We start from the raw sequence: 144,179 nt of genomic DNA, 5'->3' as shown, positions 1-144,179 counted from the left end.
TCCTGCTTGCTGCTATCACTAAAAGTGAAAGTAAAAAAATAAGTTGTGTTGTCCCCAGCACAGGAATACAGGGGGAATTCTCTAATGGGGACACTAGTTCTGGTGACCCTGGTGATAATCAGGGATTCCTTCGCTTTGGAAAGATTTCCTCTCGCTTCCTGTTTTGGCTATGGGACAGGAAGTAAAGGGAAATCTCCCCAGTGGGAAACAGATGGCAAAAAAAAAACCTGCCAGGTGTTATGACCCACTCCTACTCTATCCAAAAGAGAAAAAAATGTTTGCTCTTACCTCTACTTTAGGACTGATTATTCAATTTTTTGCATGGACCCAATCATGGCAGATTCTGTTTGAAGAAAAAAATAAAATAAACTGTGCTTGTGATATAAAACTATCAATATAACATTAATAGCTGCACCACGAACGTGAGATATTACCACAAAAATATATAAATACATTTGTCACGCTTAAAAAAAAAAAAAAAAATAGTTCAGTGAGTCAAGGTGTTACTGTTGTGACATTCTAATAATAGTTAATGGACAGTATATACGTGTACAGGTGCCTTGAATGCCACAATCGCCAACAGGTTCCTCAATCTTGATAATACACCACCAATCAATGGATGTGCTCTTACCAGAGAGCGTTGACCACTAGTGATGGCCGAACAGTTCGCCCGGCGGTCGTTTCGCGGCGAATTTCGGCTGTTCGCGGTCCGCCCGTTCGGCGGACTATTGGCGCCGTTCGCCCTGCGGACTTCCGTGTTTTTACTGTGTAAAGGAACTTTGACCTGATGACACATCCATCATGGGGTACAGGACAGCCAATTGAGACATTACAGCACATGGACACTTGGACATTCCCCCTAACTTATAAATACACCAGATTTTACATTCTTTCTTCTGTCACTACAGGGAGAGGTTGCTCTGTGGAGTAGGGAGAGATAAATCGCTAGCTATTTGGTACACAAAAGTTCTTTTCAGGACTGGTATAGGTGTTAGGTGTATATAGGTTTGCTGTGCTACTGATTGTTGCAGCAGCCTGAGTGTCTTTTGTCAGTTTAGAGAAAGGGACAGGGCGCTGTGTGCTGCTCATCATCATCATCATTAGCTGTTACTATCAGGTCCACAAAAGTGCTATCCCAGTAACCAGTTATTGTTCCAGTAGCCTCTGTTTTGCCATTTTATATAGGGACAGGCAGGAAGCAGTGTGTCAGGCAGTGAGGGTCAGTTTAAACAGTAGCTGTTACTATTAGTTCCACAAAGGTTCTTTTCAGGACTGGTATCAGTGGTATAGTAATAGGCTTGTACACGTATAATATTCTTTCTTCCAAATATAGAAAGAATATTATACTTGACTGCTGCCCTTCTGCTGCAGTCTGCTAATCAGTCACAACTCACTTGTTCCACAAAGCTCTTTATCAGGACTGGTAACTTGGTCTGTCTAGGGTGCTACAGTACATAGGGTTGAGTGAGGTACAGTCTGCCATTCTATAATGACTGGTATCGGTCCACAATACATAGGGTTGAGGTGCACTACTGCTGACCGCTGCCCTATACTGCAGCAGTCCTTCAGCAGTATAGGGACTGACATACAGTCTGCTAATCAGTCACACACAACCTACTTGGTCCACAAAGGTCCTTATAAGGACTGGTAACTTGGTGTAGGGTGCTACAGTACATAGGGTTGAGTGAGGTACAGTCTGCTATTCTATAAGGACTGGTATCGGTCCACAATACATAGGGTTGAGGTGCACTACTGCTGACCGCTGCCCTATACTGCAGCAGTCCTTCAGCAGTATAGGGACTGACGTACAGTCTGCTAATCAGTCACACACAACCTACTTGGTCCACAAAGGTCCTTATAAGGACTGGTAACTTGGTGTAGGGTGCTACAGTACATAGGGTTGAGTGAGGTACAGTCTGCTATTCTGTAAGGACTGGTATCGGTCCACAATACATAGGGTTGAGGTGCACTACTGCTGACCGCTGCCCTATACTGCAGCAGTCCTTCATCGGTATAGGGACTGAGAGTTTTGTCACAGGGTCATTTAAAAAATGACAGGCAGAGGAAGAGGCAGGCCCTTCCGCAGGGGTGGTAGGGGTAGGGCAGGAGCAACAGCCTTGAGCCAAAGTGGGAAGTTGCAGAAGGTGCGTTCAATTACTTTAAAGGACGCACCAGACTTGGTTGAGTGGCTCAGTCAGCCTTACTCTTCTGCACCCTCCTCATCCTCTCGATCTGCACCCTCTTCTTCACTCTCTGCTATGTGCACCCCCAAAGACACTACCACCAACAACACCACCACCACATACCTTCCGCTTGAGTCACAGGAATTATTTTCCGATCCATATCAAGAGGACATTTCTGATGCGCAGCCACTCTTGGTATTGGATCAGGAAGAGGAGGTAGCAACAACCGCTACTCAGCAGTCTGACGACAGTACCCAGATCAGCCCAAGGAGGAGGTTGGTCCCCGGTGTTGCTGCCTACTCCGAGATCTCTACTTATAGCGGTGGGGAAGGTGACGTTGATGATGACGTGTCTAGTGATGTCACGTGGGTGCCCACAAGAGAGGAAGAAGAGGGGAGTTCAGAGGGAGATATGGACCAGCAGATAGGGAGGAGAAGCAGGAATAACTTACATTGCAGAGGAGGGACAAAGCAGACTGCAAATGTATCAGGAGCGAGTCATCGACCATGTACGGTCACATCTCGCGCTCCCAGGACACCGGCACATGGCTCCGCAGTGTGGGCTTTTTTTAACGTGTCCGCTGCTGACAATAGCGTTGCCATCTGCAACCTTTGCAGTCAACGCATTAGTCGCGGTAAGCCCAACACTCACCTAGGGACGACCGCCTTAAGAAGGCACATGGGCAGCCATCACTGAGCTGAGTGGGAGCAACGGAACACACAAAGCCACACTGCAGGCTCTCACCGTCCAGCCTCGTCTTCTACTTCTCCTTCTCCTCTCTCCTCACAATTGTCCTCCATTCCACCTTCCATCACGCCAAGCTCACGTTTTTCTGCAAAAAGGCAGGCTTCCGTGGGCCTAATGTTCGAGCGTAAAAAAATGATGACGCCGGATAACCCTCTTGCCCAACGGTTGACGGCTGGCTTGTCAGAACTCATAGCCCACCAACTACTGCCATATAAACTGGTGGACTCGGAGGCCTTTCGCAAATTTGTGGCCATTGGAACACCACAATGGAAGGTCCCAGGAAGGAAGTATTTCTCAGAGAAGGGCATCCCAGAGCTATATGGCCATGTTCAGCGGCAAGTGAATGTATCTCTGGCACACAGTGTCGGTGCCAAGATACATCTGACCACAGACACGTGGTCTAGCAAACACGGGCAGGGAAGGTATATCACTTTTACTGCCCACTGGGTGAACCTTCTGACGGCCGTCAAGCATGTAACCCGTGGCACCCGTGTAGATTTGGTTTTACTGCCATGGATTGCATGCAGGCCTGACTCTTCTTCTCCTCCTCCTCCTACTCCATCCTCCTCCCTCTCCTCCTCAGCTGATTCCTCCTTTTCCGCTGCTAGCGTCTCTTCCGCTGCACCGCCCAAGCTCCCCAGAACCTATTCCACATGCCAGGTGAGACGTTGCCATGCCGTGCTGCGTCTGTTGTGCCTGGAAGCCAAGAGCCACACTGGCCCGGCACTCCTTTCAGCTTTGCGTTCACAGGCAGATCAGTGGCTGACACCGCTCAATTTGACAGTTGGTAAAGTGGTGTGTGACAACGGTGCCAATCTGCTTAGCGCATTGAAACAGGGCAAAATCACGCACGTGCCATGCATGGCACACGTCTTAAACTTGGTCGTGCAGCGATTCCTTGTCAAATACCCTGGGGTCCAGGACATCTTGCGGCAGGCAAGGAAAATCTCGGCCCATTTCAGAAGATCTTACACGGCCATGGCTCGCCTTGCTGACATTCAGCGGCGACACAATCTGCCGGTCAGACGTCTTTTTTGCGATTGCCCGACGCGATGGAACTCAACATTCTATATGCTTGATAGGCTGCTCCAGCAGAAACGTGCAGTTAACGTCTACCTGTATGAACTCTGCGGCAGAAACGGTTCTGGGGAGCTGGGGTTTTTTCCACCGCGCCAGTGGCTGCTCATGCGCGACGCATGCAGACTTCTGCGGCCATTTGAGGAGATCACCAAACTGGTCAGTCGCAGCCATGGTGCCATCAGTGACATGGTACCTTATGCCTTCTTTATGGAGCGTGCATTGCGTCGTGTCATTGATCAAGCTGTGGAGGAGGAGCGGGAAGATGAGGAAGTCGCAATGCTGGATGAATTCCCAGGGGGGGCTACTCTATCTGAGACAAGTGAACAACAGGAGTCTGAAGAGGAGTCAGAGGAGGATTGTGCCGGGGCGGATGAGGAGGAGCAAGAAGAGCATGCTTTAAACCTTTCTGGGATCCCTGTTGTGCGTGGATGGGGAGAGGAGAATGAAGAGGACGACATTATCCTGGATGATGAGCAGGAGCCAGGCCACCACACCGCTTCCACTTTAGTGCAAATGGGGGCCTTCATGCTCCAGTGTTTTAATAGGGACCCCTGTATAAAAAGCATAAGGATCAAGGACCAGTACTGGGTGGCAACGTACTTAGACCCCCGGTACAAACACAAAATGGCAGAAATGTTACCGCCGTCACAGAGGGCTGTCAGAATGCAGCACTTCCAGGCCTTGCTTCGATAAATGCTGCATTCTGCTTTTGCGTGCGCTGGCAGAGGAGCAATTCCCACTCCCAGAGAAGGAGTTGCGGGTACCAATCCAACACCGCCTGCAAGAAGAGGCCGGTTTGAAGATGTGTTGGTGACTTTGGATATGAGGTCATTCTTTCAGCCGACCCATCGACGGGTGTCATCCGGATCCAGCATCAGGGAACGCCTAGACCGTCAGGTGTCCGACTACATCGGGTTAACGGCCGATGTGGACGCTCTGAGGAGTGATGAATCCCTGGACTACTGGGTGGGCAGGCTTGACCTCTGGCCAGAGCTTGCCCAATTTGCAATCGAACTGTTGGCTTGCCCCTCATCCAGTGTCCTGTCCGAAAGGACGTTCAGCGCAGCAGGGGGGATCGTGACCGATAAGCGTACTCGCCTAGCTCACGACAGTGTTAACTACCTCACATTTCTAAAAATGAATGAGGCATGGATCTCGGAGGAATTCAACACATGTGACCAGTAGACCATGTATATGTCTATAAACAATTTTTTTAATCAAGCACACCTTCTTTCTTCATTTGGCTCACTTCCTTGTCCAAAAAAAGCACACCGTACTATATGCCCCTACCCTCCTCTTTGAAGAGGTTGAGCGGTGTCATATTTCTACTGGGGCTGCTTATTATGAGGGGCTCACACCATCCCTGTGCTATGCTGAGATCCTCCTGGGGCTGCTTATTATGAAGGGCTCACACCATCCCTGTGCTATGCTGACATCCTCCTGGGGCTGCTTATTATGAGGGGCTCACACCATCCCTGTGCTGTGCTGACTTACTCCTGGGGCTGCTTATTATGAGGGGCTCACACCATCCCTGTGCTGTGCTGACTTACTCCTGGGGCTGGTTATTATGAGGGGCTCACACCATCCCTGTGCTGTGCTGACTTACTCCTGGGGCTGGTTATTATGAGGAGCTCACACCATCCCTGTGCTGTGCTGACATCCTCCTGGGGCTGCTTATTATGAGGGGCTCACACCATCCCTGTGCTATGCTCATTATGAGGGGCTCCCACCATCCCTGTGCTATGCTGACTTCCTCCTGGGGCTGATTACGGTGAAGGTGTCAGTGCTGTATATGACGGTGCTGATGTCAGTGCTCTCTGTCACGGTGCTGTTGTCAGATCACTCTATCACGGTGCAGGTATCATTGCTGTATGTCACGCTGCTGATGTCAGTGCTCTATATCACGGTGCTGCTGTCAGTGCTGTATATCACGGTGCTGGTGTGAGTGCTTTATGTCACGGTGCTGGTGTGAGTGCTTTATGTCACGGTGCTGGTGTGAGTGCTTTATGTCACGGTGCTGCTGTCAGTGCTGTATATCACGGTGCTGGTGTGAGTGCTTTATGTCACACTGCTGATGTCAGTGCTCTCTAACACGGTGCTGTTGTCAGATGACTATCCCGGTGCAGGTGTCATTTCTGTATGTCACGCTGCTGATGTCAGTGCTCTCTAACACGGTGCTGTTGTCAGATGACTCTATCCCGGTGCAGGTATCATTGCTGTATGTCACGCTGCTGGTGATCATCTCCTGCACCCTCTTCTTTGCCTACCCTGGTCCCTGACCTTCCGTCTCCTCCATTGCCTTCATGCGCTCCACAGTCCTGAATTGTCACAACAATTTCCCATATAAAAAAAGAATGCTTGTAGTTGTCGATCCCAGATTCACCTCATACATGTGTTATGTCATTGGCCATGTGGTGGGACTATGTTTACACAGCTAATAATTATTTTGTGGCTGCAAATTTGACCTATAGGTTTGCGAAGTTCGCCTCCCATTGAAGTCAATGGAGCCCGCCGCGAACGTTACGGTTCGCGAACTATCGGCCGCGTTCGCGAAACGTCCTGTCGGAAGTTCGTCCATCACTATTGACCACCTATTATGATGGGTGGGTTTTAAAAGAGGCTCTTGTATCTCATATATTCCATTAACGGTCAGTATCCAGTATACGGAAGATGAAGGCGATCACTCTACATAGCCAGTGGGTAAACCAACATTCCTCTTGTCACCAACCATAATACCTGATGACTTACCCCAACAAAGAGATAAGACGCCAAATAGTGTAAAACCTTCACAATAGGGCATTATTAAAAAGTAATGCACTTACATGCCAGCAAGTTAAAATCAGCACACCTCAGCCCAACCATTTTCCTTACCAAAAGGACTTATTCCAGGGCGCCCCAGAACAAATCCTTTTGGGGACGAAATGTCGGTTTTCCCACTGGCTATGGAGAGTGATCTCCTTACGAGATACTCTTTTGACCCCCCCCTCCCCCCCCCCCATAATAGGTGGTCAACACTCTCTGGTAAGAGCAGATCCATTGATTGGTGGTGGAGGAACCCGTTAGTGATTGTGGCATTCAAGAAACCTGTACAGTGTTCATTTTGGCGGCAAATTTGGATTTAGTTTTAGTCTTAGTCTTGGGACTAAAGCTAAAATGCCATTTTAGTCCTATTTTAGTCTTCTGCAATTGTTTTAGTTTTAGTCATATTTAGTCGACTAAATCTCCAGTACATTTTAGTCAACTTCTAATAGGTGTAATTAAATTGTAATGCGTTAGTTAACATTTCTCTACAATTTCCAAACTCATTATATACTGCATGAGTGAAAAATGTAATATGTTATTTATTATGGCATTGAGGTATGAACATGCACTACAGACCAATGTTAATTTTGAAGTCAAATTTCAATTCAGTTTTAATCTTAGTCTTTTGACTAAAATGCCATTTTAGTTTTAATCCCATTTTAATCTTTTGACTAAAATGCCATTTTAGTTTTGGTCGTATTTTAGTCATCTCAGTTGTTTTTATTTTAGTCGTATTTAGTCAACTAAAATAATATTAATTCAGTCGACTAAAAGGTTTTACACGTGTATACTGTCTATGGACTATTATTTTAGTGTCACGATAGTGACACCTGGACTCACTGAATTATATATATATATATATATATATATATATATATATATATATATATATATATATATATATATATATATTGTAATATTTGGGGGTTATTTTAGCTTAAAGGTAGAGCTTACCACAGTGAGCTGAGTCCACGCCAGATATGCCATTTTAAGGGCTTGTAGGCCCACTTTTATTAAAGAATGAAAAGTCCAATAACAAAATAGTTGCCCACACAGGGGTTTCAGCTTTCCACAGCAATGTACGTAGAACCAAAAATACCAAGCCACCTGGCTCTCTTTAGCAGCACTGCTGTTCAGACTTCTGCTGCAGCCCTCTTGGCTCTTTAACAGAGTTCCTGTACACCCAGTACCTCAGCACTCTTTACTAGCTTCTTTTTCAGCCCACAAGCTTGGACCCTCTGTCTGCTCTGACAGACCGACCTGTGCAGACATGCACACTTCTCCCTTACTCGCCTGGACTCCTCGGGAGGGTGGAGCCCAGAACCATGGTCTTGGCTCTGTTTTAAACCCAGGACCCACCTGTGCAATCATCCAGCCAGACTGCTGGCTGGTCCCAAAACCCGGTCCCAGGATTGGAGATTCCGTACTACCACATATCCCCCCCCTTTGTTTCGACCCAGAGGGCGGAACACCCAAGTTACTTTTGGCACCTCTGTGCCAGATACCATTTACAGAAGTACCCTCCTGTGCAACCTTGCTTCTCCTAACGGGGAACTCCACCCAATGCCTCCTTTGGTGTCTCCCTCTAAGCCTTACTGTCACTCTGCTATGAGCTTTTATGCGACCTTCCCAACTTTTCTTCCGAGTGCATTTCCACAAGCACTTCCTCTCCTGAAATCTTAATGGGTTCCCGTTGGTCTTCCTACCAACCCTTCTGCCTCCACGCTTCAGGTTCCCAGGTTTCCCCAAAACTCTCTCAGCAGTACTGTTCTGAGACTGTAGGGGGCCTATTTCTATAGTGTTTAGAACGGAAACCCACCTCTTATTTCTGGTACCTGACTCAGCAGTCACTAATTGATTATCAGGTTTACCTGTACCTTTGGACACCACATTATCATGTACCATTAACACATTATTTGGTTCATCATTGACAGACATATTCAAACCAACATTAGACCTCTCAATGTTGCACATGTCACCAATGCCTTTTTTTTCAACATTTGCTAGGGTAGAGTCCACAGAGGGCACACATACTGGAGGGACGCCATCACCCACAGGAACCTCACAGGACGCCACCTCCCCTGGGTTCACCCACTCTGCAGGCAGCTGTCCTACCACTTGACCCGTTCTGATGCTACCTGTATTTTTATCCACCGGAACAGGCAAGCTCTTGTCTGATCCACATACAATTTTTACCATGCTCCTTGTCCATTCCCCTGTCCCGGGGACCTTATTAGGTTTGTCACCTAAACCAACCATTGGACTGGGGATCCCAGTCTCTTTAACCACCTTTGTTTGAGCCCTAGTCAGGATCTCAGCTGCTTTCAGGTCCACACATGGCCCTTCCACCTCATGTGGTTTTTCTACTGGTGCAGTATACACGCCCTTCACCAACTGACCAGCACCACACTGGACCATAGCAGCAGAAATGCTTCCCATCTGGCTGTTAGGAGGTGTAACCACAGGCAATTTAGGCTTATTTTCAACTTCTCCAACGTCTGTCTCAAATATTTCTTCTGGATCTAATCTAGCAGCATACGTAGCGGCAACTTTTAACAAAAGTAGCAAATTTAGGAATAAACCATTCCTGTCCTGTTTTGCTTTGCTCTGTACAGCCTGCCATACAGTGCTCCACCTAGTGGTACTGCACAGTACCAGCCCATCAGACTGTGGAGGAGACACACTAGTATAGATTGGCTGTACATCCCAAAGTTCAAGCATCTCTTTTAATGCTTTGGTTAATAACCAGGCCCTTGACTCCAGACCCAAGTCCTTCCTGGGAATTTTCATGACACTGGGGATGCAGAGAGACTCACTTGCTGAGACTTGAAAAGTTGCAATGGTTAACGGAACCTCCTCCCGGCTGGAGGTAAACACAGCCTGGTGCTCCACCAGAGCGCTGCCAGGTGCTGGACTCATACCCAACTTCTCAGGCTCAGCATCAGTGAACTGCTCCAGAACATTACCAGTGACGTCACGTTGACACTCCATGTCAACCTCAGTTTTGTGGGTCACGGACAATGTCTCTGCTGTGCCCTTATTTGGTTCATCCTGCTCACCAGGGTTAACTCCTGCAGCAGCCACCGCACCCTCAGGTACAAGCTGTTCTGCAGCCCCTCCTGCTGGCCCAGCAGAAACCGTGTCCACCTTATTTTTGTGCATAAAAGCCTTATCTATCAGGGAGATAAGATTTTTGCTCCAACTATCCCAATCTGTTGTATGTGCGCTCCCTTCTGCGGTACTCCTCAGCACCGATCCATCTGCCCAAGGAGACACATAAGAACAGACTGGCTTAGTTGCAGACTCATAACACCAGTCGTAAATTATGTCAGACTGTGGTAGCACAGGTTGCAATACACCATATTCACCACCTTTCTCTGCTTGCATTTCATAAGCCTCACACACCTTTGCATTTTTCACAGGTTGTGTTAATCCACCATTTACCTGCACATTTTTAGTACTAGCAGCTTGCACTAACACATTACCATTACACGGTACAGTTCCATTCTCTCCCACCAGAGTGACATCGCAGTTGTCCAGGGCAACATCTGCCTCCAACACATGAAGTTCCCTGGAGATTCATGTGGACAACTGTGCTGTCTTACCACCAGTTGCTACAGGCAATGGCCCATTTTTGATAACCCCAGGTTCTTTCAGAGCAAAAGTTTTCCCAACAGCATTAAACTTTTCATTAACAGTAACACTTATAGCATTTTTCGCATTTGTAGTCTGTCCTAGCCCATGGTCAACTTGAGCCTGATAGTCATTAGACACAACACTTTTAGACATCAACACAGGTTCTATTTGGATTTTAACCCTTGCATTCCCACTGTATAGGGAAAAGTCATTCTCAAGTGCACATTCAGTGGCCCCACTAACTGGGGTCACTCTCACATCGTCATGGACAGTCTCGTAACCAGTCCTTTTATACATGAAATCAGCAGTTCCATTTCATTAAAGACAGTCTTACCCACCGCAGTAGTTGGGGTCACCATCTTCATTTGAGTACGTCGTCTTATGCACCAGTCCTCTGCTGCACTTTTACTGGCCAACTCCTCCTGGTGGCCATGGGATGAAACTACAGCAGGCATCTCCCACCGTTTAGCACCCCCTTCTTGTTGCTAGGGGTGACTGCAAACATATTTTCACCGGAATCTGGGCCTACAGACAAAACTTTCTCAGCAACATTATCTCCAGCCGTATTCCACAACCTAGGGCAAGAAAACATGCCATGCCCCAGCTGGCCACATTCCAGGCATGGTACTGGACGATTTTTTTCCAAAGCGATTCTCTCCTGGTGATTCCCAGCTGGCCGGAATGCACAGGCCTCTTTGTGGGGACGCTGAACCAAACCTCTACTGCAGCTCCTTTCAGGCATAAATTTCACTCCGGTTGCCATGGGAGACCGCACTCTCCCAGCAGAACTTTGCTGGCTCTCTCCAACATGATAAATTGGCTCCTCCTTAAGCCACTTTCCACGATCCTTATTAGACATAGCCCATGGTACAGAGACAGCCCGACTGGCTTCCTCTGCGTTGCTATGGGCAACCACTCTCATCCTCAGCCTTTGATCAGCCTCGCTCCTTGCATATAGCATGGGCTTCTCTCTGCTGGATCCCGTCTCATGCTGTGACACATTCACAATAGCTGTTTTAACTGCAGCAGCTTTGCTAGGGGCAACAACAGCCCTCTTCCAGTTATGGACATCCAGCGGCTTTCCCCTTGCACTGAGGGTTGGCTTCCTTTCCTCTGTAGCTTGGTTCAGTGCTGCTAAATGCCGCTTGCACCAATCCACTGCAGATTCAAATGCTGGTGGACTCTCCATAACAGCAGTCACCTGTGCACTCATTGCACCAGTGTTGCTAGGGACAACCCCAGCCCTTTTTCTCCTTGATACACTCTGATCAGGTATGTATGGGGCTCGTTCGGGCGGTAACAACCCCTCCAACCACAGAGCTCTGTCTCTCATTTCAGCAAACCTGGCTTCTTTTAAGAGCTTTGACCGCCCCATACTTAGAGACTCCAGAACAACTTTAAACAGTCCAGGAAAATGAAAGTGTCTCTTTTAAAGCAAGTTGCTTTTCTCTTCATGCAAGCTTTCCTCACCTGCACATTGCACACACTGATTGTGCTGTCTCATGCACACAAACACAGTTCATAGTAAGAAAAAAAAAAACTGACTTTTCATTCACGGGGAAACCACCTGCAACATGCAATGCCTTTTGCCTGGCTGCACTTCCACACACAGCCAATAGTTCCTGACTTGAACTTACTGTAGAGCAAGGACCCGGATTCCACCGTCTTCTGCCCGCTTTCGAACACCACTTGTAATATTTGGGGGTTATTTTAGCTTAAAGGTAGAGCTTACCAGTGAGCTGAGTCCACGCCAGATATGCCGTTTTAAGGGCTTGTAGGCCCACTTTTATTAAAGAATGAAAAGTCCAATAACAAAATAGTTGCCCACACAGGGGTTTCAGCTTTCCACAGCAATAATGTACGTAGAACCAAAAATACCAAGCCACCTGGCTCTCTTTAGCAGCACTGCTGCTCAGACTTCTGCTGCAGCCCTCTTGGCTCTTTAACAGAGTTCCTGTACACCCAGTACCTCAGCACTCTTTACTAGCTTCTTTTTCAGCCCACAAGCTTGGACCCTCTGTCTGCTCTGACAGACCGACCTGTGCAGACATGCACACTTCTTCTCCCTTACTCGCCTGGACTCCTCGGGAGGGTGGAGCCCAGAACCATGGTCTTGGCTCTGTTTTAAACCCAGGACCCACCTGTGCAATCATCCAGCCAGACTGCTGGCTGTTCCCAAAACCCGGTCCCAGGATTGGAGATTCCGTACTACCACAATATATATATTGTGACAGAGCGAGGCTCTGTCCCTATAAAATTGGAGGAAAAAGGGATCTCCAACCCTGTGTCCAGGTCTGGATGATAACGAGCAGGGTGTGTGCCCAGCTGCAGACAGGCCATATAATGAAAGGATGTTGGGAGTAGAGTGTGAGGGATGGTGGAGTGGAGTAGCTTGCTGCTGTGTGCATCCAAAGAGCCCAAAGCTGTGTGCATTGAAGCTGTGTGCGTCCAAGGAGCCTAAGACTGTGTGCGTCCAAGCAGTTTGGTGGACGGAGCAAGTACCTATAGCAGCACTACTGCTGAAGAGTAGCCAGGTAGGCTAGCATTTTCATTTGGATTTTATGTGTATTTAATGTAAGCTTGGACCCCTGCGTGGGATTTCTGGATGGACTAATATTTTGTTTTCTTATAATAAACATGGGCTACCAGGCCCTGAACCATAAACGCCTGCCTGATGTGAACTAAAAAATGCATCTACCAATTGAGCTAAACACCCCAATGTTACAAGATATATATATATATATATATATATATATATATATATATATATATATATATATATATATATATATATATATATATATATACATACATATATAATTTTTTTTTTTTTTTTAAGCTCAACACATTTATATATAGATTATGTTTGAAAACAGGTCATTATCTGAGAATAAGAATTTTCTAATTTTAGCCATTCTTCTCTTTTTTAGTCAGCCCATGCCCGTATACAGATTTTCTCAGCAACTGTACCAAACTTAAGGAAAAATGCCAGGATCCAGATATTTACAAGTATTGTACAGCAACATGCTCCTGTGAATGAGAAATTGTGTAGTTACAATTAGGGTATGTAGATGGAAAGAAAATATACACACAGATATAGATACAAATGCAACAGAAGCACATTTTAAACAGGGGCTTAGGGAATGACGGAATCAAAGAACACAAATGTAATGTATTGCGACAGCCTTTAGATGCGGTGGCCCCATTTGTTTATTTTCAAGATAAGAACATTTCAGCAAGAACAGAAGATACCTGATGATCATAGCAAAACTACAGTGCTCTTGTCACTTCCTATGAGCTGAAATTGAAGCATAAAACAATCCTTCTGTAAATACAGTGCAGGAATGAGCGTAGCCACCCAGAGACAGGAAGTCTGTTATTTGCAGAATTATTAGGTGAAAATAATGGAATAGATAAAATTAGTACAGCCTCCTCATCTATGGGTTGCAAAGCCTCAACCTATCAAAACGCAAGTTTACCTTTCATGAAGATTTTTAGAAAAATCCCCCTTTGCAATTCTACATGTGTAGGGCTTAATCCCGCAGGAGCCTATGGTTCAAGGTTCCTAGGGTAATTTCCCATAGTTGCACCCGCAGCCACACACACAGTCACAGTCACTTTTTTTAGCTCAATGAACAGTCTAGGGGTATGCTTTTCTAATGCTTTATTGCAGAACTTGAACTTGGGTAGGAGTAGGGTAACTGTGGGATACTCCAGTAACCTTATCAGCAACTTGAGGACACTAATGTCCTCCTAATATTGTGAGCAGAGTCTTTGGACAAGAAATTAGTGGACTGAGCTATACCAGGACACCTAGCACTATGAGGGAAAGCACCAGCACACAGTCTCTGGGACCTCTCACTCCAGTCTGTACTCATTAATGTCCTTGGATAGTTGGATGCCTCCTTACAATATTTTCTAGACACATTGTTCCAGTGATACCGTGCAAAATCCCCAGATGAAAGTCCTTCAGCCAGCTCCAGCTGCTTTCAGCAGAATGGCCTCCCCCCAGCTAGCCCAGCTATGAACAGCAGATATATGGCAAGCCTTCCTGGGACCTCTATGAACAGCAGACATATGGTAAGCCTGCTTTTTGCCCCCTCAGTAAAAGGACCCCTCTGCTCCAGGTCTCAAAGTATTTATGTTCCTTCCCAGAGACCATCTGAGTCCCTCTCCCAAGGGATTGAAAAGGATTGCATAACCATTCAGCTGCTGATTTGACTCTCCCAGCCCATTATATTCCAGAACCTTTCCAGACAGACAAGGGGAAGCAGTCAACTCTTCCAGTCAGTGAACATAACAGACCAAAACAATCACATGCAGCAAAACTGATTACAGTGAGCCAGTAACAATATTTACCTAACCTAGCACCTACCTAGGATAAAATGGCCAGATTTTTAAAATGAAATCCAGGGACGCATTTTTTTTTACTAGTAATGGGAGCAATCAGCGAACACCCACCTCACAGCCTGTCAAGTCTTACTCTCCGGACCCTGGCTACTACTGTGTGGGGAGCGGAGGAGGATCACTCCACCATGGAAAGCAAGGAGATAAACAGGCAGGTGGCTGGCCAGGACTTGAGCCAAGACAGAAGGACATGAAAGTGGAACTGAATGGGCATGTGCCCAAAACTGAAGACAGTCCCTCTGCTCCGACCAGTACATGATCATCAGAAAGGAGCACAGATAATGGGAACCCCCCCCCCCCCAAGCTAGTAGGAGCAGCAGAGCGGGGGGGGGTGTAATTCATATTTTTTTTATTATTCTGCATTGGCTGTCTTTGAAATTGCCCCAGCCCCTGTTCAAATCCAATCCGGGGACAAAACCAGGGACAGACTTGGTCCGGGGACAGTGTCCTCAATCCGGGGACTGTCCCCGGAAGCCGAGGATTTCTGGTGACCCTAATCTAGGAGGCTGCTACCCATGAATAGTACATAACTAGTAACATTGTTACCATAGCTCCCCTTGTTGGAAACTGTTAAGATCCTCCCTTTCAAGATGCAGCTGTTTTGGATCCTCTCCAGAAAAAGCAATGGCTCCTTATACTGATTTGTCCTGCCGCTTACAGGACGGGCTGAATTTCACTATATTGCACCCCAGTAGTGGCCACTCTGGGCTGCTTAAACTGAGTGTGTGAGCAGCGCTTTCTCTCCTGAATCCAGTTAACCTTAGTAGTGGCTGGATGTTCAAACTCCATGCATGTCTGCTTCATTAGCTGCATTGCACTGTGCTAACTTGGAGCTTGAACAACCCAGAGCAGCCACTACAAAGATTAGCTGGAGCCAGGAGAGGATGCATTGCCTACTCACATAGTTTAAACAAGGGTACAATATAGTCCTGCAGATTGCAGGATGGAAAGGTAAGGTTTTTTTCTGGAGCGGGCTCAAAATGGCTACATCTGAAATGAGTAGACTTTCAGTATTTCCAATAGGAGGAGCTATGTTGCTGTATGGGCTATTGATATAGATGTAGCATTGCATAGGGGATTTTCTAAAAATCTTCCTGAAAAGTGAACTTATACTTTCAATTTTTGTTTTTTGGGAGTTTAGATCTGCTTTAAACTACAAATTTTAGTCACAATATTCGCAAAATGAAAAGATACTAGACACCGAATTTGGGATCCTGTGAACAATTGCTGAAGCTAAAATAATGCAGCCTTGTTGGGGCCTACAGAGCATGCCCTGAGCTGTATTTACCACAATAACTCCCAGATAGTCCAACAGCTCTGCTCCCAACTGACCTTCATTTAAAAGCAAATACAGACATCTCAAGTCTCCCACAAGGTGCGGGAGCCTCCTGCATTTCTGAAACAGCTCACGGACACCCGCAAGTGCGGCCCACTATCTCGGCTGCGGGGCAGACTCTGGATGGTCCCCTGGTTCGCAGTCGGGATGATCGGTGCAGCAGGAGGGACAGCTGTGATCACCGATCTCCCTGTATAGCTGACAGCCACCTCTCCTTCTCTCCCTCTCGCAGCTGTCTGCTAAAAAACTATACAGGGAGATCGGTGATCACAGCTGTCCCTCCTGCTGCACCGATCATCCCCGACTGTTCCCTGTATCCTCCTCCTCCAGCCCCCCTCCGTGTTCTTCTACCCCCCGTTCTTCACCCCCCTTCTTTTCCGGCTCCCTGTCCTCCTCGTCCCCCACAGCCGGCTTCCCTTCCCTCCTCTCCCCCTGGCTGTGGGAGATCTGTCAGGATGGAGAGTGGAGGAAGGGACCGGTCATTTGTCCTGTAAAAGAGTAACCTCTGTGCTACTATGCTCAGTTTATGAATCGACAGGAGCCGCTGTCTTCTGTCCTTTCATCTTCAATGCTGAGAAAGAAACTGGGGAATCAATGTCCTCAATCCCTTTTCCTGTCTCAAAGAGGAGATGTCAGGGGTCTGTTTAGACCCCTGATATCTCACCAAATTTTTTAAAAATATTTTTTTAAACAAAAATGTAATTATAAAAAACTACTGACATTGTCCACTGCCCCAACCCCCTCCCCCCAAAAAGCATTGTATATTTAAAAAAAAATTGTAATTGTAAAAAAACAATAAGTAAAAATATCACCATCACCGCCACATACACTCCATCCCTTCCCCAGAAGCACTGTGATAAAAAATATAAAAAATTAAAAAATAAAATAATTGTAAAAAATATAGAAAATATAGATATAGAAAAAAAACTACTGACACACTGCTCTACTGACACTGTCCACTACACCCACCCCTATTCATTGTAAGAAACCAAAAAATAAAGTAAATTGTAAAAAATAAAAAAAATACAATTGGAAAAAAATAATAAAAACAAAGAACTACTGGCACCAACCACCGCCCTACTGACACTATCCTGCACATACTACTCACCGCTGTACACTCCACACATGCACATACTACCCACTTCCATACACTCTGCACTGTATACTCCCTATTCAACATTACTACATTCTGCACTATGTATGTCATCTCAGACTCTATTGCAAAAGAGGGGGGCGGGGGGGATTTGGGACTTTAAATGAGGCACATATGTGGTGTGCCTCCATCCCTATTTCATGTAGAAAAAAAGGGCAGGTGGGACTTTAAATGAGGTTGTACACATTGTGGTATGTTGAAAAAAATATACATTTATTAGTCATAAATATTATGTATGAGATGAGATGCGACGACCACAAGGTCAAGGCCCCACCAACTGTCACTCCCGGGAGCTGAGGCAGTGTCAAGCCGCACGCAGCAAGGCACACACAGAGAGTCCCTCTGAGACCAACACGGCATAGTCCGCTAACTCGTGGAAGGATAAAGTAAACCCGAGAGCTGCGATGCGCTCTGCGCGCCGCCCCCTTCCCCCCTCCCTCCCTGTCTGAGGGGGGGGGGTGTTTGGGGTGGTGGGTGGGGACCCACAGCGCATAGGCGCCACGCATCCTGCCCGCGTATGACGTCATTTTTGGCGCCCTCACAGGGAGCATGGGATTTCCATCATAGCCGTCATGGCTGGAAATTATGGGCGTCTGCTGTGGGCAGTCTTACAGCCCGTGGTGGAGCCCTTCCCGCTTCACATCGCGCCAGCGTGCCGCTGGTATGTGCCAGTGTGTTAGACTTATATATGCTTGTCTCCCCCTGACACGGCCTTTCTGCTCCTCGTTTGAAGATGCCACACATCTTCTGCAACACACGCATGTCTTACAAGACCATTCTACACATTGCTTTGTCACTTTCACCTTCTCACTTGCTTTTCACCATTCCATTTTGGCTGTTTGTCTGGTCTCAGGTTTTTTTTTTTTTCCCTGTCATTCTTTTTCACGTTTCTTTGTTCACTCATCACAGTTCATACACTCACCTTTTCACTTATATTCATTATTTTCATTCAGACTCACTAGGAGCATCATACACTGACAACACTTCTCATTCATTTTTAGGCAGCTTTCACTGGTTTACTTTGTACTTCCCACGAGTTAGCAGCCTATGCCGTGTTGGTCTCAGGGGGACTCTCTGTGTGTGCCTTGCTGCGCGTGGCTCGACACTGCCTCAGCTCCCGGGAGTGACAGTTGGTGGGGCCCTGACCTTGTGGTCGTCGCAGCTCATCCCATTGGACCTTATGTAAGTACTCAGGATGGGCCAATTTGCCCTTTCCTGATCTATTTTTTACAACTAAACTAATTTTATTTTATTATACTCCATAGATATTTTTGAGCATCCGCCCCTGAAAAGTGTTATTCACCCAAAACGCGTCGGGCCTATATTATATACGATGCCGTTACATGTCTGTAACAGACTTATCAATTCTGATTTTATTCATCTACTTAATATGGTTATAATGTCCTTTATATTCTCATATTGTTGCTAGTGCTGCTTATATTTTACATGTATCTTTATGAATTTATGTAATTGCCCTGGAGTTGTCTGATACTTATGTATATTTTTTTGTCCACTTCACACAAGTATTCAGATGTGTGGATGGATCAACAGATGAATGTATAAACCTACTGTGAAGGGGGTCCTTAACATTGTCATGCTTTTGTATACATAATATTTATGACTAATAAACTTATTTTTTCAACATACCTCCACAATGTGGACAACCTCATTTAAAGTCCCACCTACCCTTGTTTTTCTCTCAGACTATTAAACCACACCCCATTTAAGCCGTGCCCAATATGTAGTATGGCTTAAGCCACACCCACCTCCTTAAAATGAGTTTGATACCTCCCTGAAATGAGTTTTTGCAGGTTGGGATGTCTGCAAATACATTACTCCTCTTGAAAAGTCCCTCTTTATGCTCCTGGTGTAAAAATCTGAATAAATAAATGTGCTATTCAACTACCAGAATTGTCATTATCACACTATTCATCTATAGTTCCAATTATTGCGCTTTTTTTTCTTTAATCAGATACATTTTGAAGATTTTTTTGCACTGTTTATTTTAAATGCAAATAAAATAGAAACATGTGTAATTGTTGTTTTGGCAAGCTATGGGCATGTTATGACTAAGGCCTTGTAGGCTGAAACACGTCAACTGACTTAATCTGCATTTGTTCACTGTGGCTATTTAATAAAATGAAGAAATTTTAAGAGCAACAACCGGAGTGTGGATCATTTTTTTCTACATTACTCTACTCAAGCAGTGACTGTGGATTGAGTGACCTGGGAGCTCTGCCATCTATGTGGTGTATGGGTAGTAGCACTGACATTTCTGTTTATACTTAGGAAGGGATTACTACCTTTAGGTATATTATCCAAGCCGGCTCCACTCAATTGTGTATTTCAGAGGGGAAGCATATAAGTCAAGCAGGTCTCCATCACACCTACAGGGTCCATTGCACACTTTCCACAACATTAGGCCAGGAGCCACACATCACTCATGGACACTTGCAAGGCCTTGCTATCTTGTCATTCCAGCTGGGTCCCTGGGAGCAATAAGCCATGGCCAAGGGCCGGTAACTGTAGCCCAGTTGCCCAGGGGGGATGGTTCTTGAGCAACAAAGACCAATAAGACCTGGCCACCACAGCTCCTGCCCTGAGCGAGCTGTGTCCTATCTGTCCACCCTCTATTTTGTATAGAAGAATGTTCTGCAACCTAACATGGCCTGTTTACTTTACACTATGAGAGACAAAACCAGGCAGAAGAGTACTTGGTAATAGTTTTTCTGTAAGAATAAACAATAGAGGTAAAAAATGATGTTAAAAAAACAATACACAGTGCTTAATATGTGTCTTGACCTTTACAGTCCATTTCCTGTATTTAATAAGGGGGTAGCTGTGGTGTACTAACTATCCCAATCTCTCAAGAGAGATTGACACCATAGTATCAGAGGTCCATATATAGTGCTACCCCCAAAGGAGCTGCTGGTTAAGATGGGTCTTCTGTTGTTGGCATCAACCTTCTCAGACCTCAGCCCCTTTGACACACCAGGCTGAGTACACCAACACACAGTATCACAGATAAATTCCTGACAGTAACGCCAGTACCCAACTATAATGCTAAAAAACACACGCATCAGTTAGAGGGAAAAAAATGTATATTGTCATCAAATAAATTTGGTAAAGGTAGGTGGAAACAAAAATTGATATGAATAATAATGATAATATAACAATTATTGTAGTATACAGAAGGCTTAGCAATAAAGACAAGCCATAAGGTGACTGTTGCCACCCAGAACAGCATAAATAGTAACAACACCCCCTGAAGTGCAGTAGCGAGCAGTAAAATACATGTACTATAAACCACTTGCGCTATACCTTTGGAGTGCACTTATGGTGGTTAATGCTACACCTAAGACCCTCTAGTAAGCACTGTCAGTGGCTGAGATTTCAAGAATGCATATAGAGAGACATAGGTGGTTTGCGTGACAGGTTGGGTGACTGAGGCAATCCTTGAAATGTTTCTTCTTTGGGGCCCTTTGAGATGCATTGGTGCACTTAACAAGGGTCCTGAGGAACCTGCATACAGTTGAGAATTTCTACATGGGTGGCATAGTCTTTGTACAATGCAATGTAGACATGGGGCAAATACCAGATAAGGCTGGGTTCACACCGCAGCATGGTGTAGCTCACAGCAGGGGTCCGGTGTGTTCCCATTCACCATTTCAGGTCCCATTTCAACCTGAATCTTTGACTAAATTCAGGCTTGAAATGGAGCAGAAGACGCACAGGACTCCTATGCAATTCGCACCAGATCCGCTCCGGAGATGTATGAACCAGCTCCGTAGAGGGCCGGTCACAAACTTCTGACATGCAAATTGGATGTTGAGAAACTGCATCCAATTCGCAATAGTGTGAACCCAGCCTAAAAGTGCACCTGATGTAGAGGCAGTTCAGAATAGCAGTGGTATGGAACTGTTAATGGTACAGTATAAGTTTGTGATGAATGTGGTATAAGTACTTGGTGTCCTGCTCTCAGTAACTCAGTCCCTCCTAGCAGTGTAATGTATGGGTCTATAGCCTTCTCACATGTCCACGGGATACAGCTATGGCATTTGCGGTGTAAGAGGCCTCCTCAGTGTTTCCTCAAAGTCAGCACATAATAGCGATGGACTAGTACAGAGGACACACCATAAAGGGGCACACCTGCCTACAAGTATCTGAATATGACTTAGTATCAGCCTCCTGCAGCTCCTGTAAGAAGATCTGAGGCAGAAACATCCCAATGAGACAATAAGGTATGTTGCAGTTCAGGAAGCATGCTTGTAGGCAAGGGGTAAAGAGTTTAATGGGTGGTGGCCATGTCCTTCATGTTTCCCTCCTCGTTGGGCGCAAGGGTCACCTGAGAGGCCTACCCCTGGGGTGGGTTCTTCTGGGCTATGCTAGGCAGCTTACACAGGGTCACTTTACCACACATGGGGTACCTTTGCTTTGTGCCATTTTCATCAATTTCCTGGGACAAAGCTGAGGCTGACATGAGGGAATACTTAACATTAAGGTGGGCCTCTACTCTTAGAGATGAACATTCACCATGAACACTTGCACTGCAACAGTTCTCCAGTTAATTCTTGGGTCCCTGTGACAATGTACACCTTCTCTGTAGTTTGCATTTAGGAGACACATGCTGAGCCAATGTCCACAGCCACCTGTCCAACGTTTTCCACTACCATTCCCCAGTAGCAGAGTGGCCCTGGCTGTGCACTCTGCATGGGCTCCACACGTGCACTCAACTTAACTCTCGTACTTTTGTACACAATGGGAACTTCTTTGGCACAAATATAATGGGAGAGAGACTAATGGCAGGAGGAGTGCCGACAACATCTCCCTTGCTTCTAGAGGCCATCTCCCCCTATAACAGATACACGCTGCTGTAAAACCTCCACTACCCTAGGTAACCACTTGTGTCTTCACGCTGCTCCACTTCACACCGATGTCTTGATACCCCAATTTGTTTAATAGCCACTCTGTAGAATATGTGTGCCGGTTACTTGCATTACACCCCTTTCAGTAACTGCAGACCAAGCAGGAACAATGTTTCAATACTTTACCTAAGAAAAAGTGCAAAATGAACATCTCAAAGTCCAAAATACAGGATCAAGATTTTTCCTATGTCCATACTCCTAACTGCAGGATTATGCTGCCCCAACATACCTGGAAAGGTGTAGTCCAGCAATTATAAGTCCTTCAGAGGCATTCTCCATTCCTTTTGTCTTCAGGGCAAGGTTTAGATGGCTTTAACTAACAGCATTCTTCTTGCGGGGAGGCTCTTGGAATGCACCAACAGTTCTAGGGAATTCTCACTCAGAGCGATCCCTGCCCTAATCCTTGGTGGATCTTCTGGCAGGTGGAATAGAATAGGACGGGGACTGGGACCCAAACTGCCTAGCTCCCTCTCTCTGGGGATCCATACCCATACCAGACCACTATCCCATTTAAAGAATACAGGATTATTGGGCCCAGAGACAAACCCACAAAAAAGCAAGGAACCCGGAAAGGCATTAACCTCCCTGGCGGTATGATTATTTCAGATTTTAGGTGCTGAAAGCGGTACAATTACTTTGCATGAAAATTTGGCATTTTATATTGTAGTCCTGCAATTCTTAGGAATAACTCACTTAAATCTGTCCAAACCAGAGTTTAGCAGACATCCCGGGTATGATAAAGTTTGAAAAATTAAATCATAAATTATAATATAATAAATAACTATAAATAATTATACCAAATAATATAACAATAATAAAAATTATTCAATAATGTAATCAAATCAAAAACACAGAAATTTGCTCAGTTGCAGAATTGTCACTGTCATTACTTTTCAATATTTGATGATGGATCTCTGCATAAATTGCTATCGCTCAATTCTGCAAGTGATTCCAATTTATTATCGCTGTTTTCTAGCTGTTCTAAAATCATTTTTGATGTAAAGGGACAGTTTTGGTTGCTATGGACAATCTCCAGTTTCCAGGCATAAAGAACAGTTTTTATATTATAAAACTGCATGCAGGACACTGGGCAGACCACTAGGGACAAAGGGGATGTGAAATTATTACATACAGCAATGTAATCTGTAAGATTACACTATACTGTATGTATACTGTGTGTTTGACTTTTTGAATTTGGCGCCGATATCCTTCCCCGTGCGTCGCAACACTCGCAGGGAATGGAGATCGGCACCGTGATGAATCGAGCGGAGGACGAGCCGCTCGTACAGCGCGGGGACATCGCTGGATCCAAGGGAGAAGGTAGGTAACCTCCTCCTGCATACAGCGATGCGGTCCCGAGTCTGGCTCTGGGTTACCGCTTTTGGTATAAAACTTCCACCCCGAGCCAGACTCGGCAACACCGCCAGGGAGGTTAAGTCCTACCCTCCCAGCCAAACAATTTGGAAGAGCACACGAACACCGTTAAAGTCTATGGGATACGAACGTGGATAATCAAAAGTGCTAATTTTAAAGGCTTATATGCAAGTTATTGTCATAAAAATTGTTTGGGGACCCGGGTCCTGCCCCAGGGGACATGTATCAATGCAAATGTTTTTTTTAAACGGGTGTTTTTCGGGAGCAGTGATTTTTTTAATGCTTAAAGTGGAGGTCCACCCTAAAGTGGAGCTTCCGCTCATTGGAACCCTCCCCCCCTCCGGCGCCACAGTTGGCACCTTTCAGGGGGGAGGGGGGTGCAGATACCTGTACAGTACAGGTATCTGCACCCACTTCCGGCATAGATATCTGCAGAAGGTACGCCCCTTTCCGCAGAATCTACGCTCCTTTCCGAAGGTCCCCCATGTCTCCTGGGAAACGCACGGATCCCAGAGACAGCGGGGACCATCCTTATTGCGCAGAGCGACTCGCGCATGCGCAGTAGGGAATCGGGAAATGAAGCCACAAGGCTCCACTTCCTGATCCCATAGCCAAGATGGCGGTGGCAGCACCCGAGAGACGATCAAGAGATCGGCTTCGGGTGCCGACATCGCGGGCGCGCTGGGCGGGTAAGTGTCATTATTTTAAAAGTCAGCAGCTGCAGTATTTGTAGCTGCTGGCTTTTAAAAAAAAAAACGGCGGACTCCCGCTTTAAAGTGAAGCAATAAAAATTAAATATTCCTTTAAATATCGTGCCTGGGGGGTGTCTATAGTATGCCTGTAAAGTGGCACATTTTTCCTGTGTTTAGAACAGTACTGCAGCAAAATTTGATTTCTAAAGGAAAAATTGTCATTTAAAAAACTGATCGTGGTTGTAATGAATTGTCGGGTCTCGGCAATATCCACTTGTCAACCGCTGCACGCCAATATACGTTGGCCAGTGGCAGCGGTGGGCAAATGGGCGTACCTGTACGTCCCCTTTAAGAGGCGGGGATAGCAGGTGCAGTGTGACTGTGCCTGTGGCGATCGTGTCATGGAGCCTCAGAACGGGGAATGGCCTATGTAAACAAGGCATTTGTGTCAGGACAGATCACTGCTCTCTGTCATCGGGAGAAGTGATCACTGTCATGTAACTAGTAGTGCAACCCCCCCCCCCCCCCACAGTTAGCATCACTCCCTAGGACACACTTAACCCCTTCATTTCCCCCTAGTGGTTAAACCGGTGTCATTTACACAGTAATCGGTGCATTTTTATAGCACTGTTTGCTGTATAAATGACAATGGTCCCAAAATAGTGTCAAAACTGTCCGATGCCATAAAACTATCCCCTATTTTGTAGATGGTATAACTTTTGTGCAAACCAATCAATATAGGCTTATTGCGATTTTGTTTACCAAAAATATGTAGAAAAATACATATTGGCCTAAACAGAGGAAAAAAATAGTTTTATATATCTTTGGGGATATTTATTATAGCAAAAATTTGAAATAATTGCGTTTTTTCAAAATTCTCACTCTTTTTTGTTTATAGCGCAAAAAAAAAACCACAGAGGTGATTAAATACCACCAAAAGAAAGTTCTATTTGTGGTAAAAAGGACGTAAATTTTGTTTGGGCGCAACATCACACGACCGTGCAATTTTCAGTTAAAGCAACGTAGTGCCGAATCGCAAAAAGTGCTCTGGTCAGGAAGAGGGTAAAATCTTCTGCGGCTGAAGCAGATATGGATAAAACTCTTTGAAAAAAAGAGCATAGTCCCCCCCAGTCCATTACTAGGCCCGTTGGGTCTGGTATGAATAATAAGGGGAACCCCGAACCAAAATGTAAAAATGCGTGACGGTCCCCCTAAAATCAATACCAGGCCCTTCAGGTCTGAAATGGAAATTAAGGGGAACCCTGTGCCAAATAAAAAAAAAATGGCGTAGGGGTCCCCTCAAAATCAATACCAGACCCTTATCCAAGCACGCAACCTTGCAGGCTGCAGGAAAAAAAGGGGGGACGCCAGAGCGCCCCCCCTCCTGAACCGTACCAGGCCACATGCCCTCAACATGGGGAGGATGCTTTGGGGTCTGATCCCAAAGCACCTTGTCCCCATGTTGATGGGGACAAGGGCCTCATCCCCACAACCCTTGCCCAGTGGTTGGGGGGGTTTGTGGGCGGGGGGCTTATCGGAATCTGGAATCCCCCTTTAACAAGGGGACCTGCAGATCCTAGCCTCCCCCTGAAATGGTAATGGAGTACATTGTATCCCTACCATTGCACAAAAAAAGTGTCAAAAATAGTAAAAAAGACAAGAGACAGCTTGGGACAAGTCTTTTATTAAAAGATAAAAAAATAAAAATGTCCCGCAATGTAAATTCATGCCACCCAACAGAACGAATTAAAAAAAAAAAGCTGCAACTGTTCCGCTTCCATGGGGCTCCCTCTGACTGATGCTTCTTCTGGGTGACAGTTCTTATATAGCTGAGGGTGGGGGCCACTCGATGACGTAAACGGGAGACCCCGCCCCCCTCTGATGCCACGGGGAAGAGAGGCAGCAGAGCTCACAAATTAAATGTCTATGCTGGTGGGGCTTTGGGGGGACACAACTGAAATCTGGGGGGGGGGGGTGCAGCACCCCTCCTAGAGCCAGTCATGATGGAGGGGTGTCAAAATGCACCTTTGCCTGTGTGGGCAAAAATCCTTTGCACCGGACCGGGCTGTATGCCCGCGGCTTGCCCACCAATCCCTGGCTATGTGAGCGAGGGCATTTTAGCTCCAGACCTATGAAGGTCTGGGTGTCAGGGCTGGCTTAGCCCTTCCTTCTCTGGGCTGGCTGCTCAGCTGTCGGCTAATTGCCAGCTCTCATCTGTCTCCATAGTTACCCAGCTGTCCCTGACCCTGCTCGTCTGACCTGCCTACTTAAAGCTGTCCAGCTCACTTCATCTCTGCCTTCGCCTTGGTCACATCACAAGAAACCATCTCCTACAGTTCTGTTTAAAGACTGGTTTGCTGACATCCCTTCTGGCTCCTTATCCTGTGTCAGGTCACCTTGAGGCCAGGTGACAGATGCACACCGTAGGGATTAGGAGTGCACCGCAAGGTTGTGGACCCTATGGCTGACTGCTGCGGACAGAGGTCAAGGTGATAGGAAGGCAGGGCCGCCAGAACACCAAGATGGATCCCACCGGGGATAGAGCGTAAGATTCCCTGGGGCGCGGAGTCTAAGGCCGCGTACACACGGGCGGATTGTCTGGCCAACTAAGTTCGTCAGACAATCCGACAGACAGTCCGTTCAAAATTTGCATGAACGGACTTAACCACACACGATGAGCAGACAGTCCGCTGAAAGCGTGCGCGATGACGTGTACAGCACGTACGACGGGACTAGAAAAACGGCGTCCTATACACTGCAATGCAACCTTCGGCCGTGTAAATCCTTTCTGAGCATGCGCCATACTTAGTCCGTCCAACTTGCCTACACACGAGCGGACTGTCCGCTGAAACCAAGTTTGGATGGACAAAACCAAGTTTGAACGGACAAAATTTCGGAAATTCCGTAAGACTTTGTTCGTCAGACAGTCCGCTGAAAAAGTCCGCTGAAGCCCACACACGAGCGGATTGTCCGCTGAAACACTGTTCAGCGGACTAAGTTGGACAGACAATCCGCCCGTGTGTACGCGGCCTAAGAGCCAGCAGGTGTTCACCAGAGCCTCGAGTGGTGAGGATGGACTTGGCTGCAACTGGCTCCAGGTCGCGACCCCCAGGGTCCCCCAGCTCGCACCCACAGTAGGCAACAGGAGGATAGGGAAGGTGAGGGACAAAGCCAAGGTCGGGGCCACAAGCAGACAGGAATAGTCGGGGACACGCCAAAAGGTCAGGGTCACAGGCAAACAGGGATGGTCAAGGACACGCCAAAGTCGGTAACGGAATAACAGCAGAGCACATGGCAGGTAACAGGAAGCTAACACACAAAGGTTGATCAGCAGGGCTGGCCTGCAGTGCACAGGTTAATATAGAGCTCTCTGATAGGAACTAGGGTGGAGCCATGCCAGAGGATGGATTATAAAAGCAGTCAGGTGAGGGTCGGCTGGTCTCTAGAAATGAACACATGGAGACAGGTAAGCAGACGAACTCTATTGCATAACCATGACAATACCCCCCCTCTTACGAGGCCTCCCCCTTCCCCGCCCGGGACCAGGTTTAGAGGGGAACTTCAAATGAAACTTCCTCAACAGACGAGGTGCAAAGACCTCGGAAGCCGAAATCCATGACCTCTCCTCAGGACCAAAACCTTTCCAGTGCACGAGGTACTGGAGAATGCCTCTACAGAGTCGGGAATCCAAAATTTGGCTAACTTCGCACTCCTGATCTTCCTCAGAGACCGGTGCTACAGTAGAGAGGACGAGAGAACTTATTGAGGACTAAAGGCTTCAGAAGGGCAACATGGAAGGAGTTAGAGATTTTGAGGCTTTTGGGAACCTGGAGCTTGAAACAAACTGGATTCAGTTTAGAAATGATGGTATACGGACCAATGAATCTTGGAGCAAATTTGAGAGAAGGAACCCGGAGTTTGATTTTCCTGGTGGAGAGCCAGACTTTATCTCCTGGCTGAAGAGAAGGTGGCTTACGCCTGCGACGGTCAGCAAAACTCTTGAATTTGTTGGCAGCTTTCTGGAGGGAATCATGAACGTCAGCCCACATGGAATTTAATGATTCCTGAACAGTAGCCAAAGCTGGAATGTCAGAAGAACAAGTCATAGGAAGAGGAAGCTGAGGATGTCTTCCATAAACAGTGACAAAGGGTGTTTTCTGAGAACTGACGTTGACATGATTATTGTGGGAGAACTCAGCCCACGGTAATAGTGATGCCCAATCATCATGATGGGCAGAGACCAAGGTACGGAGAAGGACCTCCAACTCCTAATTAACTCTCTCAGTCTGGCCATTGGATTGGGGATGATAAGAAGAGGTAAAATCCAAGGTAATGTCGAGGGATTTGCAAAAGGCTCACCAAAAACGAGAAGTAAACTGCACACCCCTGTCCAAAATGGCATGAGAAGGAACACCATGAAGGCGGAAAATCTCTCGTACAAAAATGGGAACCAAGGCAGGGGCAGAAGGGAGACCAGGAAGAGGAACAAAATGAGCCATCTTGGAGAACCGATCGATTACTACCCAAATGGCCGTATTATTCTCCGACAGTGGAAGATCAGTGATAAAATCCATGGCGATATGAGACCAGGGCTCCTTAGGAATGGGCAAGGGCATGAGAAGACCAGCAGGGGCTTGAGTGGAAGATTTAGACTGAGCACAGACGTGACAACCCTTAACATAGTCTTTAACATCCGAGCGGGGATTAGGCCACCAGTAGTGACGACTGATGAGCAGGAAGGATCGGAGGAACCCAGCATGACCTGCCACCTTGGAATCATGTCCCCAACGAAGGATCTTAGTTCTTAGCTCCGTGGGAACAAAGGTCTTACCAGGAGGAATTTTAGATTCCAGGGTGGTAAAATGGGCAAAAATGCATGAGGTAGGAATGATCGGCTCAGGATCAGGGTTGCACTCTTCGTCCAAAGTGTCAAATGACCTAGAGAGCGCATCAGCTCGACCATTGCAAGAACCAGGTTTGTACGTAATCGTGAATTTAAAACGGGAAAAGAAGAGACTCCACCTGGCCTGTCTGGGGTTCAGACGTTTAGCATTCTGTAGGTACTGTAGATTCTTATGATCAGTAAAGATCGTTATGGAGTGAGGGGAACCTTCTAAGAGATGACGCCACTCCTCCAACGCCAGTTTAATTGCCAGAAGTTCCCGATCACCAATGGCATAATTTCTCTCTGCCTGAGAATTTTTTTTGGAGAAGAACGCACATGGTTGACGTTTCTTCTCAAAGTCCTGAAGAAGCACAGCTCCCACTCCCATCGAAGAAGCGTCTACTTCAATAAAAAATGGGTCCTCAGGATTTGGTCTCCTCAAGAGAGGTCCAGAGACAAAGGCCTGTTTCAGATCGTGAAACGCAGAGACAGCCTCAGGAGGCCAGTCTTTGGCATTCGCACCCTTCTTGGTCAAAGCGATAATGGGCGCGGCAATGGAAGAGTAATTCCTTATGAACTGCCTATAATAATTTGTGAAGCCAAGAAACGCTGCGGGAAGGGGACAGTTGGTAATGGCTGAGACCTTTCCGGGATCCATGCGAAGACCCGCACTAGAAACAAAACATTCCAGTCAGAAACAGGACCTCGGAACATTCAAAGGAACATTTCTCCATCTTAGCATAGAGATTGTTCTCTCTAAGGTGCTGAAGTACGGTGCGTACATGGTTTCTGTGAGCAGGCAGATTTTCTGAAAAGATGAGAATATCATCCAGATAGATGACAACAAACTGGTACAGTAGGTCCCTGAATATTTCATTGACGAAGTTCTGGAACACAGCTGGAGCATTACACAAACCAAAAGGCATAACCAGGTATTCGTAATGCCCGTCCCTAGTGTTAAACGCAGTCTTCTATTCGTCACCTTCTCGTATTCGAATGAGATTGTATGCACCTCTGAAATCCAACTTAGTGAAAATGGAAGCCCCCTTCAATCTGTCGAATAGCTCAGATATTAGAGGTAAGGGGTATCGGTTTTTAATAGTCACTGCGTTTAAACCTCTATAGTCGATGCAGGGTCTGAGGGTACCATCCTTTTTGGCAACGAAAAAGAACCCTGCTCCTGCAGGAGATGAGGTTTTCCGGATGAAACCTCTCTCCAGATTCTCGGCGACATACTCAGACATGGCCTGGGTCTCTGGAATGGACAGAAGGTAGGTATGACCCCTGGGCAGGGTTGCTCCAGGGACAAGGTCAATAGCACAGTCAAAAGATCTATGGGGAGTAAGCACCTCAGCAGACTTCTTACAGAACACATCCCGGAAATCGTTGTATGCCGCGGGAAGATCAGACGATACGGATGTGGTAGCAATGGGAAGTTTCCCCTTGGGGCTCACCTTGAGAAGACAGGACGAGAAACACGAAGGGCCCCAAGCCAGGATCTGCCCAGAGACCCAGTCCACATGTGGCGAGTGGAGCTGTAGCCAAGGAAGGCCCAATACAATGGGGGTAGAGGCCTTGGGAAGGATGAGGAAGGAGATCCACTCCTGGTGGAGTATCCCTACCGACATCCTAATAGGTAGCGTCTGGAAACGGATAGGACCCCCTGGGAGCACAGTGCCATCAATTGCCGAGACTACCAGTGGCGTAGCGAGGGGAGACAGGGTAAGCTTCATAGAAGAGGCAGTTCTCCAGTCCATAAAATTGCCAGCAGCTCCGGAGTCCAGATATGCTAGGACCGATTGGGGAGAAGTGCCTACATGGAGGAACACCGGAAGAATAAGACGAGAAGGTGATGTTTCTGGGTCCAATACTCCACCTTCCAAATGTATTACCCGAGCGTTTCCCGGACGAAGGGAGCAGCAATCCCGAAAATGACCCTTGCCACCACAATAAAGACACAAGCCCAGAGTTCTGCGTCTAGCACGTTCTTCGGGGGTTAGTCTGGTCTGGCTCAGCTGCATGGGTTCCTCAACAGACAGAGGATGCTCCACAGGGCGACGGGAAAAAAGTTCAGACTGACTAGGACCTAGGGGGTGCTGGCGTCTTTTTTCTAAGGACCTCTCCTGGAAACGAATGTCAATCTGATTGCATAAGGAAATTATATCGTCCAGACCGGCGGGAATAGCTCTTCCTGCTAATTCGTCCTTCACTCGGTCAGAGAGGCCATGTAAAAAGGTTGCAACCAGGGCCTCATTGTTCCAGCTCAATTCAGCTGTGAGGATACGGAACTGGAGTGCATATCGTCACACAGAACAAGATTCTTGACGAAGGCGTAAAAGGGCACTAGCCGCAGAAGAAACCCGAGCTGGCTCCTCGAAGATATTACGAAAGAGCTTCAAGAAGTTGGACAGGCTGGAAATCACCGGATCATTTTTCTCCCACAGGGGAGCAGCCCAGGCTAAAGCCTCACCAGAGAGGAGGGAAATGATATAGGCCACCTTTGCCCGATCAGACAGGCTGGAGCTCAAAATGAATGGAGCATTGGCTGAGGAAGCCCCTGCAGGCCTTGGAGTCCCCAGAGAAACGGGACGGAGCTGGCAGTAATAATGAATGCGTGGATGCGACTGGTGCGATAGGTGCAGTCTCAGACTGTACTTGAGGCTGCAGGTTCGGGGTTCCCAAGGAAGCCTGTAGCTGCTCAAAGCGGGAAGCCAGATCTTGAAGGAATCGCATTAGATTCCTGGGTCTCGAATCTCCGCACTATGCCCTGCAACGGATCGACTGCAGGGAGCGCAACGTCAGCCGGGTCCATGGCTGATCAACTGTCAGGTCACCTTGAGGCCATGACAGTACCCCCCCTCTTACGAGGCTTCCCCTTTCCCCGCCCGGGACCAGGTTTAGAGGGGAACTTCAAATGAAACTTCCTCAACAGACGAGGTGCAAAGACCTCGGAAGCCGAAATCCACAACCTTTTCAAACCTTTCCAGTGCACGAGGTTCTGGAGAATGCCTCTACAGAGTCGGGAATCCAAAATTTGGCTAACCTCGTACTCCTGATCATCCTCAGAGACCGGTGCTATGGTAGAGAGAGGACGAGAGAACTTATTGAGGACTAAAGGCTTCAGAAGGGCAACATGGAAGGAGTTAGAGATTTTGAGGCTTTTGGGAATCTGGAGCTTGAAACAAACTGGATTCAGTTTAGAAATTATGGTGTACGGACCAATGAATCTTGGGGCAAATTTGAGAGAAGGAACCCGGAGTTTGATGTTCCTGGTGGAGAGCCAGACAGAGAGAAATTATGCCATTGGTGATCGGGAACTTCTCGCAATTAAATTGGCATTGGAGGAGTGGCGTCATCTCTTGGAGGGTTTCCCTCACTCCATAACGATCTTTACTGATCATAAGAATCTACAGTACCTACAGAATGCCAAGCGTCTGAACCCCAGACAGGCCAGGTGGAGTCTCTTCTTTTCCCGTTTTAAATTCACGATTACGTACAAACCTGGTTCCTGCAACGGTCGAGCTGATGCGCTCTCTAGGTCATTTGACACTTTGGACGAAGAGTCCAACCCTGATCCTGAGCCGATCATTCCTACCTCATGCATTGTTGCCCATTCTACCACCCTGGAATCTAAAATTCCTCCTGGTAAGACCTTTGTTCCCACGGAGCTAAGAACTAAGATCCTTCATTGGGGACATGATTCCAAGGTGGCAGGTCATGCTGGGTTCCTCCGATCCTTCCTGCTCATCAGTCGTCACTACTGGTGGTCTAATCTCCGCTCGGATGTTAAAGACTATGTTAAGGCTTGTCACGTCTGTGCTCAGTCTAAATCTTCCACTCAAGCCCCTGCTGGTCTTCTCGTGCCCTTGCCCATTCCTAAGGAGCCCTGGTCTCATATCGCCATGGATTTTATCACTGATCTTCCACTGTCAGGTCACCTTGAGACCAGGTGACAGATGCACAGCGTAGGGATTAGGAGTGCACCGCAAGGTTGTGGACCCTACGGCTGACTGCTGCTGACAGAGGTCAAGGTGATAGGAAGGCAGGGCCGTCAGAACACCAAGATGGATCCCACCGGGGATAGAGCGTAAGATTCCCTGGGGCGCGGAGTCTAAGAGCCAGCAGGTGGTCACCAGAGCCTCGAGTGGGGAGGATGGACTTGGCTGCAACTGGCTCCAGGTCGCGACCCCCAGGGTCCCCCAGCTCGCACCCACAGTAGGCAACAGGAGGATAGGGAAGGTGAGGGACAAAGCCAAGGTCAGGGCCACAAGCAGACAGGAATAGTCGGGGTACACGCCAAAAGGTCAGGATCACAGGCAAACAGGGATGGTCAAGGACACGCCAAAGTCGGTAACGGAATAACAGCAGAGCACACGGCAGGTAACAGGAAGCTAACACACAAAGGTTGATCAGCAGGGCTGGCCTGCAGTGCACAGGTTAATATAGAGCTCTCTGATAGGAACTAGGGTGGAGCCATGCCAGAGGATGGATTATAAAAGCAGTCAGGTGAGGGTCGGCTGGTCTCTAGAAATGAACACATGGAGACAGGTAAGCAGACAAACTCTATTGCATAACCAGAGAGATAGAGAGATAGATAGACAGACAGACAGATATAGTGGGTGAGATAGATAGAGAGATAGATAGATAGACAGACAGACAGATATAGTGGGTGAGATAGATAGACAGACAGATAGACAGATAGACAGATAGACAGATAGACAGATAGACAGATAGACAGATAGACAGATAGACAGATAGACAGATAGACAGATAGATATACTGGGTTAGATAGATAGATAGATAGATAGATAGACAGACAGATAGAGAGATAGACAGATAGATATACTGGGTGAGATAGATCGATAGATAGATAGATACATAGATACATAAATACATAGATACATAGATACTAGGTGAGAGAGATAGATAGATAGACAGATCGATACTGGGTGAGATAGATAGATAGATAGATAGATATACTGGGTGAGAGAGATAGATAGATACATAGATACACTGGGTGAGAGAGATAGATATACTGGGTGAGAGAGATAGATAGACAGATAGACAGATATAGTGGGTGAGATAGATAGACAGATAGATAGATAGATAGATAGATAGATAGATAGATAGATAGACAGATAGACAGATAGACAGATAGACAGATAGACAGATAGATATACTGGGTGAGATAGATCAATCGATAGATAGATAGATACATACATACATACATACATACATAAATACATAAATACATAGATACTAGGTGAGAGAGATAGATATACTTGGTAAGAGAGATAGATAGACAGATCGATACTGGGTGATATAGATAGATAGATAGATAGATAGATAGATAGATAGATAGATAGATAGATAGATAGATAGATAGATTGATAGAGATACATATACTGGGTGAGATAGAGAGATAGATAGATACATAGATACACTGGGTGAGAGAGATAGATATACTGGGTGAGAGAGATAGATAGACAGATATAGTGGGTGAGATAGATAGATAGATAGATAGATAGATAGATAGATAGATAGATAGATAGATAGATACTGGGTGAGAGAGATAGAGAGATATATAGAGAGATAGAGAGATAGATAGAGAGATGTATAGAGAGATAGAGAGATAGATAGAGAGATGTATAGAGAGATAGAGAGATAGATAGAGAGATAGATACTGGGTGAGAGATAGAGAGATAGATAGATAGATACTGGGTGAGAGATAGATAGATAAATAGATACTGGGTGAGATAGATAGATAGATAGATAGATAGATAGATAGATAGATAGATAGATAGATAGATAGATAGATAGATAGATAGATACTGGGTGAGATAGATACTGGGTGAGATAGATACTGGGTGAGATAGATACTGGGTGAGATAGATACTGGGTGAGATAGAGAGATAGAGAGATAGAGAGATAGAGAGATAGATAGAGAGAGAGATAGAGAGATAGAGAGATAGAGAGATAGAGAGATAGAGAGATAGAGAGATAGAGAGATAGAGAGATAGATAGAGAGATAGATAGAGAGATAGATAGAGAGATAGATAGATAGATAGATAGATAGATAGATAGATAGATAGATACTGCGTGAGATAGATAGATACTGCGTGAGATAGATAGATACTGCGTGAGATAGATAGGTACTGCGTGAGATAGATAGGTACTGCGTGAGATAGATAGGTACTGCGTGAGATAGATAGGTACTGCGTGAGATAGATAGATACTGCGTGAGATAGATAGATACTGCGTGAGATAGATAGATACTGCGTGAGATAGATAGATACTGGGTGAGATAGATAGATACTGGGTGAGATAGATAGATACTGGGTGAGATAGATAGATAGATAGATAGATAGATAGATAGATAGATAGATAGATAGATAGGTAGATAGGTAGATAGGTAGATAGGTAGATAGGTAGATAGGTAGATAGATAGATAGATAGATACTGGGTGAGATAGATAGTAGACATGTGCATTTCGTTTCGTTCCAAATCGAAATTCGGACGCATTTTCATTATTCGGACATTCGGATGCATCCGAATTACCGAATTACAATGCTAACGAATTCAAACGAAATTTGAATCAAATTCGAAAAATGTAATGTTTCGACCCGAATTTGGGGCCAGGTATCTCGGGGCCAATTGCAGCTAGGAAGCCCAAATTTGGTATGCAAACACGGTAGAACTAGGACTACAAGCTCTTCAAATTTGGGGTTTCTAGCTCCAAGTGACCCCGATATATTGGGGCCCCAAAGTCGGGTCGCAAAATGTCAAGCGTTTTTTTGCAGCAGAGAATGACATTTTGTGACCCGACTTTGGGGCCACGTATAGCTAGAAACCCCAAATTAGGTATGCACACACAGTAGACCTAGCACTACAACATTTCCAAATTTGGGGTTTCTAGCACTAAGTGATACCGAGATACATGGCCCTAAAGTCGGGTCGCAAAATATTTTCGAATCTGGTTGAAATAGTTTTCAATGCAGTTGAAATAATTTCAAATCACGTTGAAATCATTCCGAATCCAGTAGAAATATTTTTGAATTTGGTTGAAATATTTTCGAAATGATTTCAACATGATTCGAAATTATTTCAACTGCATTGGAAACTATTTCAACCGGATTCGAAAATATTTTGCGACCCGAATTTAAGGCCATGTATCTCGGGGTCACTTGGTGCTAGAAACCCGTAAATTGGAGATGTCGTAGTGCTAGGTCTACTGTGTTTGCATACATAATTTGGGGTTTCTAGCTATAAGTGGCCCCGAGATACGTGGCCCCAAAGTCGGGTCACAAAATGTCATTCTCTGCTGCAGAAAAGTACTTGGCATATTGCCCATATCTGGGGTCACTTGGTGGCAGGTGACGTGGCAAGTGGACAATCCACAACTTGGCTATGTGGCACTCGTGGCCGGTCACATGGCACTCGTGTCAGGTCACGTGGCACTCGTGGCCGGCCAGATGGCAGGTCACATGGCACTCGTAGCCGGCCACGTGGCACTCGTGGCAGGTCACGTGGCACTCATGGCAGGTCACGTGGCACTTGTGGCCGGCCATGTGGCACTCATGGCAGGTCACGTGGCACTCGTGGCAGGTGACGTGGCAAGTGGACAATACACAACTTGTGGCAGGTGACGTGGCAAGTGGACAATACACAGCTTGTGGTAGGTGACGTGGCAAGTGGACAAATACAATACACAACTTGTGGCAAGTGGACAATGACACATCAAACCCCAAATTTGGAGATGTTGTAGTGCTAGTTCTATTGTGTTTGTATACCAAATTTGGTGTTTCTAGCTCCAAGTGACCCCGAGTTATGGGGCCCCAAAGTCGGGTCGCAAAATGTCAAGCATTTTTCTGCAGTAGAGAATGACATTTTGTGACCCGACTTTGGGGCCACGTATCTCGGGGTCACTTATAGCTAGAAGCACCAAATTTGGGGTTTCTAGCACTAAGTGATCCCGAGATACATGGCCCTAAAATCGGGTCGCAAAATATTTTCAAATCTGGTTGAAATAGTTTTCAATGCAGTTGAAATAATTTCAAATCATGTTGAAATCATTTCGAATCCGGTAGAAATATTTTCGAATTTGGTTGAAATATTTTCGAAATGATTTCAACATGATTCGAAATGATTTCAACTGCATTGGAAACTATTTCAACCGGATTCGAAAATATTTTGCGACCCGAATTTAGGGCCATGTATCTCGGGGTCACTTGGTGCTAGAAACCCCAAATTTGGAGATGTCGTAGTGCTAGGTCTACTGTGTTTGCATACCTAATTTGGGGTTTCTAGCTATAAGTGGCCCCGAGATACGTGGCCCCAAAGTCGGGTCACAAAATGTCATTCTCTGCTGCAGAAAAGTACTTGGCATATTGCCCATATCTGGGGTCACTTGGTGGCAGGTGACGTGGCAAGTGGACAATCCACAACTTGGCTATGTGGCACTCGTGGCCGGTCACATGGCACTTGTGTCAGGTCACGTGGCACTCGTAGCCGGCCAGATGGCAGGTCACGTGGCACTCGTGGCCGGCCACGTGTCACTCATGGCTGGCCAGGTGGCACTCATGGCAGGTCACGTGGCACTCGTGGCAGGTCACGTGGCACTTGTGGCAGATGTCGTGGCAAGTGGACAATACACAACTTGTGGCAGGTGACGTGGCAAGTGGACAATACACAACTTGTGGTAGGTGGCGTGGCAAGTGGACAAATACAATACACAACTTGTGGCAAGTGGACAATGACACATCAAACCCCAAATTTGGAGATGTTGTAGTGCTAGTTCTAATGTGTTTGTATACCAAATTTGGTGTTTCTAGCTATAAGTGACCCCGAGATACGTGGCCCCAAAGTCGGGTCACAAAATGTAATTCTCTGCTGCAGAAAAATGCTTGACATTTTGCGACCCGACTTTGGGGCCCCGTAACTCGGGGTCACTTGGAGCTAGAAACCCCAAATTTGGAGATGTTGTAGTGCAGAATAGAATATAGATACTATCTATTTCGTTTTTCATTTCTTTTGCAGATTACTATTTGTTACTATTAGACTATTTGCATCTATTTCATTTTTTGCAGATCTCCTGCAGACTATTGCTATCTATTTCGTTTTCTCACCAGATCTCCTGCAGACTATTAGCATCTATTTCTTTTTTTAGCAGATCTCCTGTAGACTATTAACAGCCATTTCACAAAAAAATATGTAATTGATTCTAACAGTCTGCAGGAGATCTGCAAAAAAAAAAAGTGAAATGGCTGTTAAAATATTTTTCGAATCCGGTTGAAATAGTTTCCAATGCAGTTGAAATAATTTCGAATCATGTTGAAATAATTTTGAAAATATTTATAGATAGAGTGTGTGTGTGTGTGTGTGTCACTGGGTGGGAGATAGACAGTTGATGATGATGACTTACATTTCTCATAAGGAGGCTCCCTCCTGAGCAGACTGCAATCTGAGCTGTCCTGGCACCTCCTCTGCCTCCTTGCTTGCATACCAGCCAGGCTGAGAAGGATGTCTTCTCTCGGTGTGACTGTGTAGTCACGCGGCAGTAGTTGAGTCCACTCCACATGCTTCCTGTGCTCGGGCGCACTGGGAGATAAAAGCGGAAGTGACATCATAACTGAGTGTCACTCAAAGCAGCCAGCAATAGCAATGCATATTATATGCATACTCATGCGGAAGCTATGGGCGCGATGGAGCGCGCCACAAGGCGGGTTTAAAGCCCGCAAATGAAGCGCCACGTCTGCAATCTCGTGATTGCATAGACGTGGCGCTTCTCATAGTGCACTGTGTACGGCGCCCGAACACAGTGAACTTATGGACCTTTTTTTTTTTTTAAGTTTTTTTTTAAAGGGCCAGTTTAAAAAAAAAATATTTTAATTTTTTTTTCTTGACTGTCCGTAGGGGGGCGGCGCCCGTGCGCCCCCTATGGACGGGCCGCCACTGAATTCCACCCATGCCTGCCTCACTTCCCATGCCTCCTGGTACCGAGTCAGTCAGTGAAAATGAAGCCATGCACCTGCGGATGAGAGAGCCTTTAGGAGGAGGGAGAGATTGTGCCTTTATTGTGGCCAGGCAGGTCCCTTTTTGAAGTCTTGTCCTATCCGTCCAGGGAACGCCCGAACCTTGAGGTCCTGTCATGGACAGACCTTAGGTGGCGTTGTTTCATCCCCAGTTATCCAGGAGGATAAGCTCCTGGTTTCGGTCACCCTTTCTTGGGCTGAGTCATCCATCGAGATACAGGTTCTAATTGACTCTGGGGCTGCAGGCCTGTTCATTGATGCTGCATTTGTTTCGCAACACTCGATTCCGCTGCAGCTGCATGACACTCCACTTGCCATTGAGGCTCTTGATGAGAGACCTTTACAGACTGCCCATGTGACTCATGAAACGGCTCTGTTGTCTATGGCCATAGGGGCTCTTCACCATGAGATAATCCAATTCCAAGTTATTTCCTCACCCAGGTTTCCACTGGTTATTGGTTGTCCTTGGTTACAGAGGCACAACCCTTCTTTTGATTGGCTCCATGCTGAGGTTCTCTCCTGGTCACCACAATGCAGTGAGACATGCTTCCTGAAGGTATCCAAGGTCCTGTGCACCTCTTCACTCTCCTCCCTGCTGGAGGAGTACCACGATTTTAGCGATGTCCTTGACAAAGGCCAAGCCGGTAGTTTGCCTCCACACCGGTCTTATGATTGCGCAATTGACCTTCAACCTGGTGCCATACCTCCTCGTGGCCTGGTTTACCCTTTGTCGGTCTTGGAGGATAAGGCCATGGAGGAGTATGTTGCAGATGCACTTTCTCAAGGTTTCATCCACAAATCCTCATCTCCTGCTGGTGCTGGTTTCTTCTTTGTGAAGAAGAAAAGCGGTAAACTGAGACCTTGTATAGATTATAGGGGTCTCAATCGTGTCACGATTAAGAATGCCTACCCGATTCCATTGATTACAGAGTTATTTAACCGCCTTAAGGGAGCAATGGTTGACTGAGAGGGGCATACAATCTTGTGTGCATTAAGGAGGGCGACGAGTGGAAAACTTTGTTTAATACCATTGCACTATGAGTATATCTGCATTTGTGTAACCAAACTTTTATATAACCCTTTCATGACTAAGCCTATTTTTGGAATTTGGTGTTTACAAGTTAAAATCCATATTTTTTGCTAGAAAATTACTTGGAACCCCCAAACATTATATATATTTTTTTAGCAGAGACTCTAGAGAATAAAACGGCGTTGCAATATTTTATGTCACACGGTATTTGCGCAGCGGTGTTTTTTAAATGCAACTTTGTGGGAAAAGGGACACTTTCATGAATTTTAAAAAAACAAAACAGTAAAATTAGCCCAATTTTTTTGCGTAATGTGAAAGATAATGTTACGCCGAGTAAATAGATACCAAACATGTCACACTTTATAATTGCGTGCACTTGTGGATTGATGACAAAGTACGGTACCTAAAAATCTCAATAGGCGATGCTTTAAAAAAAATGTACGGTTACCAGGTTAGCGTTACAGAGGAGGTCTAGTGCTAGAATTATTGCTCTTGCTCTGACGATCGCGGCGATACCTCACATGTGTGATTTGAACACCGTTTACATACGCGGGCGCGACTTCCATATGCATTTTCTTTGCTTCGTGAGCTCGCGGGGACGGTGGGCGCTTTAAAAAAATATATAAATTTTTTTATTTATTTTATTTATTTTAAAATGGCTAAATTGTTTTAAAAAAATAAAATAAAAATTGATCACTTTTATTGCTGTCACAAGGAATGTAAACATCCCTTGTGACAGTAATAGGTGGTGACAGGTACTCTTTATGGAGGGATCGGGGGTCTAAAAGACCCCCCACCCCTCCTTTACACTTCAATGTATTCAGATCGCCGAAAACGGCGATTCTGAATACCGTATATCTTTTTAAAACCGGCGCCATTGGCAGCCGAGTAAACGGGAAGTGACGTCATGACGTCGCTTCCGTGTTTACTATGAGGAGACTGGAACGAAGCCGATTACGGCTTCCTTCCAGTTCCTCCCCAGCGGCCGGTATCGATCGAGCGGGAGCACCGGTAACAGCGGCGGGTGGCGGCGGGAGGGGGGACGTCCCCTCCTGCTCCTCCGGCATAACAGCCGAGCGGCTTTTAGCCACATCGGTTGTTATGCCTGGATAGCCAATCGCCTGCTGAAGAAAACGGTACCGGGATGATGCCTGCAGGTGCGGGCATCATCCCGGTATACCCCCCGGAAGCCGAGTACGCATATCTGCGTACGCTCGGCGGGAAAGGGATAATAATGATATATGCAATACCTGTATTAGATATACTATTTGATGCCATGCCTAATTTTTTCTAATTATAATTTTATTTATATATTGTTATATTCTTAATATCTAAATTTTAATTGGCTTTATTATATTTTATTTAGAATATGGATTCTCCATTGTGTGAAAGGAAAACTTTGAATCAATTAATTCTATGTTATGACGTGCGATGATTGAAAAAGTAAACATTTAAAACCTGTCAGGATTTTGATAAATATTGTATATCTTATATATGCTTTTAAGAGACATATCCCTATATGTAAGTGATATTTTGCTTAGAGTCTGAAGTTTTCCCTTCCACCCCACTTCCTGCCATCTCATTAGAATGTGGAGCTGTGTTAAAGTGTTAACAGATGTTAGGTTGCTATAGTAACCACTCTTTAGCCCATACTCTTGTGAAGGAGGGGCTTTCTTTTGGCGCGAAATCAGAAACTTCTGTTGATATAATCAAAAGATTGAAGGGCAGACTTCCTCTTGAAGCTACATCTCAGCAAAGAAACATCTCAGAAACACATCTCAGCTACATTCAGCATACAAAGGGTTATTCCGCCATTTTAGACAATAGACCACATGGACAAACTTGATATCTTCCATAAGAAACATTTTTAAAGATACTAATGATTATCATTGTACTATTTTTGTAAGTATTCTTTTCTATTTTAATGTGTACAATAAATACACATATTTGATTTACGCTGACTCAGAACTAATTAAGGAAATTCGTCTCACAATCTCAATAGGTCTCACCAGATATATATAAGAGATATATACAAGACATTTGCGAATATTTTTACATATATCAAAAAAATATTTCTCTACTGGGCCTCTGTTGTTCTATATGACTCCATCCATACTGAGGCTGGTTTGGGTCAGGGATGGGGGGCGCCCTTTTCTTGTCTTGATTCCGATGCGCAGCAGTTCTTCCCTCCTTAGTCTCTTAAGATATTGGCCGGGGGGGGGGGGAGGGGCTCCTGCGCATCGGCGTCATGTTAGGACCTGTTTGTGGCGTCTTTGACGCCGCAATACAGAGACGTCTTTGGACCATCTCACGTCATTTTTACACATACACAACACTCATTAAAATATGTACATATCAATATAGTCCATTAAGGCCTTTGAGACTCTTAAGCCGCGTACACACGGGCGGACTGTCTGGCCAACTTAGTCCGCCGAAACACATTTCAGCGGACAGTCCGCTCGTGTGGGGGCTTCAGCGGACTTTTTCAGCGTGCAGTCTGGCGGACTAAGTATTTCGGAATTTCCGTAATACTGTCCGTCGGACTCACATTTCGGCGGACAATCCGCCCGTGTGTATGCCAGTCCGCCATACTTTTGAAATGAGCGGACTTTTCCCGCCCGGAGAAAAGTCCGCTCATTTCGAGTGGGTCTCCAGGTAGGCGGGGCCCGCGAAGCAGACGCCGCTGGCTCCGCCCCTGGGATGGACTTAAAGGGGAACCCCAACGCCGAAAAAAATCGGCGTGGGGGTCCCCCCCAAGTTCACAACAGACCCTTGTCCGAGCACGCTGCCCGGCCAGCCAGGAAAGGGGGGCGAGCGAGCGCCCCCCTCCTGAGCCGTACCAGGCCGCGTGCCCTCAACATGGGGGGGTGCCTTGGGGAAGGGGGGGCCGCGCGGCCCCCCCACCCCAAAGCACCTTGTCCCCATGTTGATGAGGACAAGGGCCTCTTCCCGACAACCCTGGCCGTTGGTTGTCAGGGTCTGCGCGCGGGGGGCTTATCGGAATCCGGGATCCCCCTTTAATAAGGGGGCCCCCGGATACCGGCCCCCCACCCTATGTGAATGAGTATGGGGTACAATGTACCCCTACCCATTCACCTGTAAAATAAAAGTACAAAAAAAAACACAACACACGAGATAAAATACTTTATTGCACAGCTCCGGGGGTCTTCCGTCTTCGGGGGTCTTCTCGCCGGACTCCTCCGCTATCTTCTTGTAGCTCTTTTGCTAGCAGAGGAGTCTGGCTTTCTTCCTCGCTGCCGGCCTCTTCTTCCGACTTCGGGGGTCTTGTCCCCCTCTTCGGTTCTTCTGCCGGGCCACCGCGCCTTCTTATAGCTCTTTTACAGGTGGTGGCCCGGTCTTCTGTCGCCGCCGCCGCCTTCCGTTCTTCTTCTTCTTCTTCTTCTTCTTGTGTTGTGTTTTTTTTTGTACTTTTATTTTACAGGTGAATGGGTAGGGGTACATTGTACTCCATACTCATTCACATAGGGTGGGGGGCCGGTATCCGGGGGCCCCCTTATTAAAGGGGGCTCCCGGATTCCGATAAGCCCCCCGCCCGCAGACCCCGACAACCAACGGCCAGGGTTGTCGGGAAGAGGCCCTTGTCCTCATCAACATGGGGACAAGGTGCTTTGGGGTGGGGGGGCCGCACGGCCCCCCCTTCCCCAAGGCACCCCCCCATGTTGAGGGCACGCGGCCTGGTACGGCTCAGGAGGGGGGGCGCTCGCTCGCCCCCCTTTCCTGGCCGGCCGGGTAGCGTGCTCGGACAAGGGTCTGTTGTGGACTTGGGGGGGACCCCCACGCCGATTTTTTTCGGCGTTGGGGTTCCCCTTTAAGTCCATACCAGGCGGCGGGGTCAGCGACGTCTCCTTCGCGGGCCCCGCCTACCTGGAGACGCGCTCAAAATGAGCGGACTTTCCTCCGCGTGTGTGGGCGAGTCCGTTCATTTCAAAAGTAGGGCGGATAGTATGGCGGACTTAGTACGCCGTATTAGTCCGCTCAAAAAGTGGTGTGTGTGGTCAAGTCCGTTCATTCGAAAGTATGACGGACTGTCCGTCGGATTGTCTGACGGACTAAGTTGGCCAGACAGTCCGCCCGTGTGTACGCGGCTTTAAAGTGGTTGTAAACCCTCCTAAACATGTTTTGCTTTGTAGATAATACTTTTCTCAGGCAGCTGATTGCTGCCTGAGAAAGTGCACTTACCTGTATCATTTTCGTATAAACCGCCGTTTTGATGTCCATGACGTCAGCCGCGCTTGCGCAGTATTGACATGCGAATGCGGCGTATATTGTATTGCCGCCTTTGATCTTCCTGCTTCTCTGCCTTTGTTAATACGAGGCATTCTCCTTATTGCGGCAGAGGAGAAGTCACGCGTTTTACAGATATCCCTGCTCTTCCTGACACTCCCCCTTGTGACTGAAGACGTCACGCAGGGGAATGAATCATAGCAGAGCAGAGCAGAGCGAGAGAGACGCTACGGCGCATGCGCGAGATTTCCTGAGGGAAATCTAACTAAGGGTGGAAATGACGTCAGCAAAGGACGTCAAAACCAGACGTTGCAATGGCGCGGGCGATACCCGGAAGGGAGAGATTTTTGAAAAGGAGAAAAAAGGTATTTAGAGCGCTCGTTTTGAGGAATTATATTGATCGTATGAAGGCTGATGTATAGTATAATAGAAACAATAGAAAATTTGAATTTTTTTGGTCGGGTCTACTTCCTCTTTAAGGCTGCCTTTGTTTCTGCTCCTGTGTTGGCACATCCTGATCCTATGTACTGGGTAGTCTTACAGGTGTAATAAAATGAAATGTGCATCGTATGACGTGTGGTATACGGGAGAGAAGATTATGGTCAATAATCATTTAAAAACAAAACCATTAGAAACTGTAGACATGACAGATCCTGAGATGTTAGTACTAGCTAACTAAACCCAGGTATACAAAGAAACCTGAACGAAAAGTACGACGAGACATGGAAACAAACGTAGATGAAATGGCTATTGGTGCATGCCGCAACTGCATGGTACCGACATGCTACTACATAACCGCTATGACAGAAACACACTATGACAAAAATCGATGTGACAGAACATGCTATGACAGTACCGCTACAACAGAAACATGCTATGATAGAGCATGGCATGACTGAACACTCTGTAACAGAGGATGCCATGACTAAACACGCTGTGACAGAGCATGCCATGACTAAACACGCTGTGACAGAGCATGCCATGACTAAACACGCTGTGACAGAGCATGCCATGACTAAACACGCTGTGACAGAGCATGCCATGACTAAACACGCTGTGACAGAGCATGTCATGACTGAATACACTATGACTGAACGAGCTATGACTGAAACACGCTATGACTGAAACATGCTATGACTGAAACACGCTATGACTGAATACATTATGACAGCCCCACTATGACTGAACACGCTATGATGGAACATGTTATGACTGAACACGCTATGACCTGAACACGCTATGACTAAACACTTTATGACAGCCCCGCTATGACTGCAACGCGCTGTGCCTGGAACACGCTAAGCCTGGAACGCGACACGTTGTGGCAGAAGGCTGTGGCAGAACACTATGCCAGAAAAGACATGACCAATGGCATGAATTGCAAAATGAACGTGACAGCAGAGCTGAGACAACAACCAGCTCACCCCCAACACCCACCCCCCCCCCACTGTTCCTCCCAGTCTGAGGACATCTGTAAATCAGATGCAATCAGATTCACTATTGCAGAAAAATTCCCTCTGGCCTACCGCCCACCCCCCCGTGATCCATGCCGCAAGGTAACTTGGACTACCACCATGCGTCTCTCCTCCCACAGACCTCCAGCGACGAACATCACTCCTCTGAAACCTTATAGTCTGTCACTAATCAAAGTGAAATTACAATTCCAGGGGGAAGCATGTACCACCATGTAAGTGTAATGTTTGTGCATATATTCAGGACATACCACTGTCCTTCCTGCGAGGAACACTGCAACCTATCCACCCCCCCCCCCCCCCCCATGACTGACACCTGCCCTCCCTCCTGTACTGTGTGGAGCCCCCCCGGGTGCAGTGTCGCAGAAGTTGGGGGGGGGGGTTGATCGGAGGGGGAAGAGTGATTGGAGAAGATCCCATCTCTGGGAGCTGTGTCCCCTGTGAGACAGAAGTGCAGTCCCAGTCAATCATGTGCATTTCTTTGTTCAGCAGGCTACACTGTCCCCTTCCCCAAGGTCCTGAAAGGATGGCCCGCTGCGAGCAGGCGGACCCCTCTGAGACTACCATCCCTCTCCCAACCCGTACATGACAACCACGTACGAGGCATCTGGCGCAGGCACCCCTTGCTGATGCCGACACTGATACCAGTGTGAGCACCAGGAGAAGTGGCAGCCCCTCTAATACCGGCGTGAGCACCAGGAGGGGAACTGCCGCTCTGCAATGAAACCCGGAAGTGACGCAAACCACCCTGTGAACCCAGAAATGACATGCGTCAGCTGTGACCCTCAATGCGACCCGACGCCTCCTACAAATGCAGGTTAGCACACACATATTTTTTATTGGGGCAGAGTGGCACATAATTGTGAAGTGGTAGGAAAATTATAAATGGTTTTTAATTATTTTTTTTCAAATAAATATCTGAAAAGTGTGGCGTGCATTTGTATTCAGCCCCTTTTACTCTGATACCCCTAACTAAAATCAAGTGGAACCAATTGCCTTCAGAAGTCACCTAGTTACTAAACAGAGTCCACCTACGTGTAATTTTATCTCAGTATAAATATGGCTGTTCTGTTAAGCACTCAGAGGTTTGTTAGAGAACCTTAGTGAACAAACAGCATCATGAAGTCCAAGGAACACAGGAGACAGGTCAGGGATAAAGTTGTGAAGAAGTTTAAGGCAGGGATAAGGTATACAAAAATATCCCAAGCTTTGAACATCCCACAGAGCACTGGTCAATCCATCATCTGAAAATGGAAACAGTATGGAACAACTGCAAACGTACCAAGTGTCATGGTTATGCATTAGAGTTGTTCTCCTTACCTGTCTGCATGTGTTCATTTCTAGAGACCAGCCGAGCTTCACCTGACTGCTTTTATTTCCTTCCTCTGGAATGGCTCCACCCTAGCCCCTATCAGACTACACTATATTAACCTTTGCACTGCTAGCCTATCCTGCTGATCAACCTTTGTGTATTAGCTTCCTGTTTCCTGTCGTGTGCTCTGCTTCTGATTTCCGTTACCGACCTTGGCGTGTTCTGACCATCCCTGCTTGCCTGTGATCCTGACCTATTGGCATGTACCCGACTATTCTGTTCTGCTTGTGGCCCCGACCTTGGCTTTGTCCCTCACCATCCCTATCCTCCTGTTACCTACTGTGGGTGTGAGCTGGGGGACCCTGGGGGTCGCGACCTGGAGCCAGTTGCAGCCAAGACCATCTTCACCACTCGAAGCTCTGGTGAACACCAGCTGGCTCTTAAACTCCGCGCCCCGGGGAATCTTACGCTCTTACCCCAGTGGGATCTGTCCCCCGTCTGCAGCCGTCAGCCGTAGGGTCCACAGCCTTGCGGTGCATCCCCAACCCTACGGTGTGCACCTGTCACCTGGGCTCTAGGTGACCTGACAGTTTGATCAGCCATGGACCCGGCTGACGTGCCGCTCCCTGCAGTCGATCCATTGCAGGGCATAGTGCGGAGACTCGAGACCCAGGAATCTAATCAGACTCAGGTGATGCGATTCCTCCAGGATCTGGCTTCTCGCTTCGAGCAGCTACAGGCTTCCTTGGGAACCCCGAACCCGCAGCCTCAAGTACAGTCTGCGACTGCACCTATCGCACCAGTCGCATCCACGCATTCATTAGTACTGCCTGCTCCGTCCCGTTTCTCTGGGGACTCCAAGGCCTGCAGGGGCTTCCTCAGCCAATGCACCATTCATTTTGAGCTCCAGCCTCAAAACTTTCTATCCGATCGGGCAAAGGTAGCCTATATCATTTCCCTCCTCTCCGGTGAAGCTTTAGCCTGGGCTGCCCCCCTGTGGGAGAAAAATGATCCAGTGGTTTCCAGCCTGTCCGACTTCTTGAAGCTCTTTCGTAACATCTTTAAGGAGCCAGCTCGGGTTTCTTCTGCAGCTAGTGCCCTTTTACGCCTTCGCCAAGAATCTGGTTCAGTGGGCCAATATGCACTTCAGTTCCGTATCCTTACAGCGGAATTGAGCTGGAACAATGAGGCCCTGGTCGCAACCTTTTTACATGGCCTCTCAGACCGAGTGAAGGACGAATTAGCAGGAAGAGCTATCCCCGCCGATCTAGACGAAGTCATTTCCTTATGTAATCAAATTGACATTCGCTTCCAGGAGAGGTCCTTAGAAAAAAGACGCCAGCACCCCCCAGGTTCTAGTCAGCCTGAGCTTTTTCCCCGTTGCCCTGTGGAGCATCCTCCGTCTGCTGAGGAGCCCATGCAGCTGGGCCGGACCAGACTAACCCCCGAAGAACGTGCTAGACGCAGAACTCTGGGCTTGTGTCTTTATTGTGGGGGAAAGGGTCATTTTCGTGACTCCTGCTCGCTCCGTCCGGGAAACGCTCGGGTCTAATACATTTGGAAGGTGGAGTATTGGACCCAGAAACATCACCTTCTCGTCTCCTTCTTCCGGTGTTCCTCCATGTCCCCCTCCCCCAATCAGTCCTAGCATATCTGGACTCCGGGGCTGCCGGCAATTTTATGGACTGGAGAACTGCCTCTTCTATGAAGCTTACCCTTTCTCCCCTCGCTACTCCACTAGTAGTCTCGGCAATTGATGGCACTGTGCTCCCAAGGGGTCCTATCCGTTTCCAGACGCTACCTATTAGGATGTCGGTAGGGATACTCCACCAGGAGTGGATCTCCTTCCTCATCCTACCCAAGGCCTCTACCCCCATTGTATTGGGTCTTCCTTGGCTGCAGCTCCACTCGCCACATGTGGACTGGGTATCTGGGCAGATCCTGGCCTGGGGTCCTTCATGTTTCTCGTCTTGTCTTTCCAAGGTGACCCCCAAGAGGAAACTTCCCATTGCTACCACATCTGTCTCGTCCGATCTTCCTGCGGCTTATAGCGATTTCCGGGATGTGTTCTGTAAGAAGTCTGCTGAGGTACTTCCTCCTCACAGATCTTTTGACTGTGCTATTGACCTTGTCCCTGGAGCAACCCTGCCCAGGGGTCGTACCTACCCTTTATCCATTCCAGAGACCCAAGCCATGTCTGAGTATGTCGCTGAGAATTTGGAGAGAGGTTTCATCCGGAAATCCTCATCGCCTGCAGGAGCAGGGTTCTTTTTCGTTGCCAAAAAGGATGGCACCCTCAGGCCCTGCATTGACTATAGAGGTTTAAACGCTGTGACTATTAAAAACCGTTACCCCTTACCTCTAATATCTGAGCTATTTGACAGGTTGAAGGGGGCTTCCATTTTCACTAAATTGGATCTCAGAGGTGCATACAATCTCATTCGAATACGAGAAGGTGACGAATGGAAGACCGCATTTAACACTAGGGACGGGCATTACGAGTACTTGGTTATGCCTTTTGGTTTGTGTAATGCTCCAGCTGTGTTCCAGAACTTTGTCAACGAAATATTCAGGGATCTACTGTACCAGTTTGTTGTCATCTATCTGGATGACATTCTCATCTTTTCCCAAAATCTGCCTGCTCACAGAAACCATGTACGCACCGTACTTCAGCGCCTTAGAGAGAACAATCTCTATGCCAAGATGGAGAAATGTTCCTTTGAATGTTCCGAGGTCCTGTTTCTGGGATGTTTTGTTTCTAGTGAGGGTCTTCGCATGGATCCCGGAAAGGTCTCTGCCATTACCAACTGGCCCCTTCCTGCTAGCCTCAAGGCCACACAGCGCTTCCTTGGCTTCACAAATTATTATAGGCAGTTCATAAGGAATTACTCTTCCATTGCTGCGCCTACTATCGCTTTGACCAAGAAGGGTGCTAATGCCAAAGACTGGTCTTCCGAGGCTGTCTCTGCGTTTCACGATCTGAAACAGGCCTTTGTCTCTGGACCCCTCTTGAGGAGACCAAATCCTGAAGACCCATTTTTTATTGAAGTAGACGCTTCTTCGATGGGGGTGGGAGCTGTGCTTCTTCAGGACTTTGAGAAGAAACGTCAACCATGTGCGTTCTTCTCCAAAAAATTTTTCTCAGGCAGAGAGAAATTATGCCATTGGTGATCGGGAACTTCTCGCAATTAAATTGGCGTTGGAGGAGTGGCGTCATCTCTTGGAAGGTTCCCCTCACTCCATAACGATCTTTACTGATCATAAGAATCTACAGTACCTACAGAATGCTAAACGTCTGAACCCCAGACAGGCCAGGTGGAGTCTCTTATTTTCTCGTTTTAAATTCACGATTACATACAAACCTGGTTCCTGCAACGGTCGAGCTGATGCGCTCTCTAGGTCATTTGACACCTTGGACGAGGAGTCCAACCCTGATCCTGAGCCAATCATTCCTACCTCTTGCATTGTTGCCCATTCTACCACCCTGGAATCAAAGATTAGTAAGACCTTTGTTCCCACGGAGCTAAGAACCAAGATCCTTCGTTGGGGACATGATTCCAAGATGGCAGGTCATGCTGGGTTCCTCCGATCCTTCTTGCTTATCAGTCCTCACTACTGGTGGCCTAATCTCCGCTCGGATGTTAAAGACTATGTTAAGGCTTGTCACGTCTGTGCTCAGTCTAAATCTTCCACTCAAGCCCCTGCTGGTCTTCTCATGCCCTTGCCCATTCCTAAGGAGCCCTGGTCTCATATCGCCATGGATTTTATCACTGATCTTCCACTATCGGAGAATAATACGGCCATTTGGGTAGTAATCGATCGGTTCTCCAAGATGGCTCATTTTGTTCCTCTTCCTGGTCTCCCTTCTGCCCCTGCCTTGGTTCCCATTTTTGTACGAGAGATTTTCCGCCTTCATGGTGTTCCTTCGCATGTCGTCTCGGACAGGGGTGTGCAATTTACTTCTCGTTTTTGGGGAGCCTTTTGCAAATCCCTCGACATTACCTTGGATTTTACCTCTTCTTATCATCCCCAATCCAATGGCCAGACTGAGAGAGTTAATCAGGAGTTAGAGGTCTTTCTCCGTACCTTGGTCTCTGCCCATCATGATGATTGGGCATCACTATTACCGTGGGCTGAGTTCTCCCACAATAATCATGTTAACGTCAGTTCTCAGAAAACACCCTTCCTCACTGTTTATGGAAGACATCCTCAGCTTCCCCTTCCTATGATTTGTTCTTCTGACATTCCAGCTTTGGCTACTGTTCAGGAATCATTCAATTCCATGTGGGCTGACGTTCATGATTCCCTCCAGAAAGCTGCCAACAAATTCAAGAGTTTTGCTGACCGTCGCAGGCGTAAGCCACCCTCTTTTCAGCCAGGAGACAAAGTCTGGCTCTCCACCAGGAACATCAAACTCCGGGTTCCTTCCCTCTAATTTGCCCCAAGATTCATTGGTCCATACACCATAATTTCTAAACTGAATCCGGTTTGTTTCAAGCTCCAGATTCCCAAAAGCCTCAAAATCTCTAACTCCTTCCATGTTGCCCTTCTAAAGCCGTTAGTCCTCAATAAGTTCTCTCGTCCTTCCCCTACCATAGCACCGGTCTCTGAGGATGATCAGGAGTACGAGGTTAGCCAAATTTTGGATTCCCGACTCTGTAGAGGCATTCTCCAGTACCTCGTGCACTGGAAAGGTTTTGGTCCTGAGGAGAGGTCGTGGATTTCGGCTTCCGAGGTCTTTGCACCTCGTCTGTTGAGGAAGTTTCATTTGAAGTTCCCCTCTAAGCCTGGTCCCAGGCGGGGGAGGGGGAGGCCTCGTAAGAGGGGGGGTACTGTCATGGTTATGCATTAGAGTTGTTCTCCTTACCTGTCTGCATGTGTTCATTTCTAGAGACCAGCCGAGCTTCACCTGACTGCTTTTATTTCCTTCCTCTGGAATGGCTCCACCCTAGCCCCTATCAGACTACACTATATTAACCTTTGCACTGCTAGCCTATCCTGCTGATCAACCTTTGTGTATTGGCTTCCTGTTTCCTGTCATGTGCTCTGCTTCTGATTTCCGTTACCGACCTTGGCGTGTTCTGACCATCCCTGCTTGCCTGTGACCCTGACCTATTGGCGTGTACCCGACTATTCTGTTCTGCTTGTGGCCCCGACCTTGGCATTGTCCCTCACCATCCCTATCCTCCTGTTACCTACTGTGGGTGTGAGCTGGGGGACCCTGGGGGTCGCGACCTGGAGCCAGTTGCAGCCAAGACCATCTTCACCACTCGAAGCTCTGGTGAACACCAGCTGGCTCTTAGACTCCGCGCCCCGGGGAATCTTACGCTCTTACCCCAGTGGGATCTGTCCCCCGTCTGCAGCCGTCAGCCGTAGGGTCCACAGCCTTGCGGTGCATCCCCAACCCTACGGTGTGCACCTGTCACCTGGGCTCTAGGTGACCTGACACCAAGACATGGCCGTCCATGTAAACTGACAAGCCTGGCAAGGAGAGCATTAATCAGAAAAGCAGAAAAGAGGCCCATGATAACTCTGGAGGAGCTGCAGAGATATCTGGCCTTTATGGAAGAGTGGCAAGAAGAAAGCCATTGTTGAAAGAAAGCCAAGTCCTGTTTGCGAGAAACCATGTGGGGGACACAACAAACATGTGAAAGAAGGTGCTCTGGTCAGATGAGACCAAAATTGATTTGTTTGGCCTAAAAGCAATACGCTATATGTGGTGGAAAACTAACACTGCTCATCACCCTGAACACACCATCCCCACCGTGAAACATGGTGGTGGCATCATCATGTTGTGGGGATGCTTTTCTTCAGCAGGGACAAGTTAGCTGATCAGAGTCGATGGGAAGATGAATGGCCAAATACAGACATCTTAGAAAAAAATCTGTTATGCTGTGTACACATGACCGGACTTTGACAGCAAAGGTCCGACGGAACGAATCCTGGCAATTAGATTGTGTGTGGGCTTCATCGGACCTTTGCTGTCTAAAAATCAGACGTACTTTAGATTTAGACCATGTTTCTAATCTTTCCGACAGATTTGAGTCCGGTTGAAAAATCCTCTCTTCTGTATGCCAGTCTGACGTATGAAAACCGACGCTAGGGCAGCTATTGGCTACTGGCTATGAACTTCCTTATTCTAGTCCAGTCGTACTTCATCATAGTCTAATCCCCCATACTTTGGTGTGATTGTGTGTCCAAGATCATTCGTTTTTGAAAGTCCATTGGAAGTCTGCTGAAAGTCTGTCGAGAAGACCGTTGGACTTAGTCTGCCGGAAAGTCCGGTCGCATCTACACGGCATTAGAGTCTGCAAAAGACTTGAGACTGGGGCGGATGTTCACTTTACAGCAGGACAACGACCCTAAACATACAGCCAGAGTTACAATGGTATGGTTTATTCATGTGTTAGAATGGCCCAGTAAATGTCCAGACCTAAATCCAATTGAAAATCTGTGGCAAGACTTGAAAATTGCTTAAAAATTACATACTGGGCTACTTTTTAATGTACAGCTCAACAAATAAGCGAAAGAAGAGATGGATTCTTATCTCCAGAGTTACTATCAACACCACCTGCACCCCTTTTCCCACATAGTTAGTGAGCTTAATTCAGCCACAAATGCCCACGGGCATGTTGGAAGAAATTGCATCTGTGGTTATCTGAGTTCAATGCTTGAGTGCTCTTCATGCCTTGTAAGTGTAATACTTTTTTAATCAAAAAATCCTTTAGCTACAGTACAGCGCTATGAGTCCTCTTCCTTGCTTTTGATATAAGATTCTGTTGGTGGAAGCTAGATCGCACATCGGAGACACTGAAGAAACAGTTTTATTTTTGAGCAGAGCATTTTTTGTCTTAGCACCTGGACAAACTTTCTTTGATTGATGACATTTTCTGAAAATATGACCTTATATTCAGATATTTTTTATTTGTATTTATGGAATTTTTTTGCACTTGGCATTTTCACTTTGTTTATGGACACTTGATTTACATGATTTTGTACACTCACCGACCACTTTAGTCGGTACACCTGTTCAATTGCTTGGTCACACAAATTGCTAATCAGCCAATCACATGGCAGCAAATTTGCCTTTAGGCATCTAGGTGTGGTGAAGATGACTTGCTGAAGTTGAAACTTTGCATCAGAATGGGGAAGAAAGTGCATTTAAATTACTTTGAATGTGGCATGGTTGTTGGAGCCAGATGGGCTGATCTGAGTATTTTAAAAACTGCTGATCTACTGGGATTTTCATGCACAACCATCTCTAGAGTTTAAAGAAAATGGTCAGTAAAAAAGAGAAAATATCCAGTGAGTGGATATACGGTTTTGGAGATATTTGGCCGAAGACAGGCACTGCTGTCTACGGCGCATGCGCCGTAGACAGCGGCACACAGGTGCACTGAGCGTGGCATCGTCAATGGCGAAGATGCCGCGCGTGGCGGCTCCCATGCGAATGCGTGGGAGTGACGTCATTGCGGCTTCACCGAATGACAGCGGCGGAGCTGCGAGACCCCACCGAGAAGATGGATGCGCCGGACTACAGGGGACAGCGGTGACTTCGCTGGCTCCTGTGTCAGGTAAGTGACACATAATGGACATCCCCCACCTTCTCTCATTTGGTGTCAGCAGGTCTCCTGACTTAATTTTTTAGTGTCTGCCCTGCCTCCCTACATTCACTATGTCTCTGGATAAGCGGGGGCGGGGCGGTCCACAGTCTCAGCCCTGCCTCTGCCTTCTCTGTCTCTGTAAGGTACCTGTGATAGTTAGTGCCCAAAGTGGAGCTTGTGTGCTGAGGATTCAGGCGAAAACTTAGTCAGGCAGATCAGGACGGCAACAGATCAGGCAAAGCGGTACACAATCGAAATCCAGAGATTGGTCAGGCAAGCAAAGGTCATACATGAGCTGGCTGTGAAGTATGAAATCAGCAGGCTAGAGAGTAGTCAGGAATTCTGGCAGATGTTCAAACAGCAGTCAAACCACCCAGGAAGCTAGTCCAAACAAATGGGCACTGAGAGATAGGAAGTGCTGCTATTTATGGGATGCTTTGATTTTAGATCAATTGATTGTCCACAGCTGGCAGCAGGTGGGGCTAGTGAGTCCAAGGTAATGCAGCAAACTAAGAGAACATAGTTATAACTCCAGAGCTCCTCTGTGGCACAACAAGTAAGACTGCAACTGTGGGACCAGGAACATCCAGGTACATGACAGTCTCCCCTCAGTGGGCAAACAGCAGCCAGAGTGGACTGTGGACACACAGTGATAGGACAGTAGGGTGGGCCCCTCAAATTGGCAGGCAGCGGGCATACCCCTCACATGGGCGGGCCGGTGGCAGGCCCGCCTGAATTGGTGGAACTACATACTGCTTGGCTGGGCTGGGGTTGCTGAGCAGGTGGAGCCCCCCAGGCAAGTGCCCATGCGAAAAGACAGCACTGACTTCTGGATGTGCAGCCATTCTTTCTTCTCTTGCTAGTTTCCCATGGAGGTGGGCCGGGGCTGGCGCTCTATGAGATACTCCACTTCAGTCTCTCATCATACACCTGGAGCAGCGGTTCTTTTTCTTGCAACTCGGGAATAGCAAGGTGTATCTAATAAAGTGGCCAGTGAGTACATAAATGAACTGATTAGCATTTTATCACTTTATTATTGCTTTTTTGCTAATTTTCTGAGATATTTTTGGATTCTGCATGTCATTTGAATATGAATTATTCATTAGTTGCAATGTATATACTTTAACAGCATTCCCTTGTAAGTTATATGGCCCATGAGTGCCAATATACACACAACCATGATACACTCTGGGATAAGATATTTTTGTAAATGAAAAACTAACATATCCACCCATTTGGTCCAGCCATTTTATTCTGCACATAGGCAAACATTTAGAAAGTTACAGTATGGATTTTACTATAGAGTTTTGTCATGTCACTTTTCACCCACACAGTGTATATTTTATATTCTAAGTCAGTCCAGACAGTCATTGTGCAATTCTCATATATAATATAAACCTATATATAATTTGTTTTAAAGCTAATTCATTATATATAAACACCAGTCAGTCTTATTTTTCAGAAAAACTGTTACTGTTTCCACTCAGCAACAAACCCGCTTCCTCCAGTCCCATCGTGGTTCTGGTGGGCCATGGGAAAATGAATGATGGAAAGGATGTGAATGCTCCAAGACAGAACATGTGTTTTTGTACACTTAATTTAATTAGGAAGCGTATTTATATAATTTAATTTACCATCTTAATTTGAATAATAGTATATGTACTGTTCGGTGATCTGAGTATGACATGCAATGTGCTCTACATACACAGTTTTAGTTAACGCAATGGTATTATGAGCAATGATTAAAACCAGTTAGGGCATTGCTAATGCTACCTATGAAAATGGAAATTGTGCTTACTTACATAGCTAGATGCAGCACCGCCAATTGCTATGTCCTCATAGCTCTGTGAGTAGCGAGCTGGTGACTGTCAGACTGGCTCTCTGCTCTGCCCCCACCCGCGTTCACTGAAGCGCTGGGCTGTGGAGGGGGTGGGAGCAGTCTGCTCAGGCTCTCAATGGCTCGCTGAGAGTTTGAGCAAGGTGCCAGCCCAGGCATGTGAGCGGTTCCCGACCAAATGGTCACGATCTTTCCCCAGCCTGGACCAATTCTGTGACGTCAGCCGTCAGCAGGCTTCAGCCCACTGCCTGCTGAAAACAGGTCATAGTAGCGCAGAATAAACTGCACTCTTGTGATCCATAGGATAAATACAGCCAAAGGAGCTTTGGCTGTACTTCTTCTTAAGGTTCCATGCACATAGAAGCTCATCTGCCTTTTTTTGGGAGTTTGGACTTTTTTTTAACAGCCCATAAATTCCCCTCCTTGTTATCCTATGTGTCCATGGACGTTTTTGGATGTTTATCAGCCGTGGAGTATATGGGCTGTTGTCTGAACGCTCTAAAATCACGTTCAGGATCTGTTTTTCTGACCACAAAAACGCTTAAAAACGCTAAACACTGATAAACGTCAATAAAAGCTCAAAAACGTGGCTCGCCAGTGTTTTATTTTTTATTTTTGATGCATTGAAAAAAAAGCAAAAAAAAAGATAAAAACGCTAATGCTGCGTACACACAATCGGAAGCAAAAGACCTATGAGAGCTTTTGGTTGGAAAATGCGACCGTGTGTATGCTCCAATGGAATTTTGTTTGGCGAATTCCATAAAGCAAAAGATTGAGAGCAGGTTCTCAATTTTATGGTCGGAAAAAGTTCAGATCGGAAATTCCGATCGTCTGTAGCAATTCCGACATGCAAAATTCCTACGCATGCTCGGAAACAACTTGACGCATGCTCGGAAGCATTGAACTTCATTTTCTTGGCTTGTCGTAGTGTTGTACATCACTGTGTTCTTGACGGTCAAAAGTTCAGCAAACTTTTGTATGACTGTGTGTATGCAAGCCAAGCTTGAGCAGAATTCCATTGGAAAAGCCATCCAAGATTTTTCTGATAGAAAATCCACTCGTGTGTACATGGCATTATAAACACTATTGCAAAAACGTTAAAAAAAAGTTGAGACTTCCTGCAAAGCTACTTGTGTTTTTATAACGTTATTTTAACGTCCAGTGTGCATGGAGCCTAAAAGTGGTTCTAAAGGCTGAAGGCTTTTTAACTTTATGCATTCTATGCATGAAGTTAAGTAAAACCTCTGTGTGCAGTGGACCTTCCCACCCTGGCCCCCCCAATCCTTACCTGAACCCCTCCAATCCAGCAATGGTCACAATAGCCTTAACTGGATGAGGACTCTCCCTCCTCATTGGCTGAGACAGCAGCCAATCACAGCCAGTGAGCCAATGAGGAGAGAGTGAGGGGAGTGGGCCGAGCTACGTCCCTATGTGTCTTATGGACACATAGAGCAGTGGCTCGTGAGCGAGAATGCAGCGGTGCCCCTAGGGCAAGTGGTTTTCTCTGGGGGAACTGCTCAAGGGGGAGGTGCCAGGAGCGCCAGCGACGGACCCGAAAAGAAGAGGATTGGGGTTGTTGTGTGCAAAACCACTGCACAAAACAAGTAAGTGTGACATGTTTGTTAATTAAAAAAAAAAAAACAGCAAAGCTTTAGTATTACTTTAAGGTGGATATGTTTTCTTTAATAATTGTTTTCATATTATTATTTACTAATCATCAAGTTCGCATTTAGCCTCTTCATAACTTAATTTCACTACCCTGCAAGTAAGTTGTAAGGTGTCAAAAACTTGCCAGCTCATATACTCATTAGAATCCTCCCCTTGGCTCTGACTCATATGTCCAATGCCACTGATTGATCGTGTAGTCTCTGCTGAAGGGCCTTGAAGACCATGAGACCATTTATGACATTCTACCAATTACAGGGCAAACAACACTTTCACTTATAAAGTATGTAAATATTAGTTGGGTATAACTTTTTTTTATAGTACAGGCCTGCTTTTAAATCATACAGTGCTTCTTACAGATTGCAATAATTCATTGGGGGATTCTAATAGGAGGACTAAAGAAGCTAAGGCATGCTTTTCTTGGGAAACACCAGGCAATAGCCAAGTAGGTTGAGTCCCCTGTCAAAGCTAAATTTTGTTGTTTAACCTCTAGACCAGTGGTCTCCAAACTATGGCCCTTTGCTTGCCTTTATCCGGCCCTTGGGGCACTATTCGCCCACTGTTACAACACTATTCTGCCAACTGACACTAAAAATGGGGCACTATTCCTCCCAATGATACCAACAACGGGGAACTATTCCTCCCCTTAATATCAGAAGTGGAGATGTTTACTCCCACTGATGCCAGGAACATTTCCACTGCTGGCCACAGTCCAGGCCTCCTACAGTTTGAAGGACAAAAAACGGGCCCTTTATTTAGAAAGTTTGGAGACCCCTGCTCTAGATAACCTTTATCCCTTTGAAGAATTTACAACTACACACCTTAGCATGCTATGCCAAGTTTCTGCCTTTTTGTTTATGTGGATTGCTATTGACCACTGACAACTTTGAACAGAACAAGACCAATTTAATAGTATATACAATGGCTTGCAAAAGTATTCAACCCCCTTGGCATTTTTCGTGTTTTATTTTTTTATAACCTAACCCTGACTTGTACTTCTCAACAACATTGTCCCTTACTTGCTTGGTGTTGCAGCCTCTGGGGCCTTCCAAAAAGGTGTGTATATGTAATGACAGGTTATGTGACACTTAGATTGCACAGAGGTGGACATCATTTCACTAATTATGTGACTTCTGAAGGTAATTGGTTGCACCAGAGCTTTTTCTGGGCTTCATAACAAAGGGAGTGAATACATATGCACATGCCAATTATCAGTTTTTTATTTCTGAAAAATAGTTTTATGTATATATTTTTCTAATTTTACTTCACCAACTTAGACTATTGTGTTCTGATCCATCACATATAATTCAGATTATAAAAAAAACATTGAACTAAAGGCTGTAATGTAACAAATGAGGTTAAAAGCCAAGGGGGTGAATACTTTTGCAAGGCACTGTAACCTGCTGCAGATTTATTGCATTTTCAATGCATTGGAGTTGATTTACTAAAAGTAAATATACTGTGCACTTTGCAAAGGGCAGTTGCCCTCTGCAAAGCCAGTTCCTCCAGAGTTTAGTAAATGAGGTCAAGCTTCCCTCTGCAAATCACTCAATCAAAGGAAAAAAAATAAAATTTTGTTTACACATAATTGGATGTAGAAAGTCAGCAGAGCTTCTGCTCATTTACTAAACTCTGGAGCAACTGCTCTTACAAAGTGCAACTGCCTTTAGTAAATCAACCCCACTCGGTTTGCAAAGTGTTAAAGAGTAGAATTATGGTCTTCTCTCTTGCACATGTACCTTTTTAAATGCTCAATAATAGTCTGCTAGCCTTGCTTGCTGCAGCTTGCCAGATGCTGCCCCTCTCTTTCATGCTGCTGTACAGGGTTACAGTCAGTGTAAAAAAAGCTAGTCAAATTTAGACGTGATAATATTCTACTAGCTTTGCTTGCTGCAGCTTGGCATGGCAAGGTCTACAAGGCAGTGCATGGCATGGTCTACAACATAGGTGTGCACAGCCTATTGCATTAGGTATGCACCCTAAAGCTCAAACAAATGTGCATGTGTGTGTCAACATATACACACTGAGAAAAATTATAAACACAACACTTTTGTGTTTGCCCCTATTTATCATGAGCTGAACTTTAAAATCTATGACTTTTTCTATGTACACAAAATGCCTTTTTCTCTCAAAGATTGTTCACAAATCTGTCTAAATCTGTGTTGGTGAGCGCTTCTCCTTTGCCAAGATAATCCATCCACCTCACAGACGTGGCATATCAAGATGCTGATTAGACAGCATGATTATTGCACAGGTGGGCCTTAGGCTGGCCACAATAAAAGGCCACTCTAAAATGTGCAGTTTTATCACACAGCACAATGCCACAGATGTTGCAACTTTTGAAGGAGTGGGCAATTGGCATGCTGACTGCAGGAATGTCCACCAGAGCGGTTGCCCTTGAATTGAATGTTAATTTTTCTACCAAAGGCTTTTCAGAGAATTTGGCAGTCCATCCAACCGGCCTCACTACCGCAGACTACACCAGCCCAGGACCTCCACATCCAGCATCTTCACCTCCAAGATCATCTGAGACTAGCCCCCCAGACAGCTGCTGCAACAATCAGTTTGCATAACCAAATAATTTCTCCATAAACTGTCAGAAACCATCTCAGGGAAGCTCATCTGCATGATAGTTGTCCTCATCGGGGTCTCGGCCTGACTGCAGTTTGTAGTCGTAACTGACTTGAATATGCAAATGCTCACATTTGATGGTGTCTGTCACTTTGGAGAGGTGTTCTCTTCACAATCCCAGTTTTCACTGTACAGGGCAGATGGCAGACAGCATGTATGGTGTCGTTTGGGTGAGCGGTTTGCTGATGTCAATGTTGTGGATTGAGTGGCCCATGGTGGCGGTGGGGTTATGGTATGGGCAGGCGTATCCTATGGACAATGAACACAGGTGCATTTTATTGATAGCATTTTGAATTCACAGAGATACCGTGATGAGATCCTGAGGAATTGTGTACAGATCCTTGCAACATGGGGCCATGCATTATCATGCTGCAACATGAGGTGATGATCGTGGATGAATGGCACATTCATCCACAACCATCACCTCATGTTGCAGCATGATTATGCACGGCCCCATGTTGCAAGGATCTGTACACAATTCCAGGGAGCTGAAAACATCCCAGTTCTTGCATGGCCAGTATACTCACCAGATAAAATAATAAAAACAGTGTAGCGCTTCAATAATAATAAGTGTAATCAACACAAATTATAAAAATAATAATAGCAAAACAAAAATCGCACAAAACTAAATGCCTGAAAGTAAAAGTCCAACATAAGGCACTCATTCCACTATGTTGATGGCATAGGAGTGGCCAAACCGTCACATGGAAGGAAAATGGTGTACTGGACGAATATGTTCATGCAGGTAGACTTGATTGTAAACATCAGTGAATAGTAGATAAATACTTCTTACCGGAACAGTTGGACTCACACAGTCATATGACGGCTGAGTCTGGAAGGCTTGGGGTCACAGTCAAGGACCAAGGAGTGTGAGGAGAGAGGTCAGTTGAGCTAGTGGAGGAGCTCCAGGCGGTTGTAGGCTCAAAGATGGATCCTTTCAGATGGAACATCAAAGGTCGAAGTAATCAAGCTCAAACGCAGCCCGTTGGACCAATACTCCAGCCTCCCCCGGGCTGCGTTTGAGCTTGATTACTTCGACCTTTGATGTCAACTGACCTCTCTCCTCACACTCCTTGGTCCTTGACTGTGACCCCAAGCCTTCCAGACTCAGCCGTCATATGACTGTGTGAGTCCAACTGTTCCGGTAAGAAGTATTTATCTACTATTCACTGATGTTTACAATCAAGTCTACCTGCATGAACATATTCGTCCAGTACACCATTTTCCTTCCATGTGACGGTTTGGCCACTCCTATGCCATCAACATAGTGGAATGAGTGCCTTATGTTGGACTTTTACTTTCAGGCATTTAGTTTTGTGCGATTTTTGTTTTGCTATTATTATTTTTATAATTTGTGTTGATTACACTTATTATTATTGAAGCGCTACACTGTTTTTATTATTTTATCTGTTGAACTTTGTTTGTTTTTAGTGTTGGCTGCTGTTTTGGCTGTTGTGGCCATCTTTTCACAAACTATAGCGCAGTGCTTTCCCCTTTTATAAGTATACTCACCAGACATGTCACCCATTGAGCATGTTTGGGATGCTCTGGTTCGACGTATACGACAGCGTTTTCCAGTTCCTGCCAATATCAACCATTGTAGAGGAATAGAACAACATTCCACAGGCCACAATCAACAACCTGATCAACTCTATGTGAAGGAGATATGCTGCAAATGGTTTTCGAACCCCCCCCCCCCCCCCCCCCCATACAGTAAAACTGCACATTTTAGAATGGCCTTTTATTGTAGCCAGCCTAAGGCACACCTGTGCAATAATCATGCTGTCTAATCAGCATCTTAATATGCCACACCTGTGAGGTGGATGGAAAGGAGAAGTGCTCACTAACACAGATTTAGACTTTTTGAAAGAAATCAGCCTTTTGCGTACATAGAAAAAGTTGTAGATCTTTAAGTTCTGTGTTGCATTTATAATTATGCTCATGGTATATAACCCTGGCAAATTGTTCTCCCTGCTGGCACAGTGAAAGAAAAGTATGCAAACACTTCTCTTGGGGCAGAGCCAGTGAGAGGGAGATCTTTCCCATCTTTGCCATCTTCCCACCAGCACACACAGCAATAATACTAATGCGCATGGAGTGATTAGGGTGCACCCAGGCACATCCAGCACACCCTATGCACACACCTATGGTCTACAATGACCCTCAGATCCTTTCCCATCTTTGATTTCCCCAGAGATTCTCCTCCTAGCATTTATCGTGCATTACTTTACATTTTTCGATATTAAACCTCATCTGCCATATAGCTGCCCACCCCTCCATTTTAATGAGGTGTTCTTCTAAAGCTGCTATATCCTGTTGTGAAGTAATTGCCCTGCAAAGCTTGGTATCATCAGGAAACACTGAGATTGAACTATTTATTCCAACCTCTATATTGTTTATGAATAAATTAAACAGAACTGATGTCAAGGCAGAGCTCTGGGGTTCACGGCTTACAACTTTAGGCTACTTTTAGAAAAAGATCCATTTATCACTTCTCTATGGACATGTTCCTGTATCCAGTTTTTTATCCACGTGCATACACTTTCTTCAATGCCAATTGATCTTAATTTGTAAATAAAGCGTTTATGGGGTACTGTATCAAATGCCTTAGCGAACTATAGATACACTACATCTATAGGCCTTCCTCTATTGAAATTACAGCTCACATACTCACATAACTATGTCTGACAAGAATGGCCCTTCATGACTCCATATTACCAGTATTACCATTTTCACTTGTTTGCTTTTGCCCTTGTGTTGGTGCATTGACCTGTAGTGCATTAAGGACGCCTATTGGTTTTCAGTGAGCCATCAGCACACATCCAGGGGCCGAAAACGTACTTGCCCCTTTTTTCGTGCAGGTGTGTTTGTTTTGCCTATATGCTGTATGTGCAATGAGCTGTCATTTACAATGAATGGTGATGCACCACAAAGCTTATAGACCACGTGTTGTATCGTGTCTTAATGTGTGTCAATGTGCAAAACTGCACGGTCACTAAAGTGTAAAGGCAGCCTTAATCCAGCTCCTGTATGAACATGAAACCCTTATCATCCATAATTTTTCTCATCATTAATAAACTGTGGAAAAGGCTTTGCCGCAAGAAAAGTATTAAATTGTTGAATTTATAAATAACAGGCACTTATTTTAAAATAGGTATCCTTAAATAGTCAAATATCATTACAAGTGTTCACCTGTATTTTGCTTAAAATGGAAAACCCCTTTAAGTTTTACTAAGTCCCTTTTTTTTTTAACCTGGGGTACTTCTGTCTCCACCATTCTCAAATAAAATTGGAAAGTTCTTTGATAATAAAACAAAGTCCTCGGAAGAAGTTTGGCTGCAAAATAAAATGAAAAACTAGTGCCAGGGATCTAGGTTGACCCCATTAACTGTCACTATTGATCACTGTCCGTTCTTCGTTTAGGAGGCCTTGTGTCTCCTCGCTCTGCTCCTTGCACCGTGCACACATGAGCTTTTTGTGGAATCCATTGTAAAGGCACGTTCCCAACAAGAGGATGACGAAGCCAAGAATCTGCAACGGATGGAACTGTTCCCAGCCCACGGCCAAGCTGACGACCCAGATGACCAGAGTCCTCAGACTATCTAGCACCATGCGAGTAGTGGCACTGATCTCCTTGGTCACGCTTATGCCAGCGAAGTTAAAGAAGGCGATGCTGGTGATATTACCTATCAGGGCCAGGATGATTAGTGGCTGGCGACCCATTTGGCAGAAGGCATCCAGAGAGTCCTCTAAAACTCCACGTTCGCTGTTACTGAAGCCGCCGGCAGGAATGTAGTAGAAAGGGATCAACAGGATGGTCATAATGATAAATCCAAACAGACCTGAAAATAATAATAATAATTCTATTAATAAAGACTTGTTTTCAGCAAGTGTTCATTTTAAAGCTGAACTCAAGACAGAGGGCTAATTTACGCTACTGAACTTCTATACATATGGGATCTGCTATACCTGCCAAAGGATTTGTAGTTTTGTCTATCCGTTCCTTAGATTTTCAGAGCCAGCATGATGACATGACTTTTGTCTGCTACAGTTAAGCAACAAAGATTGGTCAACCCCCCCCCCCCCCCCACCTCCAGTCTGTGGAGAGACAATGAAAGAGCAGCAATAGTCTGAGATGAGATAAACCTTCTGCTTTCTTCTCAACTTCCGTGTTCCAGGGCCATCTTAATAGCATCATGGACCCCTGAGCAAAGTAATGCACTAAGGCCCCTTACCAGCCTGTCCCAATTTACACCTACTCTCAAGAATGAAAATATAAATAGTTGATAGAATTAAACATATTTGTTGGTACTTTCAATCAAATCAATTTTAAACAATAAGAAAACATGCCATAAATCAAAGACCAATAGACACAAGGAGCACAGTACAGGACGAGCCAGGAGGGCACAACGCTTGGATCAGAAGGACACAGTACAGGTTTCGGGACGCTACCTGGGGCATGGCCATCCTGAAGCAACTTGGTAAAAAGCAGAACTGTCCTGTCAAATATATAACTGCATGCATTGGTGGTTTTTATATTTGCTTGGAGTCCAACTTTAAAGCCCAACTCCAAAAAACTTGATAATTATCCCTTGCAGTGGGGTGGTAATGTGCTTGATTAGTCTAATCAACAGTAGAAGCACCTTTACTTACCTGATCCTTGGCTACCTCATGCTCTGGCAGTGGACTGTCCCTCGGTATCATCATGACCAATACAGGGCTATAGTCCCTACAATGGCGTTGATGATGTTCGGACCTTAAACCGCAGGATCACAGGGAAGATGATTTTGTTGGAACCAGTCTAGCAGTGCAGAGGAGCGGGGGATCAGGTACTTTAACAAGTCTAGACCTAAACTTGGAGTCCAGCTTTAAAGCCCAACTCCAAAAAACTTTATAATTATCCCTTGCAGTGGGGCGGTAATGTGCTTGATTAGTCTAATCAACAGTAGAAGCGCCTTTACTTACCTGATCCTTGGCTACGTCATGCTCTGGCAGTGGACTATCCCTCGGTATCATCATCCCCAATACAGGGCTATAGTCCATACAATGGCCTCGATGATGTTCGGACCTTAAACCGCAGGATCACAGGGAAGATGATTTTGTTGGAACCAGTCTAGCAGTGCAGAGGAGCGGGGGAATAAGGTACTTTAACAAGTCTCCTAGACCTAAACTAGCAACTAATGTTTGCAGGTCAGGCACAGCCCCACTGCATGGAATCATTTTCAAGTTTTCTGGAGCTGGGCTTTGAATAGTTATTTCCATATCTACACAGAACCCCCCACCCCTTATTTATTATTGCATTTAATATACACTATATTACCAAAAGTATTGGGACACCTGCCTTTTCAAGCACATGAACTTTAATGGAATCCCAGTTAGTCCGTAGGGTTCAATATTGAGTTAGCCCACCCTTTACAGCTATAACAGCTTCAGCTCTTCTGGGAAGGCTGTCCACAAGGTTTAGTAATGTGTATATGGGAATGTTTGACCATTCATCTAGAAGCGCATGTGGGAGGTCAGGCACTGATGTTGTACGAGAAGGCCTGGCTCACAGTCTCTGCTGTAATTCACCCCAAAGGTGTTCTATTGAGGTCAGGACTGTCAAGTTCCTCCACCCCAAACTCGCTGATCCATGTCTTTATGGACCTTGTTTTGTACACTGGTGCAGTGTCATGTTGGAAAATGAAGGAGCTATCCCCAAACTGTTCCCACAAAGTTGGGAGCATGAAATTGTCCAAAATGTCTTGGTATGCTGACGCCGTAAGAGTTCCCTTCACTGGAACTAAGGGAAACAACTGATGAAAAATAACCCCACACCATAATCCCTGCTCCACCAAATTATTTGGACCAGTGCACAAAGCAAGGTCCATAAAGATATGGATGAGCAAGTTTCGGCTGGCCTGCACAAAGTTCTGACCTCAACCCGACAGATCACCTTTGGGATGAATTAGAGCGGAGACAATTTTACTATTTAAATTTATTTGGTTTTTGTATTCATATGTTTCCACTTGGCTCCAATGTTCTACGTGAGTAACCGTTCACACTGCCCACGCAGTACACCAGTTTAATGTGCAGTCAGCTGTCTGTTCTAGCTGCAGTGAGCCGACAGTAGGGGGATGTGGTGCCTTCCTGTGCACTGTGATAAAATGCAGCATGTCTGCCTTCCATTGCAGCTCACTGCACCACAGCTCTAGGCTGCATTGCAGTGCAACAGGGCACATAGAAAACTAGTTTTTTTTGTGTGTATGACCTGCGTTCTTCCAATGTGGAGAAACATGATTCACTGCACTAAATAGGGAAGCACAGTGTCTAGTGAGCACTTCTGCCTAACAGCACTGGAGTCATTGGTGCAAATCCCAACCACAGCACTATCTGCCTGGAGTTTGCATGTTCTCCCTGTGGTTGTGTGGATTTCCTATGGGTACTCCAGTTTCCTCCAAAGACATGATGGCAAGTTAATTGGTGCCTGTCCAGATTGGCCCTAGTATGTATGATGTACTGCATGTATGAATGTTAGGGACCTTACATTGTAAGCTCCTACAGAACAGGGACTGACGTGAATGTATAATAAATATGTAAAGCGCTATATAAATTGGCAGTGCTATATAAGTACCTGTAATAAATAAATAAATAATTAAGAAAAAATATATGTGAACAGGCACTAATGTGTGCTTAAAATAAAGAAACCCAGCCAGTTAAAACTTAGCATAGGATGGAAAATATAAAAGTTAAAGTGTTAATAAACCCAGGGCCCTGCATTCGCTATATCTGGTCTCCCACAGTACACACAACATGGAAATGCAATTATTTTAGTAAATATAAACTGCTAAATACCTTTACTCATCAGCAGTATATAAAGCTTGTAGGATGAGTTTTCATTCAACTCTGACTGTCCTATGGGTCTGCAGGATGTCCGACCCTCTGTCTAAGCCAGCCTTCCTAAACCTTTTCAACACAGAGGAACCCTTAATATAACTTTCTGCTCTCAGGGAACCCCTGCTAAAAATGACTATATCTACAACTCATTATACATTAGTGTAATGGTCAGTGGGAAGAATGCTCCTTACCTTTGTAGATACTGGGAAGAATTACCCCCTTACAAGTAGCTAAAAATATTAGTGGGGGCAGTGGGAATTTATCTAACAGGCAGAAATTGTTAATTTCTCAAGGAACCCCTAGCAACCACTGGAGGAACCCTAGAGTTCCAAGAAACCCTGGTCTAGGCAGTGCTGATTGGCCCTGTACTATCAGGAGATGAATTGGGGACTGTGGAAGAACAGGCGGGTCAGAGAAGACAGGCTCAAACATCCTTTTTAGACAATGGAGAGGATTAAACCCTTAGATTCCACAGTGAGTATAACAAGCATGCTTTACTGCATATACACACTTATTTTACTGTCATGGGTTTAGTAACACTTTAAAGTTACCTCCAAGACCACCTTATTTCACTTTAAATAATACATATACTCAGTGAAAGGAAAGTCTTGGTAAGCCATAAGTCACAGATTATACTGGGCTGTAGCCCCATACTGTCACATACAGTGAGTCACAAGCTTCTCCATACCTGTGCTTCCACGGCACCGTGTTTACTTGATGTTGCGTGTATTTGGTATGTTCCCCTGTTTCCCCCCCCTGTTGTCTAGTAGAACCCTTATCTTGACACTCCCTGGCTCTCTATGCCCGTGAGCCAGTATCAGTAATGCTCTTGCTTTCATACCAAATGCCTTTTTACTTTATCAGAAAAACACTCTTTGTAATGCCAAACTGCAAAAAAACTATATTGGACTCTTGTCAAGTCAGTAAGTTGCCATATTGTCTTCTCAGATTGGATCTCAGGAGGTATATCTTTTGCATAAAGCAATGTTAGTGAAAGAACAATACCTGATAGGTTAATTGGCTTCTGTCTAAAATGGCCCTAGTATGTGTATGTATTAATGTGAGTTAGGGGCCTTAGATTGTAAGCTCCTTGAGGGCAGGGACTGATGTGAATGTATAATAAATACTTAAAGCGCTATATAAACACTTGTAACAGTGGCAGCTTGTGCTAAAAACAAAATTTGGGGGGGGGGGGGCAGCAAACAAAGCACTCCAGGTCCGCATTCACCCCACAAACAGATCCCTCCAGTGCTCATGGCTCCCCTAACACAAGGCGCCACAGCTTCCACATTAACCTGGTCTTCTTTCCGGGTTCCAAATCTTCAGCCTCCTGTCCTGATTGGCCAGGACAAGAAGCCAGAAACCGATGGCGAATATTGATTCGCTAATATCACAAGTGGGAGGACAACCTTTTACAAGCCAATTAGAGCCTCAGGCTCTAATCACATGCTTGTAAAAAAAAAAGATAGACCTCATAGAAACCTATTAGTTCGGCTCCCCGCACAGTGCACAGCAACCAGTGTTAATTTTGTCAACAAAATTATTTTTTCGTCAGCGTCATTTTTACTGTGATGAACATGAAACAAAACATAGAGCGTATTTTCATTCACTGACGAAAACTATGAAGAAAGTCAAATCCATTTTCATTGATGAACGAAAACTAGACAAAAATGTGAGGCAGGGACGTTTACCCTCATGAACTCTCATTTGTTTTTTAAGGAACTTCGCCTGCTTCCATAATCTGCTCTCAGAAAGCAAGCTTGTTCGATTGTGTGCACCGTGATGACTTACAGAGACCAGAGAGAGCAGCACTGTGCATTACAGACCAGCTAGACCTCCCGAGTCCCGATGAGACTAGGGTTACCACCTGTCCAGGATTCACCCAGACAGTCTGGGTTTTCAATCATGTGTCCAGGTTTTGGGCAGACTGAAAACCGGACACATTATTCAAACTGGGCAGTGGCTCCTCAAGTAACCAAGATAGTTACACAAATCTGTTGCCATCCAGGAGCTGCAAGGGGCTGTCTTGGGGCAAGTTTGGCATCAATGGGTGGCAAGGTGATGATGTAAGAAAGAGCAATTTGGCCACAGTCACTGTTGACTACGACACACTATGCACACAAGATTACTACTCTTCTTGGGGCACCCAAAGGTGTCTAAAGCCGCGTACACATGGTCGGAGAATCCGTCGGAATGCGTCTTATCAGACCGTGTTGTCAGATAATCCGACTGTGTGTGGTATGCATCGGACTGATTCCGTCCGAATCTCCGTCCGACCCAATTTTCCAACATGTTGGAAATATTTCCCGACCAACTGGGCCGGTCGGACCTAATCCGATCATGTGTAGAGAATTTTGATCGGACCAAGTGCCACGCATGCTCAGATCAAATTCCTACATCAATGCTATTGGCTACTAGCCTGAATCTAGTCCCATCGTAACGAAATTATGTCATCACGTTCTGAAAGATCAGATTTTTCCACAACTTAGTCCGACCGTGTGTATGCAACAGTTTTGGACACAATCCGTCAGACTAAATCTGACGGACAAAATCCGACGGATTTGGTTGGCAGAATCTCCGACCGTGTGTACAGGGGCTTAGGCCGCTAAAGTGTTCAGGTTTGGCTTGTAGAAAAGGTGGCAACCCTAGACAAAACTGAATCTGTTCAACTCCCGAGTCTCAACTCTCGAGATGACCGCCAGGCACCCAGAGCAGAGCAGACTGTGAGTGTGTAGTACATTACAATTACAGACCACCCCTCAGACCACTGTCCGTGCAGACAGCACTGTGCAGCATTACAGGCTTCCTCTGATTACTGGCAGTGGCATCCAGGGTACTGTATATTACAGTCCATCCCTCAGACCACCATTCATCACTGTGCAGCATTACAGACCTCCACTGACCAGTGACCACTGGCAGTGCACTGCATGGTGGCACTGGCATCATCACCATCATGCAAAGAGTTTTTTTTGTTATTTTTATGTTATATTTTTGTCAAAAATGCAATATTCTTGATGAAACGGTTTTACTTAAATAAAGACGTTATATAATGACTAAATCTATGTCTGTAGTGCATGTTCAAACCTTAATACCATAAATAGTGATGGACGAACTTCTGACGGGACGTTTCGCGAACGCGGACCGCGAACGTGGCCGATAGTTCGCGAACCGGAACGTTCGCGGCGGGCCCCATTGACTTCAATGGGAGGCGAACTTCGCAAACCTACAGGTCAAATTTGCAGCCACAAAATAATTAATAGCTGTGCAAACATAGTCCCACCACATGTCCAATGACATAACACATGTATGAGGTGAATCTGGGATCGACAACTACAAGCATTCTTTTTTTATATGGGAAATTGTTGTGGCAATTCAGGACTGTGGAGCGCATGAAGGCAATGGAGGAGAGGGAAGGTCAGGGACCAGGGTAGGCAAAGAAGAGGGTGCAGGAGATGATCACCAGCAGCGTGACATACAGCAATGACACCTGCACAGTGATAGAGTCATCTGACAACAGCACCGTGATAGAGAGCACTGACATCAGCAGCGTGACATAAAGCACGAACACCAGCACCGTGAAATGCAGCACTGACAGCAGCACCGTGATAGAGAGCACTGACATCAGCAGCGTGACATACAGCAATGACACCTGCACCGTGATAGAGTCATCTGACAACAGCACCGTGATAGAGAGCACTGACATCAGCAGCGTGACATAAATCACTAACACCAGCACCGTGATATACAGCACTGACAGCAGCACCGTGATAGAGAGCACTGACATCAGCAGCGTGACATAAAGCACTAACACCAGTACCGTGAAATGCAGCACTGACAGCAGCACCGTGATAGAGAGCACTGACATCAGCAGCGTGACATAAAGCACTAACACCAGCACCGTGAAATACAGCACTGACAGCAGCACTGTGATAGAGAGCACTGACAGCAGCACCGTGATAGAGAGCACTGACATCAGCAGCGTGACATAAAGCACTAACACCAGCACCGTGAAATACAGCACTGACAGCAGCACCGTGATAGAGAGCACTGACATCAGCAGCGTGACATACAGCAATGACACCTGCACCGTGATAGAGTCATCTGACAACAGCACCGTGATATAGAGCACTGACATCAGCAGCGTGACATAAAGCACTAACACCAGCACCGTGATATACAGCACTGACAGCAGTACCGTGATAGAGAGTACTGACATCAGCACCGTGATATACAGCACTGATACCTGCACCGTAAGCAGCCCCAGGAGGAAGTCAGCATAGCACAGGGATGGTGGGAGCCCCTCATAATGAGCATAACAGGGATGGTGGGAGCCCCTCATAATGAGCATAGCACAGGAATGGTGGGAGCCCCTCATAATGAGCATAGCACAGGGATGGTGGGAGTCCCTCATAATAAGAAGCCCCAGGAGGATGTCAGCATAGCACAGGGATGGTGGAAGCCCCTCATAATAAGCAGCCTCAGGAGGATGTCAGCATAGCACAGGGATGGTGGGAGCCCCTCATAATAAGCAGCCCCAGGAGGAAGTCAGCACAGCACAAGGATGGTGGGAGCCCCTCATAATAAGCAGCCCCAGGAGGAAGTCAGCACAGCACAGGGATGGTGGGAGCCCCTCATAATGAGCATAGCACGGGGATGGTGGGAGCCCCTCATAATGAGCATAGCACAGAGATGGTGGGAGCCCCTCATAATAAGTAGCCCCAGGAGGAAGTCAGCAAAGCACAGGGATGGTGAGTGCCCCTCATAATGAGCATAGCACAGGGATGGTGGGAGCCCCTCATAATGAGCATAGCACAGGGATGGTGGGAGCCCCTCATAATAAGCAGCCCCAGGAGGATGTCAGTATAGCACAGGGATGGTGGGAGCCCCTCATAATAAGCAGCCCCAGGAGGATGTCAGCATAGCACAGGGATGGTGGGAGCCCCTCATAATAAGCAGCCCCAGGAGGAATTCAGCACAGCACAGGGATGGTGGGATCCCCTCATAATAAGCAGCCCCAGGAGGAAGTCAGCACAGCACAGGGATGGTGGGAGCCCCTCATAATATGCACAGCAGAGGTACAGCCCCAGGAGGATGTCAGCACAGGGATGGTGGGAGCCCCTCATAATAAGCAGCCCCAGTAGAAATATGACACCGCTCAACCTCCTCAAAGAGGAGGGTACGGGCTTATAGTACGGTGTGCTTTTTTTGGACAAGGAAGTGAGCCAAATGAAGAAAGAAGGTCTCTGTGCTCGATTAAAAAAATTGTTTATAGACATATACATGGTCTACTGGTCACATGTGTTGAATTCCTCTGAGATCCATGCCTCATTCATTTTTAGAAATGTGAAGTAGTTAACACTGTCGTGAGCTAGGCGAGTATGCTTATCTGTCACGATCCCCCCTGCTGCGCTGAACGTCCTTTCAGACAGGACACTGGATGAGGGGCAAGCCAACAGTTAGATTGCAAATTGGGCAAGCTCTGGCCAGAGGTCAAGCCTGACCACCCAGTAGTCCAGGGGTTCATCACTCCTCAGAGCGTCCACATCGGCCGTTAACCCAATGTAGGCTGGACGGTGAGAGCCTGGAGTGTGGCTTTGTGTGTTCCGTTGCTCCCACTGGGCTCGGTGATGGCTGCTCATGTGCCTTCTTAAGGTGGTCGTCCCTAGGTGAGTGTTGGGCTTACCGCGACTAATGCGTTGACTGCAAAGATTGCAGATGGCAATGCTATTGTCAGCAGCGGACACGTTAAAAAAAGCCCACACTGCGGAGCCATGTGCCGGTGTCCTGGGAGTGCCAGATGTGACCGTACATGGTCGATGACTCGCTCCTGATACATTTGCAGTCTGCTTTGTCCCTCCTGTGCAATGTAAGTTATTTCTGCTTCTCCTCCCTATCTGCTGGTCCATATCTCCCTCTGAACTCCCCTCCTCTTCCTCTCTTGTGGGCACCCACGTGACATCACTAGACACGTCATCATCGACGTCACCTTCCCCACCGCTATAAGTAGAGATCTCGGAGTAGGCAGCAACACCCGGGACCAACCTCCTCCTTGGGCTGATCTGGGTACTGTCGTCAGACTGCTGAGTAGCGGTTGTTGCTACCTCCTCATCCTGATCCAATACCAAGAGTGGCTGCGCATCAGAAATGTCTTGATATGGATCGGAAAATAATTCCTGTGACTCAAGCGGAAGGTATGTGGTGGTGTTGTTGGTGGTAGTGTCTTTGGGGGTGCACATAGCAGAGAGTGAAGAAGAGGGTGCAGATCAAGAGGATGAGGAGGGTGCAGAAGAGTAAGGCTGAGTGAGCCACTCAACCAAGTCTGGTGCATCCTTTAAAGTAATTGAACGCACCTTCTGCAACTTCCCACTTTGGCTCAAGCCTGTTGCTCCTGCCCTACCCCTACCACCCCTGCGGAAGGGCCTGCCTCTTCCTCTGCCTGTCATTTTTTAAATGACCCTGTGACAAAACTCTCAGTCCCTATACCGATGAAGGACTGCTGCAGTATAGGGCAGCGGTCAGCAGTAGTGCACCTCAACCCTATGTATTGTGGACCTATACCAGTCCTTATAGAATAGCAGAATGTACCTCACTCAACCCTATGTACTGTAGTACTCTATACCTTACCAGTCCTTATAAGGACCTTTGTGGAACAAGTAGGTTGTGTGTGACTGATTAGCAGACTGTATGTCAGTCCCTATACCGATGAAGGACTGCTGCAGTATAGGGCAGCGGTCAGCAGTAGTTCACCTCAACCCTATGTATTGTGGACCTATACCAGTCCTTATAGAATGGCAGACTGTACCTCACTCAACCCTATGTACTGTAGTACCCTATACCTTACCAGTCCTTATAAGGACCTTTGTGGAACAAGTAGGTTGTGACTGATTAGCAGACTGTACGTCAGTCCCTATACTGATGAAGGACTGCTGCAGTATAGGGCAGCGGTCAGCAGTAGTGCACCTCAACCCTATGTATTGTGGACCTATACCAGTCCTTATAGAATGGCAGACTGTACCTCACTCAACCCTATGTACTGTAGAACCCTAGACAGACCAAGTTACCAGTCCTTATAAGGACCTTTGTGGAATAAGTAGGTTGTGTGTGACTGATTAGCAGACTGTACGTCAGTCCCTATACCGATGAAGGACTGCTGCAGTATAGGGCAGCGGTCAGCAGTATTGCACCTCAACCCTATGTATTGTGGACCTATACCAGTCCTTATAGAATAGCAGACTGTACCTCACTCAACCCTATGGACTATAGCACCCTACACGAGGTTATTACCAGTCCTTATAAGGACCTTTGTGGAACAAGTAGGTTGTGAATGATTAGCAGACTGCAGCAGAAGGGCAGCAGTCAAGTATAATATTCTTTCTATGTTTGGAAGAAAGAATATTATACGTGTACAAGCCTATTACCATACCACTAATACCAGTCCTGAAAATAACCTTTGTGGACCTAATATAGTAACAGCTACTGATTAAACTGACCCTCACTGCCTCACACACTGCTTCCTGCCTGTCCCTATATAAACTGACAAAACAGAGGCTACTGGAACAATAACTGGAATAGCACTTTTGTGGACCTGATAGTAACAGCTAATGACTAAACTGACTGTCCCTACAGCAGACACACCGTCCTGTCCCTTTCTCTAAACTGACAAAAGACACTCAGGCTGCTGCAACAATCAGTAGCACAGCAAACCTATATACACCTAACACCTATACCAGTCCTGAAAAGAACTTTTGTGTACCAAATAGCTAGCGATTTGGGTCACTGCAATCTCTCCCTGCTCCACACAGCAACCTCTCCCTATAGTGACAGAAGAAAGAATGTAAAATGGCCGCCGGATCGGGTGTATTTATAAGTTAGGGGGAATGTCCAAGTGTCCATGTGCTGTAATGTCTCAATTGGCTGTCCTGTACCCCATGATGGATGTGTCATCATAGGTCAAAGTTCTTTTAAACAGTAAACACGGAAGTCCGCCGGGCGAACGGCGCCAATAGTCCGCCGAACGGGCGGACCGCGAACAGCCGAAATTCGCCGCGAAACGACCGCCGGGCGAACCGTTCGGCCATCACTAACCATAAATAATAACATTTGATTTTTCACTCCAGCAGTAGTATATAACGATTTAGAAAATTGTACAAAAAAGCTTAAATAATGCATTACAATTTAACTACACCCATTAGATTTTAGACGACTAAAATTTACTGGAGATTTTGGTCGTCAAAAATGTATTAGGCCGCGTACACACGCGGGGACTGTTCGCTCAACTTTGTCCGTCAAACAGTTTCAGCGGACAGTCCGCTCAAAATTAGCATGGACGGACTTGGCCACACACGACGAACGAACAGTCCGCTGAAACCGTGCGCGATGACGTGAACGGCACGTACGACGGGATGAAAAATACGACGTCCTATACACTGCAATGCAAACTTCGGCGTGTAAATCCTTTCTGAGCATGCGCGGAACTTAGTTTGACGAACAAGCCTACACACGAGGGGACTGTTCGCTGAAACAGAGTTTCAGCGGACAGTTTTTCGGAATTTCCGAAAAACTTTGTTCAGCAGACTGTCCGCTGAAACTGTCCGCTGAAAGCCCACACACGAGCGGACTGTCCGCCGAAACACTGTTCAGCGGACAAAGTTGAGCGAACAGTCCCCGCGTGTGTACGCGGCCTTAGAGATGTAGTCGACTAAATACGACTAAAACTAAAACATTAGCCGGTTTTTGGGACTAAATGGGACTAACACTTATGCTGGTCACTACACGAAAAATTGGCCAAACCCATTTGCAAAAGACAAACATTCAGCCATAAGCGCAAACAATAGTGCCATCGTGTAATGACCGATAAATCGTTCAGTGGACATAAATTAATGCATCTTTTGTTTGTTTTATTACATATACCTAGTGTGGATGGGAAACACATTTACCTTTCAATTTGTCGTTCATTCGACAGAAAATTTCCAAACTTCGTTTTTTCGGCTCAAAGACGTTTCAACGATTATCGATTTTGTGCCAAATAACTGACCGAAAAATGAACCAACTGTCTAAATGACCAAATTTTGGCCGATTCATATAGTGTATGGCCGGCATTAGTCTTAGGACCAACCGGAAATTCGGCCAGCAAAAGACCGACGACAGCTTTTGGTCGGAAAATGCGACCGTGTGTAGGCTCCATCGGACTTTTGCTGGCCGAATTCCCGCCAGCAAAAGATTGAGAGCAGGTTCTCAATTTTTCAGTCGGAAAAATTTTCGGCCGGAAATTCCGATCGCCTGTAGCAATTCCAACACGCAAAATTTCTATGCATGCTCTGAAACAATTTGACGCATGCTCGGAAGCATTGAACTTATTAATTTTCTCGGCTCGTCATAGTGTTGTACGTCACCGCGTTCTTGACGGTCGAAAGTTCAGCAAACCTTTGTGTGACCGTGTGTATGCAAGCCAAACTTAAACGGAATTCCGTTAGAAAAACCATCCAAGATTTTTCCGATGGAAACTCATGAATATGCGGCATTAGACTAAAACTAAATTGGAATTTGCTGCCAAAATGAACTTCAAGATGTTAAAAAATGTTTGTCATATTATCAGTTATTTCAAATGAAATCGTTCTATGATTAGATTATGCATACTAGGGGGCGGTGCCCCTTATGGAACGGCTGCCACTGACCTGTAATAAAAAAAAGTATAATGTAGGGAGGGAGTGGGATTAACGCTAACTTGATGCTGTGGCTTGAATGGGCACGCAATATAAAAAGACAATACAGATAAATACAGATCAATGTAGATAAAATGACACCAGCTGGTGGTGCACTACTCACCCTCAGTTCCCACAGCTCGGAGGGGATGTACATTATGTTTGTAGACAAATTTCTCTTCTAGAACCATCTGGATAGATACAATGATCTGAGCCATGATAATAAGCAGATCACCTTGATGGAGAGAACAGACAATAGAAAATATAAATAGTACAAAAAGTGTGCAGCTTTGCTGTAGATCAAAAACAAGAGCCAAGGGTGAGTAGAATAGTAGCCATGTGATAGAAACTTACATTAAAAACCCACAAAAAACTGAGATCCTGGAGTGGTCACTAATGGTGCCTAAATCCATCAGGGGAAGTGCATACAACAACAACCATGTAAGAAACACACCACAAAGGATATAGCACCTACTATAAGCTACCAAAAAGTATTTATTAATGAATATGGACATACAAATATAACACTACCTGTGAAAAGAGGTCGTAGAACCCCCCAGGGTTGTATCCTCTCATCCCCTCTCTCCCATCCTAGGACCTACCCAACCTTCAAGAACTCCTGCTTCCCCATCTCAAAAGATGGAAATGAAATAGATGTTACATACCTGGTAGGAGGCTGAAATACTGAGAGGACTCCCCTTGTGGCTAAGTGCAGTACACTCCTGAAGATGGGACAAAAAGTACAGTGCTCAAAGAAGCACAGGTTGCCAGTAGTGTACTGAAGAGTTGGACCGGAGATCACCTGATGAATAGTGGGACAGGCAGGATGCACAGTAACACAGAAATATGTCAGGAACTCCAGAAGTACCTGCAGGGACGCTGATAGGCCATTACAACTGGCCCTGTTGTACTGGGCCCGGCCAGTAGTGGGGCCCGGGAAAATCTGCACCAAACTGATACAGAATAAAAAAAAATATATATTCTTTAGCCAACACCCATCATCAACCTACCTCATGTTTTGGACGCATATCACTTCCGCACCCACTCCTTATGCTAGCTCAAGTCCCGGCCTGAACATTGCCTTCCCTAGCGGAGTGATTCCTCTCCCTCCGCTCATGGCGCTCTGCTCTGTTCTCGGACAGTGAGACTGGAGAAGAAGTGTTGAGGACGAATGGCAGAAGGAAGCAAATGACATCTAATATAGTTTGTGACTGACACTCCAGGCAGCAGCAGGATCAGAGAGGAAGTGCTTCGTGGGGCCCTGCACAGGTGTGTGCTTGCTTGAGGGGGCGGGGGGGGGGGGGGTTCAAGATCTACTATATCACTGTATTTGTCTGCAGCATCTATATATTATGGCATTGGTAGCATAGGTAGCACTGTCTCTGCAGACAGCACATGCATTATGGCCCTTAATGCATGTGCTGCCTGCAGCCAGTGCCACCCATGCCACCAATGCCGTAATGTGCTGCAGACAGTGCAACCCATGCCGCCAATGCATAATGTACTACAGACAGTGCCACCCATGCCACCAATGCCATAATGTACTACAGACAGTGCCACCCATGCCGCCAAGCATTATGTACTACAGACAGTGCCACCCATGCTGCCACTGTCTGCAGCACATTATGGCATTGGCGGCATGGGTGGCACTGTCTGCAGTACATTATGGCATTGGCCGCATGGGTGGCATTGTCTGAAGTACATTATGGCATTGGCGGCATGGGTGGCACTGTCTCCAGTGATAAATATATCTTGAAGACAAATCTGCACTTTGTTTCAAGGCGGGTCTAGGGAGGGGCCATGGGTGGGGCTGAAGGAGGGACCAGGGGTGGGGCTGAAGGGGGCCCTGTCAGGTAGGCTGTATGGAGCACCATAATTTCTATCAGCGGCCCTGAATACCTGGGAACAGTGCACACAGGAAACTTCAGTGGAAGCCAGGACAGGGGTCATACATGGTGGATCAGTCAGTAGCAGATGCAGGTAGCAGAAACAAGCTGAGATCATACACAGGAGGGCAGGTAAGTAGCAGGAAACTAGTAGCAAAGTCCGTAATGCAAGCCGGGGTCATACGCGGACGATCAGACACCAGTAAAGTTGATAGAGTAAGCCAGCGGTAAAAAGCAAGGAGCGGAGATCAGACAGGTAAAGGGCAAGCCCGGTCGATAACAGGAAATCCAAGGAAACATGCACAGAGGCTGACAACAATCCAGCAATCTGGTGAACAGAGCAGCAGTCTTTCATAAGCCAATGCGCATGCATATTCGCCAATTCACGCATTTGAGCACCTACATGCGCCAATTCCCCATTCTTGCGCCAGTGCGCATGCGAATGTGCTGGATGAGCCCATTTCTAGTATTGGCAACATTGCCAATTCTCCTACAGGCATTTCCTGACAATAGGGCAGTGGGGTGGGAAGATACAGCCCTGAGGGTGTCCTACGGCCTCTTTTCACTGGTGGTCCTATATTTGTAAATCCATATTAATGAATAAATACTTGTTGGTAGCCTATAGTAGGTGTTATATCTTTTGTGGTGTGATTCTTATGTGAGAGAAACTTACCTGCAGCAATAAAATGGGTCTCCAACAGCCCGTGCTGTGATTTATCACAGTACATGCCCATCACCGGGTCCCAGCCAGTGATTGACCACTGGCACCCAGCGATCAGCTCTGAGCTTCACCGACACATAGCTCTGTGAGTATAAACAACATTTTGTTCAGTGACAGGGGATCTAGTTGTTTTTTTCATTCCCTGCTAAGCGGGAAATGAAAATGACTAGGTCTCCAATAAGGGCAGCACACATAAACACTTGTTTAACTCCTTGACTTCCCTAGATGTTAACCCGTGCCCAGTGTCATTAGTACAGTGACAGTGCATATTATTAGCACTGACCACTGTTATAATGTCACTGGTGATGTCAGTGGCAGTTAGTTCGTTCCCCACAAAGTGTCCGATTGCTCGCCGCACTATCGCAGTCCCGTTATAAGACACTGATCACGGCCATTACTACTACAAAAAACTAAAAATTCCAGTATATATTCTATAGTTTGTAGACGCTATAAGGCTCCATGCACACTGGCTTAAAAATCGCTGCTACTACAGGAGTTTTCTGTTCTGCCTGTAGAAAAAGCTCAATGTTATCCTATGTGTCTATACACATTAGGGCAATTAAAGGCATATTTTGAGCTCAACGTTTAGAGGCAGAAAAAATAAATCCTTTCTGGTTCTCATTCCTGATTGGAGCTTACTGGCAGAAAAAAGCAAAACTATCCTAAACTCGTCTGAACTACAAAAAACGAGTCTATATGAGCATTTTTTTCTGCCAAAGGAACTGCCATTTTTTTTAAGCCCAGTGTTTATGGAGGCTAACTTTATTATTTTCAGGTACTATATAGCGCCGTCAATTTATGCAGCGGTTTACATAAAGGCCCCTTTCACACATGTGGATGGTATGTCCGTATTTCATCCATCCGTTTGCGGATGAAATACGGACATACATTCATCCCTATGGGTTAGCGGGTGTCTGCGGATGAACATCCGCAGACACCCGATATCGTCCGCCTCCGCTACTGTCCGATTCTGCAGACGGAGGAAAATCTTCTATCCGTCTGCAGAGCGGATCGGATGAACACGGACAGACAGTCCGTGTTCATCCGATCCCCATAGAGGAGAGCGGAGAGCTGACAGGGCGGTCCCTGCACAGTGTGCGGAGACAGCTCTGTCCGCTGCCGGCTCAGCAGGGACAACGGAGCGATCCCCGCTGAGCGAGCGGATCATCACGGGGCGGATCATTACTGATCCGCCCCGTGTGAAAGAGGCCTAACATTGTACATTCACATCAGTCCCTGCCCTCAAGGAACTTACACAGGTAGGAACACAGCAGAATAGGCTGATTAAATACCCCTCCGGGCTCCTCCCATAAATTCCGGCCACCGTACTGGCTGATAAGGAACACAGCTGAACGGGCTGATCAATTACTCCTCCGGGCTCCTCCCATAAATACAGGCCACCATACTGGCCTTTTTAACTTATGGTTCAGAGCCCTATGTCCGATACGTATAACGATGACAAACAGGGTTAACATAAACTTACCACTTGAAATAGACCTGAGGGTGTACCCTGGGCTAACGTACGGTATACCAAAATAAGGAAAGGCCAGTAACTGCCTGATGTTGGAGGTTTCATAGGAGTGGTGTATCCGGAATTTCTGAAGGCCCTCCAGGCCATCTGGTAGTTTGAGCATGTTGCGAGAAAGTGAGACGTTTACGAGTTTGGTCGCTGTTTGTAGATATTGTACTAAACCGGGGTTTAGGTGAGACCGACCAAGGACAACGGCTGACACTGGATCGGCTCCAGTAAAATACGACAGTGCATCTGCTACGAGATTGCTCTAGGCCAGGAACAATGTATAGTCAACTTTAAACTGAATTACAACGACAGCTGTACCAGCCTACCCAGGCAGGACATGACTGCTAGGGATTTAGACCTATCTTGCAATAATCTCTGCTGGTTGCCTGATGGTGGCCAAAAATTGCAGCGAAGCCTGTGATGGTCGCTACATCTGTCCCTAGCTGGGGTGATAGGGGCGAGATAGACGGTATAAACATGATATACCGATCTACGTAGTACGGAACCTCTGATATTGAAAGATCCGTGGCATCCAGATTAAGGGTCCGACAGGGGCCCTGAATCTGGGAGGGGAAGACGAGGATGCATGACATAAAGACCAACCCTGGGGAATGACCATATCGCAGAACTGAGCATACCCGAAACAGACTGAAGCTGCTTCTAGGCATACCCCTGTGTGTGGGTGAAGTGTTTGAAAAACTGACCTGATAGGGTCAGCTTGTCAAGGGGGAAACTGGCGTGCGAGGATGTTCTAAATGTCCCTAAAGATGGCAGTTGTGATGGGCAAGCGTCTAGCGTTGGCTACGGGCAGATGTTTCTGGATACCCGTTAGAGGGGATCTTACTGTATGGGCCATCAACAGACGGCTCACCGGGGTCCTGTAGGGATAGAAATGTCGGGTGCTGGCTAGATATAGCCTGACCGTATTACGAGAAGAAGCCAGCTGCGTGTGGCAACTCGACCTCTGGTGTAGGACGGAAGCTGAACTCAACTGCCCAATGGGAGGAATGAGCGTCAGGAATGGCGAGTGGCGTAGTCACTGGGGCTAAGTGGCCAAATGAGTACCACTGAAAATGATGTGTGGCTGAGTGCCAACAAAATGCTTGCAACGATCACAAGTTATGCTAAGTTGCACGCCTAGCCGTGATAGCAAGTGTTGCGCTTAAATGTGTGCACACAATGATAGCAAGGGAGTTAACGTCACTGGAGATGTGTTTGTGGTGGCTGGACTCGGTGGTGTCGCAGACATCCGGACACAGGGCTGTGAGCAGTATGACCTGAAAAGGCTAAATAAGTTATGCCAAGATGCGTGCTTGCTACGATTGCAAGAAGTTATGCTAGGATGCGTAGTTAGCTAGGTTGAAAAGACAAAGTCCACCCAGCCCACAACAAAATCAAGAATTTAGACAAACAACATTGCACAACCCGACACACCCAATGCTATCCCCACAGCTGATCCAGAGGAAGGCAAAAAAAACCCGCAGAGCATGCTCTAATTAGCTACAGCAGGGGAAAAAATTCCTTCCTGACCCCTCGAGCGGCAATCAGATTTCTCCCTGGATCAACCTACCTACAATATAGCACCCCGTTATACTACGTACGTTAGGAAGATATCCAGGCCTTACCCAGCAATGCACTGAGCCAGCCAGAACTGCCTGCCAGCAAGGATAGTACTACGTTTGTGCCTGGGGCTTGCTAGTGACAACTGCAAAGTTTATGCTAGGATGTGTGCTAGCAACTATTGCAAGAAGTCTATGCTTGGATGCGTGTTTGCAACGATTGCAGGGAGTTATGCCTAGATGTGCTTGTGGTGACTGCAGGATGATTGTGATTGGATGCGTGCTAGCAACAAGCTTGCACAGAGTTGTACTTGGATGCGTGCGAAATGAATCCAATATGAACCGGATGTATGTGTGAAATGAATCCTATGAATTGGTTATGTGATAATCCGACCCAAACGATCGTGGAGTAGATGACAATGAATCCGATATGAATTGTTGAGTTATACCCATAAGGCTGAAAAGACGGGTGCGGATTAATGCGTTGCTGGTTTGAGGGATTTGAGTTGGTAAGCGATGAATATGTGGAATGAAATAAATGAAATGTTTGCCGTGATGTAGACAAGAATTGGTATGTTTATGATTAATGATGAGTTGGAACTGCGGAGCACAGAACGAAATGAGGTCAAGACACCTGGGGCATGCCTCGATGAATCAGTGCATGGAGGGTGCTACTGGACTTGACTGACCTGTAAACACAAAGGCCAAACCAGTTGAGGATTCCATACCTGTCATAGACAACTGGCCAAATGGTGACTCCTAATGGGAGTGGTGAGCTTTGAAATAAAACTAAATGACATAAAATAAAATGAAATGAGACAAACAAACACAATGAAATGTTTTTTTTTTTTTTTTTTAGATATATTTTTTTTCCTTTTTCTATTATTATTATTTCTTCCTTTCCCCCCTTTTTTTTTTTTTAATGAAATGAAATGAAATGAGACGAACAAACATAAACAAAATGTTGCCTTTGATGAGAACCTGCCATGGGAGAAGCGCAGCTCGGTCGTGTCACAGGCGCCACTGACAGCGAGCCGGACTCTGGAGCATGTACTGAAATGAGGCAATTAGTGAAATGAGGCCAAATGAGCATGGCCCCCTGTCCAGAACCCGAATTTGTAAAACAACTGGGTTTGAACCGAGGTGCAGGAGGTGACAGTGAGATGAGTGAAATGAGTGAATCCGCAATGACAGAGGCCCGAATCGCCATGCCGTAACTTTGCGACTGAGCACGAAACGGACTCTGGAGCATGTACTGAAATGAGGCCAGTCCTGGGGCACGCCGAGACGAATTAGAACATAGGTGTGACTATTCGTGTCGGAGCGTGATAGGTGAAACGAAATGATACCCATGACAAAGACAGGGATCAACGGCTGCGCTCAAGAATCAACGGTGAACCCTGTCTCTGGAGCATGTACTGAAATGAGGCGAAGCAGCTGGGCACACCGGAACGAATCGGTGCACATAACTGCGACAGGATTCGAATCGGAGCGTAATAAGTGACATACCATGACAGAGACCGGAATCAACGAGTGGCCCACCGATTCGGTAAAGAATCCGTCTCTGGAGCATGTATAGAAATGAGGCCAAACAACTGGGCGTACCGAGGCGAATCGGTGCATCGATATAATGCGACTGGATTCGTAACGGGGCATGATAGGTGACCAGAAATGATATGCCATGACAAAGACAAGAATCGAAAACCGTGGCTGAACCTGTGAATGATTCTGTCACTGGAGCATGTATTGAAATGAGGCCGACAACTGGGGCACACCGGAGCGAATCGGTGCATCGGAGATGCAAATAGATTTGAATCGGAGCGCGACTCGTGACCGAAATGAAATGAAATGATTGAAATGATCGAAAATGATTGAAATGATCGAAATGATCGAAATGATCGAAACGATTGAACTGATCGAAACGATTGAACTGATCGAAACGATTGAAATTATTGAAACTCTCCGGTTAGTTAGAATTTAGGACGTCTGTTTGGGAATTTTCGAAATGATCCGAACGATTCGGACGTAGGGACCCGTGATTTGGTCGGTATGCGGAAGGTTTGAAAAATGAAATGCTCGATGTGGAGTCATGAACGAGTGACCACGACTTCTTTCGAGAAGAATGAAATAAAATGCAATGATTACAACAATTAAAATGAGCCGGTTAATTAGAATTTAGAACATCTGATTGGGAATTTCGAAATGAACCGGACGATTCGGACGTTTCAGTAGAGACCAGTGATTTGGTCGGTATAGCGGGTTTGTGAAATGAAATGCTCGATGTGGTGTCACAAACGGATGACCACGACTTATTTCGAGAAGCAAGGAGCACAAATGTTTAGAGGTAACGGATACGTGAACGATATCGGAAAAATACGAAGGTGATATTTCAGTGAGTGGTTCGTGAGTTCAACAGATCACAGTTAGTGACATGAAATAACATGAAATGAGAAATGGGAGCCGAAGCCCTACCCGTAACCGCCGAACCAGATGCGTTGCACGATACCGGCAAGTTTCGAGTTGTTGCGCCTCAGACAATACACGAACGCTCACGACGGCAAAACCGACTGTAACACGAGGATGAAGACAGGACTTCAATGAAGACGGAACTCACGAACACTGCACTCCTTCTATCGAACGGTCTCGAATAGTCGGCCCTAGATCTGTGGTATTGCACACAGGAACCGACAAGGAACACAGCAGAATGGGCTGATTAAATACCCCTCCGGGCTCCTCCCATAAATTCCGGCCACCGTACTGGCTGATAAGGAACACAGCTGAACGGGCTGATCAATTACTCCTCCGGGCTCCTCCCATAAATACAGGCCACCATACTGGCCTTTCAACATATATAAAAACCCCAAAGGTGATCAAATACCAGAAATATAAAGCTCTATTTGTGTGAAAAAATAAAAATTTTGTTTGAATACGGTGTTGCACAACTGCGCAATTCTCAGTTAAATTAGCACAGCGCCGCATAGCAAAAAAATGGCCTGGTCACGAAGAGGAGTAAATCTTCCAGAGGGCAACTGGTTAAAAAAAGGATGCTTTGCACATTGGCCTCAAAGTGATATACAACTAAATGGACTATTTGTTGAATGAGACTTGTCTCTTTTTTCAGACTAACTATGAAACGAATATTTGTTTACCTGTAATGACATCATTGAGGTCCCTCCCACTGTCGTGGCCACTTAGTAAGTCCGCCAAGCCTACAACGACCAGTCCAGCGATGGTGACCAGGATCCCAACCCATTGGCTGCACTCCAACTTTCTCCCCAGGAACGCCACGGACAGAAGACCCGTGAAGATGATGACAGCTCCTCGCAGCATCTGGAAGCTGGATGCACTGGTCATGTTTAAGGCTGATGAAAGGATAAGAAAGGAATAGTTAATAGAATTTAGAAACATAAAATCAAAATCTTGTAAATCTTGTAAAAAAAAAAAAAAAGAGTCATATAATCTTTAACAACTTCTGGACTGCTGCATGCATAAATACCTGTGCGTGATTTATAATTCTGGGTCTGGGGCACGCACGCGTGCTGCCGGTGACCCACTCCCGCTGTGATTGGACACAGCGGGAGACAATCAGCGGGTCCGGCAGACCTGATGTGCACCGGCAACCTCACGATCATTCTCGAGAGAGAGGCAGAATGGCGATTCTCACGTGATTCTCTGAATGAATGAATTAATGAAATACTTGTATAGCGCACAATGCGAACTGAATTGCCTCTAGGCGCTGTGGCGAGCTTTGATCATCTGCTAAAAGAGGAAGGTCTTGAGTTTTTTTCCTAAAAGCCAGGTGATTTTCTTTCAGGCGGATGTTGATTGGTAGAGCATTCCAAAGCCAAGGCCCTTGGACAGCGAATCTCTGATCCCCCTTGGATCTGTGAGAGGCGAAGATGGAGATCTTGTATTTCTGCTAAGCAGGAACACAGATGTCTGTCTTCCCCCAATCAAAACACCTTCTCAAAGTTAGAAAGCACTCTCTAGGAACACATTTAACCCTTTGATCGCCCCTAATGTTAACCCCTTTGCCGCAATGTTGCAGTACCACTATTACTAGTAAAAAAAAAAACGAATTCCATAATAATATCCCATAGTTTTTAGATGCTATACCTTTTGCACAAACCATTCAATATACGCTTATTGGGATTTTTTTTACCATGAATATGTAGCAGAACACATATTGTTGTACATTGTACATGAAGAAACTAGATTTTTTATTTTATTTTTTATTGGACGTGTTTTATAACATAAAGAAAAAAATATATATATTTTTTTCCAAAATCGTCGCTCTTTTTCATTCAAGAAAGTTTTATTAGCAAATAAAAGCACATATTACAAGAGTATGCAAAAAGACACTGCAAAAAACAATTATGCTTAACAAGATTGAATTTGTGTCAATAACATTTCTAGTTGGCTATAATAGGGGTATCATCAAAACATCAGATCCTTCCATTGCGAGCCCTACCGGACTTAGAAGGGTGATTCATTATCCAACCCCAGATTCCCTCAGGAACCCATCAAGCTCAATGTACATCTAGAAAACATATCAAAAGAACTAGTAATTTAGTAAAGAAGTCAAGTATAGAAATATATAAGGTTAGAAATAGAGAGTAAAGACAAACGGGGAGAAAGGGAGGAGAAATTCGCCTTGTTCCGGATGCTCTAGCTCATGGTCAAGAGCTGTGTTTGTATGGTATAAATTAGTGATTGACTAGTTGTCCGGACCCCACCACTCTTCAGGCCATCAGGCCGCTGCCCATGATGTCCCCAAAGGATTTGGAGTATTTAAAGGCAAACCACGGAGACCATGTTCTGTGATAACCCTCTACACGCTCATTCGATTGGGCTGCCGTGTCTTCCATCTCACAGATAGAAGCAATTTTAAGCAGCCATTCTCTTATGGTAGGTGTAGTTTTGGATTTCCAGTATAGTGGAATTAGAGAGTTGGCTGCATTTATCATGTGTCTGGTGAGCGACTTTTTATATCTTTTGAATGAGGTGTTGGCAATGTGGAGCAAACAACTTGCCGCGTCCAACCTCAGACTGGTCTCCGTGATCTGCCCAATCAGCTCCTTCACCCCCGACCAATAACGCTGTAATTGGTCGCATTGCCACCAAATGTGGAATAGAGTGCCCTCCTCCCGTTCACACCTCCAGCATCTATCCGAAGAGTGAGGATACCATTTGTGAATTCTTTCTGGGGTAGCATACCAATGGGTCAACAGTTTGTAGGACGTTTCTTGCATTTTCGTGCTTAGGGAGCATTTGTGTGATAGAATACATGCCCTATCCCACTGATCGTCAGAGATCGGGGAACCCAAAGCCCGAACCCACTTCTCCCTGAGCCCGTGATCCTCTCGCGGACCTAGTGATCTCAACCATGCATATGTAAGCAAAGTACAAGCAAACTGATTCTAGATCCGTCACTGCTCGCGTCAAGTGTGGTCTACGTGTTACATCATTACAGTAGCTCCTCAGTTGAAAATATGTCCAGAGTGGTAGTCTTGGTAAATCATTGTCTACTTTAAAGTCAGTGAAGTCTTTCATCAAGCTACCGTTAAAACAGTCTAGTGCTAAGAGCGGTCTTTTCGGTCTCTGTATTTTAAGTAGTGGGTTCTGTAAGACCGGCACAAAGTCCGGGTTATCTCGAATAGGGGTTAAAGGGCTCAGAGAGGTGGAGAACTCAGATTGTTTGGTCAGTGTATGAAAAATGTGAAGAGTAGTGCCTATAGTGGGGTGCGAAAGCATGGATCTGGGGTATCTAAGCCTTGGGATCCAGGGAGAGAACTGGAGGTTAATCACACTTGCTTCCTCCTCCAACAAGACCCAATCTTTAATCTGGGAGTGACAGTGCCAATCTATGATACGTGCAACATGCGCAGCATAATAGTAAAGTTTGTAGTCGGGTATACCCAAGCCACCCCTTTCTTTGGGTTTGGTTAAGAGAGACTTTTTCAACCTAGGGGGCCTACGGGCCCAAATAAAACTTGTCTGAAGGGAGTGTAGCGCTTTAAAAAAGCTCATGGGTATCTTGATGGGCAAGGTTCGGAGCAAGTAAAGTACCTTTGGCAGTACAGTCATCTTACAGATGGCCGCCCTGCCAAACCATGAGAAATAGCCCGATCCCCATCTCAGAAGGTCCTGTGTAATGCTTTTAAGTAGGGGGGGGAAATTCCGCGCGTACGTCAGTGCAAGTCTGGGGGTCAGCCAAACTCCTAAGTATTTAATAGCTGAGGCTGTCCATGTGAAGGGGGTACCGACTCTGGCCACCGACAATCGGGCCTCGGGAAGAGACACATTCATGGCCATCGATTTAGAATAGTTTATTTTGAAATTGGAGATATATCCAAATTTTGTGAATTCCTTCAAAAGCGAAGGTATAGAAGTGTGTGGTTCTGTTAAATAGAACAGCAAATCATCGGCGTAAGCTGCAATTTTAAAAGTTCTCTCTTTAAGTTGGAATCCCCTAATCGATGGGTTCATGATGGTGTGTCTTATGAATGGCTCTAGAGCAATAATGAAAAGCAGGGGTGACAAAGGGCACCCCTGCCTTGTGCCATTCTTGATAAGCACTGTCTCTGAGAGGGAACCATTCACTTTAAGCCTAGCTGAAGGGTTCCAATATAGTGCCAAAATCCAGGCCATCATGCCGCGGCCCAAGCCAGCACGCCTGCACGCCTCGAACATATAATCCCAAGCTACTCGATCGAAGGCCTTCTCCGCGTCAGTTGACAGGAGAAAGCCCTCGATCTTTCGCTGGTGTGCCACATGAATCAGGTTCAGGGACTTCGTCACATTGTCTTTTGCCTCCCTGCCTGGCATGAATCCGGCCTGTTCGGGTCCAATCAATTCATGGAGTAGGGGTTTCAGCCTGTTGGCTAAGATCTTTGCTACCAGTCCGGAAGTTCAACAAAAGGGAGATCAAGTTGAGCACAAAAAGCCGGAAGGTCTTCAGGCGTACGGAGGAGAGCCGAGCGCCCCCTGGCGGATGCGGATAGGCCAAAGGGGAACCTCCAACGGTATTGGATGTTCCTGGTGCGCAGGGCCTCCAATAATGGTCGCAATGCCTTCCTGTTCTGGAGGGTAATCTGCGAAAGGTCCTGAAACAGCTTCACCTCAGTTCCATTAAACAGTATACGGCCTCTCATACGTGCCTCCCTGGTGGACCCTGAGGGCAGGTACGTCTTTCTCAAAGGTACTTATGCATCCACGCCAATCACGTTGGCCAATATCTATTGCCCCAACGAACACCAGGTCACCTTTTTCCGCAAAACTTGTGCCCTTCTGTCCTCCTTCCAGAACGGAATGCTCCTTCTGGCGGGTGATTTTAATGTACCCCTAAACCCTCTCCTAGATACGTCCACCGGAACCTCATCGTTGCCCTATAAGGCCCTACGCCAGATCAAAGCCCAACTGCAAGCCCTGTCCCTCCACGATGCGTGGCGCACCCTCTATCCCTCGACTAAAGACTACACTTACTTCTCGGCCCCCCACCAAAAATATTCCAGAATTGACTTTTTCTTCCTGTCCCAAGCCAACCTCCCCCTCCTGCACCATTCCTCCATTGAACCCATGTTCCTATCTGACCACCACCCTATTACGCTCACACTATCCTTCCCCGAATCTTGCCCTAGGACAAAAATCTGGCGGTTTAACCCGTCCACTGTTAAAGACTCCCTCGCCCTGGAACGCATCCGCACACGTCTGCGGCTCTACTTTCAGGAGAACTCAGGCTCGGTAGTCTCCCCGATCCCCCTCTGGGAGGCGCACAAACGCGTGATCAGGGGAGAGCTGTTGGCCTTGTCCTCGCAGGCCAAAAAACTTCACCAGGAACGTGTATCTTCCCTTATGCAACGGTTGAACTTGCTCGAACTCGCCCACAAACAATCTCAGGCTCAATCCACCCTCCAGGACCTGATCCAAACTCGCACTCTAATCGCGGAGGAGTTGGGCAGACGCGCTAAGAGGCGATACATCCTTGGCCAACGAATCTTTTATGAACATGGCAACAAATGTGGCCGTCTCTTGGCGCGCTCTGTTCAGTCCGCCAAACTGTCCCCCACTGTACATAACCTACGGTCCTCTAAGGGCCCCCTATTGACTAAGAATGCTGACATCGCAAAGGAATTTGAAACCTTCTATACCAAACTTTACAACCTTCGACCGCCCCGACAGTCCCAGACTGCGCGTGACACACACAATGCCCTTATTACGGAATTTCTTTCCCTCCATGGCCCTAAATCTATCCCCCCCCCCAGTGTGTACAGTCTCTAGAGGCGCGGTTTTCGCCCCTCGAGCTGGATGTTGCCCTTAAACAAATGAAAGTTGGTAAAAGCCCGGGTCCTGATGGGTTTTCCCTTCAATACTATAAGACTTTCCAAGATGTCCTTTCCCCTAAACTACTCCACACGTTTGACGCCTTAGCTGATCCGTCTGCGCAACCAGGTGAGATGTTGAGAGCTCACATTTCGGTAATACCGAAGGAAGGCAAGGACCCCCTTCTACCGTCTAGCTATAGACCAATCTCGCTACTAAACGTAGACATAAAAATCTATGCGAAGATTCTTGCCAACAGACTGCTGCCCTTGATTCCTGACCTCATCCCTAACGACCAGGTGGGTTTTGTCCCGGGTAGGGAAGCCAGAGACGGCACCACCCGTGCTTTAAATCTACACCGCTGGCTCACCTCGTCCAAGACCCAGGGCTTTCTGCTCTCCCTTGATGCCGAGAAGGCGTTCGATAGAGTGGCCTGGGACTACATGCGAGCAGTCCTGATATCCATGGGACTGGGGGACCGCATGCTCGCTTCCATCATGGCACTGTATTCCGCCCCCACTGCGGCGGTGAGACTAAATGGCCACCTATCGAACGCCTTTCCCATCACCAATGGCACCCGCCAAGGCTGCCCCCTCTCCCCCCTAATTTATATCCTTACTTTGGAACCCCTCTTAAACAAACTCAGGACAAACCCTGATATCAGGGGGGTAGCGGTGGGGGACAGGGAATATAAGGTCTCCGCGTTCGCTGATGACGTTTTGCTCTCCCTGACGTCCCCCCGTACCTCCCTGCCCTCTCTACTCCAAGACCTTGAGGCCTTTGGGAGAATCTCGAACCTCAAAATTAACTATACCAAGTCTCAGGCGCTGAATGTCACCCTGCCCCCTTCCGAAGTCACCCATTGTCAGGACGCCTTTCCCTTTAAGTGGGAACGGACCGCGATCTCCTACCTAGGTATTAAACTCCCGCATCACCTCCCGGACCTTTACTCCCTCAACTTTCATGCTACTTTGATCCAAACCCAAAACTATCTTAAAGATTGGCAACATCTAAACGTGTCATGGTTTGGCCGGGCGGCCTTGCTTAAAATGATTGTACTACCTCGCTTCCTTTACCTATTCCAAACCATCCCTATAGCCCTGCCCCATTCTTTTTTCTTTTCTTATCGGCAGATGTGCTCTACCTTCTTATGGAAAGGTTCGCCCCCGAGGATCAAATATGCCTGTCTCACGTTACCCAAATCAAAAGGTGGTATTGCCCTCCCGGACCTTTATAAATATTATGTAGCCTGCCATCTCACTAGAATCGCAGACTGGAACATTCACTCCCGCGATAAACTTTGGGTTCTTTTGGAAAATGCCTTTTCTCCTATACCTATCCACCTTCTTCCCTGGTTGCTCCAGTCACAATGGCCCCCGGTGCTTGCCAGGCACCCATTTATCCACACCTCCCTGTTACTTTTCAAGAAACTCCCAGTTGGCTTAGATTTTGCTCCGACCCCGGGCCCCTTGACCACGCTACGAGGCAATCTGGATTTCCCCCCTGGCAATTCACCCACATTTCTTCGGCGAGAATGGCCTTTCGAGGACGTTCTGGCCTCCCACTTCTACCCAGGGGGTAAAGTTGCCTCCCATGCCACTCTCGAGAGCCTCTCCAAGTCCTCCTCCTTTTCATTCTGGACCTATCGGCAAATTCGTCACTTTCTTTCCATCCGAGATGCGCCTAATTGCTGGACAAGACGACTCACCCCCTTCGAGGACTTGTGCAATCGCAAGACACCTCAGAAGCACCTCATCTCCCTCCTGTATGCTCTCATTTCGGACCCGGGTGTCCTGGCCCTCTCCCCATCACAATCCTCCTGGCATAGGGAACTAGCTACTTCCCTGTCACCCGGAGATTGGACGAAAATTCACGAATATGCACACGGTGGCTCGATGAATGTTGCTGTCCAGGAGAATGGATATAAAATCCTCACACGATGGTACAGGACCCCCTCTCGCCTCCACAAGTTTTCCCCTGCCGTCCCAAATACCTGTTGGAGATGCAATGCTGATGTTGGGACGATGATTCACGTCTGGGGGACTTGCCCAAGCCTCCAACTATTTTGGAGGGAAGTCCACAGACTTATCCTGGCAGTCACCACCTATAACCTGGACTTTACACCGGAGCAGTTTCTTCTCCATCACACGTCCCTGTCTAAAAAAACTTACTTTAAATCCCTAGCTATGCACATGGTCAACGCCGCAAGATTGTGCTTCCCCAGACATTGGCGGACCACACACACCCCAACTTTGGGTGAGTGGTTTGCCACTATCTCCAGGATTGGTGACATGGAAGAGCTGATCCATATTGCGCAGGAAAGGACGGAGAAATTCTCGATCACCTGGGCCTGTTGGTCACACTTTACCACTACCGCAGATTTCAAGCGACACGTTCCCTCCTCTAGTGCCTAAACAACCCATTCCCGGGCTTCTGGAACCTTTCCCTGCTCCCCCCCCCCGATTGATTCTGGCCGAGGGGCTGCACCCCCCCCCCCCCCTCTTTTTCCTCTTCCCTCTCCTTTTCCTCTCCCTCTTTGTTTCCCTTCTTGTCATGTCTTTTCCTTTCTTTCCTCCCCCTTTTCTTCTCTTTTTCCCTTTCTCCTTCTCTCTCCCCCCCTCTTCTCTTCTCTCCCCCTCCCGTCACCCCCCCCCCCTGCCTTTTCTTCTCTCTCTCCCTCTCCCTCATACCCGGCTGTGCCGTTTCCGCCATAATTGATCCTTCCCCTCCGCACATTTACCATTGGGAGGCCTGGACGTGTGCTGGTCGCCGTCCGGCTTCCCTCTTCTATCGCCTGTGCTCATGAGTTATGACACTTGCACTTACCATAAAAGAACGTTGGAACGGACTCCTTCCCCCCTACCTATTACTGGGTTTACCCAGAAGATATTTCCTGCCTTTTCGTAAGTTTTGCCTTGACTTGTATTGTAAGCTAAGCCTGTTTTGCTTATGCATGTTTGTACCTGCCTGTGTTATAACCTTAATAAAATCTTTATGGAAAAAAAATAAAATAAGACAGTGCCGTATCGCAAAAAATGACCTGGTCATGAAGGGGGGTAAAACCTTCCGAGGCTGAAAAGGTTAGTTTTTTTCAATCTTGTTAAGGCTGGGTTCACACCATCACAGCATCGGTCTCACAGCAGGGGTCTGGTGCGTCCCCGTTCACCATTTCAGGTCTGATTTTTGGGCTGAATGCGGACCTGAAAAGAAGCTCAGCGTTTTTGTGTAAAACGCACCAGACCCGCTGCAGAGATATGTGAACTGGCTCCATAGAGAGCCAGTCAAAATCTCCTGCTATTGCGAATTGGATGCGGGAACCCACACCTAGTTCGCAATAGTGTGAATCCAGCCTTAATCTGTCGTTTTTAAAAAAAATAATGCCAGTTGTTGCTACCAAGTAGGCCCTTGTACAAGCACTTCCTGTTATGAGATGACAACTGTCTTCCAATTGTTCTCCTTCGAAGTCACCCTGTCACATGCACCCCAGGTAGGGACTACAAGCAGCAGTGATGACACGAACCCTAATGGAACCTAGGATATCACATTAATTGTAGTAATTATTCTAATTGCATTACGAGGATACATTTGTCATTTTAGGCCTTTAACCACTTCCTGCCCGGCCGTCATTTTGCTATAGGTGGTTCCATTATCCTGATTGGGTGTTATATGAAGTCCTTCAGGATAACAACCGCCGCGAGCCCATGGGGGCACACATTGTGGCGATCAGTGGTGCAGTATTATCTCTCCGATGGAGGCTCTTTATCACGTGATCAGCCGTGTCCAATCATGGCTGATCATGATGTAAACAGGAAGAGCCGGTGATCGGCTTTTCTTCACTCACGTCTGACAGACGTGAGTAGAGGAGAGCTGATCAGCAGCTCTCTGCTGATTGTTTATCAGCGCAGCCCCTCCTTGGATGATCACACTGGACCACCAGGGAGGCACATAACATGTGGATGGCCAGGTACATCCCCCATGGCCATCCACATGTGAAAATAAAGTGCCATCAGTGTCATCAGTGCCACCCATCAGTGTCCATCAGTGCCAATCCGTGCCCATCAGTGCCCATACGTGTCACCTATCAGTGCCACCCATAAGTACCTATCAGTGCCACCCATGAGTGCCCATCAGTGCCACCTATGAGTGCCCATCAGTGCCGCATACCAGTGCCGCCTATCAGTGGCCATCATCAGTGCCCATCAGTGCCACCTCATCAGTTCCACCTCATCGGTGCCCATCAGTGCTGCCTTATCAGTGCCCGTCAGTGCAGCCATATTAGTGCCCATCATTGAAGATGAAAACTTACTTATTTACAAAACAATTTAACAGAAGAAAAATTTCAAAATTTTTGGTCTTTTTTTATTTGTTGCGCAAAAAATAAAAATTGCAGAGGTGATCACATACCACCAAAAGAAAGCTCTATTTGTGGGAACAAAATGATAAAAAATGTGTTTGGGTACAGTGTAGCATGACTGCGCAATTGTCATTCAAATTGCGACAGCGCTGAAAGCTGAAGATTGGCTTGAGCAGGAGGGTGTCTAAGTGCCTGGTATTGAAGTGGTTAAAATATATGTACAGTTACCTTCTTTTTGGCTCTATGTACTCACCCACATACATGATGCTGGTCCCGGTCATGTCACAGATGGCTGGAGGAAGGAAGATGAGAGGATTGAAGGGTTCAGAAGATGCCATGGTGGGCTGGGGAGACCGTTTGTCCTTGAAGACCAGGATGTAGAAGACAGCTAGACAGGAGAGCTCTCCTAAGAACATTCCCACCGCCTAAGATACAAAGAAAGAGGCACTTTAACCCATGACTGCTATCTACTACATGGGAACTCCCTCCCATCTACAAGCAGGTTGTTGTTCGGTAAGGCTTCATTTACATAGGTATATGCATTCTACGCATACTGTATGCTTATATGGGAATTCTGCATGTAGCACAGGTTCCTTGCTGGCCGAGCTAACCAAGGGTTCTACTAAAATCCACAACTAAAGTACTTGCGTTTAGGTGCATACAATTCTACTATTGACTTTACATATGTAAACATACAGTATCTCACAAAGAGTGAGTACACCACTCACATTTTTGTAAATATTTTATTATATCTTTTCATGTGACAACACTAAAGAAATTACACTTTTCTGCAATGTAAAGTAGTGAGTGTACAGCTTGTATAACAGTGAAAATTTGCTGTCCTCTCAAAATAACTCAACACACAGCCATTAATGTGTAAACCGCTGGCAACAAAAGTGAGTACACCCCTAAGTGAAAATGTTCAAATTAGGCCCAATTAGCCATTTTCCCTCCCCAGTGTCATGTGACTCATTAATGTTACAAGGTCTCAGGTGTGAATGGGGAGCAGGTGTGTTAAATTTGGTCTTTTTCTCTCTCGCTCTCTCATACTGGTCACTGGAAGTTCAACATGGCACCCCATGGCAAAGAACTCTCTGAGGATCTGAAAAAAAGAATTGTTGCTCTACATAAAGATGGCCTAGGCTATAAGAAGATTGCCAAGACCCTGAAACTGAGCTGCAGCACTGTGGCCAAAACCATACAGCGGTTTAACAGGACAGGTTCCACTCAGAACAGGCCTTGCCATCGTCAACCAAAGAAGTTGAGTGTACGTGCTCAGTGTCATATCCAGAGGTTGTCTTTGGGAAATAGACATATGAGTGCTGCCAGCATTGCTGCAGAGGTTGAATGGGTGGGGGGGTCAGCCTGTCAGTGCTCAGACCATACACCGAACACTGCATCAAATTGGTCTGCATGGCTGTCATCCCAGAAGGAAGCCTCTTCTAAAGATGATGCACAAGAAAGCCTGCAAACAGTTTTCTGAAGACAAGCAGACTAAGGACATGGATTACTGGAACCATGTCCTGTGGTCTGATGAGACCAAGATCAACTTATTTGGTTCAGATGGTGTCAAGGGTGTGTGGCGGCAACCAGGTGAGGAGTACAAAGACAAGTGTGTCTTGCCTACAGTCAAGCATGGTGGTGGGAGTGTCAGGTCTGGGGTTGCATGAGTGCTGCCGACACTGGTGAGCTACAGTTAATTGAGGGAACCATGAATGCCAACATGTACTGTGACATACTGAAGCAGAGCATTGTCCTCTCTGGGGACTGGGCCACAGGGCAGTATTCCAACATAACAACCCCAAACACACCTCCAAGAAGACCACTGCCTTGTTAAAGAAGCTGAGGGTAAAGGTGGTGGACTGGCCAATCATGTCTCCAGACTTACCCTATTGAGCATCTGTGGGGCATCCTCAAATGGAAGGTGAAGGAGCGCAAGGTCTCTAACATCCACCAGCTCCGCGATGTCATCATAGAGGAGTGGAGGAGGACTCAAGTGGTAACCTGTGAAGCTCTGGTGAACTCCATGCCCAAGAGGGTTAAGGCAGTGCTGGAAAATAATGGTGGCCACAGAAAATATTGACACTTTGGGCCCAATTTGGACATTTTCACTTATTGGTGTACTCACTTTTGTTGCCAGCAGTTTAGACATTATTGCCCGCGTGCTGAGTTATTTTGAGGAGACAGCAAATTTACATTGTTATACAAGCTGTACACTCACTACTTTACATTTTACCAAAGTGTTATTTCTTCAATGTTGTCACATGAAAAGATAGAATAAAATATTTACAAAAATGTGAGGGGTGTACTCACTTATGTGAGATACTGTATATCATAAGCGTTCACATATATAATACATAGATATGTATGGCCCCAGACACAGCTGTCTCCTACTTTTCTGTATGCTGCTAAATGTTTTTGTTTGTTGACGCAGTTGTATATATCGCCCTGTTGATTACTATAGTGCTGCGTTCAGATATGTATAAAGCTACGCGCGGTATGCATCTAAATGATGTGTTTTAGATGCATGTGTAAAGGATTCCTAAAGGGCAGTATATTTTTTAAAGTGAAAGACAAATGGAAGAAAAAGAGGACAGAAGGAAGAAAGCATGGAAAGGAAGGAAGAAAAAGAAGATGGAAGAAAAGGAGGAAGAAGGAAGGAGGGTTGGGAAGGAAGGAAGGAAAGAAAAATAACAGAAGGAAAGGTAGGAGGAAAGGACAGAAGGAAAGTTAGTAAGAAAGGACAGAATAAAGGATCGAAGGAAGGCAGGAAAAAGGGGGCAGAAGGAAAGAACGTAAGGAAAGAAATAAAAGAAAGCTAGAAAGGAAGAATATGGCAGCATGAAATAAAAAAGAACAAAAGGGAAGGAGGAAGAAAAGGCAAAAGAAAGCAAGGAAGGAAAGAACAAAAGAAATAAAAGAAAGAAAGCTAAGAAGGAATAAGATGGCAGCATGAAATAAAGAAGAACAAAAGGAAAGGTGGAAAAAAGAACAGGAGAAAGAACAGAAGAAAAAGGTGAAGGAATGGAGGAAGGAAGGAACGGGAGAAAAAGAAAGAAAGAAAGAGAGAAGGAAGTAGATGACAGTATGAAATAAACAAGAACAATAGGAAAGGAGAAAGAAAAAAAAGGAAAAAAAAAGTGAAGGAAGGGACGAAAGAATGAAGAAACGGGAGAAAGAAAAAACAAAAGAAGGTGAGAGAGAGAGAAAAAGAAAGAAAGAAAGAAAGATAGAAAGAAAGAAAGAAAAGGGAGCTAGGAAGAAGATGGCAGCATGAAATACAGAAGAACAAAAGGGAAGGAGGAAAAAAAAGGCAGAAGAAAGGGAGGAAGGAAAGAACAAGAGAACGAAAAGAAAGAAAGCTAGCAAGGAAGAAAATGGCAGCATGAAATAAAGAAGAACAAAAGGAAAGGTGGAAAAAAGAACAGAAGGAAGAAAATAGTGAAGGAATGGAGGAAGGAAGGAAGGAACAGGAGAAAAATAAATAAAAAGTGAGAAGGAAGCTAGGAAGGAAGAAGATGACAGCATGAAATAAACAAGAACAAAAGGAAAGGAGGAAGAAAAAAACAGGAACAAAAGTGAAGGAAGGGAGTAAAGAATTAAGAAACAGGAGAAAGAAAGAAAGAGAACGAGAGAGAGAGAGAGAAAGAAAGAAAGAAAGAAAGAAAGAAAGAAAGAAAGAAAGAAAGAAAAAAGGGAGCTAGGAAGAAGGTGGCAGCATGAAAATCAGAAGAACAAAAGGGAAAGCGGAAAAAAAAGGCAGAAGAAAGGGAAGAAGGAAAGAACAAGAGAAAGAAAAGAAAGAAAGCTAGCAAGGAAGAAGATGGCAGCATGAAATAAAGAAGAACAAAAGGAAAGGCGGAAGAAAGAACAGAAGAAAAAAAGTGAAAGAATGGAGGAAGGAAGGAAGGAACAGGAGAAAAGGAAAGAAAGAAAGAAAGAGAGAAGGGTGCTAGGAAGGAAGTAGATAACAGTATTAAATAAAGAAGAACAAAAGAAAAGGAAGAAGGAAAAACACAAGAAAAAATTGAAGGAAGGGAGGAAAGAAGGAAGAAACAGGAAAAAGAAAGAAAGGTGGAGTCATTTGTCCCATGGTGTTCTCAGCCATTACTGACAAGGATCCAGAGAAGTCACTCACCTGAAGGAAGGGATGCTGAAACTGATGAGTTGCTTCGTCGTTACATCCTTTAGCACTGAAGTTGTCTGCCCACCTACAAAGCAGAAATGTATCCAGTAAGAGGAATATTAGCCCTTGTACACACGGTCGGAGATTCTGATGGAATGTGTCCGATCGGACCGTTTTGTCGGATATTCTGACTGTGTGTGGTCTACATCGGACTGTTTCCATCAAAGCACTGAGCGTGCCGCTGTCAATGGCGATATCCCGCGAGTGGCGGCTCCCGTGCGCATGCGCGGGAGTGACGTCATCATGGCTTCGCTATATGACAGCGCCGGAGCAGTGAGACCCACCGAGAAGATGGACGCTCCAGACTACAGGGGACAGCGGTGACTTTGCTGGCTCCTGTGTCAGGTAAGTGACACATAATGGGCTACTATGCGATGCATAGTAGTCCATTATGCTTTACCTCTGCAGGGAATCAAAGATGATGTAAACCCATCATGGTTTACTTCCTCTTTAAACTTACGGTCCTGAAGACACAATAGGAAATAAAAAGGATATCCCACCAAAGTGAGGTTAACTTTTTCCCTAGGAACAGGTTTCCCTTCTTCTCTTGGTCTGATGGTGACAACCAGAATTTCATATTTCCTCTCACTTTCTGTATTGGTGATAATGGCCTCCAGGACAAATAAAAGAGTGAATGTCTCGAGCGGGGACACAGACAGCAATAAAGACCTAACAGGGGTTCTAATTCTTCCCTACTTTATCCAAAGCTAAACAAAAACGTTTTGCCTTTATATACACTTCAACCCTATGGAGCCACCTCCCGGCACACATTTAAAGTGATTGTAAACAATCACCTTGTAAAACAACACATTCCATTTAAAATAGAGATGAAAGGCAAAACATTTCTGTATAGATATAAAATATTATATTAATACCTTGTTTTCCCTTTTTTTTTTATAAGTGATCAGATTCACTCTGTCCTCAGCTGCATAGGAGCTGAGGGGAGGAGAAGCAACATTACACTGATCTTCCTAGTGAAAGGCAGTGCAGGGTGGGGGTCAGGACAAGTCTGTTCATTGGAGAATACACTGAGTTCCCAGCATAGCTAGAGAACTGACCACAGTGTGTTCTTCTGCCTAATGTGGTCAGTTTTTAATAGGAGAGCAGAGGGGCTTGCAGGAACACCAGGGATTTCATATCAAGGAAGCATTACAAATAGAGAATAGGAGACTTTATCATACAAGTACATGGTACAACAGGTACATATCAGGGATAGAAAGTGTTGGGGTAACAAACACTTTAAGTGGAATTGATCTCCTGATAATGTAATTAATGAACAATACAGGCAACAAGTGCTTTGAGCAACCATAATAAGCTCCGGTCCTTATATCTGCATATTATATTGCATGTTCTTCCTTTGCTTGCATGGGCTTCCCACTTGCATGGCGGTTTCCTCTCACACCCCAGTAACATGTTGGTAGGTTAATTTCCTCTTGTCTAAATTAGCCCTAGCATGTGTATATATGAATATGAGTTAGGGACCTTAGATTGTAAGCTATTTGCGGGCAGGGACTGATGTGAACGCGCAATATATATGTAAAGAGCTGCGCAAATTGTTGGAGCTATATAAATACCTGTAAAAATATAATATTGCTGTTAGCATGCAAAGGGTTCTAGAATCAATAAAACATTTTTTTTTTAAACACTGGGGTTGATCTACTAAAGGCAAGGAAAGTACGGCCTCATATACATATATGGTAAACGGACATTCAGAGGCAGTTGGGTGCTTTTTCCAGCTGCCCCTGAACTCATCCAATGTTATCTTATGTGTACATGTACACAAGTTCGTTTAATGTCGTTTTTAGGCAGTTGCGTTTAGAGGCTTTTATTTGAAGGCAAATAAATTTGTTCAGACGCCGAAGTTTCCAATGTTTCAGATGCCAAACGCATCTAAATGCGGTACTGGTGTTTAACCGCGTTTTCATTTAGAAGCGTTTTTAAAGGCGCCCTATTTTTTTTTTACATTACAAAACTTAAAAATGATAGCAAATGATGAAAAATCACTATTTAAAAAAAAAATTGTATTTGCTTGCAATGCTTCATAGACTATTTATATACCCCTAATGAGCCCATGATCCAATCCAATACACCACTAGCATTGCTGTTAGCCAAAGTAGAATTGGAATTTGACCTATTTGTTAGATTTGAACTTTCCAGCCTCATCAACAGCAACGTCAGGAGCATTTACTCACATACTCATTATGGGATCCATAGTAAAAGCACCGAAACTGAAGTAGATACAAGTACACTGCTGCTCTCACAGCTGCTGCTACTCACTCTGGTCTCACAGAATGGCTGAAATAGTTAACCAGTTCCCGACCAGCGCACGCCGATGTACGTTGGCAGAATGGCATGGACAGGCAAATGGGCGTACAGGCACGTCCCTTTAAATTTGCAGCTGTGCCACCACTTGCGCGCTGCTGTTGGTGGTGCGCGCGCCGGCCGGGACCTCTGAGAGTCCCACGGATTCGATCACTGCGGGGAGTCTCACAGGGAGGAAGAACGGAGAGATGCTAATGTAAACAAGCATCTCCCAATTCTGTCTAGTGAAAGTGTCACTGATCTCTGCTCCCTGTGATCATAGATCAGTGACATGTCACACGTAGCCACGCCCCCCCAGAGTTAGAAACATGCCCCAGGACACATTTAACCCTTACCCTGCCCACTAGTGGTTATCCTGTTTACTGCCAGTGTCATTTACACAGGAATCAGTGCATTTGTATAGCACTGATTGCTGTATAAATGACAATCATCCCAAAAATGTGTGAAAAATATCAGACGTGATCACCGCCATTACTAGTAAAAAAAAAAAAAATTATTAATAAACATGCCATAAAACTATCCCCTATTTTGTAAACGCTATAAATTTTGCGCAAACCGATCAATAAACGCATATTGCAATGTTTTTTTACCAAAAATATCTAGAAGAATACATATCAGCCTAAAATGGGGAAATATATATATATATATATATATATATATATATATATATATATATATATATAATATGCGTTTTTTCAAAACTGCCACTCTTTTTCTGGTTATAGCGCAAAAAATAAAAACCGCAGAGGTGATAAAATACCACCAAAAGAAAGCTCTATTTGTGGGGAAAAAAAGGACGTCAATTTTGTTTGGGAGTTACGTCGCACGACTGCGCAATTGTCAGTTAACATGACGTAGTGCAGAATAGCAAAAAGTGATCCATTTACTGCATTAGAAATCTGTTATTATGTACTTTTGGTCACTATGGAACGTCCAATTACAAATTTTTAATACATTTGAAATCATATGTACCCAATATATATTTTTTAGAAGGGATTTGCCTCATATAAAGTCCCATGACCAGTATAGCCTCTCTTTGCTGTTTGTTTTTAATTTTCCTTGTACCAGTTTGGGTGCTATTTGCAAAGTGAAACTTCACCGCATTCACTAAGCACTGGGCCAAATTTACTTGCAAAGTGCAACTTCCCTTACAAAGTGAACAGCTTATTTGCTTTTAGCAAATCAACTCCGTTGTGTACCATGGGCCTAAAGTAGCATTAAAAAAAATAAAAATAAAGTATTGTAGCATGCCTTCTACATTTTGGCCACTAGATGGAGACAAATTACACTTTTTTTTCACAGCCTGCAAATCTGTATTCTTCTGTGATTGAGATATGAGATGACATTTTCAGCAATACCTGATTGTTGCCAGAGATCAGGGGTCAGTCTCATCTCTGTAGTTTTCTACATGTCAGTCACAGTCAGAGTGAACCAGAAAATATGTGCTGATGGATATTATTCCCCCTGTTGTTCTCAGATCATACCCCCCCCCCCCCCCCCCCTCATTCTATGGACATAATTCTGTAAACCTCTCTATACCAATTTACAGACAGCCTGCTCTTGGGGTTGGGGGTCAGTCGCTGTATGAGCAATCAGCCTCTCCAATCTTTGGACAGCTAAGTCACCTCAGCTCTTATGGTTACTTACCCCTTATTGGGACAGTTTTTGTATTTCAGTTATGGGCCTGTCGACTTAGCTATGACTTTGTCATTAAAGCTGTCAGCTAAGTACTACACAGATGAAATATATATATATATATATATATATATATATATATATATATATATATATATATATATATTTACACATATATCCATGGCTCCCAAGTGTCCCTGATTTCAAGGGACTGTCCCTAATTTGTATCAAAGTCCATCTGTCGCTCTTTCCTCCCCTTTTGTCCCTCATTTTGGTCTGATCTTTATAGTTACATATAAAATGTACTATTTATCTATCAAAAAGTGTCTCCCAGCACTAAACCCTTTATTAAATTTCTAAATTGCTGCATTTGTAAATTCCAAAAGCCAATATAAAGGAATAGTAGTGGTAAAAAAAGCACCATAGCTCCAACTGTCCCTGATTTTGAGGGACTGTCCCTGATTTCAAGGGACTGTTCCTGATTCGGAGCAATGTCCCTCTGTCCCTCTTTCCTTCTCATTTGTCCCTTAATTTGGTCTGATCTCTATAGTTGTACTGTATATAAAATTCACTTTTTATCTTTCAAAAAGTGTTTCCCAGTGCTAAACCTTTCATCCAAATTCTAACTCACTGCATTTGGAAATTGTAAAAGCCAATATAAAGGAATAGTAGTGGTAAAAAAAAAAAAGCCCTTGTGGATTTTTTTGGGTTAATTCTCCTTTAAGGGGGTGTGGCAGCGGGCATGTCCTATGCCTACATATGTATATATGTGTCCTATGCCTACATATGTTTGCTGGTAGGTGTCCCTCATTCCCATCTTAAAATGTTGGGAGGTATGGGTTTAGCTAATCATTTTTTTATGTACGATTCTCCTTTAAGGGGGTGTGGCAGGGGGTGTGCCCTATGCCTACTACTTTTGCTATTAGGCTTCCCTCATTCCCATTTTAGAAAGTTGGGAGGTATGGCTATATAGGGTTTGTTTTATCTGACAGAGGATTTGTATTACCGTTCATCTAGTTCCCAGGTTTACACAGCATGGCAGCACAGCCCAGCCCTGTCTGGCAGAGCAGGAGATCTGAATTTTTCTGCAGTTAATGTTATAGAGGGCTGTGTACTAAAACTGGAGGGTACAAAATCTGGTGAAGCTCTGCATAGAAACCAATCAGCTTCCAGTTTTTTTTTTTTTTTGTCAAAGTTTAAGTTAGAAGCTGATTGGCTACCATGCAAAGCTGCACCAGATTCGGAGTGCTCCAGTTTTAGTAACTCCCCCCATAGTCCATATTTATGGACCATGTTTCATGTTACACTCATTAAAAATTCTTAAAAATTTTAGTCTCCAAGCCGTATTGGAGAAAGGAATGAAAGGCCACTAGGTCCCACCCTTCTATCTTAGGGTGGTGATAGATGACTTAATCAAAAAAAAACAAAAAAACTATGAATTCTGTCATCCACACAATCGAGGTGGATGGGTGACTCCTCCGGCTGTTATTGTGTTCTGATAGAGGGGTCTCTTTGTCTTTCCATGCAGAAAAAAAAAAAAAATGTTTGTAAAAATATTACATATAAATAAAATACTAAAAAAATTAAATTAAAATAAAGAAAAAGCACCTAGATTAAGATTTTATGTAGGCCAGTGCCAGGGTTAGTGTTTAGGTCAGAGGTCAGGATCAGTATATTTAGATTTTTTTTTTTTTTTTAATTGTGTTTTAGGTAGGACAGAAAAAAAAATGAACGCAAAATGCGCATTATTACTTCTCAGCTGTACTATGGGTACAAACAACAAATAACATACACATATGTGGTATCATTGCAATTGTCATGGGAAGGAGAATTAATTTTGGGTTGTTCTTTTATTTTTTTTCTCAAAGCTTAACCACTTCAATACTGGGCACTTTCATCCTCGTCTTGCCCAAGCCAATGTTCAGCTTTCAGTGCTGTTGATCTTTGAATGGCAATGCAACACTGTACTCATATGAAATGTTTAGCATTTTTTGAGACAGATTTTTTGATCGCACAAGGGGCGTGATTCTGGAAGGACATTCGTAGACGCCCTACTAGAACGAGAGAGCTGCGCTGTAGCCATCTTTCAGCCATAGCTCGGGGCTGTAGTGGTTAATTGAACAAGTTGAAGTTAGAAGCTGATTGGGACCAGATGCACAGCTGCACCGGATTTTACATAGTTACATAGTTAGTCAGGTTGAAAAAAGACACAAGTCCATCCAGTTCAACCAAAAAAAAACATTTTGTACTCTCCAGTTTTAGAAAATCAACCCAATTGCCTTTGTTTGAACCTGCCTTCCCTCTGGCAGAAATTATACATCTTCTAAATGCTCTGGACCAAGAAAATCAGCATGGCAGCCAGGCAATAGGCATTTTCAGAAGGCAGTCAGCAATGTTAAAGCTTTGCAGTAACTGTGTTTGTGGTATGGAGGTGGCAATGGCTGCATTCGGTACTTTTGATTGGATAGTAGGAATTAGGAAGGGTGCACAGGTATAGTAATAAAGTGTCGGGGATTTTTATTGTTTTTGCAGCAACCAAAATAATAAGGAACCCACATAATGGAACAGATTCCAACCCACAACCACAAGGCAGAGGATGCTAAATAACACAATACTCTCACAGTTTATCCTAATGGTTCAAACAAACTCTTATTTTAAGGGTAACTCCAGTATCTTGGAAAAAATATGGTATATAATTAAAAATATTATATCATATACAATTGCTACATAAGCCATATTATAATATAAGGTTATTAAAATGACCTTTCCTTTTCACTCTGCAGCTGCTGTAATGTTCTGTAAAATTCAATGCAATGTGACAACCTGGAGGTGTTCTGTACACCATTTGTTTATAGAACACCCCCAGAATTGTCATTTCCTGCTTGTGTGATTGGCTCACTGATTTTTCCAGAAGTCTGCACTAAGGTACATGTCAGATTTTGGGCATCCCCGGCAACAGGAATTTCAGTTTTAGTGATCTACTCTCTAAGGGCTGGTTTACGACAGATGCACAACAATAGTAAGAGAAGGGAGCACCTACCTAGCGCATTAGCAAAATAAATGTTATTCCACATTAAAACGACAATGGTTATACTCACATACACAGTGTATATAGGCATTTCACAGCAGAAGCAAATGAGAACAGTCGTTTACAGTTCCAATATGGTAAACTGGTAATGCAGGAAGACCAGGCGTTTGTCCTGACACATTCTCTCCCCCCTCCCCTCCATTTTTCTTTTTTGTGTCAATGTAGCCTTGATCGAGAGAGAAGATTTTTTTGTGGATATGGTGATATATGGGGCTCGTCCATTAGTGGTTATTTGTGCCCACATGGATGAGTGTACCGTATTACATATCTGAGAGATAGACAATGTCATAGGGCAGAAGATAGATAGCCCATATCCTCAGTAAGAAATCATTTACTAGCACATCTTCTCTTTTTCTGTTCATCTCCTTTTTATTTGTGGCCAATAGATGGGAGGAGAGACGGATATCCCCTATCTCTTGATACCAGGTGGTGTTGGTGAGTAGACCTTTAATTTACATATCCTACAGCATGGAGCCTTTATATTGATTATAGGAGGAATTTATAGCCCTCATATTGTTTATACGTATATACAGTGGCGTAACTAGAACCTTCAGGGCCCCGATGCAAGAAACCATGAAGGGCCCCCCTGAACCCCAGCCAGGGCCCTTCCCTCCAGGTCCGGCGGTGGAACTCCAGGGCGTGGTCACAGGTATGACCTTTGTGAGCCCTGTAGTTCCACCACTGGTATCAGTAGTTTTTTTTTATTATTTTTATTTTTTATTTTTAGGTGCCCCATTGGGGGACTGTCCCTAGGCAGGATGGGGTCCCCGTCCCCAGAAGAGATGAGTTCCTTTTCTCCAGGGCAGATGAAGTTACTGCCCCCAGGTGAGAAGGGGTCCCTGTCCCCAGGGGAGATGGGGGTCCCTGTCCCCACGTGAGAAGGGGTCCCTGTCCCCAGGGGGAGATAGAGGGGGTATGTAATGGTGTATGGGGGATGGGGTCCTCTCACTCACCATGACCAAGCTGTAGGCCGCGCACTCATCCATGTTGGCCTGGGCTCCATCCAGTGTGTTGGACGGGCGATCAGCATATCTACCAGAAAGACCTTTCATCATCTGTGTATGACGGGGGAGGAGGGGGGCTGGCAGACAAGCCTGCAGTGTCCTCCGGGCTTCTGCATCTGTGTGCTTAAAGTTTGTTTACCCAGGAGAAGTATGCAGTGCAGTGTGGGCCAGACTCAGGGGGGGCGGGACTCTGGCTGGGGAGAACAGACATCGGACTGAGCGGCAATGCATGGAGCAGGAGAGGGGTACTCTTAGGAGCCGGCCGAGGACACAGGTCATGCAGGGAATGCACAACTAAAGAGCAGCCAGTGCGATAGTCGAGCATGGAGCTCTGCTAGTCACCCTCCACCTCCAGCCACCCGTGTGCATGGTGCACTGGTACCCCTAGCTGCCTATGCTGCTGTCGGCCATATGTAGAGGGGGCTGCATGGGCCCCCTGCATCACAGGGCCCGGTTGCGGTTGCAACTGCTGCACCCCCCATAGTTACGCCCCTGCGTATATATTCAAGAGAAGTTTTCACCATTTAAACTTGGTAGGTGCTATTGCTAATATTACCACATAGAGATAGATATAGATATAGATAAATATATATATATATATATATATATATATATATATATACACATCTTATTGTATCTGAGTATTACCATTTCTGATATGCCCAGTAAATTAATTAAATTAATTGCAGATATATACTACCAGCAATCTCTTTTGCTACTTTATTTATATACCATCCTATTTTCCATTTATCCTTGACAGTTCACTGTCTATTTGTATATCCTGACTTGGTTCCCACACTCACCCGGGAGGGTGCCCTTAGGGGCTTAACCACTTTAAGACCAGGCCTCTTTTTTAGATGTGCTGTTTACAAGTTAAAACAGTTTTTCTTGCTAGAAAATTACTTAGAACCCCCAAACATTATAAATGTTTTTTCAAACCCCCTAGAGAATAAAATGGGGGTTATTACATAACTTTCTGTCACACCGTATTTGCGCAGCGGTCTTACAAGCGCACTTTTTTTGAAAAAATATACTTTTTTGAATTAAAAAATAAGACACCAGTAAAGTTATCCCAATTTTTTTATATTGTGAAAGATAATATTGAGTAAATTGATACCCAACATGTCATGCTTCAATATTGTGCGTCAAACTCTTATTCTTAAAAATCTCTATAGGCGACATTTAAAAAAATCTACCTGTTGCATGTAGTTCCTCTTCAGAGATCTAATACTATGTATTTTATATTTTCTCCTTATAGGACTTTTTTAAAATGATGTTTATGTCATAATAAATTCATACTTTTTCAATACTTGTGTATGTGAGTCTTTGCCATACCACGAGAGTCCATAGCTGCCTCCAAATGTCTGTCCTATTTTCTAATTTATAGAACGATGGTACATTAAGTTTATGTTTTCAATTTGGTAGCCGTATTAAACATAGAGATAGAACATTGACTTTTATATATAATGGCATTGACCTCATCCTATAGGTATACCTGATATGGTCATTTACATACTTTTTATGATTTACAATAAAGGTTAGGTTTTAGTTAAGTGGCCTTTAGGTGCGTAGGGAAGCGCACCCTCGTCTAGTGCTAGTCTAAGGTCCATAAAGACATGGATGAGCGAGTTTGGGGTGCAGGAACTTGATTGACCTCAACCCGATAAATTAAAGCGTAGAACGTGAGTCAGGCCTTTTCGTCCAAATTCAGTGCTTGACCTCACAAATGAGCTTCTGGAGGAATGGTCAAACATTCCCATAGACACACTCCTAAACCTTGTGGACAGCCTTCCCAGAAGAGTTGAAGCTGTTATAGCTGCAAAGGGTGGGCCAACTCAATAATGAACCCTACGGACTAAGACTGGGATGCCATTAAAGTTCATGTGTGTGTAAAGAAAAGCATCTCAATACTTATTTATTATTTATTTCAGGTTCTCATATAGTGCCGTCAACGTACGCAGTGCTTTACATATACATTGTACAATCACATCAGTCCCTACCCTCAAGGAGCTTACACTCTAAGGTAATACTTGAGACAATATAGTCTATGTTTGGTGATGTATGTTTTCTATTGTAACTGAATTGAGAAGCTAAACGAAAAATGCTTTCCTTTTTTTTTTTCATACAGCCCAACACACAATTTTGTGTGCAGCCCAACACACAAGAGTGTGTAATTTAAAAAATGAATGGAGTGGTGACAGGGCCTCTTTAATCCTGTCTTTGAACTTGTTGTTGTTCTCTGCAGTCGGATTGGAGTGACTTTTATTACTGGAAAGAATGCAGGAGATAGTTGACAGAGGAGTCACCTGGATAGAACATGCCAGGACAAGGTGTGATCACAGGATCTCTCTGCCTATAATAGATGGGTAAATAAACCAGCCAATCAGGCGGTACAGATAAACACACTGTCATGTGACCTCGCTCCGCACTGATTGCTAATACACAGAGTTATAGTAAATAACATGGTGACACAGAGGGTGACAACTGATACGTTATCTCTCTACCGTCCTCTAGATCTACAGAATACAAACACCACTATTCTCTAAAGATTTCTTATTCACATTAAGTCTAAGTTCACACCTATGCATTTTTTAGTGCGTTTTGTGGTTTGCAGAAACGCACTACAGTCCATTAACATGGTTTCCTATGGTACGCATTCCCATCTATGCGTTTTTCAGCCGATGTGTTTCTGGAAAGGGTCAGGGACTTATTTTTTGTTGCCGCAGCAGATTGCGTTTTGTGTGTAATGGACTTCAATAGACTCGCAACAAAATCGCATGTTCAAAAACGCAAAATGCACTGCAAAACGCGCGTGAAACCGCATAGATGTAATCCCAGGGTTAGGCCCTGTTCACATCTGAGCAATTTGGAATTGTGGCAGAATTGGCACAATTCTGCCGGCTTTTCCAAATCACACTAAAATCACGATAAAATGAATTTGGGTGCCATTCATCCCTAATGGTACCCCGAATGTGGTGCGATTTTGCAGACACAAAACAAGCAAATATTTTGGCAAAATGCACATGAAAAAAAACAAAAACACACCTAGCTCAGGGCCAAAATGTCAATCCTGAGCTTCTCCGGGGCCGGAACTGCACATTGGCCAGCCTATTCAAGTGAATCTGCTGCCCTATGCATGACACGCAGAATTGCGTGTAAATCGCAAAAATAAAAAATCATACATCAAATGTGAATGGAACCTAAAAAAGAACTAAAGGCAAAGCTTTTCTTTTTTGGATAGAGTAAGGGAGAGTTATGAACCCTGTTAGGTTTTTTGCCATTGGTGTCCAATTGCAGAGGTTTCCTTTCACTTCCTGTCTGATAGCCAGAACTGGAAGTGAGGGGAAATTTTCTCAATGTGAGGAAATTTCTGGCTGTCACCAGAACAAGTGAAGTGTCCCCATTGGAAGGTTTTCCTTCTGTTCCTGTTCTGGTGACAACCCGGATTGTGATTTTCTTTCACTTTCATTCTCAGTGATAATAGTAATTAGGATAAACATAGAGGGTAAATCTCCCTAGAGTGCATTCACACAGGGGCAACACGACTTGCAGCTCGATGTTGGGAGGCAACTTGGACACGACATGAGTATGAATAACAGCGCAACTTGGGGTGGCTTCAACACAACTTGGGGTGATTTACAACATGACTTCAAGTCACCCCCAGGCCAGGCGACTTTGGCTGTGGCCAATCACAGCATAATCAGCTCTCGAGGGGGAACTCCACTCCAAATTTTAAATAAAAAACTGGCATGGGTTCCCCTCCAAGAGCATACCAGGCCCTTAGGTCTGGTATGGATTTTAAGGAGAACCCCTATGCTTAAAAAACGGCATGGAGGTCCCCCCAAAATTCATACTGGACCCTTATCCGTGCATACAGCCCAGCCGGTCAGGAAAGGGGGTGGGGACAAGCGAGCGCCCCCCCTCCTGAACCGTACCAGTACTCAACATGGGGGTGGGTGCTTTGGGGAAGGGGGCACCCTGCGCCCCCCCCACTCCAAAGCACCATGTTGATGAGGACAAGGGCCTCTTCCCGACAACCCTGGCCATTGTCGGGGTCTGTGGGCGGGGGGCTTATCGGAATCTGGGAGCCCCCTTTAATAAGGGGACATCCAGATCCTGGCCCCCACCCTATGTGAATGAGTATGGGGTACATCGTACCCCTACCCATTCACCTGGGGGAAAAAAAGTGTCAATAAAAAAACACACTAGACAGGTTTTTAAAGTAATTTATTAGGCAGCTCCGAGGGTATTCTTCTGACTTTGAGGGTCTCTTCTGACTCCTCCGCTCTCTTCGGCCTCTTCTCCCAGTGTCCGCTTCTTCTCCTGCTCTCTGGCCTCTTCTCCGGGTCTCTGGTTCTTCTCCCAGTGTCCGGTTCTTCTTCCGGGCTCCTCCACTATCTTCTGCTCTTTTGCCGCTCTTTTGCTAGCGATGGCCCGGTCTTCTTCATCGTCTTGATCCCTCTTTTCTTCTTCCGATGTTGACATGACGCTCTCTCCCGCTGTAATGTCATGTGCGACTTGTGCAACGACTTATATAGGCATGAAGCGTGGTCACCGGGTGATGTCACCCGTGACTCCACCCCTTATGACGTCACAGTCCCAGCATGCCCCGGGACTGTGACGGTGCCATCTAGCAGTGGCTTAGGGCCACTACAACTGTTTACTTATGTAATTTGGTATCTCCCTATGTTCTTCCCTGCTTTCCAGTCTTCTCCTGTTTCATACTTGTTTTCTCAGTCAGTGTTAGTTATCCGCAGAGACAAGGCCTAGGCTGGCTATAAGTTTGTTTTTTGTTTTTTTTTCATTCAACCAGCGGGTTGAATGAACAAAAATGAAGTTATTGTCCCATCCACGCATTCAATGTGGATGGGGGAATTCTTCTCCCTGTGGCATTGTATTCTGCCAGTGGGGAGCTTTCCGTGCTGTCAAAATACAATTTTGCTGATAGCTGGCGGCACTGAATAGATGGATTAGATTGATAGCAGCGCAGCCATTGGCTCCCACTGCTGTCAATCAAATCCAATGACGCAAGCTCAGGGGGGGCGAGTCCCGCATTCTGCCTCTATGGACGCCGAATGCCGGGAGCGTGCCCAATAACAAACATGTCGTACTTACCTGTGGCACTTTGTCTGTCGGAATTGTCTACACACGATCGGAATTTAAACGTTCTGATTTTGTTGTCGGAAAATTTCAGATCCTGCTCTCAAACTTGTGTGTCAGAAATTCCGACGGAAAAAGTCAGATGGAGCCCACACACGATCGGATTTTCCGAAAACAAGATTTTCCGTCGGAACGTCCGACCGTGTGTACAGGGCATTAGGGTTTACATAACTCCATGACATGCACACATTGAATTCTGCAATATACTCTTCCCTGTGCACAAGGATTCTGATGTTGAAATTCTGTTTCACTTTAAAGATGGAAGGGGATGTTTCCTATGCTGTAAGTGTTTTCCAGGCTGTGAATGTGAATGAAGCTTTCTTATGCAACTTTGTGTTACGACTGAGCAGAGAAACTCTATGAGCCCTAACGATGACTCAAACCGACTTCTGGCAGTAGTCAGAAGAAACACAAAGCGTTGTGTTACACACAGCATGAGAAATATCCGTCTCATCTTTCCACGCCGCAGCTTATTTTTCTTCTTTTATCAATTTTACTAATAAGAATAACTACCATACATGTACGATGTTACTGCACATGGGGGAGAAACATAATCCCTCCATAACAGTTATGTCGCGTACATACAAGCGGAATGTCCGACAGAAAAAGTCGGACGGAAGCTTTTCTTCATATATTTCGACCGTGTGTATGCCCCATCTGACTTTTTTTTTTTTTTCGAAAATTCTGACGGAGCTAGAAATAGAACGCAACCAATTCCTATTGGGAAATCCGCTCGTCTGTATGCTGTTCTGACGGGCCAAAAACAATGCATGCTCTGAAGCAAGTACGAGACAGAAGCTATTGGCTACTCGCTATTGAAGTTCCTTTTTCTAGTGCCGTCGTACGTGTTGTACGTCACCGCGTTTTTGACCGTCAGAATTTGTTGTGATCGTGTGTACGCAAGACAGCTTCAGTGGAATTCCGTTGGAACTCCATCGGAAAAACCTTCAAAGTTTATTCCGCCGGGAAAACCGGTCATATGTACAGGGCATTAGACATGTGCACAGCAAAAAAAATTATTTTGTTTCTTTAGGTTTCCATTGATTCGTAAAAATTCGTAATTCCGTGAGACGCGAGTTTTCATATTCGGATTTTCGGAACAGTTATATTTTCATTGATACAAAATGATTTGTTGGTTTAGCAATTAATAATTTCGTAAGACACGAGTTTTCATATTCGGTCTCGATCGTTTTTTCATAACAGATATATTTTTGTTGATACAAAATGATTCGTAATTCCGTTAGTCTAGCGATTCATAATTTCGTAAGACACGAGTTTTCATATTCTGACTCGTTCATTTTTTCGTAACAGATATATTTTCGTTGATACAAAATGATTCGTAATTCCGTTCTAATTTTCTTTGATTCTAAATTCGTAATTTTGTTAGCTAATAATTTTCGTTTATTCGGTACACTACTCGTAATTTAGTAATTGTTACTTTTGAGAGATTGCCTTTTTCGTTGATTCGTACTTTCATAGAAAATAACGAATAATAATCCTTTGCTTGCTTTTCTAATAAGTCCTGTACTACTCCAGTCCACTCCCTCAGTCACGAGACCTGACTCAGTCTCCTCCTCAACCTAATCTAAAAAAGATTCAGGAATGCAGTGTGACTCAGACACAAAAGGGATAAGCTGATTGGCTAAAGATATTAAGTAAGTAAGATACATCACTCACTAATACACTGCCCATTCCAAAGAACGATTGGAGAACACGAAATTACGAACATACATATTAACCACTTAAGGACCGAGCCTCTTTCTGAGATTTGTTGTTTACAAGTTAAAAACAGGGTTTTTTTTTCTAGAAAATTACTTAGAACTCCCAAACATTATAAAAAAAAATTTCTAAGACCCTAGAGAATAAAATGGCAGCTGTTGCAATACTTTCTGTCACACCATATTTGCGCAGTGGTCTTACAGGCGTGGTCCTACTTTTCTGAATTAAAAAATAAGACAACATTAATATTTGCCCAATTTTTTTATATTGTGAAAGATAATGCTACGCAGAGTAAATTGGAAACCAACATGTCACACTTCAAAATTGCGCCCGCTCGTGAACAAACCTTTACCCTTAAAAACCTACAGGTTGCATGTTTTAAAGAGGGAGTCCCGCACATTTTTTTTTTTTTTTTAAGTCAGCAGCTACAAATACTGCAGCTGCTGACTTTTAAAATAAGGACACTCACCTGTTCCAGGGTCGATGTCGGCACCTGAGGCCGAACCGTCCCTCGGTCCTCGGATGCTGCCGTCACCATTTTCGGTATAGGAATCAGAAAATTAAGCCTTGCGGCTTCACTTCCTGGTTCCCTACTGTGCATGCGCGAGTCGCCGCAACACAATGAGAATGGTCCACGCTGTCTCTGGAACCCGTGTGTGTCCTAGCAGACAACGCAGCGGGACAGGAAGAGGCAGAGACTCCCATGGGAATCTATGCCCGGAAGTGGGTGCAAATACCTGTCTTAGATAGGTATCTGCACCCCCCTCCCCCTGAAAGGTGCCAAATGTGACACCGGAGGGGGGGAGGGTTCCGAAAAGCAGAGGTTCAATTTTTGTGTGAATCTCTGCTTTAAGTTACAGAAGAGGTCTAGGGCTAGAATTATTGCTCTAACTCTACCGATCGCGGTGATACCCCACATGTGTGGTTTGAATACTGTTTTCATATGCGGGCACTACTCACGTATGCTTTCACTTCTGCACGTGAGCTTGTCGGGACGGGGCGCGTTTAATACATTTTTTTTTTCTTATTTATTTTACCTTTTATTTTTGATTTTTACACTTTTAAAAAAAAAAATCACTTTTATTCCTATTACAAGGTATGTAAACATCCGTTGTAATAGAAAAAAAGCATGACAGGACCTCTTAAATATACAGATGGAATTTTTTTTTTTTTAATATATTAAACACCCTGAATTGGTTGCCATGTTTCCACAGGATCGAGTAGTAATGAGTGTAGGTGTCTGAAGTATGTCCAGTTGGTCTATCAGGTATTAAAAAATTGCAATATAAAATATCAAGACACCTAAACACATAATGGGGTTGATTTACTAAAACTGGAGAGTGAAAAATCTGGTGCAGCTCTGCATAGAAACAAATCAGCCAGGTTTTATTGTCAAAACGTAACTGAACAATCTGAAGTTAGAAGCTGATTGGTTACCACGCAGAGCTGCACCAGATTTTGTACTCTCCAGTTTTAGGAAATCAACACCATTATGTTTATTACATTATTAACCACCTCCCGTCTGCACTATAGCCGAAAGACGGCTACAGCGCAAACCTAATTTGCCGGGAGGGAGTCCATAGACGTCCTCATGTGTTCGAGCGGCCTGCACGCGCCCTGCAGGATGCACACGGCTCGCTCTGTGGTCAGCGAGATCCCGACCCCTTACCACGTGATCAGCTGTCATTGGCTGTGATGTAAACAGAGCCAGTAATCGGCTATTTTTAAAAAGCTGATCACCGGCGGCTGTGAGAGGGACATCAGTCCCAATCGTGGAGAGCCTCTGCAGAGGCTTTTGTGCCCACCTGTGCCACCTACCAGTGCCCACCAGCGCCACCTACAAGTGCCCACCAGTGCCACAAACCAGTGCCCACAGTACCACCCATCAGTGCCCACAGTGCCACCTATAAATGTCACCAATCAGTGCCTCATCACCAGTGCTGCCTATCAATACCACCTACCAGTGCCACCTACCAGTGCCCATCAGTGACATCTGTCAGTGCCACCCATCAGTGTCACTCATCAGTGACGCCCATCAGTGCCACCCATCAGGGCCGTCTTATCAGTGCCTATCAGTGTCGCTTTATCTGTGCCTATCAGTGCAGCCCATCAGTGCCTATCAGTGCAGCCTCATCAACGAATATCAATGAAGGAGAAAAATTACCCGTTTGCAACATTTTATAACAAACTATGAAATATATTTTTTTTTTTCAAAAATTTCTGTCTTTTTTGTTTGTTTAGCAAAAAATAAAACCCCAAGTTTTTGATTAAATACCACCAAAAGAAAGCTCAATTCGTGTGAAAAAAGGATAAAAATGTCCTTTGAATACAGTGTAGCATGACTGCGCAATTATCATTCAAAATGTGACAGCTCTAAAAGCTAAAAATTGGTCTGGGCAGGAGTGGGTTTTTTTTTTTTTTTTTTTTAAATAATTTTTATTAGGGAAAATAGAAAACAATACAGAGAATCGTAACAAGGCACAATCAGAGCATAAGAGGCATACATGCATGTGGATCCCTGGGGTGAATAAGAGCCGAGGACGTAGGATTGGGCAAAGACAGTAAAAATATGAAAAACCGAGGATAATAATGACCAGACTGGATGGATCAGCGACTGTTTTGAACCTCAGGTAGAATAGACGACAAATCCGGCTCTCTAAGGGCCAAATTTCAAATCAGTATAATAACATAGTAATAATAATAAAAGAAGAAAGAAGAGGAGAAAAAGAAGGGGAGGCAAGCAAAAACAAAAACAAACTTGGGGGGACCTGGGGAGGGAGGGGGGGGGGTACATTGGTATTGTCCACAAAAGGATCCTGGTGAGGAGGAGAGTAAATGAATGAGAGTCGGCCTACGCAGAATAGTCACGATGCGGTATCAGGAGTGGAGCGAATCATCATAGATGAAAGAGAGTTGGTCTAATGAGCGTTGGTCGTGGTGAGACATGGTGGCGTTCATGTAGGAGTGGGGTTTAAGTGCCCAGTAAGCAAGTGGTTAATGTGATAGTATGTCCTGATATGGTGTATTTGATCACATAAATGGTATTGCATCGCACCAACAGGGGTAATGTACATCATGATATCATTCATTGTAAATGATGTGCCAACACACCTCCAATATGTATGAAATGCAGTGCAGCACAATGCATGGTGTTCTGCGATAAAATGCAGCTTGCCCCATTTTCGCATGAGTTGCTGTGTGCTTTCAGGTCATTCATTTTGACTGGGATATTTGACTCCCCACAATGCATGTCATTGAGCAGTGGTGTGAATGAGCCCTCAATGTATAACAGATGAGTGATGACTAGCTGGCAGTGTGCAGGGGGTCACATTGTACAACTTGCAGGATCTTCTGCTGAGTAAGGCTGACACTTCCTATAAGGTAGCTGTAACGGCAATGTGGTCTGACTCATCACATGACCATCTGCTCCAAATCTGCTGTCACATACAGTTCTAAAAATGAGGAGAACAGCTAAATTACAGAGGAAATCAGAGAAGTAAGTCAAAGGGGATCCCCTACTCACGCACTGCTTGTAATGGGTAACATCTTAGCTAAGGTCCTGAAATCATTCATCATGGACATAGTACAGACATTCTAAGATCCTGAGGTCAGTTGGAAACACATGATCAAGATTTCCCATTGGGCCATAAAGGATTGCTGTACTAAGAAATGTGGAAGCTGCCATTGCTGACTTGAAAATGCTATCTGCCTGGCTGCCTCTGGCTTCAGTGCTTTTAGATATGCAGATCCGGAAAGTCATTGTGAAGTCAGAATGCCTGATTTGCTTACTTATAGTAGAATAGCTCACTAATGCCAGCTTCCCTAATTTATTAGTACAGATTTCATTTGAAGATCCCATTAAATGGCAATCTCCCAATTTAATGTTCATGTGAGTAACCACAGGAGAAATAGCAATCGGGCAAGTTAGAAGACCTTGCTTGATTGTCATTGTTGTCCCCCTAAGCCCACGTTGGAGATGTTAGAAGCATCCTCCGCCCACCATATGCTTACTAACATCTTTATCCCACACTTGATACACCCACCTTCTGGGCAGTCATGCCCACATCATGCCCACTTTCTGGGAGGTCCCCACCCAGATCAAACCCGCTTTTGGAATGTTCCCATTACTAATACTGCGGGAATCACCTGCTCATAGCCGCCTCAGCTTTTTTGATTTGCAGCTCAGTAAACTCATATAATGGTGATGCTGTAATCTCAGGGATCATGGAGACACAAGACAGAGAGGCAGTACTGTGCCAGCAAATCTGGCATTTTGGCTAAGATCAAGTGTAGTTCCATGTTCTTAACAGTGTTCAGTAATGGTACTTCACCGTCATTCTGACTTTCCGTCTGCCTATATAGTATATATATAGTATGCTAGTATGATGGGGGTCCTAAAGAATCTTCCCAATGGGAAAGAAGCCAAGTTAAGCTTAAAGTTACCCACTGGGTAAAGTAGGGGTCAGGAGTATTTCCCTAGTGTGGAGGATTCTGAAGGCCCAGTGTCTACTGATTAGAACTATGCTACCTCTTCTGGCCGAGCGCCTGAGATAGCAGAGGACCCATGGTATCAAGCACCCCCTAGCCCGGGGGTGTCAGAATAGCACCCTGGGTTGGGGACCCCACCGTGTAAAACTGCACTATGCCACAACACTAAAAGGTTATTTTTTGGGCCGCGCCTCATAGGCTAGAGACTGGGGACATTTTTGTTACCAGACTGCAAGGCCTAGCCACTGCACCCACACGGACACTCTTTTTTGTTTTCTCTTATTTATTTTCTCTTCATGAGTGTGTCACCTGCACTTGTATTTTTCTTTTTCACTTGAATTGTAGACTGTGGGTCTTTGGGCCTACACTGATGTCTAGGGGGAAGAATATGCAGCCCTTAGGTTTCAGCCTCCTTGGGGAAGCCCCTCACCTAGTACTCGTTGGTCAGTTTTGACTGACCATGATGAGTGTGGTCACCGGGTCTTTTGGCTACTAAAGTTACAAAAATTATCGTCTAACAGAATAAAAATGCCTAAGTGATGTAATGTATTGTATTGTTGGAGGAAAACTGTACTGATTAAATGAAAATTGTAAGATCTGGTATCATATGTCAAAAATTGTTTGTATAATTTCGGACAAGACTGTAGTGATCGGCTGTCGAAAAGCTGTATACTAACGATCAGATTATCGTAAAATTGCTTCTATAGTGGTATTTTTCATCCAATTTCTTGATCGTGTGAAGTAGGCTTAAGATGATTATGAAGGTAGATTTTCTTTTTTTATCTTAATGCATTCTATGCATTAAAAAACCTTCTGTGTGCAGCAGCTCCCCTTAGCCCACCCCCCCCCCCCCAACACAGGCATACCCCACTTTTAAGTACACAGTAATGGGGTTTATTTACTAAAGCTGGAAAGTGCAAAATCAGGCTCACTTCTGCATAGAAACCAAAGAGCTTCTAACCCCAGCTTGTTCAATTAAGCTTTGGTAATAAAACCTGGAAGCCCATTGGTTTCTATGCAGAAGGGAGACTCATTTTTCACTTTCCAGCTTTAGTAAATAAACCCCATTGTGTACTTAAAAGTGGGGTATGCCTGTACTTACCTGAGCCCATCTCTATCCAGCGATATTGCAGGAGAGACTGCCCGGAATTCTCCTCCTCATTGGCTGAGAAAGCAGCAGAGCGCCATTGGCTCCCGCTGCTGTCAATCAAAGTCAGTGAGCCAATGAGGAGAGAGAGAGAGGGTGGGGCCTAGCCAGGGCTCTGTGTCTGAATGGACACATGGAGCTGCAGCTTAGCTTGTCAGTGGGGAGGGGCCAGGAGATCAGGGCTAACTAAAAAAAATGAGACTTTAGTATCACTTTAAGTGTGCCTTGCCCCAATCAGGAGTCTTGCACCCCAGGAAAGGGTCCTTCCTCTTCAGTAGGGGACCATATGACACACCCTAGTGCATTTTTTTGTGTGTGTTTCCATACAGTTTTTTGGTACCCTGTTGGTGTTTTGCTTTTGTGGCCTGGGGGCTTAAAAAAAAAAAAGGATCACGGGAGAGTTGGCATTTATGCCTTGTCTACTTCCTTAGGGATGTAAGGTGCTTGGGGTTGGTTTTATCACACCTGACTCCCAAAAACTGTCTATAAACAGTTACAGAGTGGCCCTATGGTATTCAGAAATACGTTGTGCTTTTGAAAGTATTTGTAATGGTAGCTGTTACTATTTCAAAAGTTATCCGTGATCAATTCCAGTTAAAGAAAAGTATGAAGGATTAGTCTGCTGTCCACCATTTGGTCACATTCACATATCTACTGGATAGTTAAATGGACCAGAAACAGAAAGTGATTTTTTTAAATAGGTAAAATGCAAGAAAACTTTTCACCACCCCCACTAAGCAAGTGTAGCACACCCTAACCCCTCATAAGCTTTATACTTACCTAGAACCCAAAGCAAAAGGCCCATTATATTGTTTAGATGGCCGATGACATTAACCCAATTAACCCCTGTATGTTTGGGACGTTTGCCCCAATTGTCTTCTATCCATCTACTAGAAGTGTAAGGGGCTGAACTACATATGCATACTACAGGCAGCTGGCAAAGAAGTCAGAGGAGCTACTGTGGCCACCCTTGGCACAAGAACGTTCACGTTGCAGAAAGGATACAAAAAAAATAACAGAATGAAGCCTGGTCAGTCCAATCTATGGGAAGAGATAGCCTGCAGGGAAAGATGTAATCTACAATGATACATGGATGCTTCCCATCCTGAGGGAAGCCTCTCTGTTTGGGTGGTAAGAGAAATGACATGTGTGGATGCCTCAATAGGCCAGCACACAGATGTCTCTCAGTGGATCCTCTCTCTCTATAGACTTGTTTTGGGTTATTTCGCCAAGCTATTGTGCCACCACCCAAGGAGTGGCTGAATATACAGAAACTTGTTTATTTGAACTGTTTAGTAAAGAAACATAAAATAGATTTACCCATTCAGACATTGTGTAATTCCTGGTTATCAGGGACGTCCCCTGAAATTTTCCTGTATACTTTAGGGATGTGAGGTCCCTGGCCATGGGTGAAGAGTTGGATAAGCCACAGTATCCTCGTCAAACCGGGATAGGTTCCCTTTAAGGGCTTCTAGAGGGGTAGAGCCAGTGGAGGGCCATCCTAGGAGTAGAACCCAAGAGGCCCCATGTTAAAAGATTCATGTGGACTATTGGCCGCCACCAGGGCTGGACTTACCATTGGGCTTAGCTGGGCTCAAGCCCATGGGCCCCGCCCAATAGGGGGCCCTGCCAAGATACATAGCCGAGTGTACTCGGTTCGGCTCCGCTCACAGTCCCGCCATAACACAATAATGGACATAACACAGGGACTGGGAGTGACTGTGAGCCGAGCCAAGTACACTGGGCTACTCTCGGGATTGCGAGAGGACCGAGAGCCGTCGAGATACACAGAACTCTGTATCTCGGCAGCCTTATTAATGTCCATCTGCAGCCTTGCACATCCAGCTGAAGCCTTGTTCATTGTCATTGCAGACTTGTCAGTGTAGCCTTGTCATTTGCAACCTTGCCCCAGTGTCATTTTCAGCCTTGACATTTGCAGCCTCAAAGTTTAAAAATGGCGCTGCCGAGATACAGAATTCTGTGTATCTCGACGGCTCTATTTTTAAACTTTGAGGCTGCAAATGTCAAGGCTGCAAATGACACTGGTGCAAGGTTGCAAATGACAAGGCTTCACTGACAAGTCTGCAATGACACTGAACAAGGCTTCAGCTGGATGGGCAAGGCTGCAGATGGACATTAATAAGGCTGCATTGATGGGCATTTAAATGGAAGTTTTTTTCTTTAAACTTCCCTCCTAAAAGTTTTTTTCCTTAAAATTCCCTCCTAAACTAGGGGTGTGTGTTATACGCCGGCGCATGTTATACGCCGATAAATACGGTAATGTATAGAAGATAGGGCCCAAAAGTTACTCAAGCCCAGAGGCCCCCACCACCCTAAGTCCTGCCCTGGCCGCCACTCACTGCCAGGCTCCAGATAATTAAAAATGTTTAAGCACTGTCCCACCACATAACACACCTTTCTTTACCATCCATGTAGCTCTGTTCATCAACCTGGAGTGAATAAAATTCCAGGTATGGGAATGGTAGAGCAAATGACTCCCTCCCCTTTCTCTCCTGCAATGGGTACTGGGTTGTTGAGGGCACTTCAGAGCTGTCACATTGAGTCAGGAAGAAGGCCCTTAGCCCTGTTTTGACTATAGCCAACTGCCATCCAAGAATTCTGTGGAGGCCACAATAGCATTTTCATCCATTTGCAAGCTATATTAGAGTGACTTGATGCATACATAGAGCTTTCTCTTGTCTGATAATCCAGCACATGTATTTTCCAGCACACCTGACAGTTTCATACACTTCATTCTAATGAATTGCGTGGAGGAAGAATTACTCATATGCTGGAAACAGTTGCAGAAGGGGGATACAAAGTCAACATTAACTTATTTTTCATACCTGACAGTGTGTTAACATCAACAGTCATGAGGATCATGTATAATGGGGTAAAACTCTCAGCATAGTTTGGAGTATTGGGTATTTAATTTGAGCATAAACCTTAAACCTTGAGATAACCTTAGGAGCTCCCCACTAAGCCACTTTTACAAACTGGTACATATTATTAAAGGAACTAGAAGTACCAGCAATCCCCGCTAGACCAAGCTTGGACTTATAGTTCCTCCACTGCTGCAAAGCGAACAGTGGGAGACATTAACTATAACGTGATCGGCATTGTGTGAACAATAAATGATTCCACATACGGTATCTGACATTGTATTATCAGAGGCCATTGAGAAGATCATGTATGAACGGTAAATTCCAAACATGGCTGGAATATTTGGTGCTGACTTTTGGACATAGACCTTGAGCCCGAAATAGATCAATACTTGAGAGTTCCTGCCAGAACTTCAAGTATCAGGAAGCCCTACTAGACTGAACTTGTAGCTGTAGTTTCTTTACCTCTGGAGGGCAAATAGATGGAGAAGGTTGCTACAGAGTGATCCACATTAGCTGCTTCTTCCTATCTAGCAGTGTGTTATTTGGGATCAAGAGAAAAAATGAAGTGGATGGTACTGAAATTTGGGATAAATACATTTTGAGATCTGGAGATGTCACACTATGGCATCACAAATGTTTTTTCAGGATGGGAAGGAAACACGCTATTTTTCTGTAGCTCTCACAGACTCTTTTACAAAATTTACAAAAAAGTGATCTCCTTGGATACATAAGCATTATCAATAAAGACTTTAATAAAGTAAGACCTGATCGGACATTAAAAAGTAAACCCAGATTCTTTACTGCACATTTGAGTATATTTACTAAACGTAGAGAGTGCAAAAATAGTCATATTTCTGCATAGAAACCTATCAGCTTCTAACCTCAGCTTGCTCAATTAAGCTTTGTCAATAAAATCTGGAAGCTGATTGGTTTTTATGCAGAATTGTGACTAATTTTGCACACTCTCTAACTTTAGTAAATAAACCCCATTGCCTTCCCTTAATTCCCATTTGTAACTTCTCCCCAAGGCCTCATACTCAGGGGCGTAAGTATAGGGGGTGCAGCAGTCACGACTGCAACTGGGCCCTGTGCTGCAGGGGGCCCATGCAGCCCCCTCTACATATGGCCGGCAGCAGCATAGGCAGCTAGGGGTACCAGTGCACCATGCACACGGGTGGCTGGAGGTGGAGGGTGACTAGCAGAGCTCCATGCTCGACTATCGCACTGGCTGCTCTTTAGTTGTGCATTCCCCGCATGACCTGTGTCCTTGGCCGACTCCTCAGAGTACCCCTCTCCTGCTCCATGCATTGCCGCTCAGTCCGATGTCTGTTCTCCCCAGCCAGATCCCCTCCCCGCCCCCCCCCCCCCCCCGAGTCTGGCCCACACTGCACTGCATACTTCTCCCGGGTAAACAAACTTTAAGCACACAGATGCAGTGCAGCCCTATGAGAGCTGGCTCCCCGAGGACACTGCAGGCTTGTCTGCCAGCCCCCCTCCTCCCCCTCATACACAGATGATAAAAGGTCTTTCTGGGAGATATGCTGATCACCCATCCAGCACACTGGATGGAGCCCAGGCCAACATGGATGAGTGCGTGGCCTGCAGCTTGGTCATGGTGAGTGAGAGGACCCCATCCCCCACACACCATTACATACCCCCTCCATCTCCCCCTGGGGACAGGGGCCCCTTCTCACGTGGGGACAAGGACCCTCATCTCCCCTGAGGACAGGGACCCCTTCTCACCTGGGGGCAGTAACTTCATCTGCCCTGGAGAAAAGGACCTCATCTCTTCTGGGGACGGGGACCCCATCCTGCCTAGGGACAGTCCCCCAATGGGGCACCTAAAAATTAATAAAAATAAATAAATAAAAAAACTACTGATGCTAGTGGTGGAACTACAGGGCTCACAAAGGTCATACCTGTGACCACGCCCTGGAGTTCCACCGCCGGACTCGGAGGGAAGGGCCCTGGCTGGGGTTCAGGGGGACCCTTCATGGTTTCTTGCATCGGGGCCCTGAAGGTTCTAGTTGCGCCACTGCTCATACTCTATACTTCTCACCTACCTTACCTCTTATCACCCCTTGTAATCCTTTACTGGTACATTCCCCTTTCTCACCTTTCACCCCTCACGTCAGTGTTCTTCATCTATCTTGTTCTGTTCTCATTGCTTGCTGCCCAACCTCTAGTGTGCTGTTTGCATTGCATATATATATATAAACACTTGGAGATTTCTATGTTATCATTATTGATTGTAATATAGAACTCCTTCTTTCATAAAAACTTGAATCAAAAATGTTAAATGGAACCAGAGGTATCAGTAAAACCAAGCTGGGACTTGGAAGAAGGTTGTCCCTATTATGATACTGTAGCCAGTTTCCAAGGTTGGTAGATCTTTATCAATAGAGAAGCTACAAGTACCAGCAAGCCAGTAGGGAACTACAAATACTAATGTATCTGCTGCTGGAGGCCAACTCATTGGACAAGGTTATCCCTGCTATGGCACTGTAGCTGGTTTCTTAAGCTGGTAACCCTCTAGTGGTAAAGGAACTACAAGTAGCAGCAAGCCAATAGCCCTCTAACAGTAAAGGAACTACAAGTACTTGTTTCTCCGATGTTGGAGGCCAACCAGTGGGAGAAGGTTGTCCCGACCATGGTACTGTAGCTGGTTTCCCCAGCTGATAGCCCTCTAGCGGTAAAGGAACTACAAGTAGCAGCAAGCCAGTAGCACTCTAGAAGTAAATATGAACTACAGATATTTGTTTCTCTGATGTTTAAGGCCAACCAATTGGAAGAAGGTTGTCCCTGCTATGGTACTGTAGCCAATTTCTCAAGCTGGTAGCCCTCTAACAGTAAAGGAACTACAAGTAGCAGAAAGCCAGTAGCCCTCCAGCAATAAAGGAACTACAAGTACTTGTGTCTCTGCTGCTGGAGGACAACCAGTTGGGAGGGTTTGTCCCTATTATGCTACTGTAGGTGGTTACCCAAGATGGTAGCCCTCTAGCGGCAAAAGTATTACAAGTACCAGCAAGCCAGTAGCCCTCTAGCCATAAAGGAACTTCTAGTACTTGTATCTATGCTGCTGGAGGCCAACCAGTTGGAGAAGGTTGTCCTTATTATGCTAATGTAGCCGGTTTCCAAAGCTGGTAGCCCTCTATCGGCAAAAATACTACAAGTACCAGCAAGCCAGTAGCCCTCTAGCAGTAAAGTAACTACAAGTATGTGTGTGTCTACTGCTGGAGGCCAACCAGTAGGAGAAGGTTGCTATAGAGCAGGGTAAATAAAAATCAATGATTAAAAAATATATATATATATTAAAAATCGTATTTCTTTATTTAAATGCTTTTTGAAGATAGTTTTTTTTATTTAAGATACATTAATAATTTTGTTTATTCAGCATGAAATGGAGCTTAGATAAATAGCATGATGCTGTATATTCTGCAATATTTAGATTTTAGGTAAACTCATTCAATGAATCCAAGCTCTGCAAGCTGAAATAACATGCACTGTGTGGATGCATTCACACAATATCCATGAGATAAAACAAAGTTCAGGAATATTCCTTTATCCCATTGTTTTGCAAATCTACAGTATGTACGCTACAAACTGTATGATTGAATCGGGTCTGATATCGCTGTTTTACTAACATGACAGCTTTTTTTATTCTAGATAGGAAACCTTAATTTTGTTTGCAAATATTAAAGATTCTAACTATCATCAAGAATAAGTCCTTACATTTAAAGAGCATCCGTCATTTCAGATCCATCATGGCAGCACCTGTTAGCGGGCATCCACTCACCTGCTGCCGCCACGTCCCTCACCTTGTTGTGTCACTGCCACCAGGGTCGGCGCTACCACTAGGCGAACTAGGCAGCCGCCTGGAGCGCAGCCACGACCACAACCTCTAGAGTCCGCCAGAAGGAGGGGGCTCCTGGAAAAGCTTGTCAGTGCCTCTTTCTCACCTGTCACACTAGCCCCCACCTAGCACACTTTTCTATAAAGGGATGTCTTTTTGCTGAATTGGGCTGTCGCTTTGCTGGATTTAGCTGTCTTTTTGCTGGATTTAGATATCTCTTTGCTGGATGTGGGTGTCTCTTTGCTGGATGTGGGTGTCTCTTTGCTGGATTTAGATATCTTTTTGCTGAATGGGGGTGTCTCTTTGCTGGATTTGGCTGTCTCTTTGTTTGATTTTGCTATATGGGAATGTCTCTTCACTATATGTGGATGGTTCTATGCTGGATTGGGCTGGGTTTTTTTTTTTGTTGTTTTCTTTTTTTGCTGGATTGGGCTGTCTCTTTGACATCTTATGGCACATGTCTTTGCAGATTAAAAGAAATGTAGCAGTTTCACGTTTAGATGTTTTAATATTGTCTACTGCTTTTAAAAATGTAGAAGTAGAAGAGGGGAGGGGGGGGGGGGGTGCAAGTAGCTTGTCTTACCTAGGGCGCAAAATATTCTAGCACCAGCCCTGACTGCTGCATCACCAGCCGCCCCATTAAAGTGAATGGGACTGTCGGTGAGTCAACTGCAGGTCAAAGGAGGAGCTGCTGCAGCGCAGAGATGACAGTTGCGCTTTAAAAAATTATGATTTAAACCAGGTTGATTTAAATCAAGCTTTTTAACTAGTGATTTATATCATAATTTAGATCGTTATTTAAATCGACTTGATTTAAATCAAATCCACCCTGCTATAGAGTAGTCTTAGGCAGCGCGCTCATTGTAAACAATAACTGATTATACGTACTTGGCAGACAGCGTGTTAATGGAGCCCGTCACGAGCATCATTGCGGCCAGGATAAGCTGGTACGACGTCCAGGCCATGCTTGCTGCTGGGTGCTCAGGGGTTCCCTTCGATCGAGGCTGCTGGAAGAGGGATGCACCTTGTTTGTGAACAGATTAAATACAGTAGAAGAAAAGACGTTGGTTTCCTGTATGAGCAGACTGTGCAGTCATGTGACTGGCGAGTCAGCTGTAACCCATAGAGGGAGCGTGAGACACAGCCTGTGTGTGTGTGTGTGTGTGTGGGTGTGGGTGTGACGTCATGTGCAGCCACTGGCAAGTGGTTTGTGCTGCCAGTCTCTGCTTCTGCAAAAACAGCTAAAAAAAGAGGAAAAATAAATGTTAAATCTGTTGCATTGTATTGCTCATTTAAAGGATCTGTCCACCCAGATTTGATATTTCGGTGTTTGGTAGATACTGGAGAGTTAAACCACCTGACAGTCTCTTGGTGAAAGTTCTGCACTGAATATAAGGGGCTCCCGCCACCCCTTCTGGTTTTTCTTTTATATTTTGTAGGATATAACAGGATTTGCTGGGAGACACACAAAGGTGGGCAGTGGAATCCAAATCTCCCAGGAGGACAGAAACAGAATCAGGAATTACGTAGATCTCTGGTGTATCTAGGACAGTGATGGCGAACCTTGGCACCCCAGATGTTTTGGAACTGCATTTCCCATGATGCTCATGCACTCTGCAGTGTAGGTGAGCATCATGGGAAATGTAGTTTCAAAACATCTGGGGTGCCAAGGTTCAACATCACTGATCTAGGACATACAAGAAGCCAGTGACGGAATCAGCCCACCATGTTTCATCTATAATTTAAAAATAACACTTTTAGGGTGATCTTTAAAATGGCAAATAAGACAAGATGACAAAGCTGTAGGGAAAACCAAGGAACAGTAAAATCACATTTTCTTTTAATAGTGTGCTGTTTTTTTTTTCTTTGCTGAGTAATTAACTGTGGAAATTCAACAGTTTTGCGATTTAAAGCAGAATGTTCTGCATGTCTGAATCTCTCTCACCCCACTCTTTAGGTTTTGGCAGTTTAGTATTATATATATTTTTTTGGTTTAGACAGGTACACACACACTCCCACTTTTGCTCGAATCACTGCAGTGTTCCAAGTGAAAGTCCCCCCCTCCTTCCCTGCCCCGTCACAGGTCCTAAAAAGCTGCAAGTCCATTCACAAAGTGCAGCATGGCTTGCACATGCGCAGTGGGAAGCCAACTGTGCAACCGCAAGCAACCTCAGCCTGCTTCCCAACGTAAACATGCCAACACCTGGACCCGAAGAAAAGCCGGCTCATGTGAGGACCATGCTGGATCCCTGGACAGGTATGTGTCCTATTATTAAAAGTCAGTAGCTACAGTATTTGTAACTGCTGACTTGTACATTTTTGTTTCTAGTTGAAGTACCGCATCAAAGGGATGGTTCACTTTCACCACAAAACTGCCTATGCAGATAAGTGGCATCTGTAGATTAAAACAAACTGTGCAGCTCGGACTAAAGTTGAATAAAGCCCTTGCTAAAGGTGTAGGTCATTTACATACCTTATGAAGCCTGAATATATTACTCCCAGGACTTTGCTACGTGACGGCGAGGCCTAGTCATCACTGCTCACCTCCATAGGGTTGCCGCATCATCCCTTTAATCCAGGACACATATTAATTACACAGGTTCTGAGGCTGATTTAGAAATGAGTTCAAAGCTATGGCATCAGGGGGGAGAAAAAAAAGTATGTGAGGGGGGTTTAAATCAGAGAAGGAGCTCACTCCTAAGATGGTGGAGGTGAGCAGTGACAACTAGGCCTCACTTAGCAACATTCTGGGAGTATTCCAGTCAGGCTTCATAAGATATGTAAATGGCCTACACCAGTGATGGCGAACCTTGGCACCCCAGATGTTTTGGAACTACATTTCCCATGATGCTCAACTACACTGCAGAGTGCATGAGCATCATGGGAGATGTAGTTCCAAAACATCTGGGGTGCCAAGGTTCACCATCACTGGCCTACACCTATAGCAAGGGTATTATTCAACTTTAGTCAGAGCTGCACAGTTTGTTTTAATCATCATCCTTACCTGCACAGGCAGTTTGTTTGTAAAGATGAACAATCCTGGTCTCTCAAGAAGTGGTCAGGTCTGTTTAAATAAAAGCTCCCTGTATTACACAGATATTTTATCTATGCAGGTGAGCCTTCAGTGACTAATCTACAATATATATATATATATATATATAGAGAGAGAGAGCACTGTATATATAGAGAGAGAGAGCATATATATATAGAGAGAGAGAGCACTGTCTCCCGAAGGAGCTGCTAATTTTAACTCTTTTAGGTCTACCGTTACCTCACTGTTCCACCGTGTCCATCACAGGGGTCCCATTGGAAAGTTGTTCACAGATGTCAGCTCCAAACACTTAGTCTTTTCTTCCAATGCTTTTATTAACAAAATCAAATAGAGGGATGGAGGGTTAGGGGAGATTCAGGTACCTTGCATTGTGGATCGCGGGTACTTCTTTGATCCAGAGGACAACTTCCACAAACTTGATCTAGCAACCACCGTAGAGGCCTCTCTCACTGACTTAGCAGCCGATGCGATGCTCGGTCATAGTCTCTGCCACAGACTTGAAGAGTACAGTAGCATCATTCACAATCCTCTGCCACAGGATTGTGTAACCAATAACTTTTGCAAAGTCAAAGTACAGTCACACAGTACCAGTTTCTTTCAGCCAAGCCGGCAATACTGTGAGGTAGATGACCCGGGATGCGTCCTCCAATTGAGTCTCCAGACTCTTCTTGAGATACCAGCCTTGTTGCTTGGTCCTCTCTGAGAAAAGTCCTCCTCTGGCAAGACAGCACAGGACCACCCCTGGTCCAGTAGGCCCCAGAACTCCTGGGCCTACCTTCAGTGACGAGGCCTCAGGCCAGCCGGCCCGAGACAGTAGAACTGTTACGAGACACACCTTAGGCCAGGAGGGCCATCAAGTCAGAGAACCCCCGGACAACGGTGTCTGTCCCTTAAGTACCCTCTCCCAGAATGCACAGCGGGTAAAGCACTCCCACTGGGCTGTTTCCAGGCAAAGAGGTACTCAATACACCCAGCCTGTTGAATTTCCAACACTGACCGATGATGAGAGCACCCCCCACGGCCAAGTGGAAAACTACACAACACAGCTGAACTAGAATAGAAAACAGAAATTTAACACAATCAGTCTGAGCTAAGCTACAGCTCAGACAAACCTAAATGTATACCTATAGCATCTGCCCATTAGGAGCAGGGTGCTACATACTCCCTCCACTGCAATAGACGATTTCCTCATCGTCTGGAAAAAAAAAATTGACCCTCAGTCCTGAGAGTCGATACCTGAATCCCAAACTTGGATGGGGAAGGAAAAGGGTGAAGTATCAAAGAAATGTAGACTTAACATGTACATACATAGTAGAATTACCCCAACATATATCCCAACACCTAGCTCTCTATCTAAGCCACCCATTCTCCAGCAGCTTGACGGAAGATCCAGTTGCACCTGAAAACAAAAACACATACAGAAACAATATACAAACATCACTGTACAATCAGGAAGCAAAGCCTAATTTCCTAAGAGATGAAACTTTCTTTCCCCCTTTAATATGAAATAGCTAAGTGTGGAAAGTTCAGTCTTCACTGTGCGAACTTCCACCACCTAGTGGCCGAAAAACAATGTGACAAAAGTCCTTAATGCAAGTACTGGAATAGGTAGGAAATCTTGATCCCGAGGTTTTCTGTAATCTGACACTACCTAGCTATATACCCCACAGTCCTTTTAGCATAAAGGGTTCTCTTTTTCCTTTCTCTTTGCAAAGTGACAAACAAGCAGGACAGTCACTATAACTGATCACCAGTAAAAGCGGGCATCGGGCAGAGTCAGGGCTTTTCCTTGTTTATCCAGAGTGGTGATAAAGTAGACAACGTCATCCTTTCCAGGCTGGCAGATGACCACCTTGTCAGCGTAGATGTGCCTACCATAGCTCCAATGCAAGAGGCACCCATTGAAATGATCATCCATGGTGGAAGAATAACCTGCTCTCCTGAAGGGTTTTGGTACCGCTAGATAGTCCCAAACAGCCTCACTTTACCACTGCTCTCTGTTGCATTCAATTCCCTGCATAATCTCCTTGGGAACATAAGGAAATTCCAGTCCATATTCTGTGGCCACCCTTTTATTTAGCAATCTTTGTGATCAAGCAAGCCTTGGCAGAGCTCTGGTACTTCCCAGTCCAGGGGTCACACATAAATCTGGCGACTTGTGCACCATAGCATTGGCAGACAACCTTTTTGACCCAAATGAACTGGTGCCTTAGGCCAAAATCTTATTCGTAGCGACAGGGTTTTCCACAATGGGTAATGTCTTCCCCGAGTCCATGGCTGTCCAGTCAGAAAAAGTAAAGGCCGAAGCGACATCATCACCATTTGCCCATAACATCTCCTGAGACATAGTCTCAAACAAATCATCGTCTCTGGAGAGATCTGACAAGGAGTCTATCTCAGAGTCCCGTAACTCCTCTGCGGGCATATATTTACAGACAGTCCCCACATGTACACTTTCCTCAGGTCTCTCACCCGTTCCTGTCAGGGATTCCTCAGGGATAATTTCTCTCTCTAGATCCAGTTTGGGTAGTCTTTGAGGTAGGACTCAGCCGCAGCCGCAGGAGGCTTTTTACATGTCCCACCTTCCTTTGGGCAGGTGTAGCAGAGTTAACAGTAGTGGAGGTAACAGCAGTAACGATGTCCGCTGATAATTCTTTGATGGCAGTAAAAGCGCCATTTCCCTCAGGAGCACTCGCTGTAGCAGACGCAGAGGGCGTAGGCCTAACCACAGGAGCAAATGCAGCAGCCTCCTCAGTAGTGATGGCTGTGGCCAGTCCATCCAGTAGGCATGGGGCAGCATAATAGGTTTCTCAACGGTGAACAGGTACTCCCCACAGTGTAGGCACCGGACAAATGGACGGGGTTCCTTCACACCTGCTGCACAGCATACCCAATGCTTTGACATCTCCTGTTGTGTACAGCATGAAACGCCCATGTGGCTTCAGAAGAATACCAGTATCTGTCAGCAAAGTTCCAGGCAGCTTGACACTTGTAGTGGTATCCACAGAAAACATCCTGGGCCCCATGGCAGACTGTATCCCCGGCATTGAGGACATGGCTGTATAATCAGATCCTCTCTCTGGGTGTTTGGACACACACACATGCGGTATCTCACGCAGCAAGCAGACAGGAAAACTCCTCCCACTTGTTTCTCTTGTCACGCAGCTCCTGGGCTTTCTTGGCTCGCCCACAGCTCATGCGGCCAAGTGGTGATTCCCAATTGACCCTCTTTTCTCCAGAAAACAGCACAGTCCAGAACCCTCTTTAGCATAAGCTCCCGGTGAACAGTTTACTTAAGTTGCGACCGGTAACGGCAGATCCCAGACTTGAGCCCCCACATGTAGCACTGACCCTCGAAGGAGCTGCTACTTTTAATTCTTTTAGGTCTACCGTTACCTTACTGTTCCACCGTGTCCATCACAGGGGACTCATTAGACCCCTGTTCACAGATGTCAGCTCCAAACACTTAGTCTTTTCTTCCAATGCTTTTATTAACAAAAACAAATAGAGGGTTGGAGAGTTATGGGAGATTCAGGTACCTTGCATTGTGGATCACAGGTACATCTTTGATCCAGAGGACAACATCCACAAACTGGATCTAGCAACCACTGGATAGGCCTCTCTCATTGACCTAGCAGCTGATGCGATGCTCAGTCATAGTCTCTGCCACAGACTTGAAGAGTACAGTAGAATCATTGCACAATCCTCTGCCACAGGATTGTGTAACCAATAACTTTTGCAAAGTCAATATACAGTCACATAGTACCAGTTTCTTTCAGCCAAGCCGCAATACTGTGAGGTAGTTGACCTGGGATGCGTCCTCCAATTGAGTTTCCAGGCTCTTCTTGAGATACCAGCCTTGTTGCTCGGTCCTCCCTGAGAAAAGTCCTCTCCTGATTTCTCCAATTGCTCGGCTTCTCCCCACAAGCAAGAGAGCACAGGACCACCCTGGTCCAGTAGGTTCCAGAACTCTTGGGCCTACCTTCAGTGATGAGGCCTAGGGCCAGCCGGCCCTGAGACAGTCAAACTGTTATGGCACACCTTAGGCCAGGAGGGCCATCAGGTTGGAGAACCCCGGACAATGGTGTTTGTCCCTTAAGTACCCTCTCCCAGAATGCACAGCGGGTAAAACACTCCCACTGGGCTGTTTCCGGGCAAAGAGGTACTCAATACACCCAACACTGACCCAACACTGACCGATGATGAGAGCGCCACCCACGGCCAAGTGGAAAACTACATAACCCAGCTGAACTGGAAGGGAAACCAGAAATTTAACACAATCAGTCTGAGCTAAACTACAGCTCACACAAACCTAAATTTACACCTATAGTGTCTGCCCATTAGGAGCAGGGTGCTACATATATATATATATATATATATATATATATATATATATATATATATATACACACACAGTATCTCACAAAAGCGAGTACACCCCTCACATTTTTGTAAATATTTTATTATAATTTTTCATGTGACAACACTGAAGAAATGACACTTTGCTACAATGTAAAGTAGTGAGTGTATAGCTTGTATAACAGTGCAAATTATTTGCCCCCTCAAAATAACTCAACACTCAGCCTTTAATGTCTAAACTGCTGGCAACAAAAGTGAGCACACCCCTAAGTGAAAATGTCCAAATTGGGCCCAATTAGCCATTTCCCTTCCCTGGTTTCATGTGACTCATTAGTGTTACAAGGTCTCAGGTGTGAATGGGGAGCAGGTGTGTTAAATTTTGTGTTCTCTCTCACTCTCTCATACTGGTCACTGGAAGTTCAACATGGCACCTTATGGCAAAGAACTCTGAGGATCTGTAAAAAAGATGTGTTGCTCTACATAAAAATGGCCTAGGCTATAAGAAGATTGCCAAGACCCTGAAACTGAGCTGCAGCACAGTGGCCAAGACCATACAGCGGTTTAACAGGACAGGTTCCACTCCAAACAGGCCTTGTCTTGGTCGACCAAAGAAGTTGATTGCACGTGCTCAGCGTCATATCCAGAGGTTGTCTTTGGGAAATAGACGTATAAGTGCTGCCAGCATTGCTGCAGAGGTTGAAGGGGTGGGGGGTCAGCCTGTCAGCGCTCAGACCATACAACTCACACATCATCAAATTGGTCTGCATGGTTGTCATTCCAGAAGGAATCCTCTTCTAAAGATGATGCACAAGAAAGCCCGCAAACAGTTTGCTGAAGACAAGCAGACTAAGGACATTGATTACTGGAATCACGTCCTGTGGTCTAATGAGACCAAGATAAACGTATTTGCTTCAGATGGTGTCAAGCGTGTGTGGCAGCAACCAGGTGAGGAGTACAAAGACAAATGTGTCTTGCCTACAGTCAAGCATGGTGGTGGGAGTGTCATGAGTGCTACCAGCACTGGAGAGCTAAAGTTCATTGTGGGAACCATGAATACCAACATGTACTTTGACATACTGAAGCCGAGCATGATCCCATCTTTGGAGACTGGGCCTCAGGGCAGTATTCAAGCATGATAACGACCCCAAACACCTCCAAGATGACCACTGCCTTGCTAAAGAAGCTGAGGTTAAAGGTGATGGCTTGGCCAAGCATGTCTCCAGACCTAAACCCAATTGAGCATCTGTAGGGCATCCTCAAACGGAAGGTGGAGGAGCAAAAAGTCTCTAACATCCACCAACTCCATGATGTCATCATGGAGGAGTGGAAGAGGACTCCAATGGCAACCTGTGAGGCTCTGGTGAACTCCATGCCCAAGAGGGTTAAGGCAGTGCTTGAAATAATGGTGGCCACACAAAATATTGACACTTTGGGCCCAATTTGGATATTTTCACTTAGTGGTTTACTCACTTTTGTTGCCAGCAGTCTAGACATTAATGGTTGAGTGTTGAGTTATTTTGAGGGGGCAACAAATGTACACTGTTATACAAGCTATACACTCACTACTTTACATTGTATATATATATACACACACACACACACACACACACACACACACACACTGTATTACCCAAACTATCGGGACACCTGCCTTCGTCTGTAGGGTTCAATATTGAGTTGGTCCACCCTATGCAGCTATAAGGGCTCTTTCACACGGGCGGATCAGTGATGATCCGCCCGGTGGATATCTGCTTGCTCAGCGGGGATCACTCCATCGAGTGATCCCCGCTGCACTGTGCAGGGACGGCCCAGTCAGAGTGCCGCTATCCCCTATGGGTCCTATGTGGTCCGTCGTCACCCGATCCGATCCAATGATGGATGGAAAAAGTAGGTTTTTCCTCCATCACACTTTTTTGGATTAGAGCGGGTTGGATGTCAGCGGACATGTCACCGATGACATCCGACGCTCCATAGACCTCTATGGAGCATCTGTTCAGGTCCGCCTGAAAAACTGACAGGCGGACCTGAACGGATTGGCCATGTGAAAGAGGCCTAACAGCTTAAACTCTTCTGGGAAGGCTGTCCACAAGGTTTAGGAGTGTGTCTATGGGAATGTTTGACCATTCTTCCAGAAGTGTATTTGTGAAGTCAGACACTGATGTGAACGAGAAGGCCTGTCTCCGTTCTAATTCATCCCAAAAGGTGTTCTATCGAGTTGAGGTCAGGATTCTGTGCAGGCCAGTCAAGTTAATCAACCCCACACTTGATCATCCATTATGGACCTTGATTTGTGCATTGGTGCACAGTCATCTTGGACCAGGAACGGGCCATCCCCAAACTGTTTCCACAAAGTTGGGAGCATGAAATTGTCCAAAATGTCCTGGTATGCTGAAGTCTTAGGAATTCTCTTCACTGGAACGAATGGACCAAGACATGGATGAGTGAGTTTGGGGTGGAGGAACTTGACTGGCCTGCACAGAGTCCTCACCTCAACCAAATAGAACACCTTTGGAATTAATTAGAGTAGAGACTGTGAGCTAGGTCTACTCGTCAATATCAGTGCCTGACCTCACAAATGCTGTTCTTGAAGAATGGTAAAAGATTCACATAGACGAACTCCTAAACCTTGTGGACAGCCTTCCCAGAAGAGTTGAAGCTGTTATAGCTGGCCAGTCAAGTTTCTCCACCCCAAACTCTCTGATCTGTGTCTTTAAGGACCTTGCTTTGTGCACTGGTCCAAATCATTTGGTGGAGGGGGATTGTATTGTGGGGTTGTTTTTCAGGTGTTAGGTTTAGCCCCTTAGTTCCAATGACGGGAACTCTAAAGCCCCGTACACACGAGAGGACTTATGTCCGACAGACTTCCGAAGGAGTTCCGTCGGAGTTCTGCTGGAATTCCGACGGAGTTCTGACAGACTTTTCGGCTGAGCGGACTTGGCCACACACGATCACACTAAACTCCGATGGATTCGAACGTGATGACGTACGACTGGATTCGAATAAGGAAGTTCATAGCCAGTAGCCAATAGCTGCCCTAGCGTCGGTTTTAGTCCGTCGGAGTAGCATACACACGAGCGAATTTTTCGAAGGGACCGGGTCCGGCGGAGTTCCTTCGGAAAAATTTGAAGCATGTTCCATATTCTAAAGTCCTTCGGACTTTGGCGAGTCAAAAGTCCGTTGCAGCCCACACACGATCGAATAGTCTGACGGACTCAGTCCGTCGGACTTTGGATGTTGAAAAGTCCGCTCGTGTGTACGCGGCATTAGCCCTTGTACACACGGTCGGACATTCCGATGGACAATGTCCGATCGGACCGTGTTGTCGGATAATCCGACAGTGTGTGGGCTCCATCAGACTGTTTCTGTCAGAGTATCCGACGGGCCAAGTTTTCCAGCTGGGCTATAAAATTTTCCGACAACATGATCCGATCGGACTTTGTCCGATCATGTGTAGAGAATTCCGATCTGACAAAGTGCCACGCATGCACTAAAATCTCAGAATGGTCCCAGCAGATCACTACTTTCTAGATGTGTTCCTGTAACCAGTTTATTTTATCAATGTGAATACAATTTCTTCAATGCCAATAGGCCTTAAGTTATACAGTGTGGTACTGTATTGAATGCTTTAACAAAATCTGGGTAAACTACGTCCAAGGCTTTTCTCTATCCAAAACCATGCTCACTACCTTATAGAATGTTGAAAGGTTGGTCTGACAATAACGGTTCTTTATAAATCCATGTTGGTTCCAACTAATACCATTTTCAATTGTGGCAAGCTATTGCCCTTGTGTTGATGCACTGACATTTGTTGCGCTAAGCACATTCATTCATTTTCAGTGAGCAATCAGCACATGTCCATGAGCCAAAAACTTAGAATACCCCATTTTTTTCTGCTGGGGGGCAGGTGTGTTGGTTTTGCCCATGTATGTGCAATGTGGTGTCAATGAAAATGAATAGTGATGCACCACAGTGGTGACCATGTGCTGTATCATTGCTTAATGTGTGTTAATATGCAAAACAACTTGCTCGCTAAAGTGTGAAGGCAGCCCTAATCCAGCTTCTGTATGGCCAATGAACCCTTTTCGTTCATACTTTATCTAATAATTAATAACTTGTGAAAAAGCCAACGCTCTAAGAAAGTGTTAAATTTATTAGCAAGCACTTGTTTTCACGCAAGTATCCTTAAATAGTCAAATATCATTACAGGCGGAGGCGTTACCTACATTTTGATTAAATGGAAAACCCCTCTAAGACTTATTAATTTCTTTTTTATATTCTGGAGTCCTTCTCTGTCCATCATTCCCAAATAACATTGAAACTTTCTTTGATAGCAAAACCACAGCCCAGGAGAGGTTTGGCCCGAAAAATTGTATTAAAATCTAGTGCAAGGGATTTAGGTCAACTCTTGAGGCAGAATGTTATGAATCACCATTGATCACTATATTTTTATATTATATTAATGAGGAAAGACGATAACATGTTTTCAGCAAGAACTCATTTTAAAGCTGTCTCCAGTCAAAGAGCTGAAAGGGACTGTAGTGTCTACAAAGGCACTACATGGTAAGACGCACTGGCTCTCTTAGCACTAACCTCTGGCGTTTTTCAGGTTTGCCAGTTGCTGATCCTTTTCTAGGAGCTCTTAGACCTGCCTAAAGATTTATCATTTTTCTGATGGCTTGACTTTTCTCTGCTATTGTTAAGGAACGCAGGTTGGACACTTCCCCGCCTACAGTCTGTGGAGCTGCGCGGAGCCACGCCGGACCCCTCACCAGGCACCACATGCCTGGCGAGGGGGTCCTGCGTAGCCCTGAAATGTTGCACTTTTCTCTGTGATGTGATCTTTTCTACAATAAAAGAAACCTTTGGACATTGGATCCATGGTGTGCTGGCGAATATGTATACTTCCTTGTGCACCTGGCTGCTGCTTTAGTTGATATCTTCCTCCTCTAACCCCTCCCCTTATCCATGCTGTCGCAATTTTCTGTTGCGGTAAGGGTTAATAAAGCAGAGGGCCCTGTCATATGCACTCATCAAGAGTGTTGACTATGCCCGCCCTTTCTGCCCCTCCTCAATTCATAGAAGTGGTGGGGGTTAATGGAGCAGAGGGAACTGTCATATACACTCATTGAAGTGATGACTATGCCCACTCTTTCTGCCCCCACCATCATTCATTCACTTATATCAGCGGTAGTATGCCCTCAAAGGGCTGGTTGTATCTGGTGTGCAATACATAAGGAGCGCAGGGTTCAGAAGTGCATTATGTACAGAGTGAAGAATTCAGGAGTGCGGTACAGAGTGCAGAGTTCAGTAGTGCGCTACTTACAGAGTGCAGAGTTCAGGGATCTTCTATGTACAAGGTGCAGTTCCAGGGGTGGGCTGTGCAAGAGTGCAGAGTTCAAGGGTATGCTATGTACAGAGTGCAGGGTTAAGGAGTGCATTACGTACAGAGTGCAGAGCTCAGGAGGGCGCTACATACAGAGTGCAGAGTTCAGGAGTGTGCTACGTATAGAGTGCAGAATTCAGGAGTGTGCTACAGAGTGCAGAGTTCAGCAATGCGCTACTTACAGAGTGCACAGTTTAGGAGTGCTCTATGTACAAGGTGCAGTTCCAGGGGTGGGCTGTTCAAGAGTGCAGAGTTTAAGGGTGTGCTATGTACAGGGTTCAGGAGTGCATTATGTACAGAGTGCAGGGTTTAGAAGTAAGCTATTCACAGTGTGCAACCCCAACTCCCACCACCAAAGTTTCCTCAAATCTCTGTTCTCTTGTACCTTGCCCGACTCTAGTACCTCCCTGTGTATACGGCTCCAGTACCATTTCAGTACAGTTCTGTGCAGGACAAAAGCAGCATACCGTGTGACATACACCAATTCAAATGACCACCTGGGGGCCCATGGAACCCAGAATCCCTTAGAGCGGCTGGGAAATCCTTGTTTTAGCTCCCCATGCGGCTCTTATGTCTAAGTTACCCTGTGTCCATTAGGGGCACAGGGTCACTGAGAAAATGTGTCTTGGATTATTTAAAATGGGACAGTAATATTTATCCACAATATCTCCCAGGATATTTTTAAAGACTATTCTTGGTCTGTTTGATTCTGAACTCGACATGTTGAAAGAGCTGATCACATTGGCCTCTGTACAGAGACAGTCCGACCCCTACTGGAGCTCCTGCTATTGTGAGAAGGTGTCCTGTGTTTATACTTATGATAATGTATAATCTACTGTGTGAAGCTCGGTGACAACAAGCCTGACCTGTAGTGAAATCCTGATTAATCACAACAATGGCCAGGTGGCCATGGAGTCACCTCGGCTGCTTTAAGGGACTAGTTAATTAGATCATGTTAATTTATGTTTCTAGTTATAGGTGTATTGCTAGAGTAATATGAGCAGGAGGGAGGGAACCTCCTCTTGAAATGTATATAAGACTGTATTCTTGTTCTAATAAACAGTTCGTGGTGAGCAACCAAATAAGTATTGCCTTGTTGTTGGTTGTCAGTGATTGGAATGTCTGATATCTATATTCTGACTGGAAGGAAGCGGTGTATGACAAAAGCACTCAAGAGTGTGGGACGTTTCAACCACCATTTTGATTTCTAGGGTCTTTGCTGAAAAAAAAATATATAATGTTTGGGGGTTCTAAGTAATTTTCTTGTAAACAACAAGTGTCAGAAAAGGCTTGGTCTTATTAAATGGAAAGTCTAGGAGGCAGTTCCTAATCGTTATGTGGTGTTGCGCTCTAATAAAAAGTGACACAATACCATAAATAAAGTGCTAAATTAAATAAAGTGCTATATAAAGTGACATCGCATGTGCAGAATTGCATAAAAACACATAAAATTGCTACATATTTACATATAGTTCAGGTTGCATAAAATAAATACAGGTGCTAATGTTGACACAATATAAAGGTAAAGTCCAACAGTGTACATATATATCCAGAGAAAATTGGAAAATACAGTGAAATAAAGTGCCGTGCTCCAAGTGATGATCAGTGCATAAGTGATGTGAATCCTCTTCCGAGTATAAACACCTCAGGTGTGCAGTGGCAAACGCTGCCACTGTGTCATCAAACACTGCCAGTGTGCCCATCAAATTCTGCCAGTGTGCCCAACAAATGCTACAAGTGTGCCCAATAAATTCTGCCAGTGTGCCCTGGAATGGCCCCAGTGTGACCCCCACCCGCTCACCGTTTGTCCAGCACTTAACCTGTCTTGGTGGAGCAGCAGGTGACGGTGACGAGCGGGGTCCTTCATGCTTCTCCTGCAGTCCACATCTCTGTCCTCTCCTCCTGATAGGCATCCAATAGCGGCGCCTGTCATTTCAGCCAATCAGGTGACAGGTAATCTGATTGGCAGAGAGGCGGTTTAGTGTTATGAAATCGAATATTCATTCACTTTTTTAACACAGCTGAGTGACCTGCGAGCGCCATGCACCTTTTTTTTGACACCTATTAGAGCCTATGGCTCTAATCAGGTGCTTCACAAACACCCCTTGCCGCTGTAATTCAGGCGCCCTGCGCCCAAAAAGGGGCTGGGTGCCTGAATAGGGGGTTGCAGCGGCAGCCATAGATAGATTCATGCAATGCATGAATCTATCTATTGGTGAGAGAGGGGGTGGCAGGAGAGAGGGGGAAGCGCATGTGCGCCCTTAATACACAGGCAGCCACTGGATGTGAGCCTTAAGGATTCACCCATCATCACCATTTTTTACACTGAATGCACTGAAAGACTGCGTTTGCTTGGAGCACAGCACTTTATCCTGAAGTACATGTAATTATGCAGCAATTGTATGCTTTTTTTTTTTTTTTTTGCACATGCAATGTCACTTTATATAACACTATATTTAATTTAGAACTTTGTTTATGGTAGTGTGTCACTTTTCATTAGAGCACAACGCTACATATTGATTTTTATATATTTTTTGTTGGTACGGTTTGACCAATTCGGTGTCTGCTGCAGTTAGTGTTCTGTTGTGTATTATTATCCTGGTAGCGCGGAGATATTTTTTCTTATTTAGTTACTAATCGTGTGATTAATGAACAATTCAGGTGACAAGAGGTTATGTTTGAGCAATTAGCAGCAACAGAAGGGACATTTTTGAGTTAAAAATATATACTTCAATAGATTTCTTTTTTTTAACCAGCGTTTAGTGTCATTTTAGAGTAGTGAATATTTTGACATGTCTTCTACAATTTTGCCACTAGATGGAGACAAATGTTACTGCAAATCTGTATTCTTCTGTGATTGAGCTATGAGATGACGTTTGCAGCAATGCCTGTTTTTGGTCAGAGATCAGGGGTCAGTCTCATCTCTGTATTTTTCTGTTATTCATTGTCAGAGTGAACTAGAAAATATGTGCTGATGGTTATTATTTCCCTGCACTAAGCTGACTTAGCCTCTTGCTCTCAGTGCCCCACCCTCCTAATTTAAAAAAGTTTGTTTTCTAAAGATGTCAGATGATGCAACAGTCAATTAGAGGGCTCTTAATTGTTGTGTGGTGCTCAATGCTTTTCCATTCACTTCAAAAGATCATTTTAATTTTATATGAATGAATTATATTAGACCCATCCTCCATGTGCGAGTTTCCCCTTAGGAATCAATGAAAACACTCATAATTCGTTACAGTGTCACTGCAAGTGTATGCAGTACCGCATGTGGCCAGAGGTGGAGAGGTGGCGCCGGAAACACAAACACTCAAAGACACTCGGAGAACACTCAGAGATGATCGAAGACTCCTCGGAGACGCTCGGACACTCTGAGACACGATAATACAGTAGTACCTTGGATTACAAGCATAGTTCATTCCAGAAGCATGCTTGTAATCCAAAGAACTTGTATATCAAAGCAAGTTTCCCCATAGGAATCAATGAAAACTCAGATAATTTGTCACTGCTAGTCTATGCAGTACCACATGTGGCCAGAGGTGGGGGGGGGGGCACCGGAGACACTCGGAAACACTCAGAGATGTTCGGAGACCACTCAGAGACCCTTCTAGACCACTCGGAGACTCTCGGACACTCGGAGGCGTTCGGAGACACTTGGGAACCCGAGTGTCTCCGAGCGTCTCTGAGTGTCTTCGGTGCCCCCCCCCCACCTCTGGCTACATGTGGTACTGCACAACCCAGAAGCTTGAATCCTGTTAGTCTTGTGAGACAACTCTCACAAATCAAGTCAGGATTAAAGAAAAAAAAAAACATCTCTTATTGCGAAACGCTTGTAAACCATGTTTCTCACAATCCAAGGTTTTACTGTAGACTTGCTATTACCCTTATAGCCTCTATGGTGCCACTTTATAAATGT

At 45.4% G+C, this 144,179-nt stretch overlaps 1 protein-coding gene across 1 annotated transcript; it reads right to left on the bottom strand.

Annotated features, from left to right (window-relative positions):
• Window positions 1–64,151: 64,151 nt before the first annotated feature.
• SLC35F6 (solute carrier family 35 member F6) lies at window positions 64,152–128,582 on the bottom strand. The gene is made up of 6 exons (XM_077489008.1): window positions 128,361–128,582; window positions 100,124–100,196; window positions 96,239–96,410; window positions 86,459–86,671; window positions 77,749–77,859; window positions 64,152–64,889 (listed from the first exon to the last, which is right to left on the bottom strand). Exons 1-6 carry the CDS (start codon window positions 128,435–128,437, stop codon window positions 64,432–64,434), a joined length of 1,104 nt encoding a protein of 367 aa, XP_077345134.1. The 5' UTR covers window positions 128,438–128,582; the 3' UTR covers window positions 64,152–64,431.
• Between the last annotated feature and the right edge of the window lie 15,597 nt (window positions 128,583–144,179).

The sequence above is a fragment of the Lithobates pipiens genome, unplaced genomic scaffold, assembly GCF_037356315.1.
Source record: "Lithobates pipiens isolate NorthernLeopardFrog02 unplaced genomic scaffold, aLitPip1_a1.2 Scaffold_18, whole genome shotgun sequence".
NCBI lineage: Eukaryota > Metazoa > Chordata > Amphibia > Anura > Ranidae > Lithobates > Lithobates pipiens.
The sequence above is the reverse complement of the archived record's forward strand: the minus strand, read 5'-3'. Positions and strand labels throughout refer to the sequence as shown.

Excerpts from the sequence above, each read along its gene's own strand:
- SLC35F6 (XM_077489008.1), bottom strand. The coding sequence starts at position 128,437 with ATGGCCTGGACGTCGTACCAGCTTATCCTGGCCGCAATGATGCTCGTG. Across the intron at positions 100,197-128,360 it reads ATTAACACGCTGTCTGCCAA|GTGGGCAGACAACTTCAGTG; the intron begins GTACGTATAATC and ends TCTGCTTTGTAG. Across the intron at positions 86,672-96,238 it reads GACCAGCATCATGTATGTGG|CCTTAAACATGACCAGTGCA; the intron begins GTGAGTACATAG and ends TCCTTTCATCAG.